Source organism: Diadema setosum, chromosome 9, assembly GCF_964275005.1.
Source record: "Diadema setosum chromosome 9, eeDiaSeto1, whole genome shotgun sequence".
Lineage (NCBI taxonomy): Eukaryota > Metazoa > Echinodermata > Echinoidea > Diadematoida > Diadematidae > Diadema > Diadema setosum.
The window spans coordinates 31,409,709-31,545,666 of record NC_092693.1 but is presented as its reverse complement, the minus strand read 5'-3'; the positions used below and the strand labels follow the sequence as shown (position 1 = coordinate 31,545,666).

Sequence of the window (135,958 nt, the reverse complement as noted above, 5' to 3'; positions counted from 1 at the left end):
TCTTTAATAATTATCCCTGCTATTATCATCATGCTAAGAGCGCCTGCATACACACGAGTGACGAGAATCAAAGTGTGTGGAACGCCTTTCCGGACAGACTAGAATTCAAACTCATAACATCCTGTTCAACATTCTAGGGCCTCATCCACAATACGACAGTAAATAACTCGGGACTATACTGATGTCTTCCGATGAGAGTGATTTCAGACAATGATGCACAACGCTGTATTTTGATATACAGGGCTGCCCCTCTTAGCGTTTACAGCTAATCATAGTGACTTAACGCATACACGAGTACGTAAATACCTACCAACGACATAAATCAGTGATCAAAGAGAATTTGATAATTATGATAAGCCTACAAAAGAGTACAATACAGACTTATCCTTGGAAGATGACAGCACACTGTAAAACTTGTAGCCTGTATGCCTTTCCTTCCGTACAACTGATTGCCATACAACGGGAAGCGTAATATGTAACTTCTTGACTTATTTACAGAAGAACAAAAGCTCAAATCACTTTAAGCCATACATTTGCACATTATTTCGTCGAATCTTTAATATGATTCCGAGAAATACAAGTGAATTGATTTTAAGAGGGCATAATTTGCTAATATCGACGCAAGCAAATAACATAAAAACAAAGACAAAAACAAAAACGGAGACGTCATCCGTTGTACTCTTGTATTCGTTCACTCAATTGCCAATCCGCAATGAAGAAATGAATGAATCTGTCGCATCGAAGTAAACAAAATCAGTTATTACCAGTATTCATTTTTATGGTGACGTGCTTATTATAGAAACGTTAACATGGTTGAAACAACGCAACACTCACACTTGACGCACGAAGCAAGCTTACTTGCACTACAGATGCGTCATATCGTATCACATTAATATGATTTTTTTTTTTTAAATCACGTCTTGCTAATTGCGACGCAATTAGCAAGACACTTTGACGTTAATAATCTATCCCTAGCCTTTGCGGGTGCTCGGCACCTTTGATAGTGGTATGAGTTGGAAGAAATGCTTCACAGCAAGCGTATAATAATTTTCGTGCATTGTACATTTTGGGAGTTACTATTGGACTACTAATGAGGGAGATGCCAAAAGCAAAATATCCCGAATTGCAAAACAGCTGGATGTTTCACATCACTGAGCTCATAATGCTGATTGGAATCCATCTCTCATGCCCCAAAATAGAACGACGTAACACTAAACGTTTCGGAAAATTCAGTTTCAGATAGTTACAATGTAAACATGTTGTGATTCTAAAATGAAACGTTTCGGAAAATTTAGTTTCAGTTACTACGTAAAGATATTGTTAGATGATACAGTGAACAAAAAAAAAAGTTAATTGAAATTGGCTTTACGCTACATGAGATGGCTTGCCGTGTGTCTCATGCACAGCCTCAAAGTATGTATTAAGAGTGATGTCTTACAGACCGCACATTACGACAGCAATGACTACGTCAATACATGGAAAAAACAACAAACAAATTGGATGCTGTTACTGAACACTTCGTCATTGATATTTCTCCAGCAGACTGTTCAGGGATTTTGTATATTTCTTCTCTCAATACCCCGCTCTGAAAACATGTAAGATTCATGAACCATGAAAATCCCATTTTCTCCTCACATCATTACCCTTTATCATAATGTACTTATTTGTTTTTCCTGGCTGTCACATGTCTTTCGTTTTCATTTAGCGTACAAGTACTTCGTGAGCAGGACATCGTATTCCCGCTGTTAGTCATCCTTGCAGCCATTTCATATACCGCTCATCGCAGGAGTCGTCATTGTATATAGATTACATCTTTTCATGCATGCCATTGTAACCCCTCATAGAGCAACCTTCTTGCAGTCTTCTAGAGGTTCATCTGTGTTATCGGCGACCAAGGTGTCACAAAAGTATTTTTAAATCTTTATTTTCTAAAGAGTCCGCTAGAAATGGCCCATCCTAACTCCTTCTTTCCCTTAATTCCAATTCCAATCCTCAATCCCAACTGTTGAGCTGCCATGCCTTCCAGACGGCCAGCATCTGACGCGTGTTGAGATCGTAGACGACATACATAATGTTGAGCCTTCTGAGGGATTTCGTCGTCTTGATGAGTCTTCCATTTGTACTGTTGCGTACGTCCCACACGAAGTGAAAGTTGACTATATCGCGAGGAGCGATGCCCACCTGCTTTGCGCACAGCCCAACAAATATGTCCTCCCAAGGAAATACTGCAACATCGCTTGATATCCGGAACACTTTTTTGACAACATCCATTGACATGACGTACGCTTTTCCCTCGGCGTAAGGCGGATAGGTGGATAAAGGATAAATTTCGTCCGGGACGAACCATTTTTCGCGTGGACTGCGACTCACTGTGGCATTCTCGCGCAAGATACCACCAAAGTAGCCTGACTTCTCAGCCCAGACTTCAAGAAAGCCGGTGAGGTTGCCGATGTTGACCATGACGTCGTCGTCGAGTTTCATGAAGTACTTGGCTCGTGGACACGAGCGTGATGCCCACTTGAGAGCACCGATGGTCTTGACGGTGAGGTTGAGGTAAGTGTCAAGGAAGGACTCCTGAACGATATCGCCATGAAGCTTGGACTCGTGCTTGATTCTATGCTGCACATTGTTTTCTGATGGCAGACCGAGTAGAAACACTACGCGGACAGCATACGCGTTTTCCATTGTGTGTTTGATCCACGTCAGTCGCATAATGTTTCTTTGCTCAAAATGGTCCGGTTTCGATGCGACGACGACGATCAGCGTCAGTTTGTCGAAGGTGTTGGTTTTCGTGTTAAAACACTTCGCTCTGTTGTTGAAGACGTACGGGAAGTCATGCCTGTCTTTGAATGGCTCCCATTTTTGTCGGGCTAGGATACCCGTCTCTTGTTCGCTCTGCTGCGACTGTTTCTTGTCGTTTGACTCCTTAGGCTTTATAAAGCTATGTGGCCTAACAGTGTCAGAGGGAGACCGCTTGCCATCGGAGCTTTCTGCTGCAACATGGGGCGTCTTCCCTTCTCTTTCAATGTTTTTACGGCCAAATCGAGGGATGAATGTTAGACGATGTTTTTCGCTGATATACTTTGCATTGAATCCCAGGGTGAAGAAGAAAGCAAAAATGAACAGGGGAGCAGCCCGGCGGCAACACCGAAGTCCTGGTCCTCTCATTGTGAAGCTGCGAAATGGTAAAAGTCGATAGAACCTTCAAAGAGAACCTCCATCTACGCTCGGGTCAGGACATCTATGATGATTGGGGGTATTGCACGTCCAGTACGTCATACTCCTATCGTGCCGGATCCTGTAGTCCCGAGAGATTGACAAATGAACCACAATCATTTTGATAGACCTGAGAGATTGACGAATGAACCACAGATTAAGCGCAGAGAATAGATGAAACATCAAACAATGTGCATTAGAAACCCCCCCCCCCCAAAAAAAAAAAAAAAAAAACTCGATACCACGAAGTAACAAGCACACGGATGGTGTTTTGTCCCTCACGCAAGCTAATTTTCTGTAGCCTGTCCATGGCAATACAATGGAACAGAATACGATAGCTTATTGGGATGTGGAAAACTACCTGTCGCTCCCGCTACATACAAAATTAATGGCTGCCTCGCAGTGAAGTCAGTCAGATGTGGCACAATCACCTTTTTATATATGCAATCGCAAACATTAATATATCAATATTACATGGGACATTCCTCATAAACTGAAATGTTTTATATGTTTTCAATGTAATGTGCATTAGACATGGACACGCCATGTTTTTCTTGCGCGACACTTCGCGCAGCTTGTATATGGATGCAACGTGTTTTTCTTTGTTCGTGACTGATAAACAGACAAAAATTTTATTGCAAACATACATAAGTACGAGTATAGATTACAAAAAACTGCTTCATTAAAGTTATGTACATTTTCCTCAAACGAAATAATCTGCACGTTTGTATCGCAAAGATTTGTTTTTTTTGTTCTGTTGTTTTAGTTACAATATAATGCAGAACTTGAATGAATATGATATGCGTTCTAGGAAGAGGAGCGCATGAACATGACAAGCCCAGTACATGGCAATGTGGCAGTGACACATTACGTTCAGAAAATTAAAGGATAATATGAATGTGTAAATGATAAAGAGGTCAATTGTCACTATTTTTCCACCTAGTTGGGAATAAAAAAGAAAAAGAAGACTTAAATCTACGACATACAAACGAACATACAATAGCTTCACTACTTACCATCAGTTCGTGCAGCCATAACCGCGGAAGTCAAGAGTCCAATGAATAAGGTCTCTCATAGCTTGGCTTGGTGTTTGCCTACGTATGTAATGCTGCTGTATTGAAATCTTGGAGCTGTGTGCCAACTACTGGAAACGCAGTGGTCTGGGTCGTGTAGCATCGTATTTACTTTTAACTCAAGAGCCATCCAACACAACTATGAATGATTGCCTGACATTTAAGCATACATGAAGTATGCCTCAAAGAAAAACAAAATGGGCGAATACACTGACACACAGACGCACAAAAAACAAAAAAAAAAAATCATAAATGTATTGATGGTTTCCTGGGTTTTCTACAGGGATATATATTTCTAGTTTGTTTGTTTTTTTTTTCAGTAGGCCTATGGAAGCACGTGTAACATTTTCACCACAGTCCAGTTCTATCCGTATATATTTTAATCGTTTGTAACTTGTATAGCGTCCCTAAAGTAATGGTGGTATATCGCAGAAGCATGCAATCACATACATGTCACTGTGTCAACACTTAAAAAAAATGACCACCGACTTCCTTGTCAGATCTCGACCACTGAAAGAAATTTACACGCCAAATCCGTAATTACATCCTATAACTCATGCTATTGAATGACACTAAAAGGTAATACAATAACTATGCAAAGCGGTGTAATAGCTGCCTCTTCTCTGAACAAAATTTTAATGGTATGCGTATAGCCCACATTTGTGAGTGTGTGTCAAAGAGGTTATACATAGAACCTCTTTGGTGTGTGTGTATGTGTGTGCATTTGTGCGTGCGTGCGTTTGTGGGGTGAGTATTTGTGTGTGTGTGTGTGTGTGTGTGTGTGTGTGTGTGTGCATAACACGGCGAAGGGAAAATGCAAACCTCAATTACAAAATGATTCATCGGTGGAAGCCTCGGACTTAAAATTCGTGTGGTTACTTCAAAACAGTCAAGCTGCATCACGCTGCATTGGCAGCCAAATAGCGCCTACTGCACGTACAAGTGATATAAGCAGGCACCTATCCCTGGAATGTGTAATAATTATTCATGAAATAATTTTTGAAATGCGTTTAAAAATTCCCACGAAAACGGGAAATTCACTCTTAGTTGAAATCTTAGAAATCATCAGAATTATTATGTCCCTCTCGACCCAGGAGTATAAACGGGTACCTGGCAACGCTGGGGTAATAATAAGCAGGGCCCTCTGGTAGAGCAGTGGTAACACTGAAGAGGCTACCCTGGGTAAATAAGACATTATTATTATTATTATTATCATCATCATCATCATCATCATCATCATCATCATCATCATTATTATATGAATTGTCCATTTTTCCATTCACACTGCAGCTGCCATTTCCTCCTCCATCTATAAACGCACTCACAATGTCTAAGAAACATGTTGGTATTATTATGATGCAGCCTGGCCAACAGTTGAGATTTGCACACTGATTCACGAACACGACTAATATCCAATCAATTTGACGTTTGCTTCAACAATGAGCTCCCAACACATGCCCAAGGAATAGAAAACGCTGTAACTAGAATACAAACTCCTTTTGTGTTTACTCATTTGGTTCCTCTTTTTTTTTTGGGGGGGGGGGGTCGTTCTCAGCTGTCAGTAGGCCCTATAGGGGAAGATAATGTCCTTCACAGATACAGCAAATAATTGGTAGACATGCACAAGTAACAATTTCGAGTCTGTCAATTTTAATGGACCAATTGTGCTGTGATTATCAATCGTTTGTGTAGCTTATCAAATACATAATCATGATTGGGAAGATTATACACCAGAGTTACCATAGTTCATAAAATCATAGTGACGACATAACAGTCATCATGACCACGAACAAAGCCCTTTATAAAATCACACTACCAGCTGGCCTCATCACTGATGGAATCGAACCCACTCAACGCGGATCCATTAGCCTTCGACCGACTCTATAGTATAAACATAGCTGCGTCACGGATAAAATGTATGGTACAAAGCTTAAAGGGGCATCCAGACGATTTTCATATTTTCACATCCTGTAGTACATAAATCAATAGTTCCATTAGATTTGTGGAATTTATTGTGGTCCTTCAGCAGAGAAATCAATACTAAAAAAAAAAAAATATTACACTGAACAAAGATGATGACATAGGAGCCTCAATTTCTATTTCAGAAATGTAGCAATGTAATTCCATTACAATACCACGTGCTTAACAAGTTCACCGGTGTAGAATTTATGCATGCTTTCTTCTTTTGTTCTGCTTCCTTGAGCCCCTACTCATGCATTCTTGTAGTGAGGCTGCCATGTCATCATCCTTGTTCATTGTGATTTGTTACAAATTTTGAAAACACTCCTATAACTTATTCCAATCACTACAAACTCTGAAACTAATTACCCAGTATAACCAATTTATAGTTGTTCATATGTAAAAGTTTGAAAATCATCCGGAGGTCTCCTTTAAATTCAGATTGTTAGTTAGAATGCACATTGTTTAAAACGACAATATTTCAGTAGATATACTCTAATAACAACGGAAGGAGTTCCCTTTCTGTTTCTTACTGCAGATATAAAGAACAATAACAATCTATATATTTTTTCTATCATGCGGTATATAAAAACCCGTAAAGATGTGTATACCAAGTTATAGTAGTCACCCTATGCCATTTCTACACTCTACTTTAAAAAAAAAATCATATTACGATACAAATTTGCGATAAAGTTGTGATGATGCACACTCAACCCTAAGACTCATCTGGAATAGCATGAAAAATCATAGCATTGTGGAAGCATTGCAGTTAAAATTGTCTTTGCTTTCTTAAAATGTCTTCTTTTCTTGGTGCACGCACAAGAGAACCTTCTGAAGAAAGCGGGTGACCTTGCCTGAAATAGGGAAAGACAAAAATCAATCAAGGTTCATAAAATTTTATGAACACTGTCAAGAAAACAAGCACATTTACGACTTTTCTCTCAATCTCTAAAAAAAAAAATTGTTCATTCCATTCTAAAGTTAAATGGTCTGATGTTGTTGCTTTGTAAAGATACTATCTAATGAAGGAATGACGTTTCATTCATTTTTTAAATTATATTTATGTGCCTGATAATTACATACTTAATATGATATGGTTAGATTTAGGCCTATACATTTATTGAGATCATGCCATTCTTCTGACCTCCAAGGACATGGAACAGTTCAGAAATAAATGATGTCCTCTGTAGAGAGCAAAGAAAGTGAGTGCGTGAGAGTATTTACGTGAGATCGGCTGGAGGCACTTCAACCTGTACTTTGGATGCACCAGTGCATAGTAGACAGGAATCGCAACCAGAGCTGCAAGGATTCCAAGCCCCTTCCTCAGAGGATCGGCGTAGAAGGACATGGCGCTAATAAAGCACAGCGTACAAAAGTACAAAATAGCTATCACCAGAGGAACCTTGAAAAGAAACAAAAGAACACACTTCCATTATCTGGTAAGAAAAAAAAAAGTATAGTGGACAATCGGTGCATAACATTTGTCTGTTTGCTTGTTTACTTATCATTATCATTGTTATTATTACTATCATTTATTCGGCATTTGCAAGACAACACAAGTGAATGATGAAACAACGCTAGTTCGTCACCCACGAGTAATACGACCCATGTGCTAGACATTGAAAAAAAGGTCCATGAATCATACACCAACTAATCATACGGTCCAAGAGTCAAACAGCCCACGAGCTAGACACCAAGTAAAATAGGTCCACGAGCCAGACACTATACGCAGAACAGGCCCATGAGCTATAAAGACACTATAAGCGAATAAGGTCCATGAACGACCTGGACACCAGAGAAAAAAAGGCCCACCAGCTCGGCATTACATTCTGGGCTTATGTTATTGGATGTCGAGCTCGTAGGTCTCGTTTACTTAGTGTCTAGATCGTGGGCTGTATGACTCGTGAGCTTTATGACTCGTGGGCTGTATGACTCGTGGACTATAATTATGACTCATGTGTGTCGATCTCGTGACGTGCACCCGCTTGCCTGCGGACGCCTATAGTGGTCGAGGAGGACAGCGCGCTCTCTCATTACTTGCAACTACTTCTGCAACGATTAAAAAATAATAATTATGTATTGTTACAGATAACAATAACTGCGAAATCATTTTGGTATTCTCCCATCCCAATTTCTTTGGGACAAGTTGCGAATCGGGTGTAGACTTCTCGCGCTTAGGCCTATATGTTTTTGTTTTTTTTTAAGCTGCAAACTTCTGTGGATCTGGGGATCAGCAGTTATAGAAACAGTGAGTGCTTATGAAACACAGTGCAATTAGTGTTAACACTATCATAGCGCTGAAAAAAAAAATGACTTCGAAATCTCGTAGTGTCGTCACCAGTGGGATTTAAAGTATGTAGACGTAGTCTATACATACTTTATCATCATTGTCATTATTATTATTATTATTATTATTATTATTATTATTATTACTATTACTATTACTATTATTACACCATTAATATACGATTTTAGATGATAAGCGTTCCAATTCCATGAAAGCCGATCTCTTTTCCGGTCGTATATTTTTACTGCCATTATTGATGCGTCTTTTGCAACAATCGATTCTTAGTATTGTATTGTTCGGCCTACGCTTTACTATGTACGCTGACACTTTTCATCCTATACGTGATAGCCGTTTATCTTCTCTGGTTGTGTGCGAATGTGTATGTGTGTGTGAGTGCGTGTGTGTGTGTGTTTATCACATAAAAACATACAGACAGACATTTTCCTTCAGACAACCTTAAATGGCCGCGGCATGTCGGGATACTTCCATCTGTAATACGGAACGATGGCGACAGTCAGGGTTTCCGTCACGGCGTCAGCGAAGCCAACGTACTCGACCAGGTTGATGACGTCGAGCTCGATGAGGCAGAAGAGAGATAAGAGGCAGTAGAGGAGGGCAGGAAGAGGTGTGAGACGTCGGATCGAAACCATGGAGAAAATCTCTGGAAAGTGGCCCTCGCGCGCAGCTGCGAAAGTAACCCTAAAGGAAGAAGTAAACGCGTGTGAAACTATAACGATATTATTGCGATGACGCAGAACAAAGAATATAGGATTTTGAAATAATGTGTGACTGACGATGTTAATGAATATATTATTGCCTGTAATCATTAAGATTGAACATTATCGAAGCTGTCATAATCGACAGATTTACCATAGTCAATCTCAAGTTTCCATCTTAAAAATGGCCAACAATAATGGATGATCATTATTATGTAACTATGATGATAGGTTTTTAAAGAGAGCATACAGCAGTGATTTCGTACCGACACGATCGAACTCAACATTGATTTTTCTGAATATCCCTGTGTCATATTTTTCTTTTATTCATTACGGCATTGAAATTAATCCAAGGTTTTCTTTCTTTAAGTAAGCAAAGTTATGTCGTGTAGGTTTATTTTGCAATATTGATATCTTACCAAAAGTTTCCAGATGAAACCGCTGCTGAACTTCTTTTTCGCAAAGTCAATTGAACCCTAATCAGCGAGAAGAATTAAATACTGATCTACAGATAAAGAAGGCAGTCAAGAATCCTAGCTCTCACCTTGCTTGCTTGAACATACCACTATTGAGGTTACCCATTGCGGACATTGCGACAAAGACCCAAATCAACCAGGACCAATGACCAAGCGCCAGCACGCTGTAGTCCTACAAAGAGATTTTGAGCCCAATGTCAGTCCGATTTCATAAACTATTATTTTGACTGTTTTATCACTTGCCAGCGGCGGATCCAGGAGGGGGCGCACCGGGCGCGCTCCCTCTTTTTTTTTTAAATAAAAGAAATAAAAAGAAAAATATTGAAAGGAGGCGCGTGCGTAAACCCGGAATTGGGACGAGGGTTTGTTTGTTTATTTTGTTTGTTTGTTTGGGGTTTTTGGGGTATTTTTTTGCTTGTCAGTTGATTAAACTAAATAAACTGCTTTGAGCCCCACTTCTTTTACGGAATTCCTGGATCCGCTCCTGCTTGCATTCGTTTTGTCTTGACATTATCTCCATTTTGTTTACCTGTATTATCATGAACCAGCCAAATAATGTCGTCACACATCTTAAATACTTATAAGAGCGGGTGAGTTCTTCACACATAATATCTAGATAAATTTTACTTCGAACTTATTTTCGCCGACAATAATTATTGTACATTTCTACATTCTGTAGAAGTTGGCAACAGAGCCATTATCATCACAATGATTATGATAACATCTCCACTAATAATATTATATGCACTGATTCTCATCAGATTGCTTCAATCTCTCTTGAAGAACCTTTTCCAATATTGATCCAACTTCGGTGACATGGCGGTGTGATATTTCATTGGCAACAATCTACTTTTCTGTGCAGATTCATTCCCCTGTCAGTCTTTTCTCACCGCTGCGACGGCGTCAGAAGTGAGAATCTCCTCCGGGGAGAGAAGGGTCAGGTAGGCGACATTTGCCAGGAGGTAGACTCCCGTGATCAACGACATCGCTGTGATGATACTAAGTGGGATGTTTCTGCTCGGAGAGAAAATCGAGTCAAGGAGATATCGTCAAGGCTTTCTTCTTCTATTTTCTTTTGATGTTGGTCTACGTCATTCAATTAACTGAATTAACTGATTTTTGCAGACTGTGTGATGTGCTTGACATCAATTTGCGTCCATTTGTGTGTTATTTAAATTGTTATGATGTATACATGCGTAGCAAATATGAAAAGGCAAAGACTAGGCACAGTAATCAACCGTCAGTCGATTACGACAGGCTCCCACAGATGGCGCTGCAACAATTTCTGATGACAGGTAATTCCAGCCAATCACTCCTTTAGGCCTGCAGACGATGGCCAAAAAGTGGCTTAAAAAAGGCTCAACTGGCAACTATCGTATAGCAAGCAAATTTTAACTTTTTTAAAAAGTATACATCCTGACAATATCCCACATGAAATTTACCCAAAAAAATCTAATCGGAACATGCTCAAATGACGTCATCAAAATGGCTTCTTAAGAACTGCAATCTTGCTAGAGTAATTGTCACTTTGACATCTCTAGTAATAAAAATGGAATATTTCGGAAAGGAAGTGATTCTAGCTACTTTAATGTTATTTCTCATGTACCTCAGGTCATCAGCCGTCAATTATGCTCATTTTCAGTTGAGCTGGTGAGTTGTACGCATACCAATAGCGTTTCTATAGCAACCTTACACTGACGGAGTAGAAATAAACAAAAATTTTCAGAATAATTTTCTTAATTTTCATTTAATTTGTTGAAATATAATAAGAATGTCTAAATATATGTTTTTTTATGTGTCTTGTTGATTTCAGTGAAGTGCCAAACCAATTTCCGTCTTAATCATGTGTTAACATGGGGGAAATATAGTCATTGCCATGGTAACGCTTTCCTGAAAAAGCCCTAAATGATAAAATGTCATTCTTTCTACGCAAATAGTTATAAATTAAGCTTAATAACTTTCAAATAAGTAGGTGCCCAGTAAAAGTATCCAGTCACTAGATGACTCAACTCATTGTAAGGCTAACCATGGTCACCAAAATTGTTTCCATGGCAACGAGAAAGAGCTTCGGAAACAGGTTTAGGCAATGGAATGAGAGTGCAACTTTTCAACATATCTGTCAAGTGTCATTTTGCTTGTGTATTCTATTTATTAAAATATATTAAGTGGGATGTCACACTTGAGGTAAAGAACTATATGACAATCTGTATTGATTACATTGCATTTCTTGGAAACAAACGTGCCCTTGCTATAAGGCACGACAGCATGTAAGTTTGAAACATATATATTCGTGTTATAAGATAATATATGTTTTCTATATTGTCAAGAGGATAAAGGGCATTTTAGGGGTACACGGCACCGGGTCGCCCTTCAATGAGCACCCTCTTTATCATGTAGATCTTGTAAGGTAAATCTTCTTCTATCATTTCGATGACTTTTCATTGATGTAAGAGTGTATTTGCTGCATTGCCGGACCCACTTTTAAAACCATTCACGTTAGAACAACTGTATTTGCGTTGCTAATATCCGTATTTTGTAATAAAGGCCGTGAGCGTAGGTGTAAATTTGGACACCTCCCCAAAGATTACCTTTGAATGTTCACCTTTTTGACAATGTAGTTATTGTAGAACAATGCTTCCTCTAGTAATTGGTTGAATTTTTGGATACAAAAGTGCCTTTGCTATACGGCACGATGGAATTTCGAAAACATGTACGTTTGGAACATATATAATTATTTGCGTTGTATGATATTATAATGTTTTCTATATTGCGGTGAGGGTGGAGTATTTTTGGCACATCCCACAGAGTTGCCGTTTAATGCGCACCCTCTTCACTGTATAGATCTTGTAAAGTTAAACCTCTTCTATCATTTCCATTACTTCCCATCGATGAAAATTGTATTTGCTGTATTGCCGGGACTACTTTTACAACCATTCACGCTAGAACAACGGTATTTGCGTTGCTAATATATGTGTTCTGTAACAAGAGGGCGTAAGCTTAGGTGTGAATTTGGACACTTCCCAAGGGATTAATTTTTAATGTTCACCCTTTTTACAATAAGGTTATTGTAGAGCAATGTCTCCTCTATTAATAAGTTGTATTTCTTGGACACAAAAGTGCCTTTGCTGTATACGGCGCGATGGCATTTTGAAGACATACACGTTTGGAACATATTCGCATTATATGATTTTATTTGTCTTATATATTGCCGTGAGGGTGGAATATTTTTTGGCACATACCACAGGGTTGCCATTTAATGTGCACCCTCTTCACTGCACAGATCTTGTAAAGTTAAACCTCTTCTATCATTTCCATGACTTTTCATCGTTAAAAAGTGTATTTGCTATATTGCCGGAACTGCTTTTAAAACCATCCACGCTAGAACAACGGTGTTTCCGTTGCTAATATCTATATTTTGTCTTAAGGGCCCTTGAGCGTAGGTGTACCTTTGGACAATTCCCATGGGGTTGTTTTTTAATGTTCACCCTCTTGACGATATGGATATTGTACAGCAATGTCTCCTCTATTAACTACAACGTATTTTTGAAAACAAAAGTGCCCTTGATTTACGGCACGATCGAAGTTTGAAAACATGTACGTTTGGAACATAATAGCACATAGTGTATTTGCGTTAATAATATTCAATGTTTTCTATATTGCCATGAGGGTGGTGTACTTTGGGGGCACATCCCACAGGATTGGCATTTAATGTGCATCCTCCCACTAAATAGATATTTTGAAGCAATGCTTCTCCTATCATTTCCGCGACATTCATTGATATAAAAGTGTGTAGATGTATTGCTGCAACTACTTCTAAAACAATGCACGAAAGAACGTTGGTATTTGCGTTCATATTATCCGTGTGATGTAATTACGGGTCTTGAGCGGCGGTGTAATTTTGGACATTTCCCAAGGGATTGCTTTTGAATGTTCACCCTTTTGACAATGTAGTTAATGTAGAGCATTTTTCTTTTTGTAATGATATTGCATTTCTTACAAACAAAAGGGCAATTGCTGTACAACCGTAACGATCGGGAACATTGTGAAGGCATGGAAAATTGAAACATATTTGTGCTATATGCTAGTGCATGTTTCTTATATTGCCCTGGGGTTAGATGATTTTGAACACATCCCACTCGGTTGCCGTTGAATGTGCACCCCTTTGACTAACATGATGATTGCAAAGCAGTGTCTCTACCATTTAAAAATCATGAAAAGTAAACTGTCTTTATTTACCACTCGGCAAAACGATTTTGCATGCATGTACAAGTGAGTTTGCTTTGGCATATAACACATAATGCATGTTTTGTTAATCTGTTTCGAGACCACGACGGTCAGGATAGGGGTAATCTGGGCACTTCCCAAGGGCTTAAAGGGAAGATAAACCCCAAGAACAATGTGGATTGACTGAAAGCAGCAACATTAGTAGAACACATCAGTGAAAGTTTGAAGAAAATCGGACAATCGATGCAAAAGTTATGACTTTTTAAAGTTTTGGTGTTGGAACCGCTGGATGAGGAAACTACTAGAGGTTATGACGTATGAGTGGACAACAATATCAAGAAAATATAAAGAAAATACTACAAAAACCCATTTTTCGTGAAAATTACAAATTGCATAAACTTGATATTGACATATGTTAAGGGTAGCAATTATTCCCCCTGCTTTCTGAAAGCGGTTGGTCCACTGCTCTTTCATAATTCTAGAAAAGTGAATTTTTGTTGAATATCCTTTATATTTTCTTTGTATTGTTGTCCACTCATACGTCATATCCTCTAGTAGTCTCCTCATCCAGCGGTTCCAACACCAAAACTTTAAAAATTCATAACTTTTGCATCGATTGTCCAATTTTTCTCAAACTTTCACTGATGTGTTCTACTAATGTTGCTGCTTTCACTCAATCCACATTGCTCTTTGGGTTTACCTTCCCTTTAACAAAATAGATATTGTAAAGCAACGTCTCCTATATCACCTTAATTGCATTTTACGAAAATAAAAGCGTATGTGCTACACAGGCGGAAGAGCTTTTCAGAGGCATGTAACCATGGAACATTTTTCTCGGTTGTATACTGCATGTTTTTCATCGCCTTTAGGATGCATGGAGTTACTTTGAGCACCTTTCCCAATGTGGTCTCTGCAAGTGAACCCTTTGGACTGCATAGATATTGTAGATCAATGTTGTTATTCTATCTCTACTCCGGCAATTTTTTATAGAAAAAAAGTGTCTTGATATGGCAGGAATCCAATTCAATATAATTCAAATTAATTTTTATTTCATTTTCAACAAGAACAGATAGACATCACTTTCTTTGTAACAGACAATGACAGAAAATGAGGTGCGTAAAACTATGTCGAATGAAAAGAATTTACAATGATTATAGCACCATACGATAATAATACATAAACATAAAACTCAATTAATAGTCATAAAACTCAAGGAACGACTTTTTTAGACATGCACTTTTGGAACGACTGTAATTGCGTTGATATTTGCGTTACAAAGGGTCATGTATAGAGGCAATTAATGTGGGTACTTCCCATATAGTACGCTCCCTTCGAATGATAACCACTTTAACTATGTCAGTGTAAGTCAAAATTGCAGAGCAATATATCGTCTGTTGACTCCATTGAATTTCATTAAATAAAAGTTTCTTTGCTAGAGGACCAGAAGAACTGTTTAAAGGCATGTACCCATAGAACATAATTATGTATTTTGGTTGTTGGTACATGATTATTGCATGTCTTAGACTGCTTTTGGTGGGGTAATTTTGGGCACCCTCTACGTGGTTGTCTGCGTATGTGAACCATTTTTACCCTATAGATATTGTGGAACAAAAATTCTTCTATGACTTCCACTGAATTTTAATGGAAATGGAACGAAAAGGACGTTATGCACATAGTTTTTTTCGCTTCAAACAGCTGTATTCACGTGTGTATGATTATGTTTTGTACCGGGCCGTGAGGGTATAGGGATGAATTCGGGTACCTCCCTACGAGTCGCTTTGACTGTGCACTTTTTAAAGATAATTATACACATTGTAGGAAAATGTTTCTGTCAATGCCAATTCTATTTCATGGAAATAAAAGAGTCTTTGCTAGACGGCCAAACGACTTAAAAATAAAATCTCGTACGCTTAAAACAACGGAAATCGCGTTGGTTGATGCATGTTCTGTAAATGGTCGTGGGGATAATATGATCGACAGGGGTGACTTTGGGCACTACCTACAGGGTTTCCTTTGACTGTGCCATCATCAATATCTCAAAACCCTCAAGGATGCAAGAGATGAATCATCAAGATTCGAGCAAACCACCCTCCAAATAGAGTTCATTCATTACAAAATTAGACAAATTATAGATGTTGACACTAGTTGTTTAATTTCGTACTTTGATTCTACGTAATTAATGGATAAGCTATCATTATCCGTCTGATAACAAACTCTAATTTTATGATATTATTCATGCTAGTTCAATAAGGCTGTAAAGTTTGTTTTTGGTGAAGAGAAACTGAAATATCATTATGTGAACACTCTTGATATGCTCATATCGGGCACTCTGATGCATTAGAATATTCCGTTGGCTCGGATCCCTTTGCATACTATGCAAGAGACCCAAATTATATACGTGGAAATGTTTGCATCGCACTAACTCACATTGCAAACATAGGTTTCAACATTTTCGGTGTTCCAATCTGAAACCTAGAAGCATTGTTTTCATGGAAACACTGTATTTTTATCATTATGGGAGCTAATGTGCATATTATGCAAATGAGGCCCAGATTATGTACATGGAAATGTTTGCATCGCACTAACTGACATCGTAAACATAGATTTCAACACTTTCGGTGTTCCAGTCTCAATACTAGAAGCATTGTTTTCATGGAAACGCTGTATTTTTATCATTAGGCCTATGGGAGCTAATTTGCATAATACGCAAATGAGGTCCAGACTATGTACATGGTGAATGTTTGCATCGCACTAACTGACATTGTAAACATAGGTTTCAACACTTTCGATGTTCCAATCTAAAACCTAGAAGTATAGTTTTCATGGAAACACTGTATTTTTATCATAATGGGAGCTAATTTGCATATTATGGAAATTTAGCCACTTTGCCCTACTGGATTTCTTGGGACTTTGAGTAAGGTGTTTAGGAGCCCATAACAAGTAGCACTGCAGTGGAATTTCCTACTGCAATTAGTAGTGGGTGAAACCCTATTTTGACTGGACTAATGCGATCTATGACAAAATGTGTATCCAGTTTCTGTTAACAGTGCTTCATTTCTTTCAGAAGTACAGTATTTGCTGTAGTAGTCCATCGAGTATAATGAGCTAACTTTGGTATCGTACAGAAGTCCATGCAAGACCCGTTTCACCAACATTGATTTCAGTGAGATCAGTGTCAATTAGTGTATTCAGTTTCACTTAGCAAGTCCTCGTGACTGAAACATACCAATCAGAAAAGTGAGATAGCGAGACTGAAACCAGTAAAGTGAAACTGAAACCATTGAGAAGTTTGGTGAAACACCCTACAGGACTGCAAGAAAGGAATAGCCATGAACTAACCATTTTTATTGGGAGTGGGGGCTGAGGTGGAGGAGGGTCTCATCTTATGAGAAATTGACTTAATCTATGTTCTTTAGATGCCTTAATTGGCTTGAACGAAATGTCAGCTTGTCTTATGATTGTGCCAAATGCAAAACGAAAAACAACAAAAAATCCAGCTACTGAGATGGAATATACATAATACACCACTAATAATGAAAATTGTGATATCTGGCCAGCTGTGTTATAATGGCTACAGGTAAGTTTGAGTGTAACCATGGTAGCTATGGTCTCTCACAGGTTAGGTCTCAACTCCAGTCAATTGAATTTACATACTTGTATAAATTCAAAATGGTGTTTATCGTTGAGAGGGTGTTGCATTTTTTGTTTGAGAAAAAAATGTTTTCAGCATAAAGTTGCCATAGAAATGACCTAATTTGGGCTCAGATTTTTTGAAAAAGAGGTCACAAATGGGCCCAATTTTGCTTGAAGAAAGGCAGGAAATAAGAAATGCATACACTGGCAACTTATCTAATGATTAATGTCAGTTGTATAATGAACACTTGAGATATCCTAACATTCCCATTCATTTTTCTGGTTTGGGGGTGGCCATATTGATGACGTCATTTGGGCATGTTCCGACGTAGGAATTCTGGGTAAATTTTACTGGTAAGTTTGTTAAGACATATACTTTCAAAAAATTACAAAATTTGTTTGTTATACGATAGTTGCCAGTTGACCCCCAAATTCAGCCTCAATCCGCTGGCCTTGTTTTGTGTTTATATCAGCTGGGACTGAGAGTAGACAGTAGAAGTAAGTGATTTAAAGTTGCTACAAGATAGCTTAAGGGTTTTCCTGCATATGGTTGTTTTAAACATTACATTTTTAATGGAAACTGGACTAAAAAATAACATTGGTAACGAGGAAGGTTGGGCGTTCATCATTATAGGTTAAGAGGGATACACGGTGTGTCAATGAGACACATACAGGACAATTTGTGTCATGACAGAGTAGCGAGACGGTGACATAATACTAAGATTCCCACACTTAAACACTATACGCCATAATGTATTTTTCAGTCTGTCTACTAGCAGTTTGCGGCTTACCTTCCTGGACTTTTGATCTCTTCTGTTACAGTCGTTATGATACTCCTAGAATGACAGACAAAATGAAATATTGTCCAGTTGTTGCCTTGAAAATAAAACCTCTACCGGCCATGGCAATAATAATGAATGACAATGATAATATAGGTTTTCCCGGCCAATTTCGCACTTTTGTCAGTCCATTTGATAAAAGGTTCATTCAATTTAGCGAAAATCCTCGTCACTGCACATTCTGTCATTCAAAATTGCAACTTGTTCGTTTAATTTAGCATTTCGGTCAATGAAATTCGCACATTATTGTGCCTTTCGAATTCGTAAAGCGGGCATTCAAATTGGCACGTGCTCTTCAGTCATTCAAATTCGCCAGCACTGGCGGAAAATGGTATTTCAGTCATTCAATTTCGCGTATGGGCAGTCAAATTCCAAACATGTTTATTCAAATTGGCGTAATGTTATTTCTATTTTGAAAAGGTGAGAACCGTGATTTATACGTATTTAAATGTGAATTTTTGTTTCATCCACACACTGTTAAGTATATAGTAAAGGTATCTTTGACCATAAATAACTCAAGTTTGTTGTTCTGTAACGCCCCTCTTCTTCCATACATGTTATCAGAACTATACATGCCATGCTTGCACCATTACCATAGATTCACTTCACTTTCTTATGTCCAGTCATGGCAGTACGAGTTAGATACAGGCGTATCTCTCAAGAAAAGAGGGAAAGAATCATAGAAGCATTTGAGGGTAATAGCCTTGACAAATTGATGGCTAGAGCTGATCCAAGAACTTTTATTTATTCCTAATGATAATTAACGCAATCTAGCACCCTCCAAATGAAAATAATGAAACATGCAGATGAAAGAAATAATCATGTAAATTGAAACCTCCTTCTCCCAATTATTGACAAAACAAACTTAAGATCAATTATTGTATCTGTGAATTAAATAATGCTATCGAACATTATAAACACATACACTTATTTTGAAAGTACTGTTGCAAAGGTGATATCAGAATAAAAACATAAACGTGTCTGCCAAATTGACTGCAGTAAATGCGAAATTGGATGCCCAAGAATGAATTCGAATGAACGAGCGCAGTGTTTACGTGATCACGTGACTATATCGTGCTAAATTGAATGAACGATTTGCGAAATGGTGCTTGTCTTACGAATTTGAACTGAAAAAGTGCTGATTCGAATGATGTAAAAGGTAATTTGAATGCTCCAAAATGAATTTGAATGAAAAGATTATAAAATTGAAATACCGAACATGCCGTCTAGGCTAAATTGTGCTAAATTGAATGCAGCAATTAGGAATTGGACTTAAAAAAGTGCGAAAGTGGCCGGGAAAACCTATAGTAATCATATCATGTTCATAGTCAATCTCATGCACTCCGCAATATTGACATCACGATACGGAAGCCAGTAAACGAATATGTCATGACCACAGTCATGACACTATCTCTTGTTTCTCTGACGCTCCCCTCAAACTCAATCATAGATAACTATATGATAATAATGATAATAATAATAATAATAATAATAATAATAATAATAATAATAATAATAATAATACTATAGGTTTTCCCGGCCAATTTCGCACTTTTGTCAGTCCATTTGATAAAAGGTTCATTCAATTTAGCGAAAATCCTCGTCACTGCACATTCTGTCATTCAAAATTGCAACTTGTTCATTCAATTTAGCATTTCGATCAATGAAATTCGCACATGTGCCTTTCGAATTCGTAAAAAGGGCATTCAAATTGGCACGTGCTCTTCAGTCATTCAAATTCGCCAGCACTGGCGGAAAATGGTATTTCAGTCATTCAATCTCGCGTATGGGCAGTCAAATTCCAAACATGTTCATTCAAATTGGCGTAATGTTATTTCTATTTTGAAAAGGTGAGAACCGTGATTTATACGTATTTGAGTGTGAATTTTTGTTTCATCCACACACTGTTAAGTATATAGCAAAGGCATCTTTGACCCTAAATAATTCAAGTTTGTTGTTCTGTAACGCCCCTCTTCTTTCATACATGTTATCAGAACTATACATACACCATTACCATAGATCCACTTCACTTTCTTATGTCCAGTCATGGCAGTACGAGTCAAGAAGACAGGGAAAAAAAATCATAGAAGCATTTGAGGGTAATAACCTTGACAAATTGATGGCTAGAGCTGATCCAAGAACTTTATTCCTAATGATGATCAACGCAATATAGCACCCACCAAAATGAAAATAATGAAACATGCAGATGAAAGAAATAATCACGATGTAAATTGAAACCTCCCAATTAATGTCAAAATAAACTTAAGATTAGTGTATCTGTGAATGAAATTATGCTGTCGAACATTATAAGCACATACACATATTTTGAAAGTACTGTTGCAAAGGGGATATCAGAATAAAGAATGAATACGAAAATATGAAATGTTAAGATGCTTGCAAACAACACCTATGATGAATGAAAATGGGAAAAAAAATAAAAGCAAAAACGTGTCTGCTAAATTGACTGCAGTAAATGCGAAATTGGATGCCCAAGAATGAATTCGAATGAACGAGCGCAGCGTATACGTGATCACGTGACTATATCATGCTAAATTGAATAACGATTTGCGAAATGGTGCTTGTCTTACGAATTTGAACTGAAAAAGTGCTGATTCGAATGATGTTAAAGGTAATTTGAAAGCTCCAAAATGAATTTGAATGAAAAGATTATAAAACTGAAATACCGAACATGCCATCTAGGCTAAATTGTGCTAAATTGAATGCACAAATTTGGAATTGGACTGAAAAAAGTGCGAAATTGGCCGGGAAAACCTATAATAATAATTACAATCATAGCAATACTGATTGTAATAAAATAATAATAATAATGATAAAAATTAAAATAATAATAGTAATAATAATGATAATGGTAACAATAATAATAGGATTTATATGGCGCTTCATACTGGTGTTTTTAAGCGGACTGGTACTATTCACACAAGAAGACTAAAAAACACAATAGTATTAGGACAATGCAAAATGCAAATATATAACCAGTTGCATGATGCTGTCAGCATCTGAGCCATCAATTCTTTAGATAAAAATCGAGAAGAAGAAACAAAAGTCATATTTTAACCGTAATGTCGACAAGAGAAAGGTTTCATTGTATCTAAGTCATTCAATGTTCAAATCACAAAGAAATTTGGAAATTTTTGAAAGTCGCAATCATCCCGCATCTCCATATTATTGTAAGATATATCAGGGCAGCGTTTAATGAAACTTGTCCGTCAATGACAACTGTTTTAAGCTACTGAAATCCTTGCATCTGATTGGCCGAAAGCAAAGTTGTCAGTGGAAATCACTGACAGAAACAAAACAATCAATATCTTGATGAAATGCCCCTCCACCACCCCCCCCCCCCAAAAAAAAAATATCATACAAACAGTTAAACAACATGATGATGTGACCAAACTTAACAATCTCCTTTACAAATGTCAATCTATTAATTGTACATGCAATGGACTTACCATCCGGAGTAGGCCCAGATGCCGGAGAGGAGTCCCGTTGGCAGAAGTCTGACGTCATAGTCTCTATTGTCGAAAGCGTGTTGAAAGTGTTCGGTGTGTCCTAGAAAGGTTAATAAGGAATTCTTTATTTGCGACGCGGACTTTCATAGAGAAAGGGGAAAAACTTCTGCGCATGCGCAATCTAAATTAATCTCATGTCCGAGTTTGCACGTACATGTAGGTTCTGGGCCATTTTAGCGTCCTCTCAAATTCATGACGCAGAGAGCTTAATGTCATAATATGACGAACGACATAAGGGCGCCATTTTACTCTTTTCACTTTTTACTTAGACTCATTATTTTTATCATTTTTTTCCTGCAGTCTTAGTTCGCTCCGTACAACTTTGGGTTATTTTGATTCAACGTAAAAGGCTCCAGACAGAAGTTTGTTTTTTTTTTTTTCTTCGTCTTTTTATTAAGATGTAAACAATGGTCTTCTGGCAATGCCGAGACTGATAGGGAAAATATCGGAGAACGTCGTAAAGAACCCATTCAATTACTGATACATTTATATATATATATGGCTATCTACACAGATGTACACTGCAGGTTTGAATGGGCATTACTATGTCTCCTTTTTATACTTTTAGACTAATAATCATCATGTGAATGGTAAGCGTGGTTCTCATTCTTTACCACTTGTTTGCACATCCGGTGCATATCCGGTCGTGCCTAGCTGTAAATCGGCTTATATACATATAATCCAAGTCAATACATTGAATCAACTTCTAGGTACCTTGGGCTAGATTGTAGAAACCAGTGACAATCAACACCACCAGACCGAAAGTCTTCATGACACCGAAGAAGCCAGCCAGCCTGGATGTCAGGCGAACACTGAAGCAGTTTACAGCCATGAAAAACACTGCAGAAGAGATTATATGCATAACTCGGTAACAAGAAAGAACACTGCGTAGGAATTTTGGTGGTCGGAATTCTAAAACATTTTAAATATCTTCTTTCTGTGATAAGACATTTATCATCAAGTAATTGGTTTATCTTAGAAGATACCCTTTAATATTACTATGTTACAATATCTTATAAGTTACCCTTGAATGTTACTCTAACAATATTACAATCATCCTGACAATATCACAATATAAAAATAATCTAATTATAGTTATTACAATAACAGAATATTACCCTTTAATATTACTATGTTACAATATTACAATAAAACAATATGATATATAATATAAATAACGCAATAACGGAACGTCCGATTTTCCTCGAACTACGCCGATAATGATCTACACCATGTACTTCTATTGCTGCATTCCCTGAATCCACATTATTTGGGTTTCATTCTCCTCCAACACATTATATTAATACACAAGGCTCTGCTCTTCAAACATAAGTGCTTGATGGCATCGACATGCATTTAATAAACACTAAACCAAAAATAAATTTCCCCTATAAAACAAATCGCTGTAATTTCTAAATCTGGATGAACCATTGAGGAAATCTGAATACAGCTGGATGTAGAGCTGTATTTTTTAGTTACGTTTCATGTGATATTCAGTAGGTATCAGTCGGTCACGCTGCAGTGAGCATACTCTAAAGGCAAAATGGTCACTTTTGAAGATCAGAAGCTCAATTTCAATAACTTCGATTTAATGATATTGGAAGAAATTTCAAATTTCCCGCATAAGAAGGCAGGCAACATACCATTAAGTGCTTCCTATCGAACCATATGACTTGTGGACAAAATTTCACGGTTGAGTGACCAAGGGGTAAAAATTGCCAATACTGCGTTTTTGGACACGTTTCCCGGGGTCGAATTCATGTTTTGGAAAGCTAATTATGGTGTTTGCACACAGTATCTGTCAATTAACGGTTGAATGAGCACATGATAAAATAAAAAATTACCACATTGAAATTGTGCAGTATGTATAATTGCTTTAATTCCGTGCACTGAAAATCAACTGAATGACATTTTTATCACTGCGTTTATAGCAAGTGTGTAACTAAGTGTAAGTATGTAAGTGAATTAGTATTCCTATGGCAGTTCCTTCAAAACGTAACGCCTCAATGAGCACATCCGTGTGGGTCTGGAAAACCACTTTTATGCTAATGGATTAAAATTCAGAAGTGACCTTTGTTAAGTATTAGATTGAAGAATTCTTCTATTCTGATCTTATTTGGATAAAAATCCCACTGTCTAACGCTTTAGCGAGCATGGAGATGAGCAATTATGTAAATCAAATTCTTGGGACCTTGCTGCTGGATATTGATTTGGTGTTAAAGGAGACCTCCGGATGATTTTCACATTTTTACATTTGAACATAATATAATTACCACATTGAACATAATATATATTATATAAATCAGTTATACTGGGTACAGAGTTTCAGGATTTATAATGATTGGGATGAAAAATAAGAATGTTTTCGAAGTTTATAACAAATTGCAATGAGCAAGGATGATGACATGGCAGCCTCACCATAAGAATGCATGAGATGTGGCTCAAGGAAGCAGCACAAAAGAAGAAGGCATGCATAGATTACACACAGGTGAGCTTGCAAGCATGCGGTATTGTAATGGAATGACACTGCTACATTTCTGAGATATGTGAGGCTCCTATGTCATCATCTTTGTTCAGTGTAATTTGTTTAAGGTTTTTGAAAGTACTGTTTCTCTGCTCAAGAACCACAATAAATTCTACAAATCTATACATGAAGCTGTTGATTTATGTACTACATGATGTGAAATTATGAAAATCGTCCGGAATGCCCCTTTAAGATCCTGATTCTTGGTGACGTCCTGAAGTCATGCTTTAACTCGTGGTAAATATAAGCATAATCAAACAGTGAAAATGTGCCAAATTCCACTGTATTTCACTTCATCAAGAATAATCTGTCTCACACGAAATTGACACTTGCTTGCAATAATGTAAGAACAAGACGCTTTTTCTTGTGTTGAATTTTGTCATTTTCATTTGCGAATGAAGAGGGGGCGTTTTACAAGGTATAGAATAAAAAGAAATCACTGACTGAAGGAAGTCTGACGACAAAATAGCACATTCATGCACTGCTTGAAATTCCTTTAAAAATGAAATGTCACGTTAAATGAAATTTCCATTTGATTTCATGTTCTGAGGTCATTCAGTCATGAAAGGGCTGACGTTATATCAAACATCTGCTTCCCTACACATAGACTGTGAGAGCATATTCTTAATAATGGTGAAATTGATGCTAAAATTCAGCGCTTACATTGACAGCCTGTGTACATGCTACAAAGAGTTACTGGATAGGCCTATATGAATTGAGGTCACCAAGAAGCAAGAATTTACTATCAAAACCGTTAGTGGCAGTTTCAAATCTTTACAAATTCTTTTGAAATCTACACAACACAGGAACTGAATTTGGTCCATTTCTATATGGTAAAAGGGTTTTCCAGCTCCACGTGCTCATTGAAGCGTAACACCATGAAGGAAATGCCACAGGATTACTGTACATGAACATCGGTCCTAAGCACAATGAAAAAAAAAAAATGTCTTCAGTTGATTCAAGTGCACAAAATCAAAGCACCGTATACTGCATAATTTCAATAAGATTTTTTTTTGTCTTATAATGTGCTCATCCAACTGAATTGACGACTACTCAGTATTGTGTGCAAAAGTCGTTGCTACCTTTCCAAGTCTGATTAAACATAAATTCCATCCGTTGGAACAAAATAAATAATGTACCACGGGAAACACGACCAAACTGCCATTTTGGCAATTTTTACCCCGTGATCACTCAACAGTGTTTTTTTTCCCACGAGTCATGTTGTATGATAGAAAGCACATAAATTGTACGTTGCATGCCTTGTTATGCTAAAAAATTGAAATTTGTTCCGATATCATAAAATCAAAGTTACCAAAAAGGGAATGTGTACAGGGCATGCTCACTGAAGCGTGACCCGACAATACAATTACATCCACTGAATTGCACATGAAAGGTAGCTTGGAAGTGCAGTTACTTGTCCCTCTGTTTGATTTCCTCAAAGGTTCCTGATTCAGAAATTACATCGATATGCTGGGGGGGGGGGGAACTTACTTTTTGTTCAGTGTTTTTATATAATCTTGCTTCCTCTCTAGAGACAACACGCTCTTAAAGTGAATCAACGATGACTATTATCCCCGTTCAACATGTCCAATGAACCCTAGAATAATTAAGCATCAAATAAAGCAAGAAAAACAACAAAGTAAAACATCGAACTTCATAACAGGTGGATTCCACCTTTTAGGATCGCTTTGTTTTGGGTATCTCAGCCATTTCAATACCAATTTCCATCAAATAAAACTTGAATTCTTCTTGGAATTACATTCTCTTTTTCATATATCATTAGAACTTTCATATTATCTTACCAAAAAAAAAAAGAAAAAGAAATCTTAAGCCAAGTCTCAACCAAAACTATACCATCCCTTTAAAGAGAGATAAAAGACTCACAAACCCAACAGGCGCTGAGAAGGCGGATGGACGATGCCGGTGCGCCGGTCAGACAGTTCTGAAAGAATGGGGTGAGGATGTACTTGGATATGACCAGGGCCTGTAAGATGGTTGCACCTGGAGAAATGAGAAATACCTGCACCCAGAGTCGGACAAAGGCCACTAGGGGGCCCCATGACTGGAGGATAAACGTGAAGTCACCCCCGGATTTCTTCATGACGACAGATAGTTCCGCCAAGGTCAGGGCGCCACAAACGTTGATCACCGCACAGGCTATCCACAGCAGGAAAGATACTCCAACGGACCCACCGGCACCCCGGAGGACTCCCGTCGGAGAGATGAAAATACCCGTTCCGATGATTGTTCCAATCTGTACGGAAGGTAAGTAGAATTCAAAATTTAAAATTTAACATTTAAAATGGGTACATATTATTAGCGTTATAATGAGATGGTGTGTTTGATCTTAAGAAAAATCAATATGTTTTTCTTTCTCGTCTGAACTCGTTTTCGAAAGTGAACTTTCATTTCGATTAACGATGGACTCTGTCACAGTTCTCTGAGTGAAACATGCATCCAAATTTAGTACAGGCACTTCTCTGTTGAAATGGTAGGATCATGCCAGTTACTACAAGACTATTAAACGTGTTTCACTGCCACAACGTTATAAATATGGAAGAAATGGTGATGCTAACAATGACATGCATAAAAACTATTGTGTACACCAAAAATTTATTCCACTATAGGGCCCCTTCATCTTCAGTAGAATACGGGGCTTTATTCATATTCGCGCTATGTCAATGTATGTTTAAATACATGATCATTCTTGGCAGTTACTCGTGAAGGAAAAGAAGCAATAGAAGATGCCAAATAAATGGACACTTATCATCAATTACACATTACACGGCTATCTACATTGTGAGGACTTGTTTAATACACAAACCTCCATCATAGTAGAAGCATTCATGCGTAACGGCTTACATTGGTAATATGCAAGAAATGTAATAATCTTACAGAATTTGACAAACCTAATCTCTGTTACAAATGCAGTGATAGGAAAATGAATAAATACACAACTAACTAAAATAGATAAATACTCTACAAACTGCACATTTGTGATTATGGGCTATAATATGAGCTATAGCTGTATATTGAGCTACAATATGTCACTGGTACTTTAGGCAAGCAAATTGGGAATGTGACAACAACGTGTTAATTTAACATTATTATAACCTGACGAGAAAGTCTGTGGCCGTTATCTTATTCCTTTTACAAAACTCATTTTAGTACTTACGGGTAGTTTTAAAGTGCTCCCACATTCGCGTTTAAGTTTTTGATATAACTTTTTTTCCATTTCATTCGATTTCATTTCCAATAAAAGTATAAAGAACAGTATAACATTTGCAACTACATACGAAATCAATGCAGCTCATTGTTTATGACAAGGAAATCATAGTTTAGTCAAGATAAAACAATCATAATATTGTAAGTGTGACTTAATTGTATCAAAGAAATGTTGTTGGAAATGGAGGGATCCGCTGAAAGCATGGCTTGCCAAATGCAGTCCCTCAACTAGTAGTAATGGGCAAACAATTCTATAAGGCAAATTTTCTTTAAAAAAACAACATATAAAACAAATCATACATACGCGTTGTCGACTGGACTGTGAATTTTGTGATCAAGAGTATGTGGGATTTCTTCATTCATTTCAAAATCGGCAAATCACAACTTACCAAGTGCCAGACGCACCCAAACAATCCAAGGTGTCTAGGGATAGCAACTTTGTCTCCACCATCAGCGTCCGAATTGCTTTCACACGGCTCGTCATCGTCAACGACATGGACGTCGTCTTTGACACTACAGCGAAAGCTTCCAAGGTAAGAATATCGGACTTGATATTGTTGCTGCTTTCAGATGTCCGAGATGTTTATATAGCGTTGATATATTCAAAAATCAATTAATAAAACAATTCATTCATTTTTCTGTAGGCCTGAGGCAGATGATTGTCTTATTGCTATCTTTTGTGTTTAGAGCCTAATTGTATTTGCTATGATTGATTCTCATCAATGCTGCATATTGTGGCTGACATGCTTCGTGGCAGCAGCAAGCCATATTACTTTTAAAAAGCCCAGACCAGCATGGAGCATTTTTCTTTCCTTATTGGCCTGTTCTAATATAACGTATACTGTTTTATACTTGCTGTTTTATTAATTGCATGGTATGTTTGTTGTTGTTGTTTTTTGTCAAATAAACGACAATACATGACAATATTGATAAAAAATGGTGACAATGAAAGTGAATATAATTATCATGAAAAGCTCATAATCAATAACTCCCGTCATTTTACAACTTCAGCTTATTATTTGTAGCTCATAAAGGATGTGATAAAACAAAAAGTTGTAGAATTATCAGTATTATAGAATAGTGCTTACTAAAAAGAAATCCATTATGTAATGGCTTTATTGGAACATTAGACTGTGTTGCGCAATGTCGTTATAATAATCGAGCAGTATACATCTTAAGGGTGATAAGGATGGCAATGAAAACTCTTACCGTTGCAAATAAGATCCCATGGTGTCCAAAGCTGGCGGGTGAGCGCAATTTTGTCAGTTTCTGCTCGGTCTCTCAAACTAGATAATGTAGTGTAACAAAGAGACGTGAACACAGCTTTATTATACGCGCAGCTCGATGGACTAGTTCAATAGGAAAACTACTCACTTCCCTTAGTACACGTAGATATCCTCTCTGTAAATGTATCGCTCTCTAACATTAAAGATCAAAAGTTGAGGCCAACCGGATTGGACCTTGAGCTTAGTTCAGCTCAACATTGTTTTTACATTCCAGTGGTTTGTTCAACATTCTCTTTATGTCAAACAATTTAACATGAAAAGCCTAGGTTGTCGCCTGGATTTAACAGGAGGCACAAGGCAAAGACAAAGGACAATACAGAAAGAAAAAAAAAAACATTTAAATACATCTTACGGAGTAAAAAACACTCGATAAGTACAGTTACATAATCACAAACAAATCGACCAAAAAATACATTTATAAACAAACAAATTATAAAAAAATATATATAGTTAGATAAGAACTGATGAAGTTTCGGCATGGTTGCCCATATATACTTGAAAATCAACATTATTTTTTTTTAATGAGACTTAAGAAAGAGGTTTAAAGATATAAAGCAATTTCATGTTGAATGTACATTATATGGGAACACTTAATACAGTCAAGTTTACTGAAAATATTTGGAATGCAAGGAACCATATTCATAGGTATAGCTTTTACTAGGAACATCACATGACTTTACTTAATGTTACAACAAAAAATAAATAAACTATCATAAGGTACATTATGAATCTTGCCACATACTGAGTGAACAGAGGCCATGAATGGGACGCGCTGTGAAATAAATTGTGCGTTGTACTGTGATGACGTTGCTCTGAAAAAGTACGTATGGACTTTTCGTATATTAATATGATAAGAAAATCTCTTATGATAAAATATTACCATAATAACCGTAGAGTTATTATTGCGAGACGCTAGGGACCCTAAGTATAAATGTCAAAATTTATTTACGTATCAAAAGATACTAGGATATAAAAATATCTTTAAACTGTGTATAAAAAAACAACAAAACAAAACAAAAGCAAAAAACAAACTTCGGTGTTCTGTCTTGTCTCGTACCGCCCCTCAGGAAATCTGTAGGACATCCTACCGCCCCTTTCGCGATTCTTCCATCAGAGCATTCGGCCAATGGTTACAACAGATGGACTGGTCCTCTCATTTAGCCCATGATGCCCATGTCATGGCGTTTGCCCTTACTGACTTAATCAACATGAAATTCAGACAATTTTGTGGACTTGGTAACTGTCAAGCGTAGGTTTGGTGATCAGCCATGGATGAATGACGGAATTCGCAAAGCAATCAATCGTCGTAACTCCAGCTTTCGAAGTGGACGTTCAGACTTGAAACAGATGAGAAACCACATACAAAGGGTGATTAACAAAGCAAAGAAGTCATTCTACAGTCGGAAAGTTGAACACCTGAAAAAAAAAATCTGAATCTGGGAAGTGGCATAAAAAAAAAAAAAAAAATCCATAGTCAATAGTCCTGCTGGAATCCGCAAGAGGCAGTTCAGTTTCCAATCTGACGTCAATAGTCCAGCTGGAATCCGCAAGAGGCAGCTAGCTTAATTTCCAATCTGATGTTAAATCAGATCTTGACATTGGCACTGAACTGAGCTCGCACTTTGTAGCTGTCATCTGTTCGTCATTGCCCCCCCCCCCTCGACTTGACTGCTTTGTCAGCTTTCTTACCAGCTTCGTCGCCACTTCCTTCCTTTAATCGACAGGAGGTACGCAAGCGTGTCTGTGCAATAGTTGTACCAAGGCTTGTCAACCCCATCAACGATCCGCACTCTCGCCTCCTGAAGAAATTGCGTTCGAACTGTCTGAGCCTTCAACAACACTTTTCAATCTCTTGCCTGATGAGCCAAAGCTCTTTTCCTGATATCTGGAAGTTGCGTCTATCTGTGCCATTCTTAAAACTGTAAGGAATTCCTTATTCCATTCCTAAAACTGTTACGAATTACAGCCTTCTCTGGCCAATCTCGATAACCCCCATATCAGCTCGTATCTTGGAGGGTTTCCCTGCAGACTGGATCATAATTATGAGTACCATCCGCCCGTCAGTTGACCACCGTCTGTTTGGTAGTCTTCGTGGATCATCAGTTACACACTGTACGTGGTGAGCCCACTTGACACTGTATATCCATCGTCGGCTCGACAGGTGTGGAACATTTGCTAACCTTTGGATTTTACTAAGGCCTTTGACCATGTCAACCACACCACAGTCATCAACAAGCTGATCGACCTGGGTAATGACCACTCCATTGTCCTCATCATCTGTGCACAGTTTCCTCTCCAACAGAACGCAGGCTGTCTATTACACTATCATTGAAAATCCTCTCAGGAACAATTTAACCATTACCTGTGGGGTGCCACAAGGTACTCGCCTTTGACCGATCCTGTTCCTGGTCCTTGTCAATAATGCAGCTGTGGATAGTGTTGATAGATGGAAGTAGGGCCTATGTGGATGAGCCAATGTGGATGACCAGAACATGTTTTTCTGAGTTGCAATCTTAATGTAATTGGTATTATACAATGGTGTGAAAACAACGATGTTATTTCGAAAGCTGCTATCAGTGCAGGCTATGCAGATCTCGTTTGTTCGACAACCTCCGCCACCTATCATTCTCGACATCAGCTCTACCCCGCCGGAAGCCGTCTTGTCCTTCAAGCTTCTTGGGGTCTTCCTTCAGAACCATCTCAAATGAGATGGGCAGGTATAAGTAGGAAGGAAGGTATTTATTTCCGTCAAAGTAAAAAAAAAAATCATGCAAATAATGTTTTCGCACATGGTAAATATAGCTGGATAGCCTCACTCAGCGAACAGCCATCATGACACCGCTGTTTCATAGGAGGGTTCAGTTAATACTTGCTTATAAGTGAATTAATTTGGTACATAGTAAGGCACAGATAGAGACGAACCCAAAACAAAGCAAAGAAAGGTATTAATAAACGAATTGATGGTAGATTCTTGCGACAGTGCAGGACTCGCCACCATTCTTTGCAGCAGCAGGACATAACCTGTACGCCAAAAGTGCATACCTGTATTTGCAAAAGATGAACCAAACTGACAAAGCTCACCATGATGCACATAAAAACGCCATGAATGGTTTCCATGTTGTCAGGACATGTGATCGGTATTGGGCAAGCCTATCAACTGATCTTGTGATTGAGCAAGTGCTCATCAGAAGTGTAAAAACAAGTGACGGGCTTACTAGAGGCAGAGATATTACAGAGATTCAGCAGCTGACTCGAGATGTAGGTACTGGAGATGCCATCTTGTGCAGATGTAAACTTTGCAATGCAAGAGCTTACCGGAGTCAAGTACAGCACCAACGAGCAACATAAAGACATATCGGGGCAACGAAGAGACACTGCAGACTACTGCCTTCAGCGAGATGGATATATTTGAACGTGACCCATCGCTGCACGGTATTGTGAGTGGCGTTGCTGCACATTAAAAAGTGAATATCGACAAGTGAAGGCCAGATCTTTGGGACAGTCTATCATAAATTCGATGGCTGGGAGAACTGTGACTTACTGGACTTTCCAAAGGAAGAATCAGGCCGTAACGCAAGCCGCAAGATCAACGGTTGTTATTGATTGAGATTAGGTTCAGGTTGGTACCCCTATCTGCTTTTCCAACGAGTGAGTATCATTGCCACTCGCAAAGACCAGGAAGATCCTGTAGGGCTTTTCAAGTACGAGTTATGTAGCCGTCCAACAGCCCTGTTTGACAACTCTGGACTGCCTAGAGAGCCAAACAACGCTGCACTGGGTGACGCTCTCTGATCTCTGAAAGTGGTCAAACAGGATCATACAGAACCTACCAGTGATGATCTTCACTATGCACTTGATAGTAGAGCACTAGTGCATCGTTTGCCCTGGACAAGAGGTCAAACCTTTCAGAAAGTATATGCCATGCTTATGTCACGTACGTTATAATCTCGGTATGGAAAGGCAACTGTTGTCTTTGATGGTTATGTAGATGGGCACGCTGTCAAAGAGGCAACTCACTGCAGGCGTACAGGTAGCTTAAGAGGACCTTGTGTTACTTTCACTGGACAGACCAAACTGGAGTTGAAGAAGAATGCGTTTCTTGGCAACAAGGTTAACAAGCAGGGATTTCTTCATCTGCCGTGTTTGTTCCTCGAAAAGGTCAGTTGCACGACGATTCATGCCAAGGGTAATGAAGATATTCTAATAGCGAAGACAGCAAGTCGGCGAAGATTGTCAACACTGTCCTGATCGCCGACGCTACGGATCTGCTCATCTATTCATGCTACGACGGTGATGCAATCAAGAAAGACTTGTTCCTAAAGCCTGAAATCAAGCTCAACACCAGACATATCAAAGTGTGGAACATCCCGAATGATATATAGGAGGACGGGGGGGGGGGGGGACTCTGCTCCAGGCTTCTCTTCGAGCATGCATTGCTGGTGTGTGATACAACATCAAGACTCTTTGGTATCTGTAATAAATAGGTGGCGTTAAAGAAAGTACAAAACAACAGTGATTTTCAGCAACTTGCTGAGCTCTTAACGAAGAAGGATGCCGCAAAGAAAGACATCATCGCAGTAGGAGAGAGGGCAATCATTCACGTCTGTAGTGGACAAGATTGTGAGGACATCAACACTCTTCGTTACAAGCGCTTCTGTGAGGAGGTAGCGAAAAACAGTGCCTTCGTGAACCCCCGACACTATACCTCCAACATCTGCAGCGCAGTATCACAGCTTGCGCGTGTACTACCAACTACAGACATGGAAAGAGACTGCTCGGAAGTTGAGACCAGCGGACAGAGAGTGGCATATCGCCAACTGATGTCAATTAATGCCAGTAAAGACACACATCCCTGCTGCACCCCAGAAGTTGATGAAGATATTCAGATGTGACTGCAAGACCGCTCGCAACACGAACAGAGCGATGTACTTGCAAGCGTGTTTAAATACAATGTAGACTGCAATGTAGACTGAATGTGTGGAGTGTTCAAAGGTGTCAGCTGTGCCAGTTCAGCTCGCGTTGAGATAGATGGCATTTCATCTATACTGAGTAGCACTTACGTATAACTGTATCACAGAAAAAGGTGAAAATCTGTCGGACATGAATCATTGCTAAGCTTAGTTTAGTATAGTTCAAATGTTCTGTACCATCAGAAAATGTTCAGTAACTTTACCTACAAAGGGAAAGCGCTATATTTACATGATATACTTTTGGTGTATCTTAACATGCTGCATGTTGTGTTAATTTTGATAAATCCGTCACATGTGAATGTGCGTATTAAGTGCGTACAAATTTGCATATTATGCAAATTAACCATTTCGCCCCTCTGGATTTCTTGGGACTTTTAGTATTGTGCTTAGGAGACCATGACGAGTTGAACTGCAGTGGAATTCCTACTGCAATAGTGGTGGGGGAAAACATATTTTGACTGGACAATGTCCATTGCATTGAGTCAATCACCCGTGACCTTGGCCAGGGACGTAGGCATGGAGTGTTGTCGTCTAAATCCAGACTGTACCGCTGCCTATCTTTGCATTGTACGTAGTCATACAATTGCCTATATGCACAACACGTTCCAATACTTAAAAAAAAAATACAGGCAACACCGCCGATATCGGCCAGTAATTATCTGGTAAATTTATATCGACTTTTGAACAACGGACTTAATTTTGCTACTTTCCATCGAGAAGGTACAACTTTTTTTTTTCTTCAGAAATTCACCTGTTCATTAAATACGTCAGAATTGGTGTAATTTTTACATCCGACAATTTAGGAATTATAGGTGATATCCCATCAAGACCAGTTGACTTCTTGTTTTGTTTGATGTGGTTTTTTTGTTTACATTTCTTTCTAAAACTGTAATTAACTCAAATTCATTTTCAAAATATATATCATCCTCAAAAAACATTGTTATGAGTGTCACGTGGGATCAATTCAGATAAATTTTGACCAATTTCATTAAAGTAGGAATTGAATGTGTTTGCTAACTGTTCATTGTATTCCTGTGGCAATGAATTAGAAGATTTCCTACTCGGTAACAACCCTTTCAATGTTTTTCATTTCTGGTTAGTGCTTTTACATAACTTTTCGTCAGTTTTCTTATCTTTGCTGCTACATTATTCCTTAATTTTCTGTAATTACTCATTACCTTACTGTCTTTCTCTTTCCAAGCTCTCTTCTTTAATTTATTTCGTCCTCTCGTGAGTTTATGAATATATGAATTCTTCCAAGGGCAACTTTGGTTTCTCACTCGTTTTCTTCTTATGGGCATGTGTTTATTTACTATCTCCATCAACAATTCTTCTCATTTACACACCACATCAGTCATCTGAGCCGGAGCAATCTTTCACAGTCTACCATGGTTGATTTATAAGATTGTATTTAAAACTGTTCACATCAGTTTTGTTAATATTTCAATATTATATGAAACGGGGATCAAATTTAAACAATTCAGTTTTCCATGTCATGTATAATTCATTGTGTTATCACTCATACTTACATGTAATACACCAAATGACCTTACATAATTTTTGTTGTTAGTTACCATATTATGATCTATCAAAGTTGCTGATTTGTTTGTAATTCTTGTCGGTTCGCTTGTATGAACCTGCTCCATAGAATAGGTGCCTACATATTACTCATACTGACACATTTATCTCGAATAGAGTTGTACTTTCTATCTTATACACCGCAATTTAGCATTGCTCATAACTATAATGTCTGCGTTTAATCTGTCAAGAAACCGCAGTAGATTTTCGTATAAATCAAAAACTTTTAACTTGGCCTTGGGTGGCCTATACCAATCAACAAAATATATCGGTCTCGATTTGTAATAGCGGGGCATAATTTGAGAGAACACATCGTGATCAATGATCTGAAACTTGAAACTATTTTTCACATACTACGTAGTACTTATCATGTTGCAACACTAGCTCCCCATTCGATCTCTATCTTCGCGAACAATATTATATCGGGGACAGATATTTCATTCTTAACAACAGTACTATCATTCTCGTTTCATTCAAGGCAAACATATCTACATCATTTTCAGCCAAAAATACACCACCTTCATCAGTATTTTTCAACAAACTTATGATTTCTAAATGAGCAAAGTGAGACCTTTTCCAGACTATTCATCATATTATTTAAACAAGGAATGGACTCGTCAGTAAATGGTCACATTTTTTATAAGCTTCTTACTTCTTGTTCTTCAGGATGCATAGATTTATTTACGCAATTTACAGTGCCGTTGAACGGTAGTATATAGCAAATATATACACTTTGGCATGTTTGGGCAACGCCATTCCACGAAATATTCCGAGGGATCAGTATAGAGGCTGTTTGGGATTTCAGCACAAGAGGTATATATCCAGCTTTTACAGTAGTACATTCTAATTTGATTTAAGCCTTCTAATTTGATTTAACCGATTTTTCACAACAACACAGGGGTATAGTAACCGTATAGTAACATGAGTTATACAGACAAATTGACAAACAAGGGGAAAGATCATAAGCGAAGGTTTCAGGTAAGCACACACACGCACACACACACACACACTTGATATACACTGTATGTAAAGACACAGCAACTTTCGAAACAGCAACTATCTAAAGATCTCTATACAGGCAATGGTGTAAAAGGATCAGCTATAGAAAAAAAAAAGCGAAATAGAACCTGTCAGGTTGAGCTTGCGCAGTTTTCATTGTACTTAACCTCAGTTTGCGTGCTTCTTCTGCGCTACTTATGACTTTCCTGAAAGATTTCCCATTTGTTGCAGGTATTTGTTGCAGGTATCAGAATCCAACCAACTTGTGACCGTGATGCAGTTACTTTTGGCGACAATCTCTCTTCCTTGAGTATCTCGTAGCTGGATGCGGTCGTCTTCTGCGATGGATATTTCGGCACCTCACTGCCACAATGGACTGTCCCACTCGATAAATCGCAAACTTCATGATGATCGGACGTAGACGTTCCTTTCTGCGTTTGGGTCCGATGCGATTGCAACCCATGATGTAGGTTTTGAAGCAGCGCTCTGGGTTAAATTTGATGTTGACACTCCAGTTGTCGAATCCGTCCTTTGCATTACGGTGGCTGCGGTCAATGTCTTGTACGTGAGAGTCAACACCAAACTTTTCCTTCACAAATGGAGCATGATTTCATTGGTGTTTTCTTCCTTATTTTCCGGGATTCCAAACAATCATTGCACAAAGTTCCTCCTCGAGTAGCGCTCAGCTTCCTTCACTTTCTACTGAAGTCTACTGTTTCCTTTTGACTTTCAAGACGTTTCTCAAGAAAATTGATTTATCGTATTTGTCTCTTTTTTTTTTTCGTTTTCGATCTCAAGTGCGGCGATTTTAGATTCGTTCACCTCTAATTTTTTTTTTGCAACTCTGGTAATAACTAAAGCTCTAACTTCAATTCCTGCAGTTCCCCTCTAATAGCTTTCTTTACTGCCTTTCTATCCACGAATTCCTGATTGTAAATGATGTCTGTCAAGTTCAGACAGGAACTGAAAGCTGATACACAGTTTCGTTGTGATTGTAGTGTCTGCCTTCCAGTGCACGAATTCCGCGCCACTTTCTTTTCAGAAGCAACACGTTCCTTGTCAGCCATTTATACTACCTTAACAAGATATAACATAAATATGCTTTTCTACAGAAATAATATGCTAAACGTTTAACAACATGTTTCTGCTAGTCCAAGTTACATAGCGACATATGTAATCCGAATTACAGTTCTGAAATGTATGCTACAATTACATACAGTCTGTATTTTTAAAGCCAATTTTCTGGCGACTCTGCTGCCGTCAGATTTGTTGTAATTTTACAGTATTTATCTTTTTTTCTTTTTTTTACAGTGCAGATAGGTGTAGCACACAATAGTTTGGATTACGGCAAGTGAAAAATGGAGTTAGCTATATTGTATGGCTTTCTAACCTCTTCACGCTTTGACAGTCACGAAGTTGCGGTTAAGTTTGTCTTCAGCGGAAAGCAAGATTTATCCGTCACCAGCCCGGTAGTATGATACAGCGATCCGAGCTTCCTGACGTTGTCAATGCCGCGTAATTTTAGCAACTGCAGTTTCAAACATTCGTCACAAAAACAAGACTCTGTCACTCCCAGGAGGTCCCCATGAAACACAGAACAACGTGGAAGCTCACAACGTAAGAATAGCATCTACAGTAAAGTCAAAAAGTCGAAATTTCTGTCACCGTTGTTTTTTTTCACTGTTCTCTTACCGTTCCTTCACCGTGCAAAAAGGATTTGAATTAGACGGTATACGACGAACGCGTGAGTTTTGTACGACCTTGAATCAGACAGTGTTGCGTGATCACCCATGCTTCAATTTTAAGACTGTATCTGCTCACCGAGCTACGCAGAAATGGTGTTACTACTATAGTGATCTGGGCCCTGTTGCATAAAACCCTTACCGCTGGACTTACCGTTCCTTTCTAGCGGTAAGTCTTCAAATTAGCGGTAAATTTTATAATCCTTGATGCTCATTGGCTATGACGCCTAATTTTGACGGTAGTTACCATTGAAATTCAATGGTAAGTTTTATGCAACGGGCCACTGGTCACCATCTACAAACTGTTCATCAGACCAACTATGGATTTTGATGCACCTGTCCGAGGTTTAGAGATTACGAGTCATCACTCTTCTAGCATTGACCGAGCTCAGAGAAGATCTCTCAGGATTATCGCCTACCCGGACACTAGAACTTACAATTAAATGCAGTCTCACCTATAGGTGTCTCTTCTCTTAACCCATAAGTCATTAAAACGCCATAAACCGCCGGTATAAGGCGCCCGAAACGGCCCAATTTTGTGTTGTTTTTTTTTTCCTTTAATAGTCTTATGCTTTAAGCTCCTGTCAAGCTTTGCCAACGTACAAGAAACGGGCGATATTTTGCTCACCCGTTGCTCAAATCGTCAATCCTATGGACAAAGTGTTAAGTTTTTGTTTTAGAGGAGCGTACATGCACGGTCTAGGGGCCGAATAAAACACACCTGGGGCTATTGTGTACAGGACAGTGGAACGTGCGCACGCGTATGAGAAACGAATATGAACCGCATGTCCACAGGAGAAAAATGCAATAGGAACAATGGGTGATGGATGAGACGTACATCGAATGTCAGAGAACGTAGGCGTTTGATGTGCTGTACAATTTATTTAGCACAAAGCCGTTCCATCCGTTCCACCTCTTGCAACAACGCACTCTCTACAGGATTCCTAGCGGATGGAAACGCACGGAAAACGACAAAGTACATTATACAGATACAGGAGAAAACGTACAACTATCGGATAAGGGTCAGATCGCGCTATCCGTTTTTGGCGAGAAAAAAAAAACTTTGTGCATGCACACAAAGTTTTGTGGCCCATTTTATTCCTTTGAAACACATTTTAACAGATGCCAAAAATTGACATTCTTTTCCCATACGTTTACCCCATCCTGCAAAGTGTGACAGGGGCATTGCGATTTCTTGTATGTTTTCATATAGAATATGTAATTATGTAATTTGAAAAAGGTCAAAGGTCAACAATGTATGTCAGGATTACCTCTGTGACACACTATTCTCTTTGTACAAGTCTTTTATTCTTAGGCTTTCAAATAAACATAACTTATAATATATCATAGACAAAAATAAGCATACGATGAGCTAAAATTAAATATCATTTAGAGCAATATATTGCTGTACCTTCTAGTGAACCATAGGCCATTATGTACAGAATCTTCAGTGGCTGAAGGGTTGAAGAAAGACCCCCTTTCTCTCTTTTTTTTTTTCAGAGTCACTTCTCAAATCGGAGGTATATCGACACCACCTGCCTGAGTGCAGGGCTAGTGATTATAGTCGTATCCTTCGGAATGCATCTGCCTTCTCCTTGCTTAGAATAAGAACCGAGAGATATAGGAAATCACCTATCCCATCTTTCATAGGGCTTCTAAATAATAGGTAGCCCCCACCCCATACAAATTTTGGCAAAATTATTTCACAGAATCCACAATCTTGTATGTGGACCGTTACCATAATCACTTTTTGTTTGTTTAAGTAAGCATAAATAAATTGATTGTCACATTAGGGTTTTTTAAGTATATTTGTATTTTTGCTTGCAATTTAAATCATGTCAGGAATGGTTGTGTAGTATTTCCAAAACTTGTATTGCCTTGTCATGATTCATGCTATTTGAATTAAGGATTTGTACATTTTTGGAACTCATTTTTGTGGTATCAGATACATATTTAATTTCCTTCCACCCATATTCTATTTTTTATCTCTCAACTGACTTTCTCTTTCTGTTCTACAGTGTTTTCATTTCCCTATCCCCTGCCTTTTTACCCCTGTCTCTTTGGTGTGGAACATATTACAGTACCCCTAACAGTGTAGCTATGCTTTTATTATACTCAATGAGTACTATTTATGATGTACATTTTATGATTTCAATGTCTGATGTTTTGTGCAATATTCAGTAATCACTATCATGGCTTATGCAATTCACTCTTTTTTGCCTTTTACCACACTTTAATAATTCTTTTCTGATTCAAATATTTCCCTCACATGTTTCCTTGGAAACTGGAAACTTATTACCCACATCAGAAAACCCCATACGATTTGGTTCAGTGGTCAAAGATAACATGTCAGGAATCCCTTGAAAGACCCTGAAATGGCATTCAGACAGTTTCAACACATTGGAAGTTATCAATTACGAAAATTCGATTGCATTTTTTTTTTTTTGAGGGGGGGGGGGGGATACAGTATAGAAATTTCACGATTGAGGTTTTGTATGATATTTTTGTCATAGCTCACATGAGCTCACTTTTGCTTGTTACCAGTTGTGGTATAATGCTTCCGTCTACGTTTTTCTTATTTTTCTTCTCCGAACTCTCTCCTTGGATCTGGAACATGTTACAACAATTTACAATTACGTTGTACATGGACATTGGTATTATAAATGATCAATTTATATTACTCATGATGCATGCGTACATATAGATCACTCATTATTTGGCACATGCTTCTGTTGAAGCCGATGGAATTTCCGATACTTGTGTTTATGCAGTGCATTCCCTCTGTATAAGTTATAACCAATAAGTTTTTAGCGATGTTCGATCCTGTTGCTGTGCAGTGGAATTTCAGGTCTCAGCACGCTCAGGGTCGTTTCATTGATATATGTATATCTACATATATATATATATACATATATATATGTATATATATATATATATATATATATATATATATATATATATATATATATATATTGCACACCAGCCCCTATAAAAATAAAAAAATAAAAACAGTAAACCGTCAACAGCCACTTTTCGTATACTTATGCTTATGTGTGTGTGTGGTTGCGTGATGGGTGTATAAAGGCAGGGGAATAGTTTGTGCAAACACATAACGCAATTAATTTGTCTATACCCTTGGAGAATTTTACTGCTTTGCTGAGAATAGAATTTGACTTCTTCTTTGGTTAAGCAGAGGCTGTCTTTATCAGAAAGCAGTATTTACTGAGGGACCATGCCAAAACATTCCACATTTACAGTGTACAATTATAGATAATGTTCTTTTTAACCTCTGCCTATTCTACCATTAGCCTATAGGCTGTGCTTAATGTTTTTTTCTTTTATTTGTCCAGTCAAACTATCATAAATCTTTGCATGAAGCCGTGTATCTGTATTATGAATCATAAGTCATATTATTTGTGATGCACATCCATACCAATACAGGTTGTATTATCACTCAGTACTGCACTGTACAAAGGCTGCCATTCCAACAATAGGAATCTTTGTGTGCAATACTTACTCGCATGGAACGTGTTCACGGCCGTTGAACGCATGATGACTCTTTTGTGCAGCCACTTTTTTTTTTCCATGCGATATTGTACTCTACTCTTCCATTATTCTTCAATCTCTCTCTCTCTCTCTCTCTCTCTTTCTGGACTTCTCTTACTTGCTCTTCGTTTTCTTCTCTGCTTTTTTTTCATCTCTCTCTCTCCCTCATTGCATGGATAAGCAAGACACAACTTATTCAAATTCATGAAATTCTTCCGTCGAGATGTTTTCATTGCAACTGATTGCCAAATTGCCCTACATCGACGTAAATAAGCACTGAATTGATCATTTTTTTTTTATTAGTAGCCATGATAAAAAATCATGGGAGTACATACCCGAGTACGATTCGAACCTACGACCTCCTGATCACCGGACAGCACCGGACAGGCGTCATCTCCACTAGACCACCGAGCTTTCGCCCGACAGCAAGTGTTGGTTCTAATCCTTCTTCTCATTTACGTCGATGTAGGGCAATTTGGCAATCAGTTGCAAAGACATGACTTGTCCTATTGTACACACAATCTTGAGAGCAATTTTTTGTACATTTTTGTTTGCTCTTTATACTTACCTTATTTTTGTTTTGCATCAATATTCTTTACCCCTCTCCCTTTCTCTTTCTCTCTCTCTCTCTCTCTCTCTCTCCACACACACACACTTTTCCTTTCTATTTTTTTTTCATCTTAAAGTCTCCTTTAAATAGGTGCCTATTTTAAAAGTAATTTTCAAAGTGTTTGACGTGATATCTAATTGTGAATATATATTTGACATAAATGCTTTACAATTTTTGCAATGCTGTCGTGATTTTCATTTTTATGCCTCCGCCACGAAGTATCGCCGGAGGCATTATGCTTTCGGGTTGTCCGTCCGTCCGTGCTTCCGTCCGTAGTCAATTTTGTGGACAGCGTAACTAAAAAAACATTTAAGATATCCTAATGAAACTTGACATGTATTACGAATGAGTGGGCGAAGTACTGTTGTGCCTATCAACTTTTGGGTGCACATGCTCTAGGTCAAAAGTCAAAAGGTAAAGGTCAAATGCTCAAAATTGTACTATATCCCCCATATCTATTCAATGCCTGAAGGTATTTCCTCGAAAGTGTATACATGTACTACCAAATAAAGATTCACCAGAGAGAGTTTCGGGTCATGAGGTCAACGGTGAAAGGTCAAAGGTAAAGTGAAAATGTAAAAATATCACTTTTTTCTCCATATTTAGCAAATGGTTCAAGGTATCTTCATAGAACTTAGTACATAATGCATGTACTGACTGGCAGTGATTATCTAGGGAATTTGGAGGTCATGGGTCAAAGGTCAAGGTCTATATATACACACATGCATTACCCAACAAATTTTGTGGGAAATTTCGTGCCAAAAGGTCAAAGGTCAAGTGAAAGTGCTTAATTTCATTTCTTTCTCCATATCTCGAAAGTGATTCAAGATACAATATCATCATGAAACTTAGTACATATATATATTATGCCTATTTATGCATGTTCTACCTGACACTGATTCTCTTTCTCTCTGGGTAATTTTAGGGTCATAGGGTCAGAGGTCAAGGGTTCAAGGCTGGGTTAAAATGCTAAACTTTTACTATTTAATACTGAAATTATACTGTTTCTCTATACCTTGAAAATTGCTCAATGCATAAACTTATAAAAGGGTCAAACGTGAAGCAAAATCCTCATATCCCCAAATACCTGCACTCTTAGACTGTATAGCCAAAATTTCTCTTATCATTTATACTGCTTTGTGAAGTAATATGCCTATTTTTTTTTTGTTTTAGATACATTTACGGCAAAGACATTAACTTTATTTACATTATAAGCCAGTGCGAAACTTTCCTCAATTTCTGTATTTAACTGTCTTAACGAGTTGACGAGAAAACAATATTTTATAATAGCATGCGTAAAATGTAAAATGGAGAACATATAAGAATCATACGAACTGAAATTATCAAATACGTTAATTATAATTCTGATTTGACCAGTAAATCAGGACGAATAAACTGTATTTTCATTGCCCGATTTCTCAATTTTCATAGATGAATTTCAGTATTGTGAAGATGTTACTGTATAAGGGTCAACAAAACATGAAAACATTTCTTTAAAAAAAGTCATGTTCCATGAAAAAATAATGCAAGGCTTAGCATCTTTTTGGAAGGAAACTGTTGGAATGGTTGTAATGGTATCATGTATTTACAAAACAGATAATGGTCAGTCTAGTTTGTGATGGTGCTAATTAGTGTTTATTGCTGAGGATTCCTCTCGCAAGCACAATGTTCTGTTTATTTTACAAGAGGAGTCGTGAGTAACTTGCCTCACTCTTGCGAAAATAAGTATTTTTTTAATTCACGTTATAAAGAGTTCAGCACGAGTTTACTCATTATTACTGAAACAATATACAGAGCGTATGAAAAAAAAGGTAATCCAACTTTGGAGGGCTGCCATTTCTTAATTGTCAGTTATAAAGAGCACAATGTTAGTTGTAAGGAAAGAAGAACTGTTCCTCTTTCCATTGATGCCTAATTATGTTGACAATTGTCATGCATGACCGAGCACGTGGACTTTCAAGACAATGACAAATTGCACTTTTTCCAAGTTTGCGTGTCTCACTGCATGGATGAGATCTGTCAATGAAAGTGGTCAAATCATCAGGCCAGCCTGCACGACTGCAAATTTGTGTTTTAAGGTTTCTTCTAACGTTTTATGGTTCATAACCTTCAGCATGGCCGCGTTGTCGATATTTGGTGTTTGCCATTAAGGCGAAATCATTATCCATTTTACTCTCTTCATATTCATGTTTTGCCACTGGGAGCTATGTGTTGAATATGAACAGAGAAAAATGGATTGTGTGGGTTGGCCTCTGTGAGAGCGACCAAGTTTTCGGACAAAAGGCCATGTTAAAGGTTATGGACCATAGAATGTTGGGAGAAAACCTAAACACAAACCCTAAACACAAAACCTAAACACAAACCTGCATTCGTACTGGCTGGCCTATTTGGCAACTTTAGTTGACAGATCTCATCCATGCAGTGAGACATGCATTGTTCCTTCACAATAACACGCAAACTTGGAAAAAGTGCAATTTGTCATTGTTGTCTTTAAAGTCCATGTGTTCAGTCATGCATGACCATTGTCAACATAATTAGGTATCAATGGAAAGAGGAACAGTTCTTCTTTCCTTACAACCAACATTGTGCTCTTCATAAGTGACAATTATGAAATGGCAGCCCACAAAAGTTGGATTACCTTTTTTTATACGCTCTGTTTATGTATGTATATATATATATATATATATATATATATATATATATATATATTGGACAGAGAGCGTGTATAGGCCTACTATCATCAGTGTGTTGCAGAAGTCACTTTTCTCTTTTCTTTTTCTATTCTATCTCGAAGATACCTCTCCGAACGTTTGCATTTGCATCATGATGTAGACTTTCATTCATGATTATTTGTCACGTGATCGAACTCACTATCCGCATGGTATTAAACCAATCGATTAATTTCAATTTCAATTTCAATTTTATTTTCGTATTTCTCAATGGAAAATACATGATATATAACAAAATATAATAATACAGAATGTCCAGCTTGGATATATACAAAAAGAAATAGGAATACAAACATAATACGGTCGATGTGTCATTTTCAATCAAAGTAAAGGATGCAAAGAGAAATACGATGGAACCTACTAGAAAGCAAAGCTTGTTGAGTGTAGGTCCCGACAAAAGCCTAGTGTGGGGAACAGGATGAGGAGCACGGGTACAATTAAAGACCAAAAGTAAGGATAAACAAAAGAGAATGACTATTAATACTCGGGGATACAGAAGATTCTTCTCACATATATTTATGTGTGTGATAAAATGAGAACAAGTAACCACATGCTGCACACTATAGCAGTTGCTCTAATAGCAATTTTGACATGGGAGTGATAATGTGAACACGACATCATTATAGGGTTTAAACATTCCGGCTTCCATAGACACGGGGAAAGATTCGAAAAATGGAAGACATAAATCAATATTGCAATTCCTATATGTGATATACCAGCCAGCTTAAATGTGTGTGTCCTCCTTATCTCTCCGCCAAGCCGGTGCTATATTGTGCACACATAGCTCTTCGTTGTAGGATCATTGCTTCTAGCTCAATTATCAAGTTTCCTGGAATATACATATGTTTCTTTTGTTCCTTGAATACAGTGTATAACGTAGCTATCCTGTCCCTTATTTTTTCTCAAAATTAACAATAAAGCGATAGGTGTGGTTTTCCTCACGTTTGCCCCGCCACAAAGTGTATTCTTGCATCAGTACATTCGGACATAGCTTGTAGTATAGACCATTCGTATATTGACTGTATCATGAAATATTCCGTATGCCTTGATCGTGTCATGTATCAATATTTTCGTGGAGACATGGGAAGATAAACCCAACAATATTGATGCGTTAGACAAATTTCTATGTTTGAATGAAAGAGTATACGCTCAGACTTTTGCCAGATTGAATTTCAAGTTCAGTTTATTTGTGTAACTTTTTCAAGAATACAATACAAGCGAAAACGACATTATACTAATGATTGCGGTTAATTTGAATTTTCTTTACAAATTCCCAACATTTAATGAACCACATAGAGACAAAGAGATTTCATGTAAGCCGATATAATTTCTTATGATCAAGCTATGGATCCTCGAGAAGATTTCCAAGTATAGCTGACTGCCGCAGCTGTGCAGATTTAAATGTGCGTGGCTGCCATGGCCAGGTTTCAAATATGTAAGACAATGAAAAAGTACATTATTGTGTGTTTGTTTGAGGTTACTACGACTCTCAACGTAATACTGTTATTGGAGTGTTTTTTTTTTTTTTCATGAATAAAAGGATATATATACATTAAAGTATATATTACTGCAAACTTACGCCCCGTCCACTCGCAAGAGCAACCCCGCCCGCGTTCCCGACAAACTTCCACCAAACAAACGATCCCACTGTTATGTTCTTTATAGTTTTGAGAAACATCATTAGAGGCACGAGTAGAGGCAACTCCCATGCACGAATTGCACGAATTGCACATAACGGAAAGAAAAACAGAAAGAGATAAGTATGACATGTAGAGAATACTGCACAATAAATAGTGAACGTCGTCACTCTCATGGAATACTCCTTTTAACAATAAAACATGTAAAATGCATGCAACATTCACGTTAAGGAGCACGAATAATTATTTTGACGAACTGAATTACACTCGTACATTATTATGTATAAAGTTCATCCCACAATGATTATGCAAATAGTTTTACAAAGTAAATCCATGGTAAGTATCATTATAACGATATATAAAACTTGCATGAGTTATGCTTTTATATCAAGCAACTGATCATAACACATGACGACATATTGGTGACTGCTATGAATACGTTTCAGATATGTTTTTGTGAAGCACACCATAATATGTTCTTAAACTCACTACTTTACCAAGGTAACATTACTATGTATACAATCCTACAGGAAAACCGTTCGTGCAAGTTGAAAAATAGCATTTTTATAATCCGGTATGTATGTGCATTTTGTGACCTGCCCACCAACTTCTGATTAACAATAGTTTTGGTGTTAAAATATGATGTATTTCATGGTGTATAGACCAAAATTCGACTAGCGGCTGACTTTGTATAATGGTTCGATGTGAAGTGGCCATGCCTATCTACAACAATATTACTGTAAATCAAAGAAGGTAATTGTAAATATATTGCTTATACTAAACAGATGTAAAATACATTCAAATTACTGATCAATTTTTTTTCGAGGAAAACGATCAAAATTCTCAAACCGTCCTGCATCACCGAGCTCGAAAATATGAAAGACGAAGCTGAATTTTACAGCCGACGTATTGTCTGAGAATGCATGAACTTTGTGAGAAAGCAAAGCGAGAACACAGATGAGATTGTCCTTGTTTTCATCAGCAGAATTATCTTAGAGATGATCCAGGAAACATAGATATTTTTATTGAATCAGCTGCAGCACTAGGCAGTGCATTGTTGTCTTCGTGAGTGACATGTATATATATCTTAACAGACTTCGATATCATCCGTTCATTGTCTCTTTCTTCAGAGCCGTATTTGAATTGATCATAATGGCGCAGAATAAATCGAAGAGAGTTCAAGCTCCAGACTACACTGCTATAATGACGAAGAAAAGTTCATATTATACAGAGTACTATAATTTTACAAAGCACAACGCTACATTGTTAGCTAAACATATGCAATGATGCTACACAGATGGTTAGCCATCCTTCCCATTGAACGCAGTTCAAGGAAAATAAACACTCCGCACATTTGTGACAAACATGTCATTTTATTTCTTTGCCAGTTATGTGAAACTGGTATCTTGCTTTGTCAAGACGTACTCTAGACCAATTTTGGGAGAACCATGCATTATGGCGGAGGCAACCAGACGCCATGTTAGCGATATTTCTGTTTTTAGTGTGTGTGTGTGTGTGTGTGTGTGTGTGTGTGTGTGTGTGTGTGTGTGTGTGTAATTACATATATATATATATATATATATATATATATATATATATATACAGACATATGTATAGTTGGATATGGCTCTACACTCTTAAAAAGAAAAGGGTAAATCAACATTTAAAAGGGCGAGGAGTGACAGCGTTTTTAAAATGTTGTATTCACCCTTTTATCCAGCTGAATCCAACAGTTAGATGTGCTAGATACAGCAAGAAAAGGGATGAATACAACATTTTTAAAATGCTGTCAATCCTCGCCCCTTTCAAAACGCTAATTTACCCTTTTCTCTTTAAGAGTGTGGTATTTGCCAATGATGATTTTCATAATCATTGGTTTTAATGAGTATGTAGCCTACGCCTATAAACATTGACAAATGTGGATTGAGTGAATGCAGCAACATTAGTAGAACACATCAGTGAAAGTTTGGGGAAAATCGGAAAATCGGTTTAAAAGTTAAACATTTTTGAAGTTTCTGCCCAGTCACTGCTGGATGAGAAGGCTACTACAGTGTATGATTTCCGATGCATAGAACGAAATAAGGAAAATATAAAGAAAATTTCAAGAAATTTATTTTTTTTTAAGTGTAGGGGGATAACATAACCACATACGTCAGTGACAAGTCGAGGAAATGTGAACTTAAAAAAATAAATTTCAAGATATTTATTTTTTTTAAGTGAACCTTTCCTCGACTTGTCACTGACGTATGTGGTTATGTTATCCCCCTGCTTTCTGAAAGAGGCAAGTCAATTGTTCTCTTGTTATGTGAGAAAATTGAAAATATTATTATTTTCTTGATAGGCTATATTTTCTTTACATCGTTCTATACATGTGACATCACAAGCTGTAGTAGTCTTCTTTGATAGAGCAGAACTTCAAAAATTCAGAACTTTCGAACGGATTGTTCGATTTTCATCAAACTCTCACTGATGTTTTATCTTGCTGCATTCACTCAATCCACATGTCTATGAAGGTGGACTTGTCCTTTAAGTTACATTGATTATACTTAGGGCACGATACGGTACACAATTACCTACTTATTTTAGTGTTGTTGTTGTTTTCTTCCCCGTGCAAGGCCTACAATGTCAAGAAACACTACTTTGGAAAACTGTTATCTCCTGAAAAAGTCACTTTCACTTTCTTCTTGAAAAGGATCATATCTTGGTCTCCTCGTGCCATCATCATCAAAATCTATGTCGCCCACTACTCGCCGCATTCTTAATTAGGTCTAATATAGGTCTATTTTGAAGTAGGTCCACTTGGTACAATAAAAAATGAGACGACTGAAGTTACAGCGCACGTAAGAAATTATTCACTAACACTGTCACTGACTATCGGTGCCTCTGGCACTGTTAGTGAGTTGTTATAACATTACCACTATACTATTAGCTTCTGTGCGGTCTTGTACTGAAATGTTAGGCAAACAGCGCTGTTAGTGAATTCGACGAACATATTACGCCATTCGTCCGTTTTTGTTTTTCGTTTTGTTTTTGGCATGATACATGCCTGTATGGGCGTGTGCCAAAGGTGACTTATTGTTTGATAATAAAATGCCTGAAGTTATGATGCGAATGCCTCTTCGCTACCATCAGTATAATCGTGGAAAGGAATTCACATGACCGGTAGTGGATATCAGAAAGCTATTTTCAAGTCCATGTCTGGCTTTAGCAAAGTAATTTGAACAGAAAAAAGGGGGAAGGTGCTACAAAAAAAAAAGAAGATATCGATCAGACTTCATTTGAATGCGAGACTCTTACGCATGTGTCTTCATTTACTTGTACTTTTAGAGAGTTTATTTAGTGGAATCTGTTCCGTATCTTCATCCTCTTTCCATGGGAGTATCTGCAACAAGCTGAAAAGGAAAATGGAGAATCAATCGGTGGATAAGTTTGATCAAACAGAATAACAGTCAGGTGACAGGTTGTATAGTCTTAAAGCTGACATAGCACGACATAATTGTACTGAAAGCATGATTAGTTTTCGAACTCAATAGTATTTCCTATGCCATCATGGCTATAATACGTTCCATGATTTTGAGAGATTTTGTTATGACACTTAACTTGCAACATGTCAACGTGAACTGTGTATTGATAAGCCTTTTCGTAGCAACTGATAATAGAAACAAACAATCCAACAGAAGAAAGTATGTATAATTTTGATGCTCGTTTTCCCCACTCTTTGAAGTACAGTTCATTTCAAATCAGGGCATTTGCGGAAAATATCGCGTGGGAAAACCACAGTACGGCAAGAAGAAAAGAAAAAAACCTCCAACGTATTTTAGTGTGTAGTAAGAATGAAGTACGTATACCTTAAAATGCACTTGAAAATTGGTATATCAGGGGCCCGTTGCATAAAAGTTACACTTAATGGTAACTTTGCCATCCAATGGTAACTACCATGGCAACAATATTCAACAGCCAATCAAAATCAAGAATTCCATGATGGAAGTTACCATTGGATGGCAAAGTTACCATAATAGTAAATTTTATGCAACGGGCCCCAGAATGTATGGACTTTACCAGTTTAAGAAGATTGGAATGATAAGAATGCCAGCAGCGACGTAAAAGGTGATCTGAGCAATGCCCAACTTCACGGTGTAGATAAACTGTCCGTTTAGAAACAACGAGGAACAGGCGGCAGAAAGAGACCGTGCAACTGTTAGCATGGCAAAAGCCGCACCTATCAAAAAGCAGTCAATCCTGTTAACATATGGCATATTATAACTGTTATAAAGGACTAGCAAAATCATATTCTTGTACTTTTGAATGTTAACGAAAAGCAAACGTGAAGAAATTAACCTTAGAGGATATAGTGGCAGCATAAGTTCCATCGACGTCATCATCAGGTTGCAGTGGAATGTAAAAAGTATTACTAGAATCTATCAAAAAAAAAGATAAATACACTCCTTCAATTCACATTATTTCTGACGCAATTATGTAATTACAGTGGTCATCTCATCATGGCATATAAAAGTTTACATTGGAAAAACACATGGACATAACGAACACACGCACACAAAAAAAAAATGAAGACTTTATTAAATATTCTTGGTCGCCGTAGTGTAAATTGGTTGATTAGAGCCAGTAACTATATCACATTTTGGGATTGTGTAAATAATGAACTATTTGAATAAATCGAGAGTTACTGATTAATGACTTTGCAATTGTTGATAGTTCAATATTCGACGGGGTAAATGTCAGTGAAATTGTTATTGTTGAGGAGCAAATGTCGTATCTTTGGGGCAAATTTCGGCAGAGGGAATGTGGCAGCCGAGCAGTTGTCAATGGAGCAGCAACGAATGCTGGCGGAGCTATACATAATATTGCCGGTGGAGCATCGCGGAGCAATTATTTTCGGTGGAGATAATGTCGGTGGAGCATAAGTACAGTATGTCAAAACTTTTGGAACATTGCAGCTTGCTATGTCTCCTGTACGACATTTACAACGAGAATTAATCATGATATAATGTATGGGCCATAATTATGTGTGAATTTTGAGATTATTCCAAAGTACAATGTGTGTACATACCCCGCTCTTTCACGCTGACTTGTTTTGAGATGATATTCCTGCAAATAGGCTGTGGAATGGTCCGGAGAAAACCCACAGCAGAAGCTAACATAATAATAATGTGGAAAGAAAATGCAAAAGACATGATTCACCTCTAATTATAGCAACTTCTAACTACCCGTCTGCCAGCCCAATAACATAACAAAGAAATGACGTAAGCACAGACAAAATGATATTGTTTCACAATAGCATTTAAGACGAGGAGACTTTAAAGGCACACTTGAAATTGTTAAGCTTGAAGAGATTGCTCCCTAACAATTATGTTTGATTTTCATAATAGTGTCTTCATAGACGAGGAGACTATTCAATGAGTAACTTAAAGGGATGGTATAGTATTGAAGTGAGAATTCAGCTTATAACTTTTTGCGAGATACTTGGAAATGACTTTATCATGTTTATGAAATAAGAAAGAGCATAAAATCCTAAGAGGTATTCTGTTTTTAAATGGCTGAGATATCAAAAAAAAAAAGGAAAGAAAAGAAAAAAGGGGGTCCTAATAAAAGGTGGGTCCCACCTTTTGTTAAGATCGCTTTATTTTGGATATCTCAGACATTTCAAGACCGATTTTCATCAAATAAACAATGAATTCCTCAAACAATTATGTGCTCTTTCATATTTCATAAAAGGTTTCTCATTATCTCAAAACATCGTCATCAAAAAACAGTGGAAATCTGAAGCCCCGTCTCCACCGAAACCGTACCATTCCTTTAAGATTACTGAGCTTGAAAATACTCATGGCCCCATCTCTGGCCCTGTGTCAGTCAGATGCAGTATCAAAGGAATAATTGTTTACCATTGGGAGCAGTGATTTAAAATGTTAGAGTTATCACATCCTACCATATAAAACATTCGTAAGATATAAGGAGATATCACTATTTTTCTCAATAAACCACAACTGTAGACAGTTTATTAGAGACAATTTTATCATAACTATTATAATTCAAATTCTGTATATTTAACAATACTTAAAGGGATCGTACAGTTTTGGTTGAGACCTAATTTCAGGTTTCTAACATTTTTTTGGTGAAATTATGAGAAACCTGTCCTGAAATATGAAAGAGCATGTAATTCTATGAAGAATTCCAACGTTTATTTGGTGAAAATTGGTTTTGAAATGGCTGAGATATCCAAAAAAGAGCGATTTTAATAAAGTGTGGGACCCACACTTTATTATGATCACTTTGTTTTACTTTGTTTTTAGATTTTTCAGTCATTCAAAACCCGATTTTCATCAAATAAACTTTGAATTCCTCTTAAAATGGTATTCTCTGTACTATATCATAAGTGTTTTCTTGGTATCTTGCAAAAAGTTAAATGCCCAATTCTCATCTCCTCCAATACTGTACCATCCCTTTAACACTGATTATACTGATTTAAATCTTTACACTGGTTGATTCTATCCCTCACATTTTAGAACTATTTTGAAGCGCTGAAGCTGTGTTTTGTTTCGTCTGCAAATGGTAAATGATGCCTTTAACTTTTACTGCGATGTGTATGCCAGGATCACGTTTCGGCAACTCATCCAAACAGATATGAACCTAGCAAACGACATTGTTAGTAAGCAAGAGAATGGGGGAGGGGGAAGGTTGAGGTCCACAAATGAAATGTGTAAGATGCTGATCTCTTATCTAACAAACATAACTTGTTAAATAAGAGCTCAGCGGTAATTGCGATGTTATAAATTTCATTTGTAGAGGGAGACGAATTGAAGAAAATGCACATCTATTGAAGTATGTAGTGTATAAGAAAAAAAGAGCAAGATATCAAGTATGGTAATACTCTATGTCAACAAACTTTCTCTTGTTATTTTATTCTTGCTTAAGAACAATGCAATGCATACACAGTATAAGATACGGAATAAAGACAATTATGCACATTAAATTATCGAGATATGCCGTTATCATTTAACCAATCACCTAGTGTAAATAGGGGAAAAGGTATTAATAATACGTTGTTCCAAGAAATACTGGTTGAGAGTTGTTTGCATGAAGCCCATAAAAGTTTTATCGATACCCAGCACTTAGATTTGGCACCCATATCTCTCGATAAAAGCATATATATATATATATATATATATATATATATATATATATATTACTTTTACATAAATACATAATTAATGAACAAAGTATTTTTTTGTGTGTGTGTGTTTGTTTGTTTTTTTTTTTCTATAGCGACCGAGTGCTGAACTTGATACAACAATGGGGGGGGGGGGGGGGGGGGGGGAGTGGTCAACCAGAAATATAATACGGCTTGGTTACAGGGTAAATGCTAATATCACCGTACTGCGTAGATCTGAAGGCCTATACATTACTATAGTTTCACTTGACGGAAATTCAATAAATAGGCTTACACATCTGAACATACCCATGATGGCCAGCTGCAAAGTGTTTACTGCTAGGCCGCTGGTGATTATTTGGGCGATAAAGGAGATGACTCCGAAATGTAACAACCAGTTCTCGGAAAAACACATCAGAAGAGGCCTGGTTACAATGGTCGCAACTGAAAGAGCACATGGCAAGGGATAATGGTAGAAAATAGGGGAAATTATTTAAAAGAAATGATTTATGTTACAACATACAGTACTTACTTTCAGCTGCTGCCGATGTATGAACTTCATTCTGAAAAGTCGGGGTGAAGAAGTGTTTGACATAACATTTCTATCATCCCTTTATTCACATTTGTGCAATAATATAAGCAATATTTTGGAAAATATATTGTTAAAGTTTGATTAAAAACTGTTAAAGTCTCAGTAGAGATGAAAAACAGGTTTACTTTTCTTTGTACAGAACATTATTTTTTTTAGTACCGCTGAAGTCATCTATTTGCGCTATCGAAATTTAACCTTAAATTCAAAATTGAAATCAAGATTGAGACTCGAAGAGGAGATGTTCTCGATTCATTAAAGAACATCTTAGTTTTGGATATCTCAGCCATTTCAGAACCAATTTTCGTCAAATAAACTTTGAATTCCTCTTAGAATGTTATACCCTTTCATGTTTTATAAGAGGTTTCTCATTATCTCACAAAAGGTTGGAAACCTGAAACCCCATCTCAACCTAAAGTATACCATTCCTCTAAGTGTATTTTAAGTACCCCAAAGTGATTTTCATTCGAGGTTTTGTTAATTGGAATCTCAGTTGTCCGATCGGGGAAAACTGTTCGGAAGTTTGGTGGCCCGACGATTGATAGTGGCCCCCTAGCCACCAGGCTACCGCTAATGTCGATCCCTGCTTTACATCTTTACCTGATGAAGGAAACCAACAGATGCAAGCGTAATACCATCCAACGATAGTGGGTGTCCAGCAAAATGGTTCTCCCAAACCATAGATAACAACAACGTCGAAGAAAGCCTCCTTCACCAAGCGGTGAAAGCAAAGAATGACGATCAGGATGGCGATCTTAATTCTCTTAGATCTTTCAATGCGTGTGTAAAACCCAGTCAAGCTGTGGATTGTGTCTTTAACAATTCTTCCCGGTGCCAAGTCCACGCACTCCGGCACTGTTTCTAGGACTAGTCCTGGGCACGCTGTGTAGGCGAGATTTAGGGCAGCAAGTACTGTTGGCAAGGCAAAGGTGATTGAAAAGTTATGGGAGTAATCGAGAATCACCCCAGCTATCACTTGTCCGGTACCAAAGCCAGAGTAACTCATAAGTGACTGCACAACCATTCTCTGTGTTCGTGACTTGCCCTCGGTCGAATCAGCGATGTAAGCCGAAGATACCATACTGACAGAATCTGTATCACCACCCAGTCCAAGAACAGATGCCGCGAGCAGAAACACGAACAAGGGCAAGTCAAACAACACGACCAGGAGAAAGATGATTGAAGCAAGGAAATGGCTAACTCCACTCAAGATGAGGATCGGCTTTCGACCTATGGAATCCGAGCAAGCTACGAGGAATGTCGCCGTAAAGATTGGTGGAAATTTTGAGAGGATCTCAATCCACATGATCCAAAGAGACGTTTGTGATTGCACTTCCTTCTCCAGTGGATCGCTGATGTTGCTGCTGGAACAGGTGTCATTTCCGTCCTGATGAGAGAAGTGGTCGAAACTTTCCTCTATTCTTTCCCTGATGTAAAATGTTCTGAGGGTGGCAAGGGTTCCTTGGACAGCCATAGTTACAAACATGATCGGCTCGGTCGCCACGAAGCGTGCGTTAGTAATGTGTTCCATCTCCTTTCCGTGCACTGTTTTAGAAAGTATGAAAAGAATGATAAAATCATATTAGTCACATGATATTACTCGAAGTGACTACTTTTTATGAGATAAGGTCAGCATCAACAATGAAAGAAAAATGGTAGTATCATAATGAAATTGTATGGTGGTCAATTAGGCATACTCTTAGGACCTGGTCACACATAAGCAAGTGCCGGCCGCCGACCATTCTACGACCTTCGAAATCACTGGTCGGCGGATGGTTGTCACCGGTGGTAAAATGTTTTTTATTTGTTTTTGTTTGTTTGTTTGCTTGGTTGTTTTTTCCTCTTTTTTGTTTTTTTGTTTTTAAGTCGATAGATGATTGTCAGCGGGCGGCGACCGGTTGTTGAGGTCGACCAAACTTGCAAAAGGTCTTTTTTCTGTTCTTTTTTCTGTTCTGTTCTTTTTTTTTTGTCTGGCCCTTGGCATGAAGATTTTTGGTCGGCAACCATGCAATTGCCGATCAATTGCCGACTAAATAAAGACTGATATCCGACCATTGACCGAGTGGTTGCCAACGACATTACATGTGTAACAATTACCAAAGCAAAACTTTTTTTCTGGAGTGTCTGCGTCCATGTGCCTACACATTTGTAATCCTGTAGTATTACTGCCGAGCCCCAATTGAAAGTCAGAAACCAATCGGCGGCCAATTCTATTCTAGTGGTGTTTATTAAGTTGTCGAGTTTTTTTTTTTATTCAATTTTAATTTATTTCCACACTTTTTTTGGTCAAGAATACAATGTACAAACGAAAATACAGATAACACCGATTTTGGTTAAATAGCATCTTTCAGGGAATATCAAGTGAACAAACAAGATCAGAATTATTTGCCAACCTTTTGCAAACCTTTCTGGGAGCATTTGCCTATTCCACATGATTGGGGTTTTTTCTCACAAAAGGTTGCTAAAGCGCTGTCCAAACGGTCGTCAAATGGTTTGCACATGGTCTGCAACTTGTTGGCAACCGGTCGATAATCGGTCAGCAGCCAGCCGCCGATAAAAAAAAAAAAATAATAATAATACAATTGGGTTTGGATGCCGATTGGTTGTCGATATCTATCTTCGCCGGAAAATGTTTGATTCCTGACGTTGGCGACCAGTCTTCGCGTACGTGTGACCACGCCCTTTAGAAGTTGATGGATCTCGCATTGGATATGAAAGACTTTCAGGCAAACTTGAGGGCTGATTACTCCTTTGACTGGCTAAATGTCAAGTAAAGAAGAAAGTTAAGGATTCGATCCACAAGATTACAAATGTAAGTAGATGGGGGCACGATCGAACAACAGTGTCTTTAGAAAATGAATCAAACGCAACGTAGTGTCAATCGATATAACGACATAAATTTGCCTGTATAGTCATGTTTGCAATTCTGTTCGTTGTAAAGAAACTAGTTGACCTGAAAGTTGTCAAACTAGTACTATTGAGGCAAACATGACGATGCTCGCAAAATGGCGATTACCAGGAGCATCTATAGGTTTCATTCTGCTTTCAGACATTTTCGAGGGAGGGGGGGGGGGGGGCGGGACAAGGGCTTCAGTGGTCTCATGATTTTTTTTTTTTTTTTTTTTTTTTTGCCATGCAAGGGTTCACGCCCAACCCCACTCACCCTTTGCAGGCCTCACAGCTAGAATCCTTGGAAAGGCTAGTTGATATTTGTCTTTTCCGATGAAACTGGACTGTGGTACGCCTCGTGATGTCGATCCTGAAAACACAAACAAACAAACAAACAAACAAACAAAAAACCACAAACAAACAATGCACCTTCTCAGTATAACTCAACTGCATGTTGTCGTATTACTAATACGATAAGTACACGAATGTTGTGTGGAAATCTATATGCGACACTTTCCAAGTCTGGTGATATCAAAGTTTAGATTCAATATTTGTTCAGTTGTATGCAATGCTATATATAACATGGACATTGAACGAGGCATTATGATATTAAAACATCCGCGTAAGAAGTTCAGAACGCATCGCAGACATTTAAGATTTTATCCAACACATTACACTGTTGGACGTGGACTGCAAGTAAAGAGATGGCCGAATTTTGTGTAATATCATCCTGTTATTTTTGTTCGTACTTATCTTTCGTTTCTATTCCACCTTATTGCTGCACATTTTATTTTAAGCCGGCACTATTCTCTCGAGATTCTTCTGCCGGGGAATCTACTGCATCATGGATAATTAGAATCAAGGTTTCTGGGAGGGTTTTTTTTTTCGTATGTCAATTCCTCGTCTCGTTTCCTTTTTTGTTGAATATTGATGTTCATCAATATTATGATGATGGTATCTGTCTTATTTCAAAAATAAGCATTTATGAAATAAAAGTTGTTAGTTCGTGAAATCATTTCGTGATATATGCACCACCATCTAATTCCAGAGCGTTTTCTACCGCATTTTCTTCTTCTAGGGAATCCACTCTCTCTAAAAAAAAAAAAAAATCCCTTTTAATTCAGATTTCTTTGCATTTCGTATTTTTATGTGTAAACACATATAGGTGTCGATATACAGATGAACAGAAGTTACATCTATTTTTTCCGAAAGTAAAATATGAAGTGGTAAAACTGTCAGAAGTATGTAATCTATGTCTCATAGAAGGGAGAGCCAACATATTGTCAGAGTTGAGAAACCAGGGGTTGCAATGTCAGTCCAAATATTGTGTACTTTTCCGTGTCATTGTACAACTAAGCAGATTTAGCAATGACATTATCACGTGAAACATTTTTTCTTTATACTTGTATCATTTTACCCTCATGTTTTGGGGGTTTTTTTAATTTGTTTTTTTTTTTTCCCCTTAGACACTATCTTCAGTATTTTAATGCCGAACAAAACTGTCGCGGGAAAGGTTTGATTGAATCAGAGCCATGTGATATACTTGTATAATTATTTCTTTAATTTATCAACCAAACGACGTCAGTATTGGTCAATAGTTACTTGCTTGAAATGGGGGCTATTCACGTCACGGATTATGTAGAAGTGAGTTCAAACAGAATCATCAGACGAGGCATAGTTAATCACCAGCACTTTGAAGTTATACAATTAAGAGGGGAAAAACATATGCATGTATATGTGTGATTATATATTATACTATATTTATGTAATATGTATACAAACAATATATATATATATATGAAGAGTTTGTTTGCAAAAACCGATAAGTCCATATTTGTCAAATGGAGATATTTGCGATTAAAGGTCAAGAAAAATAAAGAGAATAATAAGAAAATTTTTGCTTCTTTTGACCATAACTTCAAAAATGTACCTTTATGTGTAGTGACCAATATATCATTGAAAAGGTATTATTTTGTATTTTATGACAGATACCGTACTTCAAAATCTTCAAAAATGGACTTTTCGGTTTTTGCAAACAAACTCTTCATATATATATATATATATATATATATATATATAGAGAGAGAGAGAGAGAGAGAGAGAGAGAGAGAGAGAGAGAGAGGGAGCGAAAAGAGGAAGGAGCGGTCCGTTTGATGGGCCGCAGTAACAAACAAAAGAAAATCACAACAATCATCCAATGAATAACATAGGAGAAACGAAGCATTATAAAGCGCAATACATGTTTTTACAAGAAACAGAAACTCTGTGTAGAAATGATACTAAGATTAGGCAAAGTAATGTTGAAAGTGAAAAGTGAAAAAAAAAAATCGAACCGATTACCTTCCGCTGATGTTGCTGCCAGACTGGGGTGTTCACGAGTGCACGTTTGGCGTGTTTGGTGTGTTAGTGATTACTTGTATATATGACGCGCATGTGGGATACATTTGTACTGGTATACTTATGAATTATAACTGTAAATGTGGACATTTCTGCGCGAGTAATTTTTTTTTTTTTTTTTTTTTTTTTTTTTGGCCGCCTGACCAGGTAAGATGAATTTCCTCTTGAAATATTATCAATTTTTCGAAGTAATATATTTTCTGCAGTAATTGAATATTGAATGGGGAAAGTAATGATAAACGTTACATGAATGACAGATGGATTTCCATATTTTGTCTACAATGATAGTGATCTATGATAGTGATATGATAGCATATAGGGGAAAAACGATATGCTGATATTCTTTTCTTTTTTTTTTTTCAATGGCGCAATACCGGAAATATCGGCAGGAGATTAAAACATCGTGAAAATCGATTTACCGACATGTCAACTTAGCATACATGAAAGGCAGATTTAAATGCATGATGGTAATACATATTATCAACCTTCTCATGGAGAAAAGAAATTTCATACCACGTCTAACTTGGCCAAAGTGCCCAAGTACCCGTTTCGGCCTCAGTGGCCTCAGTTGAGCCCAAATATACCAAAAACAAGTATTTGGGGTACTAATTCTCACAATTTGGGTAGCACCATTGTATTTAGCGTGGAATATTACCATAGAAACCAAACCAAGAAGTAAAGGGAAACAATATTCCCCTATTGCACCCATTTGAACAAAAAGATATCCCTCATTCAATAAATAGTGGTCTCATCATTAATGGCTGTATATTATGTACATAATACACACATGTATATTCATACATTGTGTGTGTTTGTGCGTACTATTGCATGTATTTATAATAAATGATGTAAATGTAACACACACACACACACACACACACACACACACACACACAAATCCCATTTCCCACGGCTGGGGAGCAAAAGTCTCAACACTTCCAAGCAAGTACGGACCAACCAAAAGGAGTCCAAGACAGAATAAGTATTGAAAAAAATACTTTTTGTGCCAATACATGTATTTCAAAGAAGCATGACAGCATTATGTCAGACCCACAGAGTCAAAAGCACGTTGGTGTCAAGTGATGCACATGGTCTGCAAAACTTAGAAGCAAAGAAACAAAACCAAAACAAACAGAAGCTGTAATAATCAATTATAAATACTACAAGTAAGATAAGTATGAGGAAATGTGATTTGCTTTAATTCCATCAGTCTTCAAGACAAGAATAAACAGAAATTAGTACAAGCGTTACAAGCGAACAGACAAAACACATTTTGCTACATGAATAATGCTTCAGGTTGTTCACACCCCCCCCCCCCCAAAAAAAAAAAAAAAAAATGTACCACTGTTTAACAGAAACACACATGCATATCATGTGATAAGACAGAAAAAAAAAAGAGAAACCAAATCAGGGTGGAAAAGTAGTAACATTTTTTTTTTTTTTTTTTTTAATCCACACTGTGTAACTTCAAGAGAGCCAGAGGGGACGGTAATGTAATCCCACGTTCACCCGATTCAACATAGAAACCAAGTAAGAAACATCCTGGGTTTTCTAACACACATCACACTCGCAAACACTCCCTGACGCAGTTTGGCCAACCAATTTGCAAACATCAAATTTTTGTTTTTTACAGTCATATCATGGAGATGTGGTAAGAAAAGTCGGGGTGACCAGGCTCCTAACAGTGGCCAAAGTTATCACAATTTTGCTTGTATACCTGGTATATACGTTGCTCGTCCTATGCAAATGTATCCCAAGCTTTGGTTTTTGCATCAAGTTGAATGTTTTTGGCTGTTTGTTTGTTTGTTTGTTTTTTGTAATTGCTGAATATTTGTGAGACCATTCAGGGGCGGATCTAGCTTTTTATAAAGGGGGGGGGGGGTTGGGACGGTATGCGAGGGAGCGTAGCGACCGAGCCCAAGCGAGCGGAGCGAGCGAGGGGGGAGGATGTGGGAGGGAGGTTGTCCCCCCTCCCACAGTAGGGAGAATTTTTGAAAATCAGTGTGTGAAAATGGCATTTTCTTGCATCTAAAAACACCACTATTTTTGGTATAGAGGTCATTGCCATGTGCAATACATAAATAGAAAAAAACTAAAATTACAAGTTCAAAAAAAAAAGATCAGATCAAAAAAAAAAAAAAAAATGGTCCCCGGATTTTTTTTTTTTTTTTTTTTTGGGGGGGGGGGGGGGGGGTTTGCAACCCCCCAACCCCCCCCCCCCCCTAGATCCGCTTCTGCCATTATGGTCCCTACTTCAATCATGTATGTATCGACAAAGACAAAAGATTGAATATTTCCTCTTATCATCTCGTAATAACATCAAAAGATGTATTTTTGATATATAATCGTTATTGAGCCACTTCATATGGGCACGGGAATGACATGGCCGCGTGGGTGTGTTGAACACTAACGACACTGTCATGAGTTAGCAAAGCACAGATTAATTGCGATAAGAATATCCTAGCCAGTAACTCTGTGACACTTCTAAGAGTGGTCTGGGGGTTGTTCTGGGAGTGTCAATTTGTCTCCGTACACACAACAAATTCATGCTAGCAGTGGTACGCGTTTCCGGCGAGAGTAGAAGTTCCTACACACAATTATGCATACCGTATTGGCAACAGCGATGCATGTACGGAAGGCGGGTATCTTGCAACAATATGACTTTCAGATGATTCCCCATTTGCTCAGACTTGCCTACAATGCGAGTCACTAGTTGCATAGCACATACATGATTGCTCTGTAACATGTCAAAGCAGGCCCGTAGCCAGGATTTTTCAAGGGGGGGTGCGGTCACTAAAAAAACGGACCTTCGGTACCAATACCAATAATGACACACACACACACACACACACACACACACACACACACACACATATACATATATATATATATATATTCTTTGGACGACCGAACTACAAAAGTTGTATAAGACTTTGAATTTTGACTGTTTTAATGACGTTTTAAAGTCTCGAGGAAATTTGTATTTTTGTCTGTTGCATGCAATCGCGTTACGGTATTTCATCTAGGAAATAGTAAAAACTCATTTTGCCAGGAAGTTGCAAAGTTTAATTGTGTTCGAGACTCTGCGCGCGTAGCGCGCCGCAAAATTGAGAATAGTGATTTTCCTGGTGTTGTTTTAACTTTTATTTTTTCTATTGTATACCCGCGTTAGCAGGCCTGAAGCCAGGATTTTTAAAGGAAGGGGGGATTGTGTTAATTAACAAAACGGTCCTTTGATACTGTCCCGGGAGGGGTAGCGACAATTAAAAGGTGGACACCATGCTCATACATGGACTTTCAAAATGGCCCCTAAACGAGTAATGATCATATGATTTTTTCGGGCCTTAAAAACAAGTATTCCTTAAATGTTTCCTGCACCCTAAAGAAGTACTTCATCATGATTGAACAATATACCATTTTCCCAAATTTCGGCCTTTTTGATACCCTTTGATTATATACACTCGTACATCACACTTTCCATCTAATCCGTGAGAAAAAAACGACCCCTATTACGCATTTTCTTTAGCGAGTATGGTCACGGTGTCCACCTTTCAGTTGGAGTTTTCCATCCCATTGGATGCTGTTTGGAAGATGAAACATTCACTTTACTATACAGTATATCAGCCGTTGGTATGCGAGTTTGTCAAAAACGAAAATAAATAAGAAAATGTTTAAAACAAAATGAATTGTAAATGTGAACCATTTATATTTTGCCTCCTTGTGGTAGGATATTTCCAGCATTTCCGAACTTTCAAATAATCATTTTAGATTTAATAATATTAAAGGTAGTAGATCCGATTCGCAAACATCTCCAATATCAGTCAAATGTCATATTAACCATCATGCTAAGAAGGTTTTCTTTGTGAAATTTGGAGGTCAGTGAAATTCAAAAAATAAACATCCGTTAGCCATTGGAAGAAGTTGAGTACAATTAATTCAGACCTCAGGCTTAGTGCTCAGATGTTTTCCTATTTGATTTGATCTGTCTTACTGTGCACACTAAGATACATACTGGAATGGTTATTTCTTATTTATTAAATTATAGTAGCATATTTGGTTACTAGCTGTCTCTAGGTATTTTCGAATTTGGGCTGCAAAGAGATCCACTACCTTTAAGTTAGAAGAGAGATAAGTAAATAATGACAAAATAAACAAACAAAAAAGAATGAGTTTCTTTTGTAATACTATCTGACAAACTTTTTACTTTACCATTTTACTTCATAGCTCAGCACTTTCCATTCTCTCTCATACCCTCTTACCCATTACATTTATATGAAATACAACTAAAATGAGTTTGCGTGCCTGCATAATACTCTTTGGAAATTATAAGTGAAAATGTTCTTAGGTTTTGGCTCACTTTAAAATGAGAACCAATAGAACTGTCACAACATGAGAAAATGTATAAGTAATAATCAACACTACATTTCCGAATTTGGCCTGCAAAGAAATCCGCTGCCTGTAAGTTAGAAAAGAGATTAGTAAATAATGATAAAATAAACAACAAAAAAAGAATGAGTTTCTACCGCCGTATCCAGAACAGAGCCTGAAACGGTCAGTGGCGTATCTAGGGAAAACGGCGCCCGGGGCAAGCACGAAAATTGCGCCCCTAATTTCTGAAAAAGTGTTCAACCCCAACCCCATCCCGGTAGGGACTTTAAATAAAGTCCACATGATGCTTTTTCAAGCACTTAAAAGGGATCTTTTGAGGGTGATTTAAATGTAATGAATTTTGATAGATTTTGGCGAGCGAGCGCAGCGAGCGAGCCGAAAATCTTTGTATTTCAGCTTACAAAACATGGAGTTCTTGTCATTTTTTGCTTACCAAATCTTACAATTCTAATCAAGATATAGTGACGGCCTTATAGATAACGATTTATACCAAAAAAAGGAGGACTTTCAAAAATACTCTAAATTAGTACGCGCGAGTGAGCTGAAATTTGTATATGTCCTCGTCATCATCACGTATATTGTTCTTATCTTTTTTATATAAATTTTGGCGAGCGAGCGCAGCGAGCGAGCCGAAAATTTTTGTATTTCAGCTTACAAAACATGGAATTGTCATTTTTTGCTTATTAAATCTCACAATTATAGTGACGACGTTATTGATAACGATTTATACCAACAAAGTGAGGACTTGAAAAAAATACTCTAAATTAGTACGAGCGAGTGAGCCGAAATTTGTATATTTCTGCGTCATCATTACGTTTTTTTCTTATCTTTTTTGTGTTTTTTTTTGTGCCCCCCTCCCCCGTATGTTCGAAACTGTTGGCGTCCTCCTTTGATAAAATCGGCGATCGCTTCAGAACGAATGAAATTGCAGTCGCTGCTCCGTGTAACATTTTTTCCTGCTGAATATAAAATGACATGAGTGAACACAATAGACATTATCATTTTGTCCGCGTCATCGTCACGTTTTGTTCTTATCTTCTTCTCTTTTTTTATACAAATTTTGGCGAGCGAGCGCAGCGAGCGAGCCGAATATTTTTGTATTTCATTTTACAAATCTATCACAATCGGTCACACCCTCTCGTTATCAACGTCAAAGTTGTAATGGATAATCAATGTCATCCACGAATCGCACGTACTCGGGCGGCCAGTGGAAAAAAAAAAAAAAAAAAAACACCGGTCACACGGGCCAAGGGCCATGGCATGCAGTGCCAATATAATAATAGCTCGCACAAATTGATACATAACATTTGTGTTTGTGTGCATGGGGACAATCCGATGGTTCGTACAACAAAAGGGTTTCGTACAATTATTTTTAACATTGTTAAACGTACTCTTCCACATTTACGTAGCATATAATGTGTCTTTATATTTATTTGGATTGTTATCTTGAGAATTGCTAAAAACCGTTATTATGAAAAAGTGGACCTTTCAGAATTTGGGGGGGGGGGGGTGCGTACGCACCCGACGCACCCCCCCTGGCTACGGGCCTGCAAAGGTCAAGATTTACTTTCAAGCATAGCGCCCTCTTCTGTCAGTCTTGTCCAAGCTATCAAGTTTTAGTACACACATCAGACGGGCACATGAACACATTGCTGATTGTGAGTTGAACCTCACATTGTCACATTGTTGTATGCTCTGTAAAAGATTTCCCATGTTGGTTAATGTCCTGTTAATACAAATCTATAATAAAAATATATAAATCTTGTGAAATATATATTCAACAACTAACTTAAGAATGGAAGACATTATACAGAAGCAATGGCAAAATTCTAACAAGAATTTCACAATTACCTACAAAAGAGAAGTGAGAAAGTTAACACTCCTCGAAAGTATTGAATTAAATACTGTATATACACATCATATCAAACAAAGGCATTAACAAAGCCAGTATGGCCAACATGCCATCTACAGCAAAGCATCATCAACCTGATCATTCTAAATTTTTATGATTGAATTATAGGCAAACACACTGATTGACCATACGTAATGTGCAGCTCATCCAATACACCCACTATATCAACAGATTGTTAAAAGCTTTTAAGCCAGCAAAAGCCTATAATTTTTGAATATTGAAGCCAGTTGTGATAAGAAGGGCAAAGCAAACTCTGAAATACATGCATGATACACTTCATACTCAAAATGGACTTCAGAGCACACTTTAAATTTTAAATTTAATCCTACATAATATCCTGAATGTGGTAAGGGGGTGGAGGTATAATCATGTTGAAGTAAATAAAAGCACAAATGAATTATGACGCAAAAAAACAAACAAAACAAAAACAAAACAAGAAGAAAAAACAAGCTGCCAGTAGCTAAAAATCGTCTCAATCAGTCAGGTTCTGCAGTTGCTATTGTGCCAACATTGGGCAAAACATCTCAATCACAGTCTCTAAACACCATGTTCGTGCCTCATTTCAAAATGAAATCCTAATACCAAATACATGGCTAACAAAAACAAGAAGTGATGTGAAATGTGATGCAAATGAATGCAGAACACTCCTATGTGTGGTACAAAATTTGATCAGGATAAAGACAGCAGCAACAACAACAATAACAACAAAATAAGTACACAACAAGTTTTGACCACACTTTCTTGAACAAAAGATATTTCAAAGGCACTGTCCAATCAACAAATCTACATATGAAGAGTTTGTTTGCAAAAACCAATAAGTCCATTTTTGAAGATTTTGAAGTATGGTCTCTGTCATAAAGCACAAAATAATACCTTTTAAATGATATATTGGTCACTACATATAAGGGTACATTTTTGAAGTTATGGTCAAAAGAAGCAAAATTTTTCTTATTCTTCTCTTTGTTTTTCTTGACCTTTAATCGCAAATATCTCAATTTGGCAAATATGGACTTATCAGTTTTTGCGAACAAACTCTTCATATTTTTGAGGAGATAAACTGTACATACTACTGACAAGATCTGATGTATGGACATGATCTATCAATGTCAATAGTACCAACTACACATACAGAGAAACTATAAACAAATAATCCTCCATCGCCACAAACCTGATGGTCCAATCAGAACATACTTAGCAAAATGGTTTAGTTGAATACAATTGTACATATCAAACATCACCCCATCACATTTTTATCACATCAAGTACCATCCCCCACTCCCTACAATATGAAAGAAAAAAAAAAGAGGGAGAAAAGAAACACACACTTGGATCCAATTTTATACATATATTAGGATAGCAACTCTTGCTGGAATGGCAACTTCCCATACACATCGTAGCATCAACCAGTCAGGTAGCTGGATTCCTGTTGTTACCATGACAATTGCCATTCCAGCAAGAGTCGCTATCATATCAACTTTTTATAAAATGGGGACCGGATCATCTCATTGTGTAACAGTGGCAGTATGCAGTGACCAGCAGAGCACTGTCGCACACCTCATCAAATACACTTCCATTAAATTTGAGGAAGGAAAACAACATTGTTGTTCACTTGAATCATAGCAATGTATTTCTGTATGAAAAATAAGAAAAAGGCTAGACAAACCCTCTGTTTCATATTTCTGAATGTCAATTTCACTGGTTTTTTTTTTTATTTCATTGTTTGTCATGATTAGTATACTTCTACAATGTACATGTATGATTACAAAAAAAAATCCAGAGTACTTATTCTTAACTATTATTCATGGAATGATTGTCCCTGTGAGCTTTCTATTATTTATTTATTTTTATTTTTATTTCATTTATTTTTTTATTTTTTTATTTATTTATTTATTTATTTTTTTTTTGGGGGGGGGGTATTTTGTTTGTTTGCAAATTATTACCACAAACACACTGTACAATGTAGGTTTCAGATATGAAGAACAATATGAAGGGACAAGAAAGAAAGCAACTATAAAAACAACAACAAAATGATACAGACATCATAGACGAAAAAAGGGGAAATAATACAGCATCTTTCCAGAGCAGACTAAAAAACAAGAACAAAAAAAAAAAACCTAACCCCTATTGTAGATTTTTATTTCTTAAGAGAAAACAAAATTGAATGTGAACTTCAGTTCAAGTCTACATTGAAGGTTAGCTGTCAATTACAAAAAGCTTAAAATAAAAACAAAAATAATAATGAAGGAACGAGAAGACAGTTTAAAATCAAGGGGCGGAAACTGGCAGTGAATTACTGCAGTGCAATTGTCCCATCATGCCAACCAGTCAACATCTAAAGGATAAGAACTGAAGAAATCATTGTTGGGGGGGGGGGGGGGGAGACGGGACATCTCTTCCAAAGGTATATTTACCTTCAGTCTTTTTTTTAAAACAGATGACAAGGCACAGCATATGATGTCTCACTGTACAAGGTATGCATCAGGCACCCGGAAAATGAATACACACACAAATGGTCCCTGAACATGAAGCAGGAACAATAAGTACATGTAAGCCTTTACAATTGCATAAAAACGATGGAAAAAAAGATAATAATTTACCAGTGGAACTGCGGAGGTCACAAGAATTGGATTTGTCTAGAGAGAAATTTAAAAGATGTAATAATGCCTCTGGTGACACAATTAATAAAATACATGATTGTACCATAACAATCTGCTAGGTCTAGAACAACAGTGTTATAACAGCCTGATTCAGTCCAAGTTGTAGGTATGGCATCTTTTCATATTCTACTTGGAAGATTTTGAGTCTTCATTCAATTGACCCAACCACTGGGACTGAATACTCTTCTCCCTAATACCAATCTGAGTATGAAATTGAGAAAGAAAAACCACTCAAATAATGAAACTAAATATACATTCATCCTTTAATCTGCTTTCCTTCCTGTCCCTGAAAACAGTCCATTATAAAAATGTGATGGTAAATAAATTTAAACTGGCAAATCTTACTTTTCCTATACTGCCTGCCCTCCCCCCCCCCCAAAAAAAAAGAAGTAAATATGAATCATAATATTCCACTCCTACCCTTCAATCAATGACTCTGACAACAACAACAAAAGAAGCTTGTTTTGTCACACTTTTTTTTATGAGGCACACAATCATTTTAAAGAGCAATGTACAAGATAAAATACATACATGTTAGATAAATTGATATAAAGATCATCTGGTATTATGTACATGGCACTGCAGACGTTATCTACCAGGTACTACTATACACCACTCCACTCTGTTGGTCACCGCTATGTGTAAGCTGCAAACTGGATACGTGAGCAGAAATTACACGTACACATGATATCATGTCATCTCCGGCATGTGTAAGATTACACTTTTTATAGGCACTATTAAAGGTAGTTTGGAACAACAGTGAAATGTATGTTAGGTCCCATAAGTATCTGCAGGGAAGCTACATAATGCACCAGATTTCCAGTTAACTTGAAATGTCTGTGCTTGTTTAACACACTGTTGTCATGATATTTCAATTTTCTGTGGAATTTATACAAAATACACCCTCCCCTCCTACGCACTGGATAAAGTCATTCACATTACAACATATATATATATTTTTTCTTCTTTCTGCAATTATATCAGTGCACACACAAAGAAAGGAGATTCATTTTTTTCTTTGGATGACATAGTCACGATTTTTTAGGTTCATTGCATCATGATTCCCTTCTGGCAATTTGGAAGATTACATGATTACGGTGGTGCAATTTATAATTAGAATATCGTCTTCAATCCCTGAATCCTGAAATACTTAGGATTTGACATTGTCAATACTGTTCATGTGCTGAATGGCTTATGTTGACAGTTAACCTCCATGCATCTGCAATGGGCATTTAAATTTTGTATTGCCACCGCATCCAACATCAAGATGTTCGAGCCATCCAACATTCAGACGTTTGAGCTCTATAATTGATGCTGTCTCGCTCCATTGTGGTGGCGTAAGTGTGATGGTTTGGCAGATATGCAGCCTTCTCAAAATCCCCAAGTACCGGTGGTTAGTTCAGCCTGCAGTCTGCATCCTTATCAGGGCATGTCCACAATAATGAGTCTCTTTCTCTTTCTGTACCCTTCCATTGTTTGCATAAATCAATGCATGAGTTACCACGTCACGGGTATCAGCGAAATATCGCCGATGAATTTGCCTTTTCACTTTTTGATGATGAGGATCACAGGATAACTCAGCGTCCGCTCCCCCAGCGCTGCCATCTCGCTGGTTCTCGACGCATTTTAGAGCTCCGCCTACTGCACTGTCTCACCGAATAACCACGGCAGCCTCTGTCCCCCCACAAGAACTCTGATGTCTTGATGAGGAGGAATCGCCATAGCTGTCCTTGGAGGATCTCCGCTAATCGCCACGCAGAGTTTCGGTGATGAAGGGAACATCACAACTCGGAAGCCATCACTGTTGCATAGGGGTGACCAAGAGAGCATTCTCTTTTACGAGAGGAACAAAAATGAAAAGTTGATTGGACGATCTCCGGCGACCTTTGGCAGGGGTCAGCAACATCGACCCTTCTTTTTCCTTTCTTTCTGGTTTCTCAGGTTGATGGTGTCACCGTAGCTTGGTACAAGAACCTCTGGTGGAAGTTTTTTACCTGGAAAATGGTGAACAAGCACACAGAGATATTTAATAGGAAAATGAATGTAGCGACACAGTTCAAAGTTAACTCGCAAATGGATGGAGTTTTAATAGCTGAAATAAAATGTGAACCAGAGATATTATTATGATCAATACCCTGTTCAGAGTCCCCTTTACCCGGAGAACCTCTGGTGGAACCTCTGGAGGACATGTCAGACATACACAAGCAGTAGAACAGAGGTTACCCAGTGGGGGGTATAAAACAGACTCCATTTAGAGTTCCTGGTTGTCTAGCATGAAGTCGGCATTGGTTTCTATGGAAACCAGTGGCTGCGCATTTCTCTTTGAGGAAGGGAGAGAGGTGGGCAATTTCAGTGTGCATATTATTCCCATCAGAGACAACAAATACCATGAAGTGCAAGTGGTGTTTAGCCAGTGACCGTTGTCTGCGGTAAACGCAGCACAACCTCTGGAGGTTCCCTCACAGACTTGTGCTAGGCCAACTAGCATGACATTTACCTCAGACTCACTACTCGTGCTTTGTGACATGTCCATTTAGAGTCCCAGGTGTCCCAGGTAAACACAGCACAACCTCTGGAGGTTACCTCAAACTTGCGCTAGGCCATCTAAAAAACAGTTGTAGCATGACATTTACCTCGAATTCACTGCTCGTGCTCTGTGACATGTCCATTTAAATAGAGTCCCGGACGTCTGAGGTAAACACAGCACAACCTTCGGGGATTGTGCTGTGTTTCGGGGGACTCTAAACAGGGTTAACAAGAGCTCATCTCGCTATGTGCTGTAGCTCACCTAATTTTTTAGATTATGTACACATTTAAAGTTTATTCAAATTCATTTCTGTCACTGAAAGCCCAGGTTTGATCACTGCTGCCATCTGAATTTTTGCTGCACACTTCCTCATCTAAAATGAGAATCGAAATTACAGTGGCTGTGGCCTGTACAAAGTCTGTCAAGATATTGGGCGGGCAAAATTGAGCTCAGTGTATCAAAAGGATGGAATAGACAGGATACAACATTTGTTCTATTCTCTCTCTTGTATTTCTATCTCTCTTTCTGTTGTTTCTTTTTGCTCTCTTGCCTTTTTCTCAGGGGTCATAGGGTTCACACTGGCCTCCTTTACTTCCTGTACTACTGTGAGACATATCATCAGCACCAAGAGGCATTTCACTTCCTGGAGGGAAAGCATGAGGAGCAGGACATCCAGAAAGTCTAAATGAAGAGTCCTGCACATCAGCGTCCTTCTGCTGCTCACATGCGACACAAAACAGGTGCCACTGGGCAAAAAGGCACAGGCAATCATCGTTTCAGACAACACCACCTTTATTTGATCTAGAGCTGATCAATCTATATCAATAATAATGATGTACTGTTATACTTTTACTTTTATAATCATTACAGCCAGTATAGATATCATTATTATTTTGTTGTCATTGTTATTGCTATTTTTTCAATATTATAAACATTATAATTATCAATATAATCATCATGGTCATTTCTGAAGATGGTAAATTGCCATACATCAGGTAAAGATCATTAAGTATTCTGTGTATGAAATCAGACTGATTTTATCGAAGTAATTTTACCCTTGTGATGAGGGCCTGTAGCCCCCTCGCCACACAAATACAGTGAAACTAGCACAGATGGAGCATACACTCACTGATTTCTATGAATAACTCCTTGATGTTTGCCGCCGTCTTGGCACTGGTCTCCGTGAACACCGCCCCCACTTCCTCTGCGTATTCCGCGGCTATCCTCGTCGGGATCTCTCGCAGGTCATCCAGATCACACTTGTTCCCCGCTATCGAGACGACGATATTCTCCGGCCCGTGCTGGCGCAGCTCACGGATCCAGTCCCGTACCTTGCTGAAGGAAGTCTGGAGTATCAAAGAAAACAACCAATTGGCGTTTGTGGAAGCACTCTAGTGATTAAAATAATGCCTCTGGCGACATCAGAGGCATAAAAACACCACCACCAAGAATCTCCTTCACCCTTCTACATGCCTACATATGCACTACAGTCATAGCATGCCAAGACATACAAGAAATTGGCATTCTGTTAATTGCTCAAAAAGTTGGCCGTAATGCAGAAGAAATCATCTGAGTAAAACAATGTAACAGCCTATATCAACCCATTGAGGACTGGCTGATTTGGTATAACACACTTTTCCCATAGACACCTGCCCGAGTATAATTGGGAGTAGTCTTCAATACATTATAAAAGGGATGGTACAGTATTGGTGGAGATGAGAATTGGGCTTTTAACTTTTTGCGAGACACACACACACAAAAAAAAACCCACATGAAATAATACAGAGCATACCATCTTAAGAGGAATTCAAAATTCATTTGATGAAAACCGCTTTTGGAATGACAGAAACATCCAAAAACAAAGTAAAACAAAGCGATTGTACTAAAAGATGGGTCACACACTTTATTAGAATTGCTCTGTTTTGGATATCGAAGCCATTTCAAAACCAATTTTCATCAATTAAACATTGAATTCCTCATGGAATTACGTGCTCTATCATATTTCATAAGAGATTTTCATTATCTCACCAAAAAATGTTAGAAACCTGAAATTAGGTCTCAACCAAAACTATACCATCCCTTTAAGGCTATTGTTAAATTTTTGACAGAGAGTGGGAGGATAACTTGCTCCCTGGTCAAAGATACATGGCGTTCTGTAATACTGGTAACCAATAAATGAGAACACCAATGTACATGTATAAAATGAGAGAACAAATTAAAGTAAGGGTTCAAAGGATGGAAAAAATGAATTATTTACACTTTGTGTGAATGACACATTAAGTATACTTTAAACACAGTATAATGTATCGGTAGACATCCAAGTGATACAGGGATACGTATAACTGAGTCTAAAATCTGTGTTTGTTTTGTATCTCTACGAAGCTTGCGTATATTTTTCTTTTTTTATTCCTCCCATAGACATAATTTCTATGTTTCATACTTTATTTATTTGCAAATCATGCATTAATGATCAATACATTTCAATTTCTTGATAATGGCCCTAACCCTTCTAGTAAATTCAAAGAAATCTTAATTCAAAAAACATTTCACCAGAACAATGATCCGCTACCTTCTGTATCTCACTAAGGGAAATATAGTGAATGTGATGAAAAGCATCCATTCCCAAGCCCTTACTTTAAAACAAAAAAAAAAAATTACAAAATAATAAAATTATAGAAAGCAATCACATTTTTTGATGAGCAGACAAACTCCAATGTCTTCCTTTAAAACAACAGATGACTTTCATTTTACAAAACAAGACATCCTTCCACTCCGCTTCATCACCATGACACACTTCTCCGACTACATTTGTAGATTCCAGCGGCAAACTGTGGTTGCGACACCCTTCCCTCTGTCGCACTTGTACTTGTGCCGTCTGTCTTGAGTGACAAGTTGTGCATGAAGACACAATCTTTTTCAACTCGTATGTTACAGCTGGCAGAGGAAGGAAAGCTGGCACGGGCAAATCACCACAGACCAAGCACGCAAAAACCAAATTACTGCCAAAACTATCGAGCGCAATTTGATACTTCCTTCCGGGCGAGTTTTACACGCTCAACCCTTCATTACATGCCCGTCAGCCTAGGTATATAGCCATGCCTCCATATGGGCGATTTCCTAGCTTCCCTGCATGTATTAAAAGCTGGTATTACTCAATCTGAAGTAGGCCAGGGTTTCTTGTTTTTTACTTTACACACTAAATTTTCATTAACATTGTAATTGCAAATTGCTGTTTAAACACTTCAGTTTCATCTATTAAATAGGGAGCTTTAGATTTACGACACGGATGTTTCAGACGATGATTGCATTGGCCATTCTCCTATCTCCCTGCGTCGTGTTACAAAGTAGCTTTAGATTTCGTGAGGACACAACCTATAAAAAGTAAAATGGCACCCCCATATTATCAGTGCATCAAATAGCTCTCTGCATTGTGAACTGAGCGGATGCAAAAATAGCATAGAATGCGCACTGAAAACTGGGGACGACACAAGATTGATTTTTTCGCATGCGCAGAACCGTTTTTTGTTTTCCTCTGAGCATTAGCATCGTAAAATATCTATAAAAGCTCCCTAAATATCTGGTGGTACAATTTACGATCATTTGTTTCTTTACCACCTATGTTCATAATGGCTAATTGATACCATGGCTTCAATGATTAAAACCGACTTACATCAGCAGCTTCCCGTACATTTATAAATTCACTGTATATTGACTGTTTTGTTTTACTTTTCATCGTGACATGTTCTCTCTCTCTTGTGGTTTTTGTGGTTTTGTGGTTTTTCTTGTTTGTTTGTCTGTTGTTGGTTGACTGCCACTTTATTCATTATATGGATGGATACCACTTGTCATTAAGCAGTCCACTTTTTTGGCTAACAGCCAAAACCTGTAAGTATGCACTCAGCACATACCTGGTCAATCTTTTTACATCTTAAAAAAAAAAAAAAAAAAAAGAAAGAAAGAAATGCATTGTTTGCAAGGAGGCTGGAGGCATAGCGGGATTCACAAATATGTGAATTGGTGGGATACAAATCTCAAGATCTGCATCGCAATAGAAATCTCAAGATTTTTGCCCATGTGGAAACACAAATCCCACCAACTATCACGTCAGCATCGCGATGCAAATCCCAAGAAATCTTGCACTTATTTCTGAATTATCGCGATAATTTGCCCTGTGGTGATTGTGTGAACGCTGGACCAAATAATCTCGAGATTTTATATCCCATTATTCAAAGCACACATCACAACAGTGTGCACACCACACCACTGTGACATGTAAAAACAAAGGGCTAAGAGAAGTGTACACAGTAACGTGCACTCTTTAAAAAAAAAAACAAAAAAAAACTTTTAATTTGAAAGCTGTGAATACAATGTATTAATGTTCTATGTAATTTAAAAACAGATAGGACATGCATTCAATCAGTTTGGGGATTGAATTTCAGAGGCTTGAAACATTTTTTTTTTTTTTTTTTTTTTTTTGGGGGGGGGGGGGGTTAAGTAACTTTCTAGTGCACTTCCTCTCTATTTAAAACACTTCCAAAATTTGACAGACCTTGGGTGACTCAGTGTATCAAACAATGACATGGACCTATTCTAGCCCTTTCCCACTGCCCCCGGAAAGATGTGCGATGTAGAGTGACTTTGACAATGTACAGAATTGCACGCAGGTATGATAGAACAATACCTGTACAACATTATCAAAACACACTTAATTACTGTATAAACATATCAAAACCTTGAAAGGGCACACTGGCTGTTTGATGAGATACAATACAACTTGTAACTCACTGTTGGCACATAAGGCTTTGATATATATATATATATATATATATATATATATATATATATATATATATATATATATTCAAAAAGAAAGAAAACAATAAAAAGAACTGAACATGAATTGTAAATGACAGGAACATAATTAAGTACAAACAGACCAACAGACACTTGTGAACAGACACAAGAGCACTTGGAAAGAGTTCGGATAGAGAGCTGTGTTTGTAAATCACTACTCATGAAAGACGAGGAGTTATCTTGACTGACGATCACCTTTCGGCTGGTGCAGACTGCAGCCCCCTTGGCTATCATGTGATAATTTGGTCACGGTTGATTATAAATAGTAACGTTGAATCATGCAGCGGTAAGTATGTGTTATAGGATGCACATGTCTGGATTGTGTTCAATGTACACTTGAGGCTTCTCTTAACAAACCTCTACACATTCAGCTTTGAGAAAAAAAAAAATCACTGAATTTCTTTCTCCAATGCCTTTAAACTCTTCGCATGCCATTATGTGAAATTAAGAGGCCCCGTGTGCTACAATTCTCAGGTTGCAATGCCTTGATGAAGAAATTAAAACCTGCTTTCATTTTAAAAGATTTCTTTTTTCTTTTACAAAATATTTACTTTGCACATATGATAGGACTAGCACCATACCTAACAAGCTCTTATTAAAGGTAGACATAAGCATGTACAAGTGTAATACCTGCTATTTTAGTGCTTACAAATCACTTTCTTTTCATTAACAAATTTTGTTTTCCTGTGATCATGATTCATGTGGGGCTGATGTAATCTTAAATTGTAGTACACTACGTAATGGGTTTGTGCATGAACATTTGCGTTGTTGTACCTTCATAGCTAAAAATATGTTGTCATGAAAGAAATATGAGAGCCAAAAGGATGTCTTGATCCACTGTCTCAGCAAGTTCTTTCCCACGAAACTAGACTTCTTTGGGGAAGTGCTTTAAAACACAGTTGAAGTTGCTTTGTGGTTTACAGGTTCTACTTGCAAGGGAGGCTCTGAAAAATTATAACTGGATGCTTGAACGAGGCTAACAATATGGCATGCATTACATTCAGTTTCAGTGACCTTCCTCGGTTAATTTTTCAAGCACTTGGGTAGTAATTCCACTACTCAAGGGATTTTTCTATAAGCCTAAGATACAAAGTTCCATACAAAAATGAACGTCTTCATACATACATTACAGTACAAGCATCTGAATGTCATTGTCATATTTGCTACACTTAAATTATGAATTCATCAGAAGCCAAGCCAGTAGTGTACAAAATATGCCCTATCAATAACATTCATCAGTTTTTCAGAAAATATCCTACATGATTGGACGGTAGAATAAACGGCGTGGTCAAAAATTTGCCCGGCGGAATAGTTGTGAAAAGTGTCGAGGGGGGGGGGGGGTTGATTCAAATCACCCCCTCCTCCGGCTTTTTTAGGGTTAAGTCTTTTGATTTGTCTCACCTGACTTGTGATGTCATAGACAACAATGGCAGCTGCAGCCCCTCTGTAATACATTGGCGCCAGTCCCCGGTACTATCCAGTGAAGGTCAGTTGAAGTTCAGAAGAATTGACGGAAATCAAAAATAAACATAAAACAAGATGAAAAATGAGAAACAAAATGTCACCAGTTTAAATGAGACCAGCACATGATTTCCTGCCTCTGCTAAATACAATGTAGACAGTATGTGAAAATTTAACTAATCATTTATGCAGGATTTTGTACCGTATTCAAAGTAAGCATCATCAATGCCTCAAACGTAAACATCAATATTTTGTCCAAAAAAAAAGCACAGTGGGAATCCCAAGTTTTCATCACAACTTTAAAGGCAACAAATTTGAAGTTTTGATTTCCAGGATCACTTGTGACCGTGCATCACTAAACAAACAAAAAGTCTTATGCCCTGATTTTACATTAGGACTCAAAATACATGAAATGGGTCAACCTGGTCAATGGTGAGATTTTCATTTTTTCTAAGAGAGCAATTCTTCTTCTACATTATTCTAAAGTTTGGGATCATAAACCTAATAGGAAGTTGTGTTTTAAAGGTAGGGAATCCCATTTGCATGCCTTAAATGAAGAGTTGTATAAATACAGTGGTACACTTGTATGTTGAAGAGAGTATCATTTTAGAAACTCCCATAAAGTATTGAAAGTGGAAGGTAACATTTAGTACATTTTTATTGACCGTTAGATTTTGAATTGAATTTTTTTCGGGGCTCACCGTAAATTCCAGTACATGACTAGGCTATCTTTGCAGACCCATGCACTGCATGTGTGTCCATCATGTATATTTTGTGAAGAAAGTTCATCAAAACTTACAAACATTTCTATATACATTCTTGCCACACACTCTATATGTTATTACATCAGCTCTTATACTTTTAGATTTGTGTTTATAGATAAAAAAATACAGAAGACTGCAACAAAAATGCTTAAGTGTGGCTGACACACAGAACTACTGAGTAGTTGAGTTTTGTGCATTATTCAAATTGTAGATAACTGTTGACTTCCAAATTTCTCAGCAGTGGCCTAAACAAGTCCCCTGAGGTTCATATTTAATGTTTTGCTGCATTTTGGGAGGTCTGTAAAAGGTATCCCCTACCTTTAAGCAGTTTTTTAGAACCCATTTCTTGAAGAATACTGTGATTAGGTACATTTGTATGTCTTAGAGCTCCCGTTGCATTTGATAAAAACCCTTTTTTAATACACACTCTTCACTTTCAACTCTAATCACTTTTGAAAAGATGATGCTACTGTTTTGCAAATTGGTATTAGTCATGGATAGAATGTGTTAGACAGAGCATGCTCAATTTCAGCTTAATCTGATAATCTCTTCACTGTTGTTGCTACGGAGTAATGTACATCCTGTGTTTTGTCCCATTCATTGGACAGTGCACGGCTTGGTGAGATTAAGCGCTAGAATAGACTCTATACATGTACTTCACAGTCTCTTTTCTCAGTATACACACTTACAAAGGGTTTTTCCAGAGAAGATAATTGGATTTTGCTTGTCATTTCCATTCATTAGTGTCGAGATGCTCAAATAGCTGTCATTAACAGGAATGAAAAAATAACATGATATAATGCCCTATCTAAGATGTAAGATTCTACGAATGCATTAAAGTGGTACAGTTTCAAGAGGATGTCCATGCTGTATTTTGATGCAATAGTGACACACTTGGATTTAACATAAACATTTGGAACTTTGCAATTACACTCGTAAAAGAGCTCAAGTTTCAGTTACTGTTTCACGCACTGTTGAATGACACGTACAAGTAGATTTGTAGTAGTTAAAATTCTAGTGGACAGTTTGTATAGCATTCATTGGATTTGGCCCATATCCAGGCAATTCCCCCAGAGGGCAACCCCCTTCAATGGCTAAATACTTGTTTGTGGTAAGGTTAGAGTAAAGATAAGGGTTAGGTTTAGGGTTAGGAGTTTGGGTTAGGATTAGGATCAGGTTCAGGATTAGGATTAGGATAAGGGCCAGGGGAAGGGTCCGGGTAATTGCCCAGGGGGAAATTGCCCTAGACCTGATTTGGCCTTACCTTTTCCTGGCCGGCTGTGTCCCATATTTGAAATTTATACATCTTCTCATCAACAGCTAACGTCTTGGACATAAAAGAAGCACTGTGAAGCAAAAATAACAAATATAACAGGAACTGTTAAGTAGACAAACTGACATGGTTTTGCAAGCAATTCGAGCCCTAAGTAATATATACAGGGCTACCAACCTCTGTGTATTAACAAACAACCTATTAGTAATGATGCATAGAATGCATTTTGAAGGCAAAAAAACAAACAAAACAAAAACAAGAGCTCTTTGCACAAAAAAAAATGGGGAAAAAATTAATATCAACTTAAAGAAAAAAGACTTTGCACAAAAAGAAATATACTTCCTCACTTGAATGACAAAGAGACATACAAGTACAAATATCAGAAAAACATACAAATGTATGTTGTAGTGAATGATACACTGTAGTCCTACAAATTGTAGATCTGTCTGCCTCAGTGACATGTACAGTGGAATGGGGCAGCACTGGAACAGCAGTGGGGAACATTAGAAAAAAAGACACTGAAAAAAAAGAAAAGAAATATTCAAAAGCTACCATGACTTATGAATACAGTTTCCCACCACAAACAATCATATTTTACATAATTATGAATTCAACACATTTTGACAACTCAGCATAGTATAAACAAGAACAACTTAATTTTAAAGGAAATTAACTGTTGACAAGTTTCATCTCTTAGAAGTTTTCCCTTTTTCTTTTACAAAATGTATTATCATTAATTTTACACCTTGAGTGGTTTGGTTTCAATAATGCCATACAGACTTCTAACTTAAACAGTGTATTGAGATATGAATACTTTTAACACACAATGACTGGAAGATGATCTGAATTAAGAATAGACATCTAAGAGTCACCAACAGGAATAGCTGACATCGCCAGTTGGTAAATATTGTCATTTAAAATTCAGTTACCCATGAAATATCTCACAAAGGATGATACATTCTATTGTTATCAAATACAATGCATATTTAATGAAGGTGAACTGCTCTGTAAAGATAAATATTATAACATTCCAGTCCTGAAATAGGTTATGACCAGCTTGAGTTTTCAGCTTCATCCACACTTCCCACGACTGACACATTAGCATGGAATGGGTGATCTGTGGGTCATGTACAGTGTACTTTGTATTACTAATCACTTCAAGTCTAGAGGCTGACATATCAAACTGTAAAATGCAAATGGCACCCACACCACTGATGATTAAGTGTTAGCCATTACTCCCTGGAAACGCTGCCAATAAACAGGCACGGGTCAACTCCCGGACGGACATTGGACATTCATCGTAATGAGTCTACCCTAAGTCAGATACTACAAGTGTGGGGAGACACTTGTTAACAAGTTCTGGCATTCAAGTTGACAATGCATTATATACAAATACACAAATTGACATTTCAAGCTCGTTCCCCCACCCCCAACTCCATCCTACCCTTACCACTCTCTCTTTTTCGGTGACAACTCTAGTTTTATTTCATGCTCAAAAATCTTCTTCAAACAATGAATATCCTTTCAATGAAATTAAACTACAAAGTATGACCATTATTTTACAAAGTTTGCAAATGACATTTAAGTCCAATTATTCTTTATACCATGCACCAGGGTTCATTGGAGGGTGAATATCACAAGCATACATTCTTGCAATACACACACTGCTTCTTTATCAAACTCTTGCTCTTTTGAAAGAGCAATGAATTCATCTTAAATTGCTTTAGAGGTAAGCTCAATATCAGCAAACCTCAAACAGATGAATTAAATGTTAGATTATGTCAGATGCTGCACACTGCTCACAGCGGAAGTTGTTGGATCAGCAAAGCTGTTTCACATGTCATAGTAGCATGGCAATAAAAGAGAGTTTATTGGCATGCGGTTCTTGCGAGAATTCCTATAAATAATGTCGGGACCATTAGTGCCACTTGTAGGTAATTTTGCTGGAGTCTAATTCAGTAAAATCACTTCAAGAAATAAGTGTGTGTGTGTGTGTGTGTTTTTTTTTATATATGAGACAAGTAAAGAGCCATAAAATTCAATAATCTAACTTAACATTCTCTGTCATGAAGTGCAACTTTACAGACTATTACATTTGCAGGGGTCGCACTTAACTTTTCTTTTAACTAGCCAGGCGGACTACTTAGAATCAATTTTAACACTGAAGCAATATTTTGGCTAGCCAGACGGACTAGTAACTTCAGAATTTTATGATTTTTAGCTAGTCCGACGTGATTTTGGGTGGCCAATGGCCAGCGGACCATCACCAATTTCGAATCCCTGAATTGGTACTGTGCTCAAGTCATCTTTTACAAACAGAATGAAATTAGACAGCCGCCATAATAACGGTGTCATTTAAAAAAAAAAAAAAAAAGTTATGGGGTGTTCGAGTAACATACAATTTTACGAAGCACTGGGATTGGTTGCAGGAATAAGAAAACTTTAGAGGAGGTGACATCACCATCTATTGTACCAGCTTTCACACTGGTTTTCTACCCAAAAGTTAATTATCATGTTAATGGTAAAGAATTTCACAACTTCTATGATTCTCTTGTTCTTGTATTGGTCATGTAGTAAGGTTACTGGAAGATTTTAAAATGATTTGATACAAGGGATGAACCATTCTTATTGATTTCATATCAACAAAGGACATTAAAATAAATGGAACTATATTTACAGGCCAATGGGTGACTTGTGAGTTGATGGCATCATCACGGTTGCCAATTTGCATAGTAGGTAGTTGTGACTGATATTACCATTTTACAAGAAACAGTTGAAACAGGAGAAAATTCCACAACTTTCTTAACTGCAGGTCCCAATTTAAATGAAATCTCTCCCATACTGTTCATCTGCATTTACTCTCTCTATCAAAGCCATCTTGAAAAATGACGAAGAACTTTGCACTCTGAGTTCCGCAAAGGGAAAATAGTTGGCACAATGCACCAAGTTCTTCCTCTAAGTTCAGGCATCAATCTCTCTCCATCTCTCGACCACAAAGACACTGAAGGTCGGATATCTTATGAACAGACTGCAAGTTGTTGGCACTCACCCAATTGTTGGCGGAATAGATTCATAGTAGGTATCGCTGACAAATCTCTGGACTATACTGGACTTGCCAACACCGGAGTCCTGTCAGTTAGAAAGACATAATTATATCATAAAATATGCTTGTAACAACAGACAAGAACAACAACAAAAAAGACAAACTACACCAACAAAAGTCCCATCTTATAAACTGGAGACTCCAACTGTCTGGAGCGTGATAAAGGATATTGAATATCAAATACAGTTGAACTGAATACACACAAATTTGAGGAGACATCAGTGCGTCTCCTCCTTGGACTGTGCCATAAATGTAGGTCATCAAGTGAAATAAAATGCATTTTACGATAAGAAAAATACTGTTTGTGGGCAACATCAACATACTATTTTTAGCTTTGAATGAAAATTCTCAGAATGTGTGCAGTACATATAATTGCGGTAGTACTCAACCATAAAACATTAGCATCATTCTGCAATGGTCCAAGGATGATGATTATGCAAGATTTCATTCCAAATGGAATTTAAAAAACAACAACAAATTGTATCGCAGTTGGAAGAAGACTTATATCTAGCACTTTTGTGCCAATTTATCCTTAACTTCATGAAAACGGATCATACAATGTACATGAGACCATCTCTGTGGCATATTCCATCATTAAAATGCAAAAACTATAAGTCCCTCTAAACACATTATGCAAGCCTCAGTAGCACAATTACAAGTAATATTCCCTGATAATTTATGGGCTTCAGTTTTCAAATTAATGTATGGACATTAAGAGACCAATCAAACTGTTCGAAGCACTTTGAATAACTCACGTGAGCTGTAAATCAGAATCGAATGGCTCGTAAAAATAAGCAAGTTATTGTCACATTATGCACATTCAAGAGCTGGAAAAGGGTTGTTGGCACATCAACTGCATTGCTAATAATCAAACAGAGATTTGAACTAGTTTTGATCTGAAATCTTTAACTTTTTTTATGCATGCATTGATATATAACTACAACAGGAAATACCACTGTAATGATGTCCATATGAAACATTATGATTATCATCCTACAGAAGATGCAGATGTTTGTTGAATACAGTGGCTTTGAGAAAAGAAAAACATCTAGTAGTAGTAGGAAATATGATCTGGACAACTACATTTCATTGGTGGGGTGACAAAACCTTGTATCTCAAAAATGTCAAATGTTCAGGAGAGCTAAAAAACATGGCTGCCATAACATGTAAGTCAATGGAAACAGCCACCATTTATTTATCATTTGCGACTTTATTTTTGCAGATGGGCATATAAGGATTGGGAATTACATAGTAATGGTTCCTGGCTTCAATATAATGAAGAAAACCCATTTTCACCAAATATTGAGATACGAGGTTTTGTCACCCCACCAACGATTTAACATAGCTAGGCCCTGCAGCCCATTTTAATAACAGTTATCAGAAAACTGTATCTTACAACGTATATAATTTCCATTGACTAGCTGTTAAAGGGCACATAAAGTACATACATATTATGGAAATCTTTTCCATGTTAGAGCACTTGTATGTTGAACATGTTACACCAGAAATCTACACTAAATTTCCATTTTAACGGGAAACAAAAAAAGAGACACATACAATTGTATCCCATGTGGCAAAATTGTTGTATTGCAATAACATAGCATTTTCTTTTGTGAGGGGGAGGGGTTAAAATTACATAATTATTGACTAAAAACATGATATTTTTATATTTTTCTGAACAAACTGATGGGAGAGTTAACATTTGATAACACAATCACTTTGGCTAAATTGCATGGTACAAGAGGTTGCAGCCAATAATATTATTCCATAAAAAGCACAATGTCAAATTTTCCCACTTTTTGTCACTTACTTTGCTCTGTTAGGTACGTATCAATGTAAAGACCACTACACATTACAACTTCCAGTCGCACGACAGACTGTCTTTGGATTCGAAATAAATCACAGAAGTCTCAGAATAAACACACTTGTTTTATTTCAGATCCAAAGTCAGGCAGTCGTGCGACTGAAGGTCGTATAGTGTGCGGCGGACTTTAGTCAACTTGACTAAGGTGTTGAATTGCTCTGTAACACCTAAAGATTGTGTGCTTCACCTCTACATGTCTATGATTGTCACGCGCATAAACTAAATGACACAATGGTTTCAGTTTTGCATACAACGCTGTAGCATCATCTGCAGCTGCACTTCACAAGAAACCCATAGACATAGTACTGTAAAATATGTCATTTGGATGTTGGTAACAAAATACATGTTGTGTTGAATATGAAATGCCGAGTACAATACAAAATTTGTATAAAGACACACACATGTACATACATGCGGTACACTTTTAAGTAACATGTTGAAAATAAGTTTCATGTTGAAGCTTTGCAAGTGTACTTTTGGTACCATGTGCACTTTTTTAATCTGTGAAAGATATCTGAAATCATTCAATATGCACTTCTTTAAGTTTTGCACTTCATATACTGTACTGTACACATAAAGCTACCATAAATAAAGGCACTGCACTCATATTGAACTGATATGATAAAGAAAAAAAAAAAGCTGCCCATCAAGTTTCATTCCATTCAGCATACTGTGAAATCAGAAACATTCACGGCATGAAACTTTCACAAATTGGAACCAACGGCCTTTTTCCCAACATGAAACGTTTGCAAATTATTACCAGCATTTAATGCATGGTGTAGACAAAAACCTTTCACGTGCATAATGTCACTTTCTAGAATCCTGGCTCCTTGTAAAACTTGTGAAAATTTCACTCACACAAATAATTTCTGGCTATACAGTACATTTCACAGGTTGTGATACATCATTTTGAACGAGCACAGAAAGCTGCAAAGGCAGAGATTTATAGTAGGTCTACAGGTACAGTGTACATACACACTTAATCATGTACATGTATACCTGTGTCTTGTAAACAATGCTTATTGATGATTATTGGTACAAGTTGCATGCACAGCTTACATACTAAAGATAAGAACAGCAACAGTATTGATCATAATTGTCAACAATGATATCTAATTTAGAGAGCAGAGCAGCTGATTCAATTGGCACTAAATATTGTATTCTGCATCTACTTGTCCAGTTTATGTACTGTAGGTTGCAGTTCAATGAGCTGTCTGTACATTGGTTGGTTTACAAAGTACACTACTTGAGTTCACAAATTGTTTCTGGACCTACTTGTACAGTGTACATGTTAGTTTGCAATTTGGGTCATTAATAACCAGAGTACTATTAAACCATGAGCACATGCAGAGTACAAGCACTTGGGTTCTGCAAAGCCAGAAACGTTTGCAGCATGAAACTTCCGCGAACTGGAGGCGACAGCCTTTTTTGCGGCATGAAACTTTTGTGAATTGTCACTAAAGTGGCTGGCATTCAATGCACTGTGTAGAAAAAACAAACAAACTTTTGCAAATCTTGGCTCCTTGTGAAATTCTCAAAAGTTTCATGAATAGGCCCATTTACACTTCCATGGAAGAAATCATGATTCTTCTAAAATCGCGATATTTGGGTGCAAGTTGCTCAGCAAAAACATCCTCGAAACATCGCCAGAAAAATCGCCAGCCGGAGTGCGATTTTTTTAAACATCGCGATGTTTTAGGCGAAGTTTTTATTAGCGAGTGTAAACCCAAGCTGCAGAAATATCGCAATTTTTCATCACGTGACCTTCGGTATCAAATTGCACAGGGAGTTAAATGCGCGCTCCCTATCCCTTTTTACGCCGGCCGCTGGCCACAGTACAGGGTACGCATGCTGTACGACCTACAGGTAAACGGTCGATCCTCGGCTCGTGGTCTCTCACCCCCTGATGAAACTATATGAAAACAAGTAGCAAACCTGAAGTTCTCCAACCACGTATCATCACCCCATAACGACTTAACAAAATAATGTTCTCTCAGAAATGCGTTGATTTTGGGAGTGCCCATACTGCTCTCGGTATAGGCTGACTTTGTGGAATACAGGAGTACGTAACAAGTGTTGGCAAAACAATGGTGTGTTCTTGCTGTCGCCTGATGAAATACCAGTCCTAAAAAACGAACCTACTTCTCACTTTCATCATATCGACGAAATTTCATGATCCCCTGAATGCTATACTTTCATCAACTTTCCCATACTAAGCTGAAGTTTTACACACCTGCTACGTATGTGATCTAATATAGCAAGCTATATAGTTTTACTGTAAGTTTACACTCGAGAGAAACACAAATTTGGACTGATAAAAAGCCCTGGCTCAACGTCCCAACCAGCTAGCTGTGAGCATGGACCTGGGGGCATATCATGAAGTACTTTGGTCGGATATTTTTCTGACAAACTGTTACAAGCTACTAAAATCCTTGCATCTGATTGGCTGAGAGCAAATTTGTCCGACAAAGTTGTCGGACAAAATGCTTCATGAAATGCCCCCCCGTAGGTCCATGCTGTGAGCAAAACAGACTGCACTGCCGTGAATACGAATAGCCCGCGCTTCCACTCTTCTACCGTGTTGAAGAGAGGTAAATTACACATGCGCACTTCCGACCAAAAAATCACAATGTTTCGTGAAGCTCAAACTTCGCATGCTTTTGCGCAAGTGTAAACGGTGGAACCAAAGTATCGCGATTTTAAAAATCGCGCTGTTACTAGGTGTAAATGCAGCTAATGTGAAAATTTCTGATTTTACAGTATAATCCCCTCCTACTGAATACGTACTACTGTGCACATAAACTCGATATCATAAGTGTCTTTAATACACCATACATTATGGTGCACTCTTACATGTACGATGTACAATGACATACTCAATATCCTCATGTGTTACAGGTTCTAAGAGCACAAATCTAGATCAGTCCACAATGACTTTGCAATTCATGAAGTACTGTACATGTATCCCTAACACAAACAGATGTTAAACTGTGATTCGTCTGCAGACAAAGACAGCTACACAGTGTACAATAATAACTTTGTAGCCACAGCTCATGACCTGTTCATGACCTTTCAAACTTGGTTTAGACTTTGTCGTTGATCCTGTAAAGAGATCTTTATTCAGGAAGCATTTCTTTCCTGCATATAATAAATACAAGGCAGGTTTGCACAAGACCCTGGGTGACTCTCATGGCTAATGTCAGAAGTATCATGTTCTGAAAGTACAGTCTCAACAGAAATGCAGAATTACAGAAATAGGCTATTGTCAGAATATGAAATTAATAGATATGGTGGAGTGACTCCTACGAGATTTTTTGGAGGAACATCGCTGCAGAAATAAATTTCATCTCAGAATATTGGGAAAGTGAATCCTGGTAAGGATTCTATCATGCAAATACATTGAAGTACATACTGTACATGTGAAAACAAAGACAAGCTTGCACGAAGGAGAAGGTAAAATTAAATACTACCGTACCTTGAATGCATACTCCATAAAATTTTGAGGCAAATCACACCTACACAATGGAAGTTTAACACTGTACATCATTCAGTACGATCAACAAGCCTAACATATGTCATGGCATCCTCAAACAGCCACTTCGATTTAATAGTGTAATTGCCAATTTTCATGTACAGTATATTATGCATATTTTTGACACGATACGTGGAATATTTCTGGTTTCACGCTTCTAAAAAACAAAACAAAAACAAAAACAAATAAACATTAAGAAGGATCATGTGCAGACATGTCATTATATGTACATGTACAGCTTGGTTATGAAATTTAGATGTAAGCAGAGCATAATAAAAATAATGTAATACTGAAAGGAGGAAACGCTAGCAATCATAGTTCTCTTGTCAAATTGAGCGGAGTTGACTCAATAGGGTAATTAAGGGGCTTCCTTATTTTGTAGTTGAGGTTTAACTTCCTGCGTGCTTTGCTGTGATTTGAGGCACCACTTATCTCCTCTCCCTAGCAACCGTTGCTAGTCTGTGGTGGCCAATCTACAATTTGCATCTTCAGGCACTGACCGAACATGTAAAGCCCTAAGGCAATGTTTCCGACTCCGTTCCACAGGTCCATGTAACACCGCAACTCTCCTTGAACATTATTTAGGAGCATGGTTTGTGGAAAGCCCTCTGGCAAAGAAACTCATACAAACAGACTTCGACTTCAGGATCATCTTGTAATGATAATACAGGTTGAAAAACATCTGAAGCCATCTCTCAATATTAGCCAGCAACCACAAAAAGTAAAGTGAGAATTTTCATACAGATATGAACTCACTGCATCTTCAAATAACAACACAAATTGGGAATAACAAAGTGTACTGAACAAAAATTCATCATCAACCTTGTATCTATTTGTATCAATTTTGACACAAGTTGAACATGAAGTGTATTGTATGAGCTGATATTTTTGCAAGGGTTTATTGATTTAAATCATAAATTTCACAAATCATTGCTTGACCACGAATTTAAAGGGGTGGTATGGTTGAGATGGGGATAAACTTGGGGCTAATTCTGGTTCTACAGTGTACTGTACGGTCATGAGCTTTTCATTGTTCAGTTGTTTCATTTTTGTTTGTTTGTTTTTTTCTTTTTACTCACACAGTGTATGTTCCTATGGTTGGAGGAAGCAGATGGTTTGCTGCTATGTTAGGAAAGTCTCAATCTGGTATCACCAGAATTCCAAGCATATCACATAGAAGAACGTAACATCATTATATCCACCTACAAATAGCAGATGACAGTTGCATACTACAGGTGTACGAACAAATCCTCAGTGTTCATGAAGGCCTACATTGTAGAGTATAATGTGCACACTTGCATACAGTGTACATTTTACACGGATGTCTTTTACAGTGATCAAACACACAAAACTGCTTCTCAAATACTCTTAACAGAAACACAGGCTGTAAATTTTGCAATGAATGCTAGTGCCATGATAATGTGCACAGTGATGTGAAACCTTACTGTACATGTACCAAGCCTTTGTTTATAGACAGTAAATACTACACACTGTGGTGATTTGTAAAAAAGAATAAATAATGTGTCATCACTTGTAATACATGTATGAGGTCAAAGTGTGTGTGATCCTTGTCTGCTCTGATTTGTTTGTTATGTACAGTCTTGTATCAAAGGGGGTGTACAAGTGAGTACAGCATCTTTGCTTTTGGGTGTGTTTTGATGTACAGAGATCTGCATCAATGTGTGCTGCACATATTTCTTCAGTGTCCACCAACAGGTACAATGGTTAATTTCAAAGCAAAGATTCCTGCTTCTTGATTGCAAAATAAACTTTAAGACCTACATACGGAATACACAAAAAAAAAAATGAAGAGAATAGTATCATGTACACAAACTGAATGCCCTTTTACATGCAATCATACTACTACTACAAGCTTAGCAGGTTTGTAATTCAAAATTATATACGTACGCATGTTCTATACTGATGAATAATAATCACTTAACAGATACATGCACTGCAAGCTGTGTGTACTCCCTTGCACCTCAACTTCTTTCTATATAAATGACAGTAATAATGATACGGATGATAATGATAATCACAATCACAATCCTGATCGTGATCATAATCGTAATCATACTCATGAACTCATGAGAGTCCACAAGCAGACTTACTGTACAGTATACATTTTAAAGAAAAATAATCACTAAATCACAAATGTACTGTAACATGAAAAAAAATTTACATCACCCTCAAACATACTACAGATTGTAAAATTTGTATTTTCCGAACAACCTGAATGCTGAATGCCTGTGAGGCAGTGGCATTAAATTCAAGTCTACATTACCATGTACTCTAGCTGGTATGCATTAACCTGTTGAGGATGGCCTGATTTTGCTTTAACACACATTTCCCACACCTGCCTTAGTATACTCAGGACTCATCTTCAATGGGTTAAAGATCTACAACTATTTGTGGAATCTGCAAATTGGCAATGTACACCAACACTAAATAGTAGGGCTCTAGAGTAAGCTGGAGATTACAGCATCACTTCCACTTTCCCTCTTCCAACTTCCCCATCCACCTCCACAGCACAACTGCCCACACTTTCCGCGAAACCTTCACCCCTGTACTTCCAGGAGGAAGTCTCTTCAAGTTTCCGACACTCCCATTAATAGCTATTCCTCCACGATGACATTTGCGAGCCAACGCATGAATCACTCTCACTACTCAGCGGATACAGTAAAGGGCTACCAATAAAATTTACAAACTGCATGTAAAGATTTAAGAGTCAATAAAGATGAGCCAGCAGCAGTTGTGTAGATCATAAAATATTACACACACTGTCAGACTTCGGTTGATATTGTGACAACTTTAGAAGGGCCCTACTTGGTAAGGACTTTGTTTTTGCTATTATGGCTATTAGTACACAACACAAATCATATACTGTAACATTGTAATATATGTATCCCATAGCACTGCTACAGTTTCATAATCTCACAAAAGGACAATATCTGTGCAATATTTTGCCTACTTGACACTCCTTACAGGGGAATTCCAGGCCATTTTAAAGTCAGTCTGAAAAAGTAGAATAAAATATGACAAGTACAGAAGTGAACATTTGGTCAAAATCAGACTATAATTTGCTAATTTGCTTATCAGTTCTTGGACAGATGATATGAATTCACACATAAATGAGTGAGCTGATGATGTCATCACCTCACAATTTTCAATTGATTGCATACAAAAAATGACAAAAATTCAATTTTTCTTTTATACAAGGGTAAAACATAATGGTATTCCTAATTGAATAACTTCAAAATAATGATCAGTCAGTTGTAAATATCAGGATTTGAGACTGGGGCATAATTGTATTTGAACAAAAAAATTGACATTGCAATATTTCATGTACAAACCACCTATATGGCAAGTTGTGAGGGGATGGTATTATCACTTTGTTTGCATGAATATATTTGTACTGACTGTTTCAGAACTGTTTCGGGGAGAAAATAGCAATACTTCAAAATTTCATAACTTTTTTTACTTAATTTATCATCCGATTTTTGATCAAATTTTCACTGTTGTACAACAAATCTTTTATACTCCTTTTTTTTTTCTGACGAACTTTCAACAGCACTGGAATTCCCCTTTAATGATACATCACTCATTTTAATCAATGTAACCACTGTAGCACGTATAGAACATTCACACAGAACTGCTTGAAGTGCTTGCTCTAATAGTTGTGAATATCCATGAAATTAAAATCGCATGCAATTTATCTCACCCGGCCAAGCGCAAGAAATCAATCAGGCATAAATTTCCACCCACACAGTACCAGTATACAAACATCTCTCTCTCTCTCTCAGCCTGGTAGTTCCTTTTACTGTAGATACAAAGCCACTGCACAAAATAGCTACTAATCCTGATGCATTTATTTATTTATTTATTTATTTATTTATTTATTTATTTATTTATTTATTTATTTATTTATTTATTTATTTATTTATTTATTTATTTATTTATTTATTTATTTATTTATTTATGTACTTATTTATTTATTTATCTATTTATTCATTTATTTTTTACCAAGAACATCACCGAGTATTGTCCCTGTAAGAATGTTACTTCAGTGATCTATCCAGTGGGATGCCAATTTGGTTGAACAGAGGCAGGCACGCAGAAATCTCAGCAAACTTCGTACAGTCAAAGAATAACGGTTCAAGTATTTCTCCGCACTGGCTTGATAATGAATTTAGTTGGGTAAAAACTTTTAAAGTTATGAAGAAGCGTCATGATTTCAGCGAGTTCCAGAACCATTATCTTGTACTTGCCTTCCCAACCATTCTTCAATGATATGCCAATGATTAAATTTCCTTCCAGGTCAAATCTGAACATCAATTTTTCATTAAACATTTGAAAGTGTACTTAGCCAAAAATTGAATGACAACATGAAAGACAGATATGGTGATACTTGTACATGCCATTATTCATACTGATAGTGTTTGGGGTAAAAGTATCTTCACAATGTCAAGAAATACTCTCTATTCAAGACCCAATACACTATACCACATGCATTAGAAAGTACCCTGGTAGTTTGATTATCCAAAATTGACTAGAGAATCTATAATGTATTAATTTTAAACAAAAGCATTCAAGTTTTCTTGGATATGAATTTCAAGAATCATAAGAATATTGCAGTTTTAATAGACAGGCTCAGAAATTTGTCATGCTTGTCAGTGATACAGCAATTTTTGAAATGTATCTCCTTTGAGGATTGGAGTTTTCTCACACCTCACATACAAGAAACTGCTTGCATCAAGGCTTCTTGTGAAATCACTACATCATTGCTTTTATAATATTGTACAAGCAACTATGACAAACATCGTAATATACCCAGTTGTACATTTAAGGGTATGATTGAAGATACAATGTAATGTACAGCATTTTAAAACAATCGAGTACAGTAATCCTAGATGGTTTTAGTCTTAGGAGGCCCTCGCATTGAAGCTAAGTATTTAGTAGCGAAATGAGTCTAGGATTGGCCACAAATAGCCTCGGACTTCCAACACACAAAGACCTGCGATGTCTCTAGGCCCCATCATAGTAACTTATAAATAGGCTACTCCGATGCGAGAGCAGATAAAGAGAACCGCAAAACGCCTTTGTCTCTGGTCAATCCCGCTCTTCAAATATGAATATACGGCTTGTGATAAATGATCATGCTTCCCTTGTGACTGGCAAGTTGATGTTTTACGTCACACTTCATTACAAGTCGTCTGTGACGTCCTCCCCTTGCTAATTGCATCTCTTTTTGCAGGGCACTTTTTTTTTTCTTCTTCTTCTTCTTCTTTCATGACTCATCCACGAGACCGAGCTGCCCACGCTGGGGGGCTGCTCACAGAGCCAGCTAAGAATCATCAGCCAACGTTATGATGTCAAACGGGGAACTGCCACTCATTTGTTGGGGGAAATCGTCCGCCGGGCAAGCTACACCCCCGCGATATTTGGCGTTTTAATTAAGCCCACGGTCTCTCTCTCTCATTTGTCTACGACGAGGACCTTGTAAAAGTTGTATCCCTTTGTGCGGGCTGGACAAAGAGGCTTACGGGGATCAAGCGGGAGCTAATTTCGAGATGGCAATGTGTCACACTCTCTGTACGTCACTAGACCCTGTCGAGGATTTGGGACTAATTTGAAAATTGTCTTCAATCTATTTAAAGTGTGGGACTTCCATTCTGGCAGGTGTGATGACAACTATACGTATGAACATAAGATTTTTAAAGTTCACGACTTGCACCGTGAGTTCATTTTCTCCACGTGGGTGAACAAAGACACTATGCTCACAGCGATGTCACTGAACTAGTGTAACTACAACTGTACCTTGTGCAGCATGTTCGAAGAGCTTACAATGCAATGTAAAGTGCACATGATGCACTGTTCTTTTAAACTTCCGCTTTGAATGCAAGTGTAATCTTTATAGTATCTTACTTGGAAAAGTGTTAACTTAAGTGATGGATAGCATGGGCTGCGGAACGTTTTTTACGGGTGCGGGGCAATGGGGTGTCAAATAGGGTCAATGTACAATGTACCACATAATACTGCAAAAAAAAAAAGAAGAAGAAGAAGAAGAAGAAGAAGAAACTAACTAGAAATGTCGCTTTGGCGACTAGTATGCCTCCGCCATAATGCATGATTTTCCCAATAGGTCTAGATAGTACATGTGGACAATGTGTGATTACATTTTCACAAAATTGGCAAAATATTGAAATGACAAGTTTGTCACAAATGTGTTGAATGTTCACCTTCCTTGACCTAGGTTTAATTGGATGAATAGGAGAGCATGTATCTAGGGATTTAAGGACTTTAACTTGACTTTGACCCATTCATACATTTAGGCATTGAGTAATTTTCAAGGTACAGGTGTGGAGAAAAAATGCAATTTCTGAATTGAATAGTGAATTGTTACCATTTTCATCTGGCCCTTGACCCTAAAATTCATAAGATAATCACTTTCAGGTAGAACATGCATAATATGTACTAAGTTTCAAGATAACTTGAGCCACTTCGAGATATGGAGGAAAAAGTTAGTTCAGCACTTTCACTTGATCTTTGACCTTTTGACCTTTGAGGCAAAAAAAGAAGAAAGAAAACTTTCCAGAGAATTTCTATTAGGTTACACATGCATACACCAAGTGTAAAAAAATAATAACCCTGCTGGCATTGCATAAATATGAGGGAAATAGTAAAATTTTGAAGTGTTGCACTTGACCTTTGACCCCTGACCTTTGACCCCATGAACCCTACATTCTCTAGATAATCACTTCCAGTCAGTACATGTATATACTATGTTCCATGAAGATACCTTGAACAATTTTCCAAGGCACGGAGAAAAAAAAAAGAAGTTTTGATATTTTTACTTGACCTTTTGACCTTTGACCTTTGACCTCATAACGCAAACTTTCACCAGAGAATCTTAATTGGGTAATACATGTATACACTAAGTTTCATGAAAATATCTTCAGGCATTCAATAGATATGGTGGAAAAAGTGAAATTTTATGTATTTGACCTTGACCTTTTGACCTTTGACCTTGAGTATGTGCACCCAAAAGTTGATAGGCACAACTTCACCCCCTAATACACATACATGCCAAGTTTCATTAGGATACCTCAACAGGTTTTGATAGTTACCTTGTCCACAAAATTCATTACGGACGGACGGAAGGACGGACGGACGGATGGACGGACGGACGGACGGACGGAAGGACGGACGGACGGACGGACGGACGGACAACCCGAAAACATAATGCCTCCGGCACCACTTCGTGGCGGAGGCATAAAAACCCTTGAGGTGTTCTGTACATTCAACTGTCATCATGCAGGAAAACAATGACATATACAGTAAGGGGGGGGGGGGGGGCCCAAAACAACAAAGTAGTAAACTTGCTTAAAACTTATTAAACAAGTGGATCCTAACAAATTTCGGCAAAGTCATCACTTGAGATACAAAGTGTATGGCTTTTGTTTGGTCACTGCGGCAATGCATTTTTTTTTTCTTTTTTTGCCAAATCTCTGCAACAATGGGGTGAAGATGGTTTTGTGCCGGACCTAGATTTCATCCTGGGGAAACGAGGAAATTAAGTTGTTGAAAGAGACTGTGAGGTCTCAAGTTGTGGGATTCATGGTTTGCAATGTAATAAAGCCTTTTCCTCTGACCCAAATGTCACTTCTATGTCCCCTAAACTTACCGCAAAGACTGACCGCTTTAACCATAGCCAAGTATCACAGCTGTGAGGTCCATCTCTACACTCTGACACTAAACAACTTGGCAAGATAAAAGTGCAGATGTATATCTTGTACAGGAGTGTATCCTAGTCTTTGCTATCCCGAACTGTCTTTGACCCAGCTTGTATCATGAATGTTAAAGTCCAGGAAGCTAAATGACAAGAGGGGAAAAGATATTACCAATGAAATGAAGAGTTTGTTCGCAAAAACTGATAAGTCCATTTTTGAAGAATTTGAAGTACGGTCTCTGTCATAAAGTAAAAAATAATACCTTTTAAATGATATATTGGTCACTACATATAAATAGTAGGCCAGCCAAGACGATTTTTTTTACTTTGGACGGCAAAATTTGTTAATGCTAAGTTTCCCAGCTGAAAGTCTTGCAAAAATACTGAAGTTTATCGTACGGCCGGATGTCAAGCGCGTTTTTGCCGAAAAATGCCTTTTTTAGCCCAAAATTTGAAAGAATGTACAAAATCACGATTTTTATTTTTTTATCGAAATAAGTAATGGTTGATAAGTACCTTTCAAACTAGAAATGTGTTATCTTCCATTTCAAGTTTAGAACCTGACTAATATACATTTGAATGTAGAATATTACACGCACATATATGGCACAATGAAACATAAAACCGTGATTTACTCAAAATTGTACTTTGTAAAATCTACCAATATTTCAAAGTTTTTTTAAACTACCTAAATCAATCTATTCAAAAGTTTTTATTTTTTCAGAATATAATATATGTTCTGATATCTTATGCAGCAAAGAAATTATAAGATAAGGCGAAAGATAACTCGTTTTATGTTATCCTAAATGGGACGATGTATTTTTACTGGACGCGCATTTTGAATGAAAAATCGAATGTATAGCGTAGGCCCATATATATTGTACATGGTATAGTGCGTGTAGGTATATTATCTTACATAATCGGCGAAGTCAATGGACAGGTTGGATAGCTGACTGCAAAAACCCTTTGTGGCACCTTGATATGACTGAAATGTGCTTCTTTGCAAAAAAAAAAAAAAAAATACAAAGAGGGGTGGTCAGTAGTGTTGTTACCATGGCAACTGATCATTATTAGGTCACTCCCTGAAAATTTCAAATATTCATGATAGTAAAACGTACAAGTGTTGAAACATGTTTGTGTGTGTGTGTGTGTGTGTGTGTGTGTGTGAAAAATGTATCAATCTAACTAATCTATGTTTAACAATGAAACCTAAGAGTTATATATAAATTGTTTACTATGTTTGGAAATGGTTGTCATGGAAACCGTGCTAACAAATCACGTTTTACTGGGAAAAATGACGATACCAAATCTCCCATCCTGCATACTCACCCCTTCCCCCGAGAATGCTTGGGAGTTCATGGTTATCAATACAATGCTATATAGTTTGCATTCTCAGGCCCTGAAACGCAGCCCTGCAAGGGATAGGCACGAAATCACTTTTACTTTTGTAATGTTCTAAGGCGAGGTGTTTGCATTTTATTTTGATCTATCCTCCCGCAGAAGACTTACTAAATGTTTCTTTTATGATGGTTGATTGTTTACATGAATGTTGTTTGGAACGCACACTTATTCGGCGACATAAGAATATCATATATGTATCCCAGATATTTGTGTGAAAAAGTAAGGCAAATATCACCCTCAAAAAAGAAAACAAGAAGTAAAAAGGAACTAGAATTGAAATGCGTACAATGCAATAACAGCCTCATTTCCCCTTCCCATCATTAAGTCGGTTAAATTATCTAGTCTATAGTGCAGATTATATTTATCCTTCGCCAAGTTTGATGTCCTTGGAGCAGACATGTAACAAATTGTTTGTTTGCAATTCGATTTTTTTTTTGTTCTATATTATCACATCTTTGTGAAAAAAAAAAATCATTTCAGTTATCACCAACACTCTAAATTCCCAGTCAACCAACAAAACGTACTACACAATGTGCACATCACGCCCGCAACCACCGTCTCAAACAGCGTTCACGGACTATATCAACACACAATGAAATACAGTAAACAGCAAACGAGGCAATTTCTCTTTTTTAAAATAATGATTTGCCATTAGCGTACATTTACTAGAATAGCAGCACTCGACATCTATGTTGCTGGTTACCAAAATTCTGATAGAAATACCATACACAGTAAGAACATGCTTGAATCCTGCCAAATATAAATAATTATTTGTCTTCAACATTATTTCGTTTTGAAAGGTAAAGAACCTCAGTCTCGATTTGTGGACATCTAAAAACAAAAACAAAAATTCCATCTGAAAGCAATCTTCTTAATGATTAAAAGCATTAAAAAAGAATGAGTACTCAGTGAAAATTTTTATCATAAACAAATCTCTGTGACATACATCCAAAGACTTTGAAAATCAACAATACAAATTGCGCTGACTACAATAACTGCATTGATAAACTCATTTGTTTAATGTGACATATACTATGTGTCCACCATCACAAACGTTACACCATTAAGAAAAACAAAATTTTCTCTTTAGCAATATTTCAATATCTCTATCTTTTTCACAGTTTGTGGTTACATATCCTAGCTTATTATGACTGTACGCTGTTGCATTGAACTTTCGTCACTGTACAACTAAATTAGAATGGTGACTGCCAAATTTTTAAGATTCTGCTTTTAGTCTGATATCATTTTTGTGTTCCGCAGACCAGTGTGATAAGATATCTGTACTGAGTATTTGTCTCTCAGTGAAGAAGAAAAAAAAAAAGAAATCACCTCTCCAAAATGCGTGGGTAATGCTTCCCTCTAATACTTTCCCTTATTCCAAGTACCAGAATACATTGCTGGGCCCCTGAATAGCTAACATATATTACAGTATTACCAACATCATGACACTTACGGCACATGTGAAAAAAAAAAATGGCAAAACATACATCTTGACCAGATCATATTCTTTTCACTACTTCTTGTACTTGGTGTTTGGATTGGAACCGTTTACTTATGTCTTTCATATCTTGAACTAGAAAAAAAAAAAAAAAAAACATGCTCTGTGCTATTTCCCTTCAGATTCTCTAACTGTTCCTTTGTGAAGTTTTCTCTTTTTAAGCACTTCACCATGCAGTTTTCTTTTTCTTTTCTGACCAACATGTCATATATTTTCCTCCATCTGATGAAGAAAGGCAAAGTTCACATCCCTTTTGTTGACTCCCCCCATAAAACCAAAAACAAAAGACATTCCAATCTGACAGGATTAAAATGTTGGCGTTTGGGCTTCAAAGGAAATAAGAGGATCAATTTCCATGAACTACTAGTATGCGGCTTGTAACTGTGAGTCTCAAAGGCATGGTATAGTTTTGGTTGAGATGGAGATTCAGACTTTAACTTTTTGCAAGCAAATTAAAAACAACCTATGAAATATGAAAGAGCATCAAATTCTTAGAGTAATCTGAAGTTTGTTTGATTAAAGTTGTTGGTTTGAAATGGCCGAGAAATTTTTAAGAAAGTGACACAGAATGATTATAATTAAAAGTGGGTGCCACCTTTTATTAGGACCTCTTTGTTTTCGTACATCTCAGCCTTTTCAAAACCAATTTTTAACAAATAAATTTGGAATTCCTCTTGGTATTGTTTACTCTTTAATATTTCATAACAGGGTTCTCATTATTTCACAAAAATCTCCATCTCAGCCCCCATCTCAACCAAAAGTAGACCATCCCTCATCCCTTTAATGCTGCAATCAAAATTGGAAGTAGATCTGTATCAAATCATACTGTAAATTCTGTTTGCCAAGTAGTGTTGAGCACATTTTGATATCAGACTTTGTTTTACTTCATCACTAAAGAAAAAAAGAACAAAAAAGATTAGAAAAGAAGCATTTAATCTGGGTTAGTAGAAATTCCTAATATATACACATGTCTTATATATATATATATATATACAGCTGTGTTCAACTTATATAATAGTCCTGAAAGCACATTTTCATTACATTTGAGAAGTTTAGATGGATGCATTCCACATGTAAGTTCAGGTTCTAATGACATCCTTCATACGGAATCTGGATGCGGACCGGATAGCCTAGCAGGGTGTTTCTGGAGAGAGAGAGAGAGAGAGAGAGAGAGAAAAGAATGGTGTATCTGTCTTTACTTGATGAGGAAAGTGACATGGGCATTTTAATCTTTGGTGAAGACACAGCGACATATACGCTAAAGATATACGGTTACTTGATTTCCTCTATATGTAGTGTTTCCTTAAAACGGTAAAGTATATTTTATACAGTAGATCCTAATTGCAGCAATTTAACCGTGAGTACACAATGAAATATAAAATGTAGGAAACTTTCATGATCCAAATATCCAATTCTTTCCATTAAGCTTTTTATTCCATTCAGAAGAATTTCAAGGTAGTGCTTGTCTGATACTGCAACTGGATACATTCAACACTTTCGTGCATATGATAACCCGGTGACCTTTCACATCAATACCCTCATAACTAATCAAAGTCAAATTGCTTAGAGGTTATGGTAACTTTGCCATCCAAAGGTAAATACAATACCATGGTAGCAATGCTCTACAGTCAATAGAAATCAGGGTTTCCATGTAATTTACAATCAGCAGCAAAATCACAACAGAAACTAAAATGCTACTAGGCCCAGGTGATCTGCTGAGTACATGTTAAGTTATTGCAAGATGAGAATCTATAGGACAGATGTGCCACGGTGTGAATGGATGACTGCAACAACACAAAGATTCCTGCAATCATCTTTGACAGAGGCTCAAAAAAAAAAAAAAAAAAAATCAGCTAATTCATGTGAATCTTGGTTGTTGGAGTGATTGACTACATGCATATGCAGTACTGCATTCATTTAGCAAATCATGCATTAATTTTCTGCCCAATGAACGATCGACAGTCAAAAATTTGGTCAAAATGTCAAAGGCTTGACAAAATATTCCAACCTATTTGGGGTTTACATTTTACATGCATTATTGCTTACCTCCCGTATTTCCTTTCGAAATAGGGTACAGGATGCACAGATTAGAAGTTGGTAGTCAGGACATGTCTCTTTCTTTTTCTCTCTTGTCCGTAGTTGGCTGTGGTTTGCAGGGTCCGTTTTGTCCACTTTGTGCTAATTCTAGTCGAAAATATAATTAACGAAAACTTAAATAAGTTATCATTTTTATGAGTGAAACAGGATACTTATACTGCAACAAAAAACAAACACATTCATCATGAATTAGAATTAATCATCACGATCTCATGAATCCCTTAGTATGAGATTTTGGATCTTCAGGTCACTGTCAACATTAATTTGTATTACATGTAATACATTAATCTTGTCATTGTTATTATCATCTTTGATGCTTTAAAGCCATATTTTACTGAAAATGAATTATTATAGGATGGAAGTCATCTTGACACCTATAATTCCTATACACAAATATTTGATTTTATCATGCTCTCATTTGTATGTGGATTAGGATATGATTTCCTTGCATAAATCGGTTTGTATTCATGAGATAATATTCCTAATTTCAAATCGTTGACACTTACTTGTGAGCTGGAAAGGGCATTTACATCGCAGTCAAGACATCTTTCTATCTCCCCCTCACTCTAGTGGATGTGATCTCAAACTCAGCATGTCCATTTGTTGCTGACACCTTGATAAGAATAAAGAACAATACATCACAGCATATTACCCTTACATCATACTTAACGCAACATAATAATAATGGAAAGTAAATTGACTTGAGACTATAGACGTATTTTCATCTGTGCACACATTAAACACTTGTGCCACCGCCATTTCCATTTGACATGGTTGAGAAATATTTCATTACATATAATATCTTACTTGATTACATTTATGTTTGATTTTTATATCATCTCCTCTTCAGTGGATAGAATATCGTTCTTTCATATGATCCTCTACAATAGAACATGCAATGAATTTACAAGAAAACAAGAATACACATTTGATCATAGATTTGCTCCCCTTTGTATATAAATGGAGATATAAAATTCTTCTCCTCTCTTTGTTTGCAAAGTACTTGTACATTGTATTGTAATGCAACTGCCAAAGTGAAAACATGCTTGTTACAACTTATTCAAATGGAATAGGAATATTTAATACTCAATGTATTTAGATTTGTCATTATTTTCAACTGGGCACTTAACTGATATATTTGATGATGAAGCACTTAGTAACTTAGCATTTAAAAGATATTTGAAATAAGACCGCTATAATGTATTTCAGACATTTACCGTTTCTTACCTTCTGGTTGTTCTGCACTTTGTTGCAGGTAGAAAGAGCTCAGACTTTACAATTAGATTTTGGCAAGTCAGGATATGTCTCTCTCTGGCGAAGTTTGAAGACAAGACTCAGTCTGTCCACTTGTTGGTACATCTAGCTGAAAACAGAAATCAACATGACTCAAATAATTTTTTCCATCTTTAAAGCACAGCATTATAAGCTAACAGTGAAAAAAATAATAATTTGAAATTTGATTGTTTTGAAAAGGCATCTTGGCATTGACATAATTTTCTTTATTCCCCATGCAAATCAATTATAACAATAGATACATACTGTATCTCTTTTATTGAGATGTGATTTTTTTTTAGCTTTTTGAAAATTTAAAAAAGAAGAAAGATATTCAGGTTTCAGTGAGTCGGTATAAACGATCCATTAAAAATGTGATATTTACATTTTTTCAAATGAACCTTTATTCTATGAGACATTAACATAAGAAGTTGGTACTTTATATGAGTAAGGACATTTCTAAAGAGTTCCTTTTTGACTAGATCTTATTTGTAAACTAGTAGAAGAGTACATGTAAATGATTCACAGATTAGGAGAGGTTGGCAGTCAGGACTGAACACTTTCTCTCTCTCTCTCTCTTTCGGGCATATTCGAATGGCAAGATCACTTGGTTGTAGACTCACTTTTATAAAACACCTAGGCCTAAATCCTAGACTCTTTTTCTAAACCCATGTAGGTCTACAGTACCATAAAGAGTGGATCGCGTCAACCTTAGACCTCTGCTGTAGAGACTGCTAACGTTAGAGCTAATGTTAGGATATTCTAATGTTAGATCAAGATAGAAATGTTGGATCTAATTAACGTGAACTTTTACTTAGATCAAAGTTAGCCTAACGTTAGATATATAATATATGCATAGATTTTAGAACCTCTAGATGTCTAAACTTAGGTCAAGCTAGGCCTTGTTACTAGCTGGGTCTTTACAACAAAACTGCCTAGTAGATATCTAGTAGGTTACTAGAATAAGAAACCTCTAACGTTAGGTAGAATCAGTGGCCCAGATCTTGACTAAGGTTAGATCCGAATTCTAGACGCCAGCTATTTATACTTCAGACCCGCTAGATTTTATACAGGTCTAGTATTTGATTAGACTCTATAGATCTAGACTTCTGTATAGATTACAGTCCCTTGCCCTGGACCTGGCTCTAGCCCTACAAATACATCTAACGTTAGTAGTAGTGGGTCTGTACTGTCTACGTGACTACGTTATACAAAGTGTTCTGCTAATGTGCTAACGTTAGTTGTTAAGTTCATTGTGATTAGGGCCTAGCCCGATTGAATAATTGTATTGGCATCAAACAGGCGTAGCCGTACATCTAACACTTTAGTAACAGACCCCTAACGATAGCTAATGTCGACAGTTAGAGAGAGTGTAACCGTATAGATTAGACCTAACGTTAGACGAGGATTCAGTCTAACTGCATGTGATGAGGCCATAGATTAGAAACCTAGATCGAACGAACAAGACACCTAAATCTCGACGTAGACCTATAGTATAAATGTAGGGCCTAGGATTCTTTTCGCACCGTGTCAAAACGTGCCTTGCGGAATAATCGGTGTTCCACTAACAAGCACCGCCGGCACTGTCGGGTGGCGGCCCGGGGGTTGGTAGGCATGCCCACGGGATCGGTGCGAAATACAGTCACAAGACATCAGCCTAACGTTAGATTCTACTAGCGCTTGAACCTTGATATTTACGAGGTCTCAGATCAAAGTTGTATATCTAACTGTTAGATCAAAACAGATTTTAAAGTTCCCTTATGCAGTGCAATAAAGAACTATGTATTTATTTACTAATTTACTTACATTCAAAGGAAATATAGGGCCTAGTCCCTTTTTCAGTCACCACGTTTCCAGCTCAACGACTGAAATATGCAGCTCTAGCTCTCTAGTCGAGTACCGCGCGAGAGACTTTACCTGTAGACGTACGCACACGTATTCAGTATTTGCGCGCACACAAGCAGCGCGGGGCTACTGGAAAATGCTCGAAAATGCATTTTCTGAGTTCCTACATGTTCAGAGTTTTTATTAAAAGTAAAGATTTCTTCAAGAAAACTAGAAATAATATTGACACATTCAATTAAAGAAGCATTTGTAGTTTTATAAAACATTAAATTACTTTTGGAAGATCATCTAATTAGCTTGGAAAAACAAACTTTGCAGAACATTAATTAATCTGTGAATATTATTTCGAGAAAACAACACCCAAACATTTGAGAGCCCCATATATGGCTGTACAAAATGACCTTTTAAAATGCTAAGGAGACTCATTTAAATTGCAATTTCATGAAAAGGGACAATTGAAACTCAAGATCTTTCAAATATGAATTGAATGCAAGCAAAAAATAAAAATCGTGATTTTTGACATGCTTCTGAATTTTGAGCTAAAAATGGCATTTTTCGGCAAAAATATGCTTGACATCCGGCCGTACGCTATTCCTTAGTATTTTTGCAAGACTTTCATCATGAGAACAGAGCATTAACAAAAAATGCCGTCGAATCCTTATCTAGAGCCTTTTTTGAGGTTTGGCTGGTCTACTATAAAGGTACATCTTTGAAGTTATGGTCAAAAGAAGCATAAAAATTCTTATTATTCTCTTTATTTTTCTTGACCTTTAATCACAAATCTCCATCTCAAAAATCTCCATTTGGCAAATATGGACATATCGGGTTTTTAGGAAAACCTCTTCAAATATTCATCAAATGCAGTACTTACAAAATGCCAAATATGTCACATGTAGGCATAATAATGTTCGTCAGGAATCACGACTTTTAAGACGATTTCACGGGTGGTTCAATTCGCATTTGGGAACAACTTTTCAGCAGAACACAGTAAATTCATGGTTAGAAAAGACCACAAAGGAAAGAAAAAGGTCATAATTCCGTTGAATCAGGAGTTAACGAAGTGATTTCCAACTGAAATCATGAAATGGATCTGTCCCCGTTATAAAGGTGTTTCCAGTTGTAAAATATTTCTCCTCCCCACTACTACCTCTAAATACAAGTGAAAGAGTTCAAATATTTTTTATTACATCCCTACAATGTACTAGTATGCCATCCAAGGAATAAAAGCAAATATTGTACTGCTTGCATGCTCTCAGCATGAACAAATACACATACAGTACAACTGTAGGTGTATACTGCACAAACAATTTTATTGTATGTGCACATCAACATTGTACATCGATATCTAGTACTGTAGGCTAGGCATCTGTGTGCAGCTGCTGCCTGCCCACATTGCATATATACACACTATACATCCATCACAAGGCTCTCATTGATTGGGACTAGATTTTAATATTTTTGGTCTCTTAAATTTCACGAACCCCCCTCAAAAAAAAAGGTCAAATGTTCATGCAAACAGTAATACTAAGTACAAAACGTTCGTAACAACATTTGCAAATGAAACAGTAATTATAGATGAGATGCAGTCTCTAAAGGGGGTATCTCACTGAGCGGCGAACGTTTGCGAACGTAGCGAATTTGGGAATTCGCCAGGGTTCGTAAACGGTTGCAAAAGGTTCGTTAACATTCGCAAGAAAGTTCGCAAACGGTTTTTCTTGTCGCAAAGAAATTTTGAACATGTTCAAAATTTCTTTGCGAACCTTTGCGAATTTGTATTTTCGCTAACAGTTGCAAACATTCGCAAACATTCGCAAAACACTCGCAAGAATTTGCAAACGGTCGTAATACGGGATCGCTAACATTTTTATATGATTCGCCACTGCTAGCGAACAAGTAACCACATGGTTCCTATATAAAAGCTTCTGAAACAGACAAGGTTCCACTCTAAGAAAGTTCTTGAAGCTCTTGACATCTCCATCATGACTGTAATTGCTTCAAAAGCTTTTCATATTGACTAAAGTCTGTCCTCTGCAACAAGCACTCTCTGACTCTCTTTCTTTTCTTCTTCCTTTCTTGTTTTTCTTTATTTTATTTCTCTTATGCTGCACAATTTAGCTGTAGCAGCAGCCTGACAAAGCAGCTCTTCAAGGATAGCAACACTATGAGCCTCTTCTTGGCAGAAATGTATTTCCATATCCTGGAAATCCATCTTGAACGGTTGTCACAAGAGATCTGAATTCAGTGGAAGGTTTTATGTCGTTTTATGGGTCTTACTATACACAATCGCCTGGTACTTTTCTAGGTCCAAGAACATTCGCAAAATTGTCGCAAAGGATTTGCAAACAGTTGTTAATATTTGCAAAACTGTCGCTAACATTTGCAAAATTGTCGCTATCATTTGCAAAATTGTCGCTAACATTTGCTAACATTCGCTAATAGTCGCCACCTGTGTTCGCAAACACTTTCGCAAACATTCGCTAAAGTGTTGCTAATTGTCGCTAAACATCGCTAAAAGTCGCTAACTGTCGCTAATGGCAGAAGCGAACTTTGATTTTTCGCAAACATTCGTCAGAAAAGTTGGCGAATCTCAAATTCGCTACGTTCGCAAACGTTCGCCGCTCAGTGAGATACCAGCTTAAGCCATCGTTACACTATACAGTGCACGCCTACTTAACGAACATGGTTATAACGAAATAAAAATTCAGGCCGCGACATTTACCTCTCTCTGTTTTGGATTGTTTATTTGTTCCGTTATAACAAAATTTCAATATAACAAAAAAGAAACAACAACAAACTGCCGGTCCCGAGGACTTCAGTGTAACGGGAGTCCACTGTACTGTATACTTAGTACAACTGTAGAAGCATAAAAATGAATGCTAGAGATCTGATGCCAATGTCTCTCCCACTATGGGGAGAGTTTCTTGCAAAGCCCTCTCATTATAGATTGTAAATTACCATGTAACTGTAAGAAAAGGGAGAAGTCGGGTAGGAGGAAGTCTACCAATCAGCAGAGATCTCTTCAAAGAAGCCCTTGGATGTTTCACACTAATATAATAGCCCATTAACGAATCTGGCAGTAAGTCCAATCAATCAATGTCCATTTTGCCCATCCCATGTCCGATTACGGAACTCATCAAGGTCTATCATTTCCCAAATCAGGGTAAACAGGGTCACTGGCATACTGATCAAGACATTGTTCAATCCTAGCACTACCATTGTGCTTTGTTTGCCCACTGGGTTGAATGTTGTCATGACTTTGTATTGTATCACTTTTCCCCGATTGTCTCTCATTAAAAAAAAAAAAAAAAAAAAAAAAAAAAGTTCTTCAGTTCTATTGGAATGCACTTTGCCCATTCTACCCCAAATATACACATACAAATGCATTTTAAATTCCACAATTGTATTTACATGTAAGACTCCCTCAAAATCAATCTATTGATGCAAAACAGGAGCATTAGTCCACCAAATGCACACATTTAAAAGTTTCAATATAAAAAAAAACACATAAGCCACAAGGCACAAGTTGGAGAGTTGCTAGAAACTTGCATTCTGTAATTCAAATGTCATACAGTGTATTTTCCCTTTACGATTTACTGAATAAGGCAGAAGTCTGTCTTGTATAATGGTACCAATTTAATTACATTCAAATGATTTCTCTCATTTATTTGCTTTTTGATAAGTCAATATTGTGTATTGATCCAATTGTTCTGTTTGCTTTGCCTCTTTCTATTTTGTCACTACTTATACCTTGTAATTCACTACTATGCTACAGCTGTACCTATTGTGTGTACACTATTTTTGATACCGATACATTTTTACCTATGTTGTGTTTTCAATCTTAGAACATCACTTTTATCAAGCCTAAGTTGCTGTCTTCGTAATTTGACTGGCACATTATGTACAGTGTACAATGTATAGGTTTCTATTGCAATGTTGTAATCTACCTGGTATACAAATACTAATTACTCTAACATACAGCATGTAATTGAATAAAAATTGAACCCTACAACATTTTGCGATTGTCTTTATCATGAAACCACCTCCCTGTCATAAAAAAAACTGTACAAAATAAAACAAACAAATAAATGAACAAACAATAAAAATATACAGATGTACAGTGTATTAGACTTTGGTGGTCAATCTTTGGCCACTGTTAGTATCTTATTATCATGTTGAGAATGTACAAATTGTAATTCACCTTGGCATACTACACCGTTCGAGTAACCACAGATCTTATAGGCAAGTTCAACTTGTGTGTGTACAAGACTTCAGTACCACACAGCCACAGAGGTGAAACCAATACACATCCAAAGCAAGTTTTAAAGGACAAGTTCACCTTCATTAACATAAGGATTGAGAGAATGTAGCAATATTAGTAGAACCAAGGAGGTTGAAGAGATGGAGTAACAACAGAGTTATTCCCTTTGATCTATGTTCGAAGCCGCCGCTCAAAAATATTTGAAGCATGTGCCAAACAAGATCTGCCGCGCCGATACGAAGACAATTGACTCGTGTCTCATTGCATAATCACCAGCCACTTTCAAAGGAAGATATGTCTTTGTGATGGTAATTACTTTTCGCTATCCCTTTTTATAAAAGCTAGGTGGTACAGACATGAGGATGCGCGAACAGAAATTGAGGAAAATATTCGGAAATGAAGATGAAAACTACTCGACTGGGCATACGCGGACACTAATCTGATATATCTATCAATAAAGAATCATACTTGAAGATTATTACATGTTAGTTTCATTTGGGGAAGTCAAGTCAAAAACCAGCTTTCCAGGATGGTACAGTTTTAAACATTTTCACATAATACAGCTCTGATTTACACTTTTGCGCAATTTCTGAACGGAATTGACTTTTGTTTTACATGCTTTATTATTAAGTGAAATTTCATTTCATTTAATAAATAAATAAGCAAAATATGGCCAACATTATGATAACGTTCAAAATGAATCTTCAGATTGCTCAGCAAGACGGCGGCTTGGAACATTGATCATCAAAGGCACAAGTGCACCTGTGGAATTCTTTTGTACATCAATAGAAATCTGACAACTGTTTAAATAATTACAGCCAGTTGGAACTCCATACTAATCTGTATAAAACCTCCTTGGTAGAACACATCATTGAAAGTTTGATCCGTTCAAAAGTTATGAATTTTTGAAGTTTTTGCGCAGTCACCGCTGGATGAGAAGACTACTGCAGTGTATGATGTCACATGCGTACAACAATATAAAGAAAATATAAAGAGAATTTCACAAAATTTCATCTTTTGAAAAAAGTACACATTCCCTTGACTCGTTACTGACATATGTTATGGGTAATATTATTCCCATTCGCCTTTAGTGTGTGAAAACACGGTTGCGTTTATCTATCATCCAAAAATGCCTCAAATGTGTTTAGGATCGTGATTCTGCCTTGACTGCAGAATTTTTTTAGATATTTAAATGCATCCTTCATTTGATGCCCACTGGAGTACATTCGAAAACCACAAGTATTCATGTCAGTATAAAATTTGTGGATCAAAGCATGCGCTCATCAGTGACCATCGACTACAGTCGAGATCCTTCAGCTGTGTGTGTGTACATAATTTAATCAAATAGACAGAGATAAAGTTACAGCACATTCGTTACAGGGATTCTCGAATACCAGTATGCGTGCTGGGTCAGCCTTTCCACTTGATGGTATCGCCACGATACTGGGTCTTTAATATCAACAAGAGTATGAGAGTGGACCATTAGTAAGAGAGTGTGATAAACTGGTTCGCCATTCATCCAATCATAGAGCTCACATTTTGGCTTTTGAACAAGGTGAAGTGACATACGCAACATACGAGCCATTATTGATTAATGGCTGTGCCTACTGTACAGTAGTAGGTACTGGATGACAGTGACACTGGGCTGGCCATTTGAACTGGTTTTAAATGTAGTGAAGCACTCTGGCATTAAGTACAAAGAGGCAACACTGATACTGTGTTGTAGGATCAAGAGCATCTGTCGTCTGCAGCGATGTAAGACCCAGGATAGTGAAAGTTGAGTGCTTGATCGCTGGGTTTTCCATTACAGAAGTGTAACTCTCACTTCATGATTAACACCATCATTGTAGTACTTAAAGGGACTGTACAGTACTGGTTGAGGTGGGGATTCAGGTTTATAACATGAACTATTAAAGTGAGATGAGAAACCTCTTATGAAATATGAAAGAGCATGTAATTTTAAGAAGGATTCGACATTAATTTGATGAAAATTGGTTTTCAAATGGCTGAGATATCCAAAAAAGTGATAATAATAAAAGGCGACAGGCCACGTCTCTTATTAGGATCTCTCTGCTTCACCTTGTTTTTGGATATCCCAGCCATTTCAAAGCAAATTTTCATCAAATAAACTTTTGATACCCCTTAGAATTGCATGCTCTTTGACATCTCATAGAGTGGTTTCTGAATATCTCACAAAATGTTAAAAGCTACATCCTCACCTCAACCAGAACTGTACAGTCCCTTTAAAGGGATACACTTACACTGAAGATGGTTGTACACCTCGAAAGAGAAATGGTATTCAACAGAACAATGAAAGATGACTGCAATCCAAAAATCTTTTCCTGCACTGAAGTATCATGTGCACCAGGAAACAAATTACAATCCTTTTCCTGGAGTGTATATTTGTAAGCTCATTTACATGAAGTTCATCTGATACCAAGTACTCAAAATGTGAATTCTGAAAGCATTATTTCACTTCACGTTGTTTCCATGGATGGTCCTATAGATGATATTGATTCCTTTATGTATCTATATACATGTAATGTGACAGTTGGCGACCACAGCTGATCCAGGTATACTTGTACAGTGTACATGAACCTGTACATCCATTGAATGAATTCAAAGCAAACATTTGACTTTGCTTCCTATTTACACACAATGTAATCTTGTAAAACCTCTAAACATTCAAGAAAAATGAAAAAGTTAAAACCTCTTCAACATTTGGAATTAAGTATGCAACGCTAATAGGCTCCATGCTACAAAGAACATGACACTGCATACTGTATATGGCATGGCTGAGCAGGTTAGCATGATAATGACTACAGCAGTTGATGGATCATGTCAGTATCTGGAGTAATAATGTTGCTGGCACCCTCAAAAGCGGTGACCTAGAAAGAACACTCAATGTCATTTCAAATTCATGCAACATAAAGATATATGTACCGTGTATGAGGGTTTGATATCCCCATTACTTTTTCTGGCAGATAATTGTACTCAACTAAGTTACTTTCTCTCTCCACACTTACACTGTACAGTTGAACCTCTCTTATCCGGCCTCCCTTTATCCGGATCTCTCTATTATATGGACACAATCTCGCCGTGATTTTTTTTTTTTTTTTTTTTTTTTTTTTTAATAATTACGGGAGGAAAGGGGGATTCCCAACTCCTTGAGAACTCCTACACAAACACACATGAATTACATATTACTTCCAACATTAACATACACCTCTATTTTGGGGTCTGTTACTGAGTGTAACAATGAAAAGGTTGCAGTATACACATTACTACATGTGGTATGGTTGGGTGTTCATAATATCGGACACCTAACGTTTTTCTATCAATAGAAACGTGAAAAATCTCACAATTTGCCTGAAATTTTACTCACGTGTGGAGAAAATACTCCGGATTCACAAGCGCGCACTGAAAATGCGATCTGAGGTACGCGCTCTAGATGGCGGCTTCGAACGCGTGGGGTGTCATTTTTTCCGCACTCAGTTGCCGGGCTCATATCGACCGACCACCCCGCCCTCTATTGACAATACGTATAAAGCGTACTTAAACGCGTTTTTTCGACAAGCTGCTGTTTTTTTCTAGTCGTAATTTTTTTCCCCAATAATATTTGAATATATTTTGAATCCTTCGATATTACTTTTGAAGGACTGTTTGATGAATTTGACTTGATTTTCATTAGGAAACTTTTCATCGTAATTGAAATAAATTGGATGAGTCGGTTTGTTTTTTCACATTCATTTCTCGTTTCTGCATATCAACTCGTACGGTCGTAGCGGGCGACAAAATGTTTATGTCATGTGTAGATCTATGTGTAACGTGTGTGCACGATCGTACAAGCGGCGGTGACAATTTTGCGGTCAAAATCGTCAAATTTATTACGGAAGGATACTCTACATCTAACAACGAGTCAGCAAAGGTAGGCCTAGTTATATGTAGTTACACGATAAACCTTATTCGATTTTGCTAAATTTCGGTAATTTAGAGGGAATACTTAGTTGTTTTCGCCACATTTTACTCGGTAGCGTAGCCCAGTGAAGAATCGAACACTGTTGCGCGTAGTCCCATGCGTACATTTTCTTTCTGTACGCGCAATGCCATTATAATGCGCGGTCGGTCGTTATGGACCCGGCCGGTGGGTTGGACCCCTACTATACTACAATGGGCTACATCAGTAGGACCTACATGTGTATGTATACGTACATGTATAAAGCATTGAGTCTCCCGTATCCGGCCAAACCCCTTATCCGGATGAGCCCCGGTCCCGACTTGTCAGGATACGAGAGGTTCAACTGTATTTCAAAAGAAATTCATGCTAAATTCAATGATAACATTATCCGTCTCACAAATTTCCTTTTTCATCATGAAATATAACTCTTTCTTAGATATCTGCTGTTGTCTTTTTTTTTAAAATCTAAAATATTGTTCCCAACTACCAAGGAAACAACCCACAGTCTCAGACAGTGTTGTATTTATTGATGTTGTGGGATTTCTGCCAACATTTCTATCAGCTCTAATGCGTGTCATCCACTCTTGAACCAAGAACAAAATACTATGATTGAATGAGTAGTGGTGAGGAAATCTTCCCCCGAGAATAATTTTGTGTCGCCCACTCTCCTTCCCCCTTCACTTCATAGAATGTACTTTCTGAAGTGTAGACTTCATGCATGACATCTGCTTTCATTGTTGACAGACTGGCAGTGTTTTGACTTTGCTCTTTAATACAACCCTCCTTCCTGGCTACAACACTTCTTCTCTTCTACACAACAGAGAAAGACCATAGGTTGTAGGTCTCTGCTACAACACTATCTGTACTTCTCTGTTACAACACTCCTTCTCTGCTACAACCCTCCTTTTCTGTACAATCCTCTTTCTCTGCTACAACACTCCTCTGCTACAACCCTCCTTCCTGGCTACAACACTTCTTCTCTGCTACAACAATCCTCTGCTACAACACTCCTTCTCTGAGCACTACAATACTCTTTCCCTGCTTATGAATGCTACAACACTCCTCTACTAGGTACATTTCTTCTCTGCTACAACACTCTTCTGCTACAACCCTCCTCTGCTACAACCCTCCTTTCTGGCTACAACACTTCTCTGCTACAATACTCCTTCTCTGAGCACTACAATACTCCTTCCCTGCTTATGAATGCTACAACACTCCTTTACTACACTTGTATGTACATTTCTTCTCTGCTGCAACACTCTTCTGCTACAGCCTTCTTCTCTGCTATTAAAACACTACTTCTCTGCTACTGTACAACCCTCCTTCTCTGCTATACACCACTCTTCCTCTGCTACAACGCTCCTCTGCTATAACATTTCTCTTGTGCTATGTACAGCACTCCTCTGCTACAACACTCCTTCTATGCTACAATATTACATTGTATACTACTTCCCTGCTGCCTGTTACAGCACTCTTTTTCTGCTACAGTACTCCTTTGCTACTGTACAATATTCTTTTCTGCTACAACACTTGTCTGCTACAATATTCCTTCCCTGCTCTTTCTTTGATACAACACTCCTTCTCTGCCACAATACCCCTTCCCTGCCACAAGACTCCTTCTCTGCTGAATGCCACAATGCTCTTTCTCTGAGCACTACAACGTTTCTTCTCTGCTACAACACTCTTCTGCTACAATATTCCTTCCCTGCTCTTTCTCTGATACAACACTCCTTCTCTGCCACAATACCCCTTCCCTGCCACAAGACTCCTTCTCTGCTGAATGCCACAATACTCTTTCTCTGCTGTGTTCTTCTCTGCTACAACACTCTTCTGCTACAATATTCCTTCCCTGCTACAACCTATGGTCTTTCTCTACTCTATCTCTGCATCTGGAAAAATTTCTTCTGTGATGGCTCTGGGCTTTGCAGATTTGACGTACATGTAGTATTGATCATTGTTTCTCAACTACAAAGTCTGCATTGTACACAAGTTGATACACACAAACACCAAACAAAAACAAAGTAAACAAAGTCATCCATCCACAATATATGTGAAATACAATGTGGTTTAAGTTTTATTACAGCATGTTCGGAGTAACTGTGTTCAAATCTGACAGCAACACTACTGTAGTTTGCTAGAAAATGGCGGAGCAAGAATGAGCACTTCTGGGTTGGATGGCATGTGAAAATAGGTTGCTATGGAAACCTACAGTACCCAGAGAAGGTTTTTTTTTTTTTTTTCCAATGTGTGTTCATTAAAGTGTACCAATACCCTCAGTATTATGTTTGCTATTGTTGTAGAATATATTTGAGACATGCCCTCTGCAAAATATCATAATTTTTTGTCATTCCGATTTCTATATTTTGGGGATTACATGAGTAAATGTAAATTTCAAGTACAAGTACATGTACTTTTGTAGTATACTTTACAAAAACAAAAACAACATGAAATAGACTGGTCGATCATCCAATCCTTTCAAGCGAACAATTGCGCTATCGATATTTTTTTTTTCCAAATACATCTTGAACGACAGTGATATATGCAATGCCTCCGCACGATCAGCTAACTGATCGATAGAATCTCGATATTATCAGATGTCCAGACAAGGTTTGCTCAAACAGGGCTTAGGCATAATTCTGTAACAGCCAAATCCTGGGCTGTTCAAAGGAGAAATTATTTTCAATGTATTAAGTGAAGGGATGGTTAGTTCAACTACTCAGATAATCAAAGAATGGGAGCTAAATGTGCAATTTTTGACATAAAAGCAGTACCCTCCTTATCACACCTTTAAATGCTTCCTTTATTGTGCTATAACCCCTCCCCTAGCCAAAAAAAAAAAAGAAAGAAAGAAAGGAAGAAAGAAAAAGAAGGTGTGGTTTTTCTTATCTATTTTTTTTTTGTTTGTTTGCTAGTTTTGGGGTTGTTGTTGTTGTTTGTTTGTTTGTTTGTTTGTTTGTTTGTTTGTTTTTTTGGGGGGGGGGGGCAAGCCTGTCTTCATGCCCATTATCCCATTGAACACGACTGGATTGTGTTTTCTTGTAATTACTTCTGTGGTCTTATAATCACAGTGAAGAATCTGTCCATTCCATTTCTTATTAAAGAGAAACCTTAATTTGCAATGTCAATTGGGGTAGTGATTAATTGCCACTTCTTTGCTTCATGTGTAACTTAAACTGCAGACCACAAGCCTGTTAAATATTATTTCAGCAAATGCCTTTAAAACAAAACAAAACAAAACGATGACTTTAAAATGGTGTTTTTATGTGATAGCTGTCTACCCCTGTCTCTTATCCTTCTCCTTGGTACAGTTATATTCTCCTCCAGTACCTTAAAGTGCACTGTGTAGGATGCCATTAGTAGCTTTAATCGTCACTACAACTTAGTGTAAGGGGGACAAGAACATGTGGTTGAGGGAGGAAAGCAGGGCAGGATGTTAAAATTAAACAGAGATACATGCACTCTGACTTGTTTGCAGTGGTATGCTACACTATGCCAATACACATAGCTTGCGAGCCACTGTTGTACACTCATGTCATACTAGCTGTTGTCCAATTATCATCAAGATTGCACAGAATGCAATTTCAGCCCCCTCCCTCCCCCCCCCCCCCAAAAAAAAAATAACAATAATAACAATAAAAACAATAAAGATGAACCAGGGCAAAGTTTCACTATTCATATTAATTTAAAGGACAAGTCCACCTTCATATACATAAGGATTGAGAGAATGCAGCAATATTAGTAAATACTAACACATCAGTGAAAGTTTGAGGAAAATCAGACAATCTGTTCAAAAGTTATGAATTTTTAAAATATCTGCGCAGTCACTGCTGGATAAGAAGGCTACTACTGTACATTGTATGATGTCACATGCGTACAACGATATAAAGAAAATAAAAAGAGAATTTCACAAAACTTTACTTTTTGAATAAAGTGCAAATTTCTTTGACTTGTTACTAACGTCTGTTAAGGGTAATATTATTCCCCCTGCCTTCTGAAAGAGAGAAGTCGAGTGTTCTTTTGTTATGCGAGAAAAATGGAAATATGTTGAAATTTCTTTATTCTTTCTTTATAACGTTGTACACATGTGACATCACAAGCTATAGTAGTCTTTTCATCCAGCCGTGACTGAGCAGAAACTTAAAAAATTCATAACTTTCGAATGGATTGTCCGATTTTCCTCAGACTTTCACAGATGTGTTCAACTAATATTGCTGCATTCACTCAACCCACATGTCTATGAAGGTGAACTTGTCCTTTAACCCGTTGAGGACGAATTGATTTTGCTACAACACGCAGTTCCCTTAGACCCCTGCCCGAGTATACTCGGGACTTGTCCTCAACGGGTTAAGTCTGGAAAAGAGTAACCTGGCAATAAAAATGCAGTTCAACAAAGTAAATTAAAATCCACATACAAATGTACAAATACATACAGGATGTTGTCCCACATACCCACATTCATGTCAACAGCTTGGAATCATTTCTACATGATTTTCAACAAGTTTTGAAGTTCTGTGAAAATGGCTAATCCTAATAGATGGAGTAATTTTGTGAATAACATGGGAATAAGTTTTGTTTGTTTTGTTCATGGCAAGTCACTTATGAAGAACAATTCATAGCCTCTTTCTAGACAGATAGGATTTTGCCGTCAAAATTTATCTAGAACTTATTGTGGCTGAAAAGCTGAGTAACCAATCTTCCTCCCACTTTTCTGTAAGTACATGTAACAACCTGGCACCAAACCTATTCATGTCAACTAGTTTACTACAAGCACGACAAGTCTCCATCATTCTTAATTTACAACTGCATGAATTCCTCTAGTTTATCTCACTGTCTTCAGTACAAAGTGCATACTACTTTCATAAAAGGCCCGTTCACACACAAGGGAAAAAGTGCGATTTAAAAATCGATTTTCTTATCGCGATCAAAATTTCGAAATTTTTTCCAGTGTGGACAGAAAAATTTCACTAATTACCGCGATCCTTATCGCGATCCAACTCGCACTATTAGTGCGATTTTTCAGAATAATCGCGATTATTTTGCCAAGCGTCGTGTGTGTGAGCGCGATCGAGATTCGGAAATCGGTATTTTTAATCCCATCGTTCGTAGCGCGTGCGAAACTCTATTGGGACTGCGGCGGGGTCAGTCTTCGGTCATGCAAGATTCGCGCATGCGCAGTTTGGCCACTGATCGTTCTTTCCTTGCTGCGAAGTGCGATTTTTCCCTGTGTATGAACGGTCGAAAAAAAAATCGAAATTTGGATCGCGATTGAAATTTCGATTTTCGTTGTTTGTGAACGGGCCTAAAGTCCAAACCTTGTTTACGAGGGGGGGGGGTGGGATAGGTTGGGAATGTCATGAACTGTTGTGTCACAATGCATAGTATATTATACAACACGTATAAGTTGTATCACTAAAGTGCACCATCAATTTTGTCCACATTTCTAGAATATTTTTGAAAGATGTCTTAAATTTAGTGTACATTGTAAAAGTCGTAGCACACAGTTGCTTGTTGGGGTATTTTGTCTAGCGTACTTAAATTGTAGCTCTAACTTCTATTTTAATGGAACTCACTTTTTTTTCTTTTACTTTTTGACAGACTTCATGATAGATAGATCTATGAGGCCACAAATGTATTCCATCATTGCCTCAATGAACCCAGTGGAATGTGTTGTACAAGATCTACAACTATGTGTAGATTTATACAAAAAGGAGAGTTTTGTTCAAAATTGCAATGTGATAATCACTCTTTGACCATGACAAAGTAAAGAATGTACAGTGTGGTGTGTCACTGTGTGTGTGTGTGTGGGGGGGGGGGGGGGGGGTACTACTGTATAATGTACATTGTATAGCATGAAATCAAAGGTACAATTACTTGTACCGGTACATATGTAAAAGAATGAGGGTATAATGCAATGATGTATGTTCATGACATTTTTATTGAAGACCAGGGCCCGTTTCATAAAACTTGTCATCAGTGACAAGTTGTCATAGATGTGACAAGCTACCGAAATCCTTGCATCTGATTGGCTGAGAGCAAATTTGTCATAGAAATGTGGCAGTTGTCACTGATAACAAGTTTTATGAAATGGGCCCCAGTTCTATACTCTCTTGTCAAATGGGCATTAACCCGTTGAGGACGAGTCCAGAGTATACTCTGGCAGGTGTCTATGGGAAATGCGTGTTGTAGCAAAATCAGTCCATCCTCCTCAACGCCTGAAAATGACGTTTCCAGTAAACTGTGGAAAACGAGACTTTCTTTAGTGTGCCCCCTACTTTACTTATTTTGTCATACCACTCTACACTACCCTTGCTAGCTTTCAATATGTACTGATGTATGCTGTCCCCACCACTTGCTATTATGTGTGCGTGCATGCATACATGGGGGTGGGGGAGACTCCAAGTATTTTTTTCCAAAGTACTGTAGAAGTGGATATTTTCGCAAGACTTATTTTTCGCACTCGGCCGGTTAAGAAGAGTTTCGTGTGTTTTTAATTCCATGGAATCAAGACATTAACTAGTGGAACATTATGGCAAGCAAAAATATCAATGTGCTTTTATTTTTGCGCTAGCTTCTGGTTGCACGAAATGCGTGAAAATTTCAAGACCATGAAAATTGCCACTTTTACAGTACCATAAGTACATCGTACGTCGTACATATAGCTGAATATTATAATTCGTGCCTACATGTATGCTGCACTAAACCCAGATCCTTACCCTAAGTAATGTCAATGTACAGTGCACTCCCGTTACAACGAACACGGTTATAACGAAATTTCGTTATAACGAAGTAAAACTTCGGGTCCCAAAATTATCGCCATTAAAGTCTATGGTGCAAAATCCGCTTATAACGAACACGGTTATAGCGAAATTCTCGTTATAACGAAGTCTTTTCCGAGCGCCACTGACAAAGAAAAACAAAAGAAATGTGTTCCGTTATAACGAAATGCAGATCGCTTTCGAAAATTCGTAGCGGAACAAGCATTTAGAGCGTCTCTGCATGGGTGAACGCTTCATATAAATGATTATGATGTTCGCTTTGTGTGTCACCCACGTTTTTCGAGGAGAACTTGCGTTATTGTACTACAATAATCTGAAATCAAAATAATAAACTTCGTTTTATTGTTTTGAAGGATTTTTACTACAAAACACACAGATTCTGATACACCTAATTTAATGTCCGTTAGATCGGAAATGAAATAGGGCTTATTATTTGTTTGTTTCCTTGTTTTTGTTATATATTGTATTTGTTCGGTTATAACGAAATTTCGTTATAACGAAAGAAAACTGCCGGTCCCGAGCATTTCGTTATAACGGGAGTGCACTGTACTATTTAGCTTTCCCCAAAAGAATTTTTTTAATTGAAAAACTTTTCCTCATCTACAGTTTGGTATCAAAGGTATCATTGACATGTTTGATACCGGTCGGTGGCGGTACTGTAGAAACTGCATTATCTGCCCACCATTGACCAGGCCTATCCTATAATGTCCTGTAAAATTATTTTGATAGAGGGCAGAGGTTCCACTTTCAAGCTTCCCTTTCTGATTTTGTCTTACATGTACATTCTAAACTGCCCAAAAAACGCCCCCCCCCCCGAAAAAAAAAAAAAATATATATATATATATAGGCCTAGGCCTATATATATTTGGAGTCCAAGCTGTATAACTGTTTACATCTGAACTTAACCAGTGTGTTAACTACGGGATGTTACATCTTTACAGTGTACATGGTTCCTTGCTCACCAACCCAACACCACTAACGTTACTACATTGGCTACATTTGAGCTTGCTAGTGCTCGTACAAATATACAGTAATGAGGCGTAATAAATAGCTCACGAAAATGAAATGTCTGAACACTGTGGAGTAATGAACTGCTCATTCACTCCCAGCTCCTTCGGCCTTCCGAACCAAGCCGCTAGCCGGTCGGTAAGATCATTCCACAAACGCAGCAGCAGCACTCCCAAGGGCTAGGCACCTAGCAGTAGCAGCCTGCGCTGCGACGACGTCTGCGTCATCCTGGACAGACGGACCCAAGGTGATACAGCTACACACCTACTTGCGGATCGGCCAACTTTTCAATCACAGCAAGGTGCACTGCTGGTTAGAATCATAAGTGTCAAGATTACATAATCAATCAAGTTGAACAATACTACTTACCCCAAGAAGACACAACTTTATTTCACGCATAGCCATAGTTGCTGTTGGATTTCCTTAGACCATCCTACGTTACAGTATACAGCGATCATTTCACAGAAACTTCGACCTGTTCCAGAACAGCAACTCCATACTAATTGCAAGCGAGATTGCCAACGAAACTTAGCCTAGCCTGCAGAACACCACACGGCAGTGCCAAAGCAGCGATTCTAATACGCTGAGCAGCTACTTCTAAACTGTGTAAACTTTGAACCGTCGAGCGTACATACGAGAGTAGGCAAAGGAAAGTTTCGACACATCCGCTGGCTTGCAAGGCTAATCTGGGAATACTATAGGTAGCTGGGAAGTTGAAGGCTAGGCTGTGCACAGTCCCACTAACTTGTTGGATCCATTCCGACTGCATGAGTAATGATGCATACATACGTCATCGTATCACCCTTTGTTGCAGTCTTGACTCACTAACAGGGAAAGTAGGCCTATTTTGATGTCATCTGACAGCGACCATTTCTGACAGTTCAGTTACTTCAGTTATCTTTCGTTTCTGCCATCTCCATTCGGACTTTCCTACTGATTTTAGTATCTTTAGGGGCAGGCAGTTCATCATTCAAGTTTACACCAAGGTTTAAAAAGAAAGTGAATACTTATAATTTATGTTTGTTGTTCTTCTATTTCAATAGACCAAGTTATCCCTCTAAAACTTCCCATATCCTGCTCCACACCTAGTTCAAATTATCTTTTATTAATATAGAAAAAAACAACAACAACAACAACACTCAGACGATCAGAATGACAGAGGTTTCTCCTGATCATCTTAAAGGTCCTGTTTACCTTTGGGAGCAGTGATTAAAAAAATGTTTAAATCATTTTTTAAGTATATGTGTAGGTCAGTTGTATCACAATACATCCTACCATCTAAGCAATAAAGCCTAAAATATAAGGAGGTATCACTATTTTTCTCATTAGGAACCTAAACCATAACTGTAGACGGTTTAGTATGGAAACATTTTCATTAAAATTATTGTTCACATTTTGTGTATTTAACAATACTTAACATCGATTATACTGGTTCAACTTTTACATTGGCTGTTTCTATCCCTTTAACTCACATTTTAGAACTATTTTGAAGCACTAAAGCTGGGTTTTTGTTTCATCTGCAATTGGTAAATTATACCTTTAATCTGACCTAACATGAGAAAATCATGGAATGTCAAAAACTCGTGGATATATATATATATATATATACATGTATGTATATATATATATATATCTATATATATATATATACATGTATATATATATATATATATATCTATATATATATATATATATATATATATATATATATATATATATATATATATATATATATATATATATGATTACTGATAGACTCGGTGATTACGTCTTTACCTAACAAAACTCCCAATATGCACAAATCAGTGTTCTCTTAATTTCTTTTGTATCTGACATAAAGAATTTACATGATGCGTCCAATGATTGTCCATACGCGCGGCAGTCTTGTCATAACTCAAAAACCATCCATCAAATACATGATGTTAGATGATATTCTGCAGACCAAATGATATTGTTTTTAAATTTGTGTGTATAAAGCGAAAACAATGATGAGTTAAAAATGCCATGACTTTCTTATTTTATGTCAGGCGCTGATGAAATCTCTTTAACTCTGTTCAGCTAGTTCACTCTATTTATCATTGTCAGTTTGAATATGGCGTGGTATTATACTTAGAAATGTACTGTGATTTAAAGGACAAGTCCACCTTCATAAAACACGTGGATTGAGTGAATGCATGCAGCAATATTAGTATAACACATTAGTGAAAGTTTGTTTGTTTGTTTGTTTGTTTTTATTTCTGCATTCAATCAGATACAATTTGACTACAAATTTCAAGAAAGTACAAAGACAAAGAATAGCAAGTGCAGTGAAATAAATCGATAACAGTACACAAATAGATACACATAGGTGATTGCATTGAGCAATGATGCACAGAAACATAAAATAAAATATGCAGTATTTTTTCAGTAAACAACAGAGATCATTGAATCCCCACCATCGTAAGCGATTAAGCTTGAAATGGATAGAGGCCTCATAAAAGGATTATCCAACGACACAACTCTCTTGGAGGAAAGTGATCAGGTGGGTGCAGTGCAGTTGCAGGTGTGAGTGCAAGATGCAGTTGAAGGAAGAAAAGTTTTGGGGAAATCGGACACTGTGATCCGTTCAAAAGTTATGAATTTTTGAAGTTTCTGCGCAGTCACTGCTGGACGAGAAGACTACTACAGTATGATGTCACATGCGTAGAACAGTATAAGGAAAATATAAAGAGAATTCCACAAAATTTTAGTTTTTGAAAAAAAGTGCACATTTCCTCGACTTGACCCCCAGACGGCCTTCTCAAAACTTATCATTATGAGTGGAAATATACACACACGCACACACTGATGCGCACACACATCAAATTTACGCAGAAACGCATATACACAATCACACACACACACACACACACACACACACACACACACACACACACGCAAACTTTCACTCACATTAAGAAGCACACACAAAACAAATAAAACAAAAACACAACAAAACAAAACACACACACACACATCACGCACACATATTCTCATACTGGGGTCGAACACTTTCTATGCAATCATTACACCACTGCCACAGCCACAAACTTACACCACCATCACCGTCGCCACAGGCACCACGAACATCGTGGGTTATCTTACAATACAAAGATAAACAAAGGAACACATTAATACCAAGGAAAGATATAATCACACCCCTATTATAGAATACAACAATTTACACGAGATTTTGAAATAATCTCACGCGTTAACCAGAAAAACAGTAAACGCATCTATCTCACGACGAAACGCTGTCCAGTTTGTAAATGCCATGATTCGATATAATTATCAATAAAACAAAATTCATCGTCCTTTCTAGGTTTCTCTGATATTTCGTAGGCTTGATATCAGTAGACAGATAAACATGATGTATCCAGAATAAATAAACAAAATACATCCGAAGTAGAAACATCTTACAGCAATCTATTATGTCCCATATAGGATAGCAATCCTTGCTGGAATGGCAACTTCCCATATAGCAACAGCCATTCAGGAAGCTGGATTCTATTCGTTACCATGACAATTGCCATTCCAGCAAGAGTTGCTATCATATCAGCTTTTTATGAAATGGGGTCCTGATTGATCACAGATCGAAGGCGACTGCGCGATCCACGCCCAGCGTTCTGTGGAGTGAAATAATAACTATTAGCAAGTTTTGGATCTGCGACACGAATGCTAAAGACGACGCAGTCTCCCTGGTTGGACAATGGAAACATGCTGTCCCGCGCAGGAGCAGAACAACATTTTTTTTTTTTTTTTTTTTTTTTTTTTTTTTTTTTTTTTTTTTTTTTTTTACGAGCGTCGTCTTAGCGCTCGCGTCGCAGATCTAAAGCTCGCTATTGGCATAAGAGCATGCTAGTCACTGAGAGCAGTCTTTGTGATGTGACTATCACCATGCAAAGTGTCTTCCAAGGTGTCTTGCCAACGTCATCACTTCACCATCAAGACCATTGCCGGTTATCCACAATATTGCAAGCGACCTAGTGAGTGGAGAAGGGCACAGTAGGAAAACTTGGTCCAATCCATGCTTTAGGAGAACACATGGAATCATTCGAAGCCAGGATCTCAAGTTCAACCCTTTATTTGTCAGGGACCGTGGACAGTGCGTACAACGTACTAGCATATGGCGCATTCTGTGCTATTCGGAGGCCGATCAATGCACTCAAGGGGTTAAGGGAGACTCGAGTCTTAAATTACACTATTGTAATCTCACTCTGTTTTAATTTCCTGACAGTGATCCTTATGGAAGCTAGAGCATAACATAAAGGAAGTTTTCATTTCTGTCAAATAATGCTGCAGTTATGCTGGCCGAAAGGCCAACACAGTGTTGTCGGATCGGTCGGGTTCAGCAGTCGCGTCGTCTCCTTCTTCCTTGTGACGAAATCGGATGGTAGGTGGCGTCCTATCAAAACGAGCAAAAAATAAGAATAACGCTAAGGAGGAAACCGGATTCGTGTGTGGCAACGAAGGCACATAAAATAAATAAATAAATAAATAAATAAAAATGAAATTCTATCAACTTTGTATGTATAAGGCTAGGATGTCTTTCTCTTCAAAATCAAGCCACAACAAGGCAAAGCCAAAAGAAAAAAAAATGAATCAAGGCAAATACTGCAAATCTTTAAAAAAATGCAGCACACAATCAAAAGTATGTGTGCTTTCTTCCTGGTTATAAATGGATTCTTAGTTGATCAAATATCTGAAAATACTAACGAACTGTTATTACTACGCACCGTGGATTGATCGAGACATGACCTTTGTGTAGTGACTGGTTCAGCGATATACGTTGGTGTTAATTTCTGTCCCAACATACTAGATAACCCTTTCTATCAGTTTTCAGTTGCTAATCACATTGGATGATTGTGAAGAGGTTACGATTGATATTCGTAAGCAATAGCAAAGCTACTATGAATGCTTCACATTACTGCGGGTCAATTCAGATTACTGTTCAGATTGGTAAATAATGGTTGGTGTGATTCGATGTTTGCATTGCATTGAATTGAATTGAATTTTGTTTCATGAAGCCGTGTTGTCAGTCACTTCCGAAGAACTATACAGTACAGCTTGTATATCTACCAAAATACAATCGGATTTCCTCATTGATAACTTTCAAATACAAAAAATCTAAATACAAAAATCTAAATGCTACTTCAGGGATTGAAACTATAACTTCTTACCTACATTTTGCAGAAAACCCCATTCGTTATTAAGGTGAAAATTAAGTTCAGCACTTGGATGCTCTTTGAACTGTGAACACAATGGATAAAACTTGGAGGGAAGGGATTCCTGACATGCTCTAAAAAGATCCCTATTTCTCTTTGACCACTGAAGCAAATCGGGTGGGGTTTTCTGTATAAGATGTAGGTAATAAGTTATAGTTTCATACCTTTATATCGCATTTGGATTGATTCACTATTTTTATTATTATTTTTTTTTTTGGGGGGGGGGGAATACGGTATAGGTAATAAGGATAAAGTGGGGAAAGGAGCAAGGTTACTCGAAACAGGGAGCTAGTGATTGACTTTGAATCCGTAGTCTCATCCTCTTAGTCATGCACTACAGCTCTTGTAGGAGGAGCCTATCTTATCTATTTTAATAAATAAATAGATAAATATATAAATAGATGAATAAATAAATAACTAAACAAACAAATAAAATAAATACGGAAATATATTATGTAATACATAAGTACATAGAGAAATAAATGCATACATACAAACATATACATGAATACATAAATGAATGAATGAATGAATGAATAAGTAAATGAATAATTAGATAAATTAATAGACAAATTGATTAATGAATTAATCAATTCATTCAAGTATGTAATTAAACAAAATAAGGTACATAAATAGATACATAAATACAAACATACGACAATAGTAATCTCATAACAGATGGATATCATAATAATAGACCTACATTTTTTTTTTTTTGTAGGATTAAAGACTTTCGCAAACAACAACAACAAAGGCCATCATAATATTGGAACAAGAAGAATGAGCAGCTATTTTATCCAGCAAACAGCCGTAGTCATTTTCTGGGAAGGAAATTACGTCATTCATTGAGACTCAATAGGGAAGAGATAAACGGACGTACCTATTTCTACCAGAATTTCTCGCACGTTTTCCCCCGTCTTCGCGCTGCACTCGAAGTAGGGGATTCCCTTCTCCGTGGCGTAACTCGCTAGGAATCTGAAGGGAATTTCCCGCAATTCATCGCCGCAGTCGCACTTGTTTCCCGCGAGGACAATGATGATGTTCGGCGGTCCATGCTTACGCAGTTCTGATATCCAATACGGAATGCAGTCAAAGGATGCCTAGGGGAGGTGGGGGGGGGGGGGGGGGGGGAGTGGAGAGCAAAATATACGAACAAGAGTGACAGACCTTGCCTGGATTTACGTGATAGCGTAAATGCGGTCACATGGCCAATTAGAGCGCCAACCGGGTGCACTTTATCTTGTGTCGGCATAAAACACAAATACAAACAGAACAGAACAGAAATAATATAAAGACAGTGACAGGTGTCAACAGATTGCATCAAATCATACTCAAAATATGGCAAGCAGATTATGATATTTTCCCTCGGTCTCCTCGAGTTGTTATTATTATTAGGGAGCTTTAGATTTTAGACGCGTGGACGTTCAAAGAGAGAAAAAAAAAACATGATCTGAGTGTGCGCAGTAACTTGATCCGCGCTATATACTGCGCACGCTCAGATCGTGTTTTTTTTTTTCTCTTTGAACGTCCGCGCGTCTAAAATCTAAAGCTCCCTATTATGTAATCACGCTACGAACAATAGAGGGAAATTTCTAATGTCATCTATATGCGTCAATGACATGGGACAATAAATGCAATGTACAATGAAACAATCACACAGCAGCGCGATGCAGGACTGTATGCCCCATCAGTAAACACATTTCATATTGGTCTCTTATAACCATGAATATTTCGTTATTAATGGACCTTGTTCAAACCCTACACCAAGAATGTAGTAATAGATTTGATATACAAACATACAAACACACAAATCGACAGCAAGTTTTTCACAGCTTTTTCATTAGTTTTTGTTGTTTTAAACACAGTGCCACGTCCGTTTTTGTCGGATTCCATTTTACTTGGTTTGGAACCATAAAAGCTCAACTACAATTCATAAGTATGATATCACTTGAATACACAACAACCATAACAACACTTATCAGTTATTGAGTTCATTGTTAGATATTCTGAGAGTAGTATTATGATGTCTCCTCCGAATTAACTTTTACCTTGGCTGAGATATCGTAGATCAAAATTGCTGCCGCGGCGTCGCGGTAGTAAAGCGGAGCCAGTGTCCGGAACTATGACAAAATAATGAAAATGAAAGTACAAGCAGAGTGAAATATACATGTACTTGCATGACGTTAGCGCTTTCTATTCCTGCTCGGTATATTATACAAACATTGTCATTCTGGATATTCTTGCTTGAGATATACTGTCAATGGAGGAAACTGATTTGGTTGCGTTATTATGTGCACAATTATTTTCGCAGAAGAAAATTCTGTCAAGTTTAGGCTGTCAAGTGGATTTAGTGTAACGTGAAATGACACTCCATTTTCAAATTGACTTCTATGGAAATAAGCTAAACAAACAAAGATAACGGTACATTAGGGTTTTCTCAAAACAGGAAGTGATGTTATGGGACTTTAGAGTTCATCTTATTCTGCAAATAAGATGAGGAGTGACGAACTCACCGCATGTCAACATTTGCGTGAACATTTTGACAATGCACTTAAGGGAAAAGATGAAAATGAAAATTCAGACACTATAAGGCCACCCAAAATTATGCGGTACCCATTGGACAAACAGACCACGGGCCCGTTTCATAAAACTTGTTATCAGTGACAACTGCCACATTTCTATGACAAAATTGTGTCCACTGAATGCCCCGATTATCAACAAGTATATTGATGGGTTTCTAAAAAAAAAAAAAAAAATGTCGAAAGTGTGAAAAGCTTACGTGGACTACGAACAAAAAGGATTCGCAGGAGCGCATAATCGCTTGAATCGCGTGCGCTCAAAAGGTTCCATCACACAATATGCTCCTGCGTCAATAATTGCTCCCATGGAACATTTTGCACGCTAAGATCTCTATAAATTCTACCCACAAACATAACCCTAATCCTCACATCAAACTAAACCTAAAACAATCACAACCCTTACAGGCTTCTATCCCTAGCCCTATCCCTATAGAGAGAAAATAACACCGGAGCATTTGTGGCAGGAGCAAATGTCTTGTCACTTCTAAAATGAATAAATAAATGAATAAATAGATACTTGTAGATAAATAAAATAAATAAACAATAAATAGATAAATAAATGAATAAGAAATTAAAATAATAAATGAATAAATAAATGAATAAATAATAATAATCATAATAATGATGATAATAATAATAATAATAATGATAATAATAATAATAATGAATTTAAAATGGTCTTCACTCTCTTTCTCAGTCTTATTGAAGAAAGCTTACTTTTTCTTTCCCGGCTGTGTCCCAGATGTAGAATTTATACTGGCTGTCCCCATCCACAATGTGTTTGGTCGTGAAGGTGGCGCTATATCAATTCAGAGTGACAGAAATTGTTGAGAGATACTTTCGTATACAGTGATCATTTACAATGTCAATCAGGTAATAAACGGCTATTGTATATACATCGAAACAGAGACTTGGAAACCGCATGGATGTATGGGCTTATATCTTCGACAACTCAAAGGTTGCTTACCATTATTATAAGAGTGCATGTTACTAGCATGACACCACTGTACATTGTTAACTGAGAAGAGACAGGATATTACATGTATCCCCTTTCAGAGAGAAAGCTGTAATGCGTAAAGCCTCTATAGTACCGACTTACGTGTGTACATTCCGAAACTGATGCCCAGACATTATTATAATGCACCATCACGAGTGTCGTTATTGAATAGTGCGACAGTAGGAATCATTTTAGATAGCATTGCGGAGTACAGAATACATTTTTTTTTTTCACCATTGACTGAAGCTTTTTCTTCGTCATGGCATTTGATAAACTGACCTCCAACAGTCTTATATAATACAACGTATAGGTCCTAGATTACTTTTACACACAGTGACCATATACCTCCTATAAATCTAATGATCTTATATAGGTTTAATGTAGGTTAGGTGATGATGAAAGTTCTGTTGTGACCTTGCAATACGGCAATATTTCCATACATCGCACGCGTCATACCCAATAGTGGCCTGATACGAGTCCAAGAAGGTATCGCTCTTAGTCCGTCCTGCGATGCTTGACTTACCCACACCCATCTCCTGCAAAGACGAGAAACGTAATATAGTTTTTGTGTCGCAAGGAAGCATTATAATGACCACCTCTACTTGTTGCTAGGCAACAAAGACTGATCTCCAAACTTGAACGCACGGGCTGCCGTTGCATCAGTATGCGGACACAGTCCCGTCAACGTGCCAAACTCACCAGTCTTAGTTGAGCAAACGGTCATTTCATTTCAAAACTTTAGTAAAGCATAACTTTTGTAACAGCGTGACAGCATGCCTGCGTTGAGCTTTAACTATTCGGTGGCTGGTCATAATGCAATCATACATGTCAATGCATAACATCAGGTAATGATAATTCCATAATTTGACTGGCAGCCGATGGGGCGAGAATGAAATGATGTGTATTGATGTATGGAAATTTGTAACTCAAGATGTATTCTGTGTAATATGAAATTGTTGGAGTTAGGAAATAACCATGTTTAAAGTACCATAATGATGTGTTTATGTTGTAATGTTTGATGATATTGCATGCTGAAAATAAGGATTTGTAAAGCAATGTCACATAAATAAATCAAATCAAACAATATAACATAACAAAGTATTGCCTTGTCTATCGTTGTTATTCAACGCTTGAAAGTCTCTTTGGAGTTATATTTTCCCCTTGAGATAATGGGGAATAATCTATAATCGTAGTAAATCCCACAGTCAAGTGTTATTGTTACACCTCTAAACAGCAATATCTGTTTAATGAGGTTTTTAAAGAGAGTTCAGAATGAAAGGGTGTATCGCCCTGTTCGAGGTATCATTCAGAACTTAAAGAGGAAATCCACCCCAAAATAAATAAACTTCAAAAGAAAGAGAAAAATAGTCCCTATATACAGAACAATACCCTCACAATTTTTCATGTAATTATGAAATTCGGAAAAATTGTTATTTGTAGCTAATACAAGTTAAAACTTGTTCCCGTAACAAGATATATCAGAGTTAACATTACTTTCTTTTTTATTTTGCGTGGTTTTGAGACAACTTTTTATATTTACACAGCTGAAATATGAGATTTTTGTCATTTCTGTAAATGAAATGAATAAGAAATTGTGACAGCATGACATCCTCAACTTGCTATTCATAAGGACTGCTCAAGAAATGTTTTCCGAAAAAATGTGAAATTTCAAAATGTCATATCGTCCTTATTTCTTATACGATTTTTGTCATTTTTGCATCATTTTCTTTTGAAAGTTTTTTTTTTGGGGGGTGGATTTCTTCTTTAAAGAGAAGAATGGAAGTTTGTGATGCTGATGATACTACTACTGCTACTACCAACCACTACTATCATTGCGATAACATTGATGATAAAGACAACAATGAAAACAATGATAATAGTATTGATGATAATAACAATGATAATAATAATAACAATAATAATAATAATGTTATTATTACTATCATTATTATTATTACTACTACTACTACATGTACTACTATTATCGTTATCATTGTTCTCATAATGGAATCAATGATTGAGTAGATTGGTAGATGAATAATTTGATAAATAAATAGATAAATATACAAGTAATAATAACGTTCAAGAATTTCATTAAGCAGCATAGGGTATAAGCCAAATTGGCAAGAGACAAAGTTTGTCGACAGTTCAGCGGTCTCAATAATATCTCATTTTGGATGCATATACTACAAAGTTTGTTTTTAAGTATATGTCACAGGTTCCATCACATTTCTCTTGCTTTCAGCTTGGTTTGTTACTATGATGACGTTATTATTACCGTCACTATTGCGATTTTGTTCATGTTATATTCTTCTCTCTTTAACATAATGTCATAAATTGTATTGCGTTTATCACATTGTAGGCCTATACGAATATTATTTAGATTATTTCGAAAATGTACTCAGAAACAAAGAAGTGGAATTGAAATTAAACTCACCCCAAGAAGGACCACCTTGGCTCCGTTAGCAGTCATTTTGCTGCTCCTGTGCTAGGATCTACATTGATGCTGACTGTACGAAGTGATTAACCCAGAATGCGACGTCTTGGATTTTTTTTTTTTCTGCAAGAGCCAGTCGTAATCAGCGATGATTTTCTTCTATAGCATTTTGGTTGGTGTGACTGGAACTCTATAGTCAGTTAAGGGTTGTCCTTATGAAGGATTGGATTTGAGAGGAGTGAAAATGGAATGAAAACTTTGGTGCGCTCTACTGACCTGCGCAAGTAAGGCTATAATACGTTCGGCTGTCGTCTGCGCGGCTTGCAGTAGAAGCCGAATAATTCCTTTGCAACAGTCATGAACACGCTCTGCACTCAATGACCTCAAACTTGCAACCTCTCGAAATTAAACTTCGGACTCTACAAGCTCTGGGTAATTACCGAAACATGATTTTGCCGAACCACTCTCGCTTTTGATCAAAGAGTGTAATATGATGTATAGAGCACATTATTATTATGCCTCGATCACGAGTCGAAACATTTTGGAAAGTTTGGATTGATCAGTATAATTCGCTATCTAAAAGAAGAATGAGCCAAATAAACAAAATATTACCTCTGCGGTTACAAAAATCACGGGAACACATTGTTTACTTTTCAAATTCATGATATGAATTATTTACGTCGATGTAGGGCAATTTGTCAATCAGTTGCAACATTGTTTACTATTCATCACGAAGGGGAAGTTTGGCAGGAAAATAGCGCATCATAGGATGAAGCAGGAACCTTAATTGAAATTAGATGGAATGCATAACATCTTTAATGATTGGGGGGAAAAAGAGAAAGAAAATACACCATATCTATAGGCACATGATGCAGGCAAAATGCAAAACAAAAACAAAACGAAAAAAAAAAAAAAAAGGATCTGATCATCGGCATTCCCTCTGAAGGCTGATTGGTTGGTTGCGATTTTTGCCTAACTCATAGTTTCAACAGACCAAGAATGACATGTAAACATTATTCGACAACAGTATTATTTCACTTTCGAAATACTATAACCTTCGGAATGACGAACCCTCGGAATAACGAGCTGTAACCGCAGCGTCTTATACTGCGTCAGAGGTGAAGTAAAAATGCTCATATACCCAAATACTTGCCCTCTAAAACCATTTCTTTTTGTGGTTTAATTCATACCTAGGCTATACTTAAAGTGCATCCAATTCTTGCCGATCCATTGAGCGTGTGCATCATAATTAGTGTAGGGCCTATACTCACACTTTGACCAATGGTGAGATACCAGTTTCCCCCGCTCAAACGGAAACACGAGACTAGTATACAGACTGTCAACGCGGAGCACTTTGAGTATCATTCGCCAGGACCGCAGTAGCAACGTCATCGGGTGAACAAAAGCGTCAACTCATATAATGCACGCAATCATCGTATTGGTCTTTATCAGGGCTCGACATTAACATTCTATTTCATTTTTCGGCGACCCGATCATGAAATTTGATGTCCCCCCCCCCCAAAAAAAAAAAAAAAGAAAAAGAAAGAAAGAAAGAAAGAAAGTACATATATAATGTAATAACCCTTTAAAATGATAAAAGTAAACCATGATAATCATGTGAAAAATAGCAGGTATGACAGTAAACTCCATAATACAACCATATTCTAAAGAAGTTCACAAAGTCTATAACATGTTCAATGTTGATAGAGGCATAAACATGATTTTCCATGACACCATATGTTCATTAGAAAATCAGTCTGCATAAGCATTTGCCTTAAAACATAGATGCTCGTGCTCTCAAGCTGGAAAGACAAAATAAGATTGTAGAAACATTTTGAAAGAAAGAAAAAGGCACTCTCTGACTGTTCAAAGTTAACAAGCTGGCAATTCAGCAATGACTTTTATATTTTTCACTTGTGAAGATTTAAAAAAAAGGTATACGTAGATGAGTGCGTAAAGTGATATGATGACGAGGATGACGAGGTGTGCGTGAGTGTGTTAATGTGTTGTTGTTGTTGTTGTTGTTGTTGTTGTTGTTGTTGTTGTTGTTGTTGTTGTTGTTCTTGTTGTTCTTGTTGTTGTTGTTGTTGTTGTTGTTGTTTTACCATTGCTGCGAGGGATTAGCAACTCCGTGCTTACGTCAAAATGCATCTCCGCCTCAGGAATTTGGAGGAAGAACATAATCATATCTTTGTCACATCAAAATGATGATGATGATGATGATGACGATTGTATAAATATGCATGTAATAGTAATATTAGTATTACTAGTAATAGTTATACTGATAATAACGGTGATAATGGTGATGATAACAAAAATAACAACAGCAATAATAATAATAATCTGTATCAAGGCCAAAGGCTATCGTGGACAAACTTCCCAGATTGGGGGAAAGGAAAAAGAAAGAAAGAAAGAAGAATATTATATAATGTATGTATACATACAAATCATTATTGTCATTATTATTATTATTATTATCACAACCATGTGTATTATTACTATCATTATTATTATTATCATCATCATTATTACCATCACCATTATTACATTCACACAAACACATATGTACATACATGTATTTCCTACCTACTAGTAGTATAATCATGTCATTGTGCAGACAGCTGTACAGCTGCAGTAGTTTAGTACTCGTCATCGTCGTCATTGTCATAGTAGTAGTCATAATCATGATGTTGCCATCATCATCATCATAATCATGATTTAATGTCTTACTGCCTGCTTAATTTCGAGATGTAGGCCCTACGTGTACAGTCTACACAAGTTATTGCTACCATTAGATCTGAGAATTTTGGTGACAGGGAAATGAACTGTATGTGCACTTAAGCTCATGTTCTCTTCACGTACTAGTTAGTATCAGATTAGACACCACACAACAAAACTAAACACAAGAAAAATCTCGTAGCTGTAAAAAGACGCTTTTATTGTCATCAGTATTACCATCGGATACCATTTCATCTCCTTTTGCATTCCCAATCAACAAACAAATCGATTTACTGACACTGCCACGCCAGTGTTGTTTTGTTTTGTTTGCTTGAAACAGTGTGTTGCTAAAACACTGCGACATTGTTCGAGAATGGTGCAGCAGACATCACAATTTATGGAGAGCTGGGCAAGCAAAATATCTCCTACTTATCCTCCCCCCCCCCCAGTCTGAAGTTAAGAGCACATTTGATTTCTATCCATACCTTCAACACAAAAAGTCCAATATCTATACATCATACCAAATTTTGCATTTTTCTCTATAACCTGGCCTCCTACAAATAATGTTTTCCTTTCCAATAAACAAAAAGCGAAGAAGAAAACAAGGAGGCAACATAGATACCCTAGGAAGTGATATTTGTTTGGTGTGTGTGTGTTTTTTTTTTTCCTCCACAGAAACTTGCCTTAATTTTGAATCCTTGCAATCTCTTATTGTGTCTCTGTGTACTTGATGAAATAAAGTAGTTGTATTCCTGTCGACATGTCATATTATGTCATGATTAGTTTATTTCTATTGCTTAAAGACACAAATATAAAATCTATTAGGATTCAATTGTTTCCCAAATACCTATCACTACAAAGAGAGAGACACTTGTACTGAGAAATTTCACAGAACAGCAGCTGTAATCAGAGGCTACACGGTCTGCAAATGAAGTTGAGTTAACACCAGAAAGAGCATCATTTTTCACAGCAACGAAGGGTAAAGAAATGAGATTAAGGCTGCTAATGGACATGTTTGGCACAAAGCTAGTACAGCCTAACTTACACTCACAAGAAGGTATTCTAACCATGCAGAAACACTGTCATACTTGCAGAACGCGGAGTACATGTACACTGTATTCTTTTCATTTTCTATACTATGAATTCCTGCATTTTCTTCATATGATAAAAGTACACGCATCATATTTAAAAATGATTCAATGTAAAAAGAAAAAAAAAAGATGTAGCATGATATCAATTCAATAAGTAGATCATTGAATGTAAATTACTGCATTGTAAACTAGGTATAGCACAGTTATTTACAAGAACAAAATACTGATATTAGCCTGTACTGTCATTAGAATGAATGAAAAATGAATGGATTTCAAACACCACAATTGAGGCTATTCAAGAAATGCACTAAACAGAAAAAAAAGAAGATATAGAAGGCAATGATGGATACTTACAATGTACATAAATATCTACTACATTCTTTATATACCTGGAAACTAAGAATACAATATGACAATTCACTTTGGAACATACACACTACAAATTATGTACACAGCTATCATACACTATACACATCTTCAAACTCTACTTCTTTCTACACTTAATTTTATTGAACATATCTTGGAAGATCTTGCAAGTCATTTTATTACTATTCAGAAGATACCAACAAAAATTTCTGTATTTATCTCTGTCTTAACCTTCCTACATCAATGTACTCAGTATCACATTCAGTGCGTTAATTAGTCTTTGACACACTACCCTTTGGGGCCGTGCTCAAAACTGAACTTGTTGTACACATACAGTATCACAATATGCACAAGTATCACCAATTCTATGCCGACACTACTGAAGTCGCTACAGCATCATCTCCATCGATGATTCATTTTCATAATTCATGTTCAAGCTGGGGCAAACAATTGCTGAATCAGGATTTGTCAAATGTACTGGCCTGCAATCCCCACCCTGCACACACAAATGCT

At 37.3% G+C, this 135,958-nt stretch overlaps 5 protein-coding genes and 1 long non-coding RNA gene across 6 annotated transcripts; all 6 read right to left on the bottom strand.

Annotated features, from left to right (window-relative positions):
- Positions 1-1,992: 1,992 nt before the first annotated feature.
- On the bottom strand, positions 1,993-3,168 carry LOC140233519 (beta-1,3-galactosyltransferase 5-like). Its single transcript, XM_072313638.1, has one exon. It carries the CDS (start codon positions 3,166-3,168, stop codon positions 1,993-1,995), a length of 1,176 nt encoding a protein of 391 aa, XP_072169739.1.
- A 3,869-nt stretch (positions 3,169-7,037) lies between these two features.
- On the bottom strand, positions 7,038-31,684 carry LOC140233304 (cystine/glutamate transporter-like). The gene is made up of 11 exons (XM_072313415.1): positions 31,596-31,684; positions 28,089-28,212; positions 26,359-26,728; positions 22,665-22,790; positions 21,891-21,990; positions 18,376-18,420; positions 10,618-10,741; positions 9,796-9,899; positions 8,991-9,234; positions 7,473-7,650; positions 7,038-7,102 (listed from the first exon to the last, which is right to left on the bottom strand). Exons 1-11 carry the CDS (start codon positions 31,682-31,684, stop codon positions 7,038-7,040), a joined length of 1,569 nt encoding a protein of 522 aa, XP_072169516.1.
- Positions 31,685-54,980: 23,296 nt separating this feature from the next.
- On the bottom strand, positions 54,981-56,024 carry LOC140233303 (proton-coupled folate transporter-like). The gene has a single exon (XM_072313414.1). It carries the CDS (start codon positions 56,022-56,024, stop codon positions 54,981-54,983), a length of 1,044 nt encoding a protein of 347 aa, XP_072169515.1.
- A 13,216-nt stretch (positions 56,025-69,240) lies between these two features.
- Positions 69,241-120,512, bottom strand: LOC140232546 (ras-related protein Rab-22A-like). The gene is made up of 6 exons (XM_072312644.1): positions 120,384-120,512; positions 82,723-82,802; positions 79,665-79,746; positions 77,577-77,648; positions 72,451-72,667; positions 69,241-70,788 (listed from the first exon to the last, which is right to left on the bottom strand). The coding sequence occupies exons 1-6, from the start codon at positions 120,417-120,419 to the stop codon at positions 70,691-70,693; spliced, it is 585 nt and encodes a 194-aa protein (XP_072168745.1). The 5' UTR covers positions 120,420-120,512; the 3' UTR covers positions 69,241-70,690.
- LOC140232816 (uncharacterized) lies at positions 99,817-102,306 on the bottom strand. Its single transcript, XR_011901503.1, has 4 exons — positions 102,125-102,306; positions 101,404-101,510; positions 100,847-100,984; positions 99,817-99,944 (listed from the first exon to the last, which is right to left on the bottom strand). It is a non-coding gene; the product is annotated as an uncharacterized lncRNA (long non-coding RNA).
- Positions 120,513-123,818: 3,306 nt separating the features above from the next.
- Positions 123,819-131,306, bottom strand: LOC140233302 (ras-related protein Rab-22A-like). The gene is made up of 6 exons (XM_072313413.1): positions 131,271-131,306; positions 129,290-129,369; positions 128,554-128,635; positions 127,306-127,377; positions 126,138-126,357; positions 123,819-124,437 (listed from the first exon to the last, which is right to left on the bottom strand). The coding sequence occupies exons 1-6, from the start codon at positions 131,304-131,306 to the stop codon at positions 124,319-124,321; spliced, it is 609 nt and encodes a 202-aa protein (XP_072169514.1). The 3' UTR covers positions 123,819-124,318.
- Positions 131,307-135,958: the final 4,652 nt, after the last annotated feature.

Excerpts from the sequence above, each read along its gene's own strand:
- LOC140233519 (XM_072313638.1), bottom strand. The coding sequence starts at position 3,168 with ATGAGAGGACCAGGACTTCGGTGTTGCCGCCGGGCTGCTCCCCTGTTC.
- LOC140233304 (XM_072313415.1), bottom strand. The coding sequence starts at position 31,684 with ATGGTTCTGAAGGAAGACCCCAAGAAGCTTGAAGGACAAGACGGCTTC. Across the intron at positions 9,235-9,795 it reads GGTATGTTCAAGCAAGCAAG|GGTTACTTTCGCAGCTGCGC; the intron begins GTGAGAGCTAGG and ends TTCTTCCTTTAG. Across the intron at positions 7,103-7,472 it reads GTGCCTCCAGCCGATCTCAC|GCAAGGTCACCCGCTTTCTT; the intron begins GTAAATACTCTC and ends TCCCTATTTCAG.
- LOC140233303 (XM_072313414.1), bottom strand. The coding sequence starts at position 56,024 with ATGGCTGTCCAAGGAACCCTTGCCACCCTCAGAACATTTTACATCAGG.
- LOC140232546 (XM_072312644.1), bottom strand. The coding sequence starts at position 120,419 with ATGGCTATGCGTGAAATAAAGTTGTGTCTTCTTGGG. Across the intron at positions 72,668-77,576 it reads TCTATGACATCACAAGTCAG|ACTTCCTTCAGCAAGGTACG; the intron begins GTGAGACAAATC and ends TTGATACTCCAG. Across the intron at positions 70,789-72,450 it reads GGAGTTATTCATAGAAATCA|GTAAAAAACTTCCACCAGAG; the intron begins GTGAGTGTATGC and ends ACCATTTTCCAG.
- LOC140233302 (XM_072313413.1), bottom strand. The coding sequence starts at position 131,306 with ATGACTGCTAACGGAGCCAAGGTGGTCCTTCTTGGG. Across the intron at positions 128,636-129,289 it reads TCGTATCAGGCCACTATTGG|CGCCACCTTCACGACCAAAC; the intron begins GTATGACGCGTG and ends GAATTGATATAG. Across the intron at positions 127,378-128,553 it reads ACACAGCCGGGAAAGAAAAA|TTCCGGACACTGGCTCCGCT; the intron begins GTAAGCTTTCTT and ends ATTTTGTCATAG.